The 144,179-nt window shown below is 38.2% G+C and overlaps 3 protein-coding genes across 3 annotated transcripts in view; all 3 read right to left on the bottom strand.

Moving 5' to 3' along the window:
• Positions 1 to 14,250: 14,250 nt before the first annotated feature.
• On the bottom strand, positions 14,251 to 15,650 carry LOC119782930 (homeobox protein vent1-like). Its single transcript, XM_038284143.1, has 3 exons — positions 15,270 to 15,650; positions 14,922 to 15,154; positions 14,251 to 14,658 (listed from the first exon to the last, which is right to left on the bottom strand). The coding sequence occupies exons 1-3, from the start codon at positions 15,529 to 15,531 to the stop codon at positions 14,398 to 14,400; spliced, it is 756 nt and encodes a 251-aa protein (XP_038140071.1). The 5' UTR covers positions 15,532 to 15,650; the 3' UTR covers positions 14,251 to 14,397.
• A 17,220-nt stretch (positions 15,651 to 32,870) lies between these two features.
• Positions 32,871 to 89,857, bottom strand: LOC119782875 (kinase non-catalytic C-lobe domain-containing protein 1). Its single transcript, XM_038284058.1, is given in 31 exon segments — positions 32,871 to 33,499; positions 36,184 to 36,341; positions 36,525 to 36,584; positions 37,521 to 37,643; positions 39,509 to 39,662; positions 40,581 to 40,663; positions 40,794 to 40,991; positions 42,071 to 42,229; positions 42,403 to 42,550; positions 42,630 to 42,740; positions 45,463 to 45,647; positions 48,908 to 49,005; positions 49,088 to 49,184; positions 52,440 to 52,795; positions 55,284 to 55,543; positions 59,395 to 59,533; positions 60,873 to 61,555; positions 61,724 to 61,925; positions 63,185 to 63,269; positions 63,450 to 63,527; positions 65,671 to 65,829; positions 65,936 to 65,997; positions 66,113 to 66,184; positions 66,571 to 66,685; positions 67,278 to 67,889; positions 69,646 to 69,779; positions 71,688 to 71,805; positions 72,532 to 72,678; positions 74,054 to 74,112; positions 80,701 to 80,899; positions 89,372 to 89,857. Coding segments are annotated over 31 exon segments (5,385 nt in total). The 5' UTR covers positions 89,474 to 89,857; the 3' UTR covers positions 32,871 to 33,270.
• Positions 89,858 to 114,314: 24,457 nt separating this feature from the next.
• LOC119782907 (adhesion G protein-coupled receptor A3) overlaps positions 114,315 to 144,179 on the bottom strand; it is a 282,681-nt gene continuing 252,816 nt past the window's right edge. The window contains exons 17-19 of the mRNA XM_038284112.1: positions 127,529 to 127,674; positions 116,400 to 116,495; positions 114,315 to 116,311 (exon numbers count right to left, since the gene is read on the bottom strand). Coding sequence (XP_038140040.1) covers positions 114,904 to 116,311; positions 116,400 to 116,495; positions 127,529 to 127,674 — 1,650 coding nt within the window. The 3' untranslated portion in view covers positions 114,315 to 114,903. The remainder of the gene's footprint in view (positions 116,312 to 116,399; positions 116,496 to 127,528; positions 127,675 to 144,179) is intronic.

The following is a 144,179-nucleotide window of genomic DNA, read 5'->3' as shown; positions in this document are numbered from 1 at the left end:
TATGTGGAATCTCATTTACAGATTTGGCCCATAGTAGGCTTGACCTGCCTGGAGGAAAAATAAAGAGCCCTGTCTCCCTTCCAGCACAGAGTTTAGGTTAGCATAGAGGGACAGGCAGGCTCACAGGGAGGCCAGGCCCTCATCTGCATTGCTAAGCAGGCAGAGTGAGAGACAGAGGGAGGAGAGGGGGAGAAAGCATACAAGGCCTACCCCACCGGGAGCGACCTGGACCCTTTGAAGTGATAATTTGCTCGGACTCCAGGGAGGGCTGCCAAATTGAAATGTCTTCTGACAACAACAGACAGCCGCAGTTGTTGTCTGATTGAGACACCTTTAGGAATAGAGAATGGTAGAGAGAAAGGAAGAAAGACTGACTAACAAGGACAAAGAAATGGAGCCACTTTGCTGATTGATTTTGGGTCATTTTAAAGAAATCATTGTTTCCTATTGCTTTGATTCACGTGGTGACATGATTAAGGTGGAACATTAACGCCATTAATGATAAGCTGAATATAATACTTGGAATGTGATAATTCCTGCACATTGCATTGGAAAAACTGCAACCATACATTTTAAATGTGGCAGAAACCCTGAGATGATCTACTGTCATGCTGTTTCACCCATCTCATAACTTTTCCTATTTCTCCTTTGTTTCTCTTACAATCCAAATGCTGGATGAAAAACCTAAACCTTTAGCACTAAACAGTTAAACCAACCCCAGTTCATTTTTGCAGCAGGTGGCATCATGGTGTCCAGTTGTACAAGCAGCCCACATGTCTCCCCCCTCATGGCCTTATTCTGTCAGGCCCTCTGCCTGACACAGATTGGCACCCTACTACAGTGGGCTCAGGGACCTGTTCTGCTACCACCATTGAACACCCCCCACCCCCCATCCCCATCTGTTTGACGGCTGCTCTAGCATCACAACAAGGAAAATCGAGAAACTAGAAAGTAGAAATTTACCACAAGTTTTGAGATCAACAAATGAATGGTGAGAAATCCTGCAAATTAAGGTCTAAAGAAATTAGGGAAAATATTCACCACTTAGAGGAATGTTATGAAAGTAGCAGCTTGAACGACTGAAGGCATTGTGGTTCTGCATGCCCTTGGACCTGCGTAGTTTACAAAGTTTCAGGAGGCTAAATTGTTTCACACTTATCTATGAAGTTTTCTTTTTCTTTCTTTCTTTCTTTTTATTTTCAAAATCTTAAAGCATGTTAGAATTTAGATATCTATTTTGGTGATTACTTCTAAAAACTGAAAGAGCAAATATCTTTTCGAGCTTTTTTGGTAAAAGGAAAAAAATCCCTAATGTTAAAGAGGTCAAACTTTATCTTGTAAACACTGAATGTGTTGTTTTGTAGTAGTAAAAATAATATTAAAAAGCAGAATAAAGAATGTTCCACCAACTCTTCTTTTTATAATATATTTTTAGAAGAATTGTGAGGTCACTATTTGACATTATTTTCCAAATCCTATTAAATAATGTAGTAAATGAATACAAGAATAGTAGATTTTTTCCCCCAAGCCATATTAAGAAGAATACCATCAAATAAAATCATAAAGTTTTTTCACCAGTGAAACATATGATGCCAAATGTTTTCTGAGTGCCCTTACATTTGTTAAAGGAATAGTACACCCAAAACATGATTAGCCTTCATTTTCTACTCACCCCCATGCTGAACAACACCCTGGAGTACTTTTTTGATATCTCAAATGCATCTGGAGATCTGGGAGGCTTCTTGCTGTCTGCTGACATTCAAATAATGGAGGTCTATGGTGCCCGAGGCAGAAAGGTCCATAAAAGTCCACAAAAACGTGTCAATATTCCTCCATACTGCTCGTCCCATGTATTCCAAGTGTCCTGAGTGGGTAGCATCCAGAATTTACTCGAAACGAAGTCATTTAAAATGTTTTTAGAGCATAAACAGTAGTGTATAGTATTTCCTGAAAGCGCGCGCTTGCGCATTCACGACGCTACGGAAGCAGACCAAACCAGATGAAAGTGCGCATTCAGCGTCTGCTCTGCCGATAATGCAAGCGTAGAAGAAGAAATGTGCTGTTTACCTGTGCAAAGAAAGAAACAACGAAAGAAAAATGTCTGAGGACTTCAGTGTTGAGGAAGAGCATGAGTTCTTTGCCGAGCTGAATGCGCACTTTCGTCTGGTTTGGTCTGCTGCGGTTTCCGTAGCGTCGTGAACGCGCTTTCAGGAAATCCTATACAGTACTGTTTATGCTCTAAAAACATTCTAAATGACTTCGTTTCGAGTAAATTCTGGATGCTACCCACTCAGGACACTTGGAATACATTGGACGAGCAGTATGGCGGAATATTGACACGTTTTTGTGGACTTTTATGGACCTTTCTGCCTCGGGCACCATAGACCTCCATTATTTGTATGTCAGCAGACAGCAAGAAGCCTCTCAGATCTCCAGATGCATTTGAGATATCAAAAAAGTACTCCAGAGTGTTGTTCAGCATGGGGGTGAGTAGAAAATGAAGGCTAATCATGTTTTGGGTGTACTATTCCTTTAAGTTTATTTTTTCTGCAGCATGCGTATATTATTTAAAGATTATTTGAATACAATGTGTTTTCATACAAAAAAGCAAATATTTTACTCTGGTTTTCTTTATGGATCTCAGCAGCTCGACCATCTACAGTGACCACTTGTTTCACTGAATAATGCTGTCCTTGCCTGCTTTGTTAATTTAGAGGAACACCTTCCATTTACTAATGACATACTCTACAATCAGCTGTCCAAATGATATGTTTTATATGTCTCCATATATTTATCTCTGACCTGTTGACAATATTCTTTGTTTTCTAGATTGTTTTGTTCACTAATATTATCTAAAATAATCTTGAGCATCTTCCCACTGCTGTCTATTGATACAATTAGATAAAATACAGGTGAACCCAATATGCTTCTGACATCTGAAATTTGCTTGTTGGACTGTATTTTATTTTGGGGTATCAGCGTAAAGATGCTACACCTTTTAGCTTTCTATTTGAGAAAACCTTTTGAAACTGTATTTTCTTCCTTCCAGATTATAAGAATGACTCATTATTTATGTCTATCACATAAAACCCTAATTAAATTGTGGTTTTAATTAACAAAGTTGTGGACATGATCAAGAAGTCTCACAACATTTGCAAACACATTTAATAAATCTGTGGAGAAAGATTAAACAAGGTTCAGCTAACAAAAATACAACTCTTTTAAAGTTGGATTTAAAAAAGTGTCTCAGGAAGTATATGGGCTTGTCCTGTTATCGATGGGATGCCAGTTCAGTCTTCCTGTGTCCTTGAGCAAAGCACTTCATCCGCCTTATATGCATTTGGTGGTCAGAGGATCCAGTGGTCCTGTCATCTGTGTCTCTAGGGCCACTGTGGCTACAATGTAGCTCAGGGTGCGAATGATCTGACATTGAACAAAACTGTCAGGAAATGGGGTTATGACTGGATGGCTTTGTGTTTTTGTTCTCAGTTTCTCCACCAGAGGGTGTCCCTGAGGACGCTGTTTGACCTTCTGTCATTCCCGTCGCCTGTATCCAGGGGAAGATATCTACATTGAATTTTCAGGACCTCAGCATTGTGCCTGAGGAATATCTGAACCAGAAACAAGTCTTAAATTAAGAAAAGGCCTGCCCGCCACCACCACGCCACCCCACAATTGTACCATTGACCTATTACCTGGTGCTTTACCAGCATCCAGACGACTGTATGTCATCTTCAGTCCATCAATGAGTCCTGTGGAGCTGGCTTAAAAAAAAAAAAGTTATCTTTTTTTCATCCACAACATAGAAGCTGACACATCTTTTAGGCTGCTATGTGACGGCCGTTTAGGGGATGGGGGTACGTCACTAAATGGTGATGTAACTGGATAGCTGGGTGTTTTTGTTGTCAAATTTTCAACCAGAAGGTGTCTTTGAGGCTGCTGCTGGACCTACTGCTGCGTCCACATCAGCTCATCACTCTGGCAGCTTAAGAGGAGCGGATCACCATTCATTTAGTGCCTTGGTGTTATCCTTACATGTTTTTTTTTTACGAAATTTGATTTGTACATTGACTGCCTCCTGCCAGAATTCAAGAAAACTGTTTGTTTTTAGCACTTCCTGGAAATTTTACCCACAACTGGTAGCCACTCCTCCTCCATCAAACCAACCTGGTATTTCTGCACAGCCTGTCCATTCCTATACACCTGCATCCACGTAAGTCACATCAACCATCCACCCTATAGTCAGAGAACTATTTCAGTACCACCGCCATTGGCCAAGTTAAATCTCAGATCTCACATAAACCTCCACCATGAACCAATCACCCAGAACCTAGAGTCCACTCACCCCTCCCTGGCAGAACCCCCACTCCTCTCCAGTAAGATCACCTTCTTCTCCTCCTTTAAAGAACCACAGTCAGTGAACTTACCAAATCCTTTCCAGAGCTCCCGGTTTCCCAGCTGCTGTTTTGAGCCCGGATTACTCATCATTGCATATTTCTCTTCCTGTTCATTAAACATTGTTTTACTGATTCTGTTTCTCCCTCCAGGGGATTCCTGCATGTGGGTCAAGAAATGAAACAAAGCCATGATAAAAACCATGTGTTTGGTACCAATGACAACTGTTTTTGAAACAAATCTAAATCAAGCACTGTTTTAATTTATGCTTGATTTTGTAAAACAAACTGCACAGTGTGTTAAATTATAAAGAGTTCAATCTACCTTCATAATCAATGACTGACAGTTTATCTGGTTAAAACTGGGGCCTATTTATCTGTACTATTCTCCAAAACTGGAAAGAAAGATAAGCATGCAAAAAACAGGTATTTTCGAGGAAGAAAAAAGAACCTTATCTGTCTTACTATATCTAATAGATTTAGTTTTTTGGGGGGTTTTGTTATTTTTTCATTGCAGTTTCCAGCATTAAAAGTTTGTTTTAATTTAAATAGATAATGATTGTGTGGAAAAGCACCTAATGCTCACTGTAAAGCACAGATGCTGATCTGTGGTTCTGTGGGCCTGATTCTGCTCCAGAGACACTGTAAACATTGTATTTTGTTCTGCAAGATGCTAAAAAAAAACTGTCAACACTGAGTCCTTCCAGAGCAAAGGATTTAAAACACTTTGATAAATTAACAGAAATTCTTTGCAATCACATTACTCAGGCATAAATCCTTTAGAAAATACATGCTATTCTGAAAAAGAAAAATTGGAACCTAGTTTTGCATCAGAGAGACACAAATAGCTCTTTAAACAGTTCACAATGTCTCTTGTAACTTAGGTTTAATATTGTAGAGCACAAAATAATGTTTTAACCAAGATACTGCAACAAATGCTTCTTGTAGCAGGGTTTGTAATGAATACATCATACAATTTTAATGTGAAGTATAATGACATCAAAAGGACCAGTGGGTTTTTTTTTTAGATAAATTTTTCTTGTGTGCAGCTTGGAAACTGCTTTTTAAAACTGTTTTCCACAGCTATCAAGCATTCAATAGAATAAAATCCATACTATTTCTCCCAAATGTTTAATGCTTGCCTTTATTTCAAAAACTGTAAGGAGGGATAGAATCATACTTAAAAAATAAATAAATAAAACAAATTTCCTATGGCAGATATTTGCTGAAAATTCTAATTACTCTTTTTTCAAAAGGTCATGCATCACTTGTGGCTTTAAGGGAGTTTTATCCTGCTTGATTTGGGTCAAAATGTCTCTTTGGATTATAAGAGATGTGGACCCCGGATCCAGAGAAATTTTCCCAGAAGAATACTCAAAGATCTCTCTTTGCAACAAAATAGCTGTGTAAAATTTTACAGAAATTGAGTGCCATCCCCATGCAATTGCTTATAATGTTCCTTTGCCCTTCAAAATAAATGTACCCACATGAAAGGCTGTATTTTTCTGTGTGAGACTATGCTGCTCAATTTAATGAGGAATACAATTTAAAGCTCTAACAAGGCTACCACTAAGTGTATCTGGTATTGTGACTAGCTGGAAAAACAAGTACTTCACTGATTATGTCTGGTTTTGTTTTTATTTCATCTTTCCTGCCAACAAGGTTGTCATTGTCCAGCGTAAATAAAACCATTTCCTCACTATTTTCTTAAAGAGCCCATTACTGTGAATCTTGCTAGTCTCTGCAAAGTTTAAAGGCATTTTTAAGCACTTTACTACAACAATGCCAATAAACAGATACAAGTCCTCATTGGTAATGAAAGATATTAAATTAAAGCATGATTATGTGATTTTTTTATGATTGTTTTTTTATTTATCCTGTTTCCTTTAATAAAAATAACTGCCATGCTTGAGTCAAACATCGTGTTTTCATATAGCACATAAGCTCTGCTTCCAGCAAATGAACATGACAGATCTTCCAATTTCCATTTGAATACTAAAGAGAATCCCCAGTTTGTTTTCTGTATTGTGATCCAGTGTGCTGTGCTCTCTCATCCTCTCTGACTGCACCCCCCTGAATGAAAAGTAATAAGCGAATTCTCTCTGGCTCTGTAGCAGGTGTGTAGATGAACAAGCAGCTCTTGTTGGCTCATTTTTACTATTTCCATGTACAGTGAGACATTTCTGCTTAACTCTGCAAATTTGCTGCAGCTCAAATAAAACATTTCAGCATAACAAGACTGGATTTTAAAACCTGCTTGTTGAAGAGGCTCCAATTAAAACCCGCTCCCCCCTGAGACAAGCTGAAAATGACTCTATTGTTGGTTGCTGCGGAGTGCATTGCTGCACCGCCAGAGACAACACTTGTTACGTTTGAGGTGTTATGCTTTACCTTCTAATTGAAACACGTATCTTCCCAAGGAGTGGAGGATGCATACTATTATGCCACTACTCATCTGATTCTGTTCAAAAAGTTTTTTTGTTTCTTTTAACTTGCCACGTTAAAGACCACTGCCCTATGGATGGCCTGTGAAACATGTCTGAACGTTTGATATTGTAAACATGAGCAATGTGATTCAGAAATACAAATACAGGATATTCAGAGAAAAAAAACAAAAAAGAAACTAAGTAATTTAAAAAGGTTTTTGACTTCAGAGGGATAGGGGTATCTATTAACCTTTAAGCAGAAAAACAACTGAACACAGAGCCAGATTTACAACTGAATGATTAACATCAAAGCACAAAATGGACCAGTAAGCAACCAGATCTAAATCTGTTTGATGATCTGTGGTTCAAAAATGGATGTTCACACTTGCTGTCCATTAAATCTGACTGATCTAAGGCTATTTTGCAGACGAAGAAATGACTAAAACTGTTTTTAGATGTGTAAAGCAGGTAGAAAGAGAAGTTTTGCACTTCTCTTTCTACAAATGATTTAGTTTACCTTAAGTTAACTTGGATTCTAAAATGTTAAAACACTTTTCTCTATTATTGTGCCACCTAAAAATGTTTAATTATTGACGTAACATTGAATCATTAAAGCGAGCTTGAATTAAATTTAGATGTTTACGCTTGAAATTACATTTAGGTCAGTGCAAAATTATTATTTTAATCAGCTCTGTAGATTGTGATATGTCATGACCTGAGCTGAAGATAGATTATCATATATGATGCTCTGCTTTGAATGCAGTTACAGAGAAAAGGAGCAGAATTTCATCTTTAGACAGCTGCACTGGCCTTGACTTGCCAAAACACTCCTGCTGCACCCCACGCAGTATGATAGACTGTGCATGCCTGTGTCAGTGTCTCACTTCTGCATGCTCTAAGAGTCCTTGTGTTGAGGCCTTGGAAGCTATAAGGCATGTGTGTGTGTGTGTGTGGATGAACGAAAGGGAGAGAGGAAAAAAACCTGAACAGATAAGAAACTTTTCCACCGCAGGAACAAGTTGTCCCGAATGTTTCTCTTTTGGTTGCGACTGACGTCTGCAGCTTGTGTCAGATAGGAGATAATAACTGTAACTGCTTCAATATAAAAGAATAATGTGAATTTTTCTGGGGAATCTAAGCTGAAGGTAAAACTGTAACAAGGCGAGTGTTTGTTGCTCTCCAGGTGTGCTCCCATGACTGGAAACAGAAGAGAAAGGACTGCTGAGTGAGCAGAGACAACAGCTATTCTGTCTCTGCTAAACATCTTCAAGGTCTTTGAGGAGGGATAAATTGCCAGCAGGGGGTGAAGAGACAGAAGAGACTCATCTGGATGTCCAAAGGGTAAGTTCTCGCAGACACCTTTTCATAATCATTTTAATAGAAATGACATGCTAAAACTTAGAAAACTTTTTCCTACTTTTTACTTTTTTTACTATGTGCTAGTGTGTGAGGGTGTATATAGTCAATCGTGTCAAACAAAAAACTGATTATTAAGCTTTTGCAGTATTTAACTTGCATATTTTTTCTTTATGTCTGCTCTGCAGGTTTCAGCATTTCGCTTCATGAAAGCAGACGTTGTACTCGCTGTTCCTTTTTCCTATGCATATACTTCTTTGAGATGTACCTTTAAAGAGGCATAAGGCATGGGAAAATGGGGCTGCAGAGGTATTCCACCAAGCTGAGCTCAACTTTCTCTGCATAAGACCGCATGACTGCATTCTGAAGTACCTTTCTTATTAGCTTCTGTTCTCGCTTAGGGGGGAAACTGCAAATCAAGAACAAAATTTGTGTTTTAAGTTTGTGTCTCTTATTTATTGACCATATAAACTGCTTATTTTATTCTTGTGCTTTTGGCTTTTCCTATCTGAGGTGAATTTATTGTTTTGAATTATCGGTCATCCTGTGGTATTTTTTTCTGTAAATGTTGCTTTACTATAATTTGAAATAAAGAGGCAATTTTTTTATTCTCTTACTCACATGTTTGGTATTTCATGTTCTGTTGTTTTTTGATATCATTGACCTGGGGTGGTGATGCACTAGGCAATATTTTGGGTAACTCTGAAGGGCAATGGTGCCCAGAAAATTGCCTCAGTATTGCTACTTTCAACCTTTAAAAAAACAGCAGTTTTACAATGGTTTCATAATTTTCTTATGGTTTTATATTTTTAAATAAACAACTAAGCTGTCAGATCCTAGTAAAGGCTTGCTTAAAAGTCATATTATACAGAAAAAGATGTGCTGACATTAAAACAAACATAACTACTGAATGAAAGCAATAGATTGATAAAATAGTAATAAGAAATCAATCTAGTTATTTCCGATCAAATGTATTTAAAGACCAGATTTATTACAGAAAAGTGGACTTGGTGTTAACAAAGTTGAAAAATTTGAATACACATAAGAAACATTTAACTAAGTAAACCCTAATCCTTACAATAATTTTAACTTCTCAATAATAAATTAAATAATTTAAAGAAAACAAACAGTTCTGTAAATTTGGTTAATTGTGTAAACTTTATTAAAAAACACACAAAGAAATTAAATATTGGTAATAACTAAAACTGAAACAGAAAAACAAAAACAAAAAAGTTAGATCAATTAAATACATCTTTATGTGATAAAAAAAAAAAAAACAGCCAGACTCTCAGTTGCCTGAAAGTATTCAGGACGGCTGCTCCACATGTGAGAATTGTTAATAACAAAACTGCTAAACATGATTGTTCACACCTTAGGAAATCTAAAATAACTCTGGGGGTCCTGAGGGCCTGTAAAGTGAACTAAATGAATTAAAAGTAACTAGTAGCACCTCAAAATCTATAACTCTAAACTTGCCTTTGGTGTGACTTCAGCTTGACTTCAGAGGAAAGAAATCAAATAAGCCACACATCTTAACGCTGTGCTTCAAGGTCAACAGAATAATTTTACCATGAGATACTGTTTTGAACAATTGACTGCAATATCAGAGAGAGAATACATATACATATATATAAAGAAGTAAATTATGCTTTTTAATTAGACTTAATTCCTGTTTAATTAAATACTCAAACATGCTTTATCTCAACATTCTTTATTCTGTGGTAACTGTCTTTGCTATTGCAAAGAAAGGATATTATCATTAAAAGCTGACTGCTAAACCTCATTGGTGTAAAATCCTCCACAATAGCTTTCCTGTGTAATATTAAAAGTCCTGTTTAACTTGTTAGAGATATCAGAGTTTATTAAAAAAAATGTATTTAAAAATGGTTCCAGAGAACCACATTAAACCATATAAATTGGATACTGAGTGGGGCAGGAAGAGGCAGAAAATATGTTAGGGGCTGTGAAGCAAGGCTCAGGACATAGGCTACAAATGTCATTACTGATAAGCTACAAATCAGTTGATCAATCTGTCATGGGAATGCATATGGGCGTGAAGTGGCTTTCAATAACTGGCACTAATCGAATATATTTGATCAGAACTGGAGTCTAATTAATTGTCTGATCAGCAGCGCACTGCAAAAAAATTGAATCTCAAAAAGTTATTTTTTCTTTCAATAAGTGCATTTGTTCTTGAATTGAGGAGGTAAGCAAGACACTTTGTCATTGGACTAAGAAAAATGTACATTTAAAGAAGAAAAAAACAATTGCATTATCTCATTTCAAGTGCATATTACATACTAATTCCATTGGGAAATCATCTTATTTACCTAATTAAATTCTGACTTTTTTCTAGATCGTTTTTTCCTTTTTCTGAACCTAAAAAAATGACATGCATAAAAACAGGCGAAGTGACTCCATCAGCCACCTATTTAGCTGAAGCCACCTAATGACTTTAAAGTGAGGCGATATACACCTCTGGCAGACTTCAGGGCGCCGTCCCTCAGGGTCTTTCAAGGATGTGCGAGGTCTTCAGTGGTCCCACAATAGAAGCTCAATGGATTCCATTGATCTCACTGATACATGGGCTTTGATGTCGCTTTGGGGATGCAAATTTACAGCTTTACAAGCAGAGGAGGAAGAGCAGAGGGACGGAAGGCCGGGTGGAAACATTCCCCAAGCAGCATGCGGATGCAGAATCTTTCAGGTCCGTCTGGGTCGGTAGCTCGGCTGGATGGGTGTGGTGGTGATGGTGGTGTGGATTAAAGGAGGTGGAGCTGCGTTAGTGCAGGGTTGCTGGGAGCTGTTCAGCACAGAGGTGCTGAAACAGAAAACCGGGACATGTGATCAGTAGAGCTGTCCGCAAGCTGCACCAAAGCCAAGACCCTTAGAAAATGTTTGGGAAAAGCCTTCTTGCAGCCTGCGCATCCTGAAGATGTTCTCTAATCCCTCTTGTTACCTGATTCCATTGGCTACTTGTTGCTGCGCGGCTGCCCCGCCATTTGCACCGCTTCCACGTTCTGTTTCTGCTGTCTGAAACAAAGAAAACAGCTAATTAATTTACTGTAAATCAATACGCACACAACAGGCCTGTTTGGTCCCGCCCCTACAGACAAGGTTTATCAGGAATCATCCGAAGTGGAGGAGTGTTGGCTTCTCTAACGCATCAGATATATTTGAAAGTTTACCATCATGCATTTCATCAGTACGTGAGCGCTCTGATGGCCACACTTCATTATTTGCATATGGATAGGAATCAGCTGCTGCTTGTAACTTCGCCTAATAGAGGCTGGGCTGGAGTTTTTCTCACCTTCTCGGCGACAGTGAGTCTGGGTATCAGCTGCCTGGTATATCAGATTGAATACTGTCTGCATGAAAGAAATAAAGGTTATATATCCGGTAAATGTTTTGGTTATTTAACTTTAGGGTCCAGAAATCTGCAAGACTTAATTTTACCAAATGAACCAAGAACATGTTTTTATATTAATCATCTTAATGGACTGGGCTACTTGTTTCAGTTTCTTCCTGGGCCATGCTGAAGCCCTGTCTACCAATTGGCAACCTAGAGAGTCGTTTATTATGGTGGGATTGGGGGGGTCAAAAAACAATGATGGAAAGTGAGAAGCTTTCCTTAGATCTTTGTTTACCTTTTTTGAAAGGAGACATTTACCTCAGGAAACCTTAACCCCCATCGCCCCCAGCCTCCTGCACATTCAAATACGTCTTTATTTTGGTCACTTTACTAAAGTATGCAGATCATTTTATATTGGTTTTATATTAAGACCAACATAAAGTACAAAAGCACAGATGGAAAGTGGATTTAAATCGATTTGGGTGTCTCCTTTCTCTTATTCATATTGGTTTAATGCTGATGATATTTAGTTAATATAGTAATATCACTCAAAGCTTAACCAGCTTTGCTCATTTAAAGAATGATATCTAATTAGATTCAATTCAGTTCATATATTTAGCACTAATTTGGAAAAAAAATGCCTAAATCTAATTTCACAGAGAGTCTAAATTCATTATTATCCTCATACAATAGTAAAATTCTGATTATTATTCAAATTGATTAAAACATTTCCAAGTTAACCAAATCATCTTCGCAAAATCAATCACTGTAGCATCTGTGAATTTTCACATCTTGTCCCTGATTCTCAGTCAAATTTAGCTCCTTTGTTTTACTAAGCCGTTCCAACAAATAATTGTGGTTTCTTCTAAACTAATTCTTCATAGATATGGTTATGTATAGGATCACTGTCCTTCTCCAAGACAAAGTCATTGTTGCAGAACAATCTGATGGTAATGGGTTTGCATTGTTTTAAGAGATAGAAAACATTCCAGACTTTCTAAAGAACAGATGACCTCATGTATTCACTTCCCTCTCTGAATATGAGATCTGAGTTCAACCTAAATCTTTGTGTGGCTCTGATGATGGCCTGCACTCTCTCCCTGTGAGCTTTTCCAAACTCAAATTAAAAAACAATTACCTGAGATTGTCCATGGTAGAAGAATGATGGAGTGGGCTGGCAAGGATTCGTATTAACAATAAAGTTGGCTGTAAGATTCCTTACAGTGATATCCTCAGTGACTTTGCAAACAGAAAAAAAAAATGTTTTAGGGAGTGAGTGGAGTCCTTAGGGAGAATGGTGTAACATAGAAGGTTATGTCTGGGTAAAGGTAGTTTATGGTTATAAACTGAGATTTTGTATATAGTTATGTAAATGTAGTTTTAGACTTAGATTCAACTTTGTGCATCCCTTGGGATTAATCCTTCTAGGAAATTCTGATTCCAGTATAGCATATCTAGGGTACAAAGAGTTAAAGCAAGGTGCCATTTAAGATAAAAATATGACAGAAATATAAAAAGAGTGTATATACAAAAAAGCATAAAAAAAAAGAAGTTGTAATGCTCTGGGAAAAAAAAATCTGCACAGTAAAAAGCACAGTAGAAAGACTTGCACTGCAGAACTTTACTGACCATATAAATAAGTGAAAATTATACCGACTACACAGTAGTTGACTTGGACTTTTAAGAGTTTCTCTTTTCGAGAAATTTATCGTCATTCATTTATTTTTAAAAGCTATTTTATCTGTTTCTGCGTTGTTCTTCTTGTACTAAAAGTTATTTTTGCACATTGCTGCTGCAGTTTGACCCAAAAAATATAAACCACATTGTACTTTTATTGTAAATAACTGGCTAATCATTCATTTGATTACTTTTAGAAACACTAAATGAATCATAAAAATAGGAGACTAAAAACAGTCGTGCTAAATCTGCAGTGGGTTGATAATAGGTGTACGAATAATGGGATTATTGGATGGGGGATAACAGTAACCGATATTATTGGATGAAATAGAGAGCCCCAGATCAACTTAGGGCCCCATTGAGGCTTGGACTGGCCCTGCTAATTTTTAATAAAATCTGTGACAATCTCAGTGAAATTATCTAACAAAAACACATTGACTTATAGTTTAAAACACCATTTGTGATATCAGATTAGTTTTAGCTCCAGTTTTCAATCAGAAAATTTCATTAAATAATATATTTATTTTTTTCTGAATGCTGCACTCTTCAAATAGATCTCAATGGATTAGATCCTCTGAGGAAACAAACTCCTAGACTCTCTGGAGCCAGGTCTGGAGACTCATGTGGTGAAATGTAAACTCATCGATGAGTGGGTTAATTAGGCCTAATTGTCGACTGATCTCCTAGTTAGCAGGTCTTTGAAGTGCAGGAATGGGGACAAACAGGCCCTATGGAAGGGGGTTCAGAGGATTGTCACTTTCTATTGACAAAGGCTCTGAGACTTCATTGTAACATTGATGTTGGATCCCATTTACATCCAGTATCCACTCTGATTTAACTCACTGAGAACATTTTGAGCTGGGGCTAAATCAGCAGACCCACAGTAATTTTTTATCAACCCCACCGCCCCCACATTTAAAGATGAAAGAAAGGATGATCCATTCATGGGAAGCTAATCCTGCAATAGATTATGTGATCAACTTTATCTCTGAGATGCAGCTGCAGTGATAGCACAATGTGCAAAGCAATAGACAAGACTGTTTCCTTCAATGACGATGAATAACTTTATTCAATTATAAATAGATATCTTTGTAATTATACAGCTTATGTACAAAACAAAACTTCACAAATCGGATTGCACAATTCTGGATTATAAGTGTCTAAGTGGGCATAAAGAGTTTGTTGGGCGGTTTTATTTTAAGTAAAAATGGGGGTGCTGGATCGCCAGCTGAGGCGCCGGGTGGAGATTCATCTGTTGCGGCAGAACCAGATGCGGGACTGGAAGCGGGTAAACACTCCGGCCGGGTGCGGTATAGTGAGCTCGCTGCGCTGCCATGGGATGGTACTGAACAGGATGCAGAGGCGCAAAGGTCACCGCTGGGATTTGAGGAGCGAGGTAGTCCTGGACCTCCCGTTTCAGCTTCATCCGCCGGTTCTGGAACCACGTCCTAACCTGCAGAGGGAACAAAGGTGGAGATTTCATTTAGCGCGCTGCGTTGCGAACAGGACCCGACTTCCTCCTGTCATAGAACACTGACAAAAATAATGCATCCGTTTTAATCATATTTAGGTACTTTAACACAATTGTTTAATGTTAGCAGTGTAGGACATAAAACAAGTGTGTTAAAGTTACTAAATATAATTGCGTAAATGCCAAAAGCGGTTCCATTCTTTTTTTTTTTCTTTCAGTGAATCAAAGTTGTGTTCATATATAACCTGAGTTTCTGTGAGGTTCAGCTTCTTTGCCGTCTTCACCCTTTCCCCTGCATCCAGGTATTTGTGTTTGCTGAATATTTTCTCCAGTTTGCTGATCTGTTCCGGTGTGAACTTTGTGCGCACTCGGCGCTGCGGCGCGTCTTTCTCCGCCTCGTTCCCTTCATCCACGGAGGGCCACTCGGAGGATGCAGCTTCGCTCTCATATCCAGATGAATACCCGCTCACTTCTGAATCTAAAAATAGGGAAAATATACGGTTACTGATCAAGAACACGTATGAATAAAAAATAAATAAATAAAAAACACAATAACAAAACAAAGAAAAACATCTATTAATCCAGAAACCTACTTGGAGAAAGGCAGCCTGCTGGATGTAATGGTGATCCCACGCTTGAGTTCTGATGTTCCCTGACCTCCTCTGGCTCACCAGGCTTTGCGGCCTTTGACGACTTGGGTTTTGGCTGCAGATAACCTTTGCCAAAAACCGGTGCGCTCGGCTGAACCATGCAGGGAATATGAGGTCTGTGCGTCAGGGCAGCTCTTTGCTCCTCCTTCGCTGCCCTGTTGTGGTGGCTCTGTGCCAGCCAGTCCACGGAAAAGTATTTCACCATGTTCACAGTGCTGCTCGGTGACCTGTAAACGCACCAAATGTCACAGGGAAGAGTGCTGTGGCAGCTCTCCGGCCTGCAGCCAAGCTTTTATAGCCGCCCTGGACACTTGCAGTCATTTGCATATGTAGAGCCCCTTGTTAACGCGCGATCGATCCCGATGATTGGGGGATAATGGCTCGTTATTGAAGTCTTCACATATCCTGTGAGCGTGTGAAGACCTGGCGCCACCGAGTCTGCAAGGGCCTTCCTGAGCCTTTACATTTGTCCCAGACTGAAACTGGGAGGGGAGGGGGACTCCCTCAAACAGCTGGGGGGCCGCACAGCTGCATAGCTACAGTAAAGTGCATCGGTAGGAAAACAGGACTGGGAAGTAAGAAGACTGTATTCTAAAGACTTAAAATTACCTTCCTATAGCCTACCTGACAGTAGCAGCCATTAGTTTAATTATGACACATTTTCACGCACTTCCCACGAGGTTCCACTTTGATCCATTTTTAGACAATGAACACTACAAAAATATATTCTTATATATATTCTCTTCTTTTATTGAATTGTTACTTTAAAAGTTTAGATAGTGACTCTCAGTGGCCTGATACACTGTAAAAAACAAATGGTTGAATCAGTACAACTTTTGAAAAAAAATTGCAATCAGTATTTTAGAGAGATTGTATTTAACATGTTTGAGAAGACAAATGTATGTTTAAAAGCTAAAGTTAAATTAAATACATGATGCTCTTCTTAATGTTAAAGGTTCTGAGATCATTTTAATATTTAAATAAGTAAATGAACACACTTACATGTGTTTATTTACACTAAAGACATAACAGTTAAGGTTTATATTTCATTTTTAAATTTGTGTATTTCCTGTTTGGTACCTTACCAACTTGTTTTGTTTTTATGACAGCCATTGTGGAAAACAACTTATGAAGTTGGACCAGCTAGCAGAGCGAGGTGCACGAGAACACTGGGACCCTTTTTGCCTCAGTTGTCGGACAAACTTGCCCCCATGTCCTACCTAAATATGATTAAGTAGATGCCAAAAATGGTTGCATAATTTTTCTGCAGAAACCACCTGTGGATTAAATGATATTTCAGTGCTCAAATGTAACAGGGAATCCACTGAAAAAAGCAATGTCCTTATGAAAAAAGACAGACACCAATTCTTAACAATAAATTTGCTACTTTTAATCTTTGTGTATATATTTTTATTAACCTTTTTTCTGTCTTTAACCATTTGGTCAGAATTCAAACAGCTGTGTTTATGTGGTATTTCTATAAAGCCCAGAGTGAGGATTTTAGGACCAAATTAATTTAAAGTTTACATTGCTATTCATATTTTTAATGAACATTAATTTATTCTTTAAACACCCCCCAACAAGATACTGCTGCTGAGGGGATTTTCAAACCACATGTCATTACTGCATCATTCCCTGAACCTGCAAAGCCAGCTGGCTCTACCTCGCATGGCGAGTTAGGGGTGTAAGAAAGGAAGGCTGAGTTTCTACCTTCTTTGCTGTGTCAGTTCTTTCACAAAACACATAGTGGTAGCAAAAATGCCTCTAAGTGCTGCTTTGAAATCTTTGTGATAGGAGCTAATTATAGCATCAGTGCCAATACTACAGTCAAACTGGCGAGTAAGCCAATACATGCCCCATCTTTGTCAGGTAAAAGGTTTTCATTCTACCTTGTTTAGAAGTTTATGACAACAGTACTTTTGTTACTCTTCAACACTGGAAAAAAGTCAGATGATCTTATGAAATAAACAATAAAAGTGCTTGTTAGTCATGATTATCTTGCCAAGGAGCACCCTGCTGAGGCATTTCATCTTTCATGAGCCACTCTACATTTATAAAATATGACAGTTGGCACAACTGAATGCAAATGTAAAACTATTCATCTATATGAGCTGGTTCAATTAAAAACACAGACAAGGAAATATACTCTGTACTGTTTATGAATGTCCCTTTACTTTGCAGATTAATTACATTGAATAAATGTGGGTACCAGCTTTCTGCTGCTAACCCTGCATCGTTTGTATTAGGAAACAAAAATTTAAATACTACCAAAATAATGTTTTGCAAATGTCATATAGCTAAATTTCTTTGATAAAATCTAGAAGTTTTTTTTAACAGTATAAGATCAGTGCTTTGCATCATTACCAAGTAAAATTGGGAACTTTTTGTAGAAGTACATTTAAGGAGCATCTAAACAGTCCACAATAATAAGCAGTTCCCATATATATATATATATATATATATATATATATATATATATATATATATATATATATATATATATATATATATATATATATATATATATATATATATATATATATATATATATATATATATATATATATATATATATAAAACTTCCGTTTTCTTTAAGGAAACAGAAACATCCGAGAAAAACCCAAGAGACCATATGGATACATTTCATGCATTCTTGAATTGTTTTATATGCAAATTAAGAAATAGTGATACTTTAGTTGAGAAACAGATAATGTACATAAAAGAACCCAATAATTCACGTTGCTCATCTTTGGCTTGTCTGAAGTATTTGTCACAGTTAATTCTCTGTGGAAACCCGCTTTCGTTTGTACAATCAGATGGGAATCTAGCCTCCAGTGCGTTTCTGTATCGACATGCATTCATTTTCCCCTGTGTGCGTCGGTGCCAACAACCCAACCAAACGCGTTTGGCACAGGCGCTCCAAACTTTCAAAAGATCAAAGGCATTACAGTAGCGACACAATTACGCTTGATTGTCGCCACTTTCTTATGTAAATCTGTTAAAACAAGCCGTTAAAAGCCCCTCAGCGCAAATAGGTCATAATACAAAGAGCACAGACTGCTTAAACGCATATAATTTCAATTAAGGTGTAGAATATATATATTTACAAATAATTTAAATAAATATTTTTAATAAACCGATCTGTAAAATGCATGTAGATCATGGCGAGGATATGCCAAATAATTTACAGGAAAGTTATCTATCTCAGCTGTGAGGGATTCCCTGCATGACACTGAGCTGAACATTTAGCTTTATTCCAAAGGAGATAAGAGGTCTGGAGTTGTCTTCTTTTATCGGTGATCGGCTGCTGTCCAGGGAGAGGTCCATTCAGCCTTTTGGCGCACTTTATCTCCTCTACTTTGAAGATGCGCTCTGATCCCGTTGGATAACAATAAAACCACCCGGGACACCGCATGCACACTGGGCGCATTTCCTCAGCTGCCTCCTGGGCGCAAATGCTTCTCCCACTATATTCTAATGTCTCAGACGAATCATAGTGTTTTTTTTTTTGTTGTTGTTGTCTAGGGCAGAAGTGTTCAAAAAGGAAGCATTGAAAATCTGTATTAGAAGTCTATTAACGGCTTGTAGTGAGACACAAATTATGCATTCTGTTTCCAGGAATCCAAATATTATTGATATAAAATTAATGAGCAAAAGTGTCAGTTTAAGCTCTCTCAGTGTGAATTATAGTTTTTTTGTATTCTGTAAAGCCTTCCAATTATTTTTCATATAAAAAAAGGAAAGCCTCAGGAGCTTGGATGTATTTACACATTTTTAATTACACATGTATTAATGTCATGTCTTTAATTTTAACATGACATTGTGATTAAAACTGCCCTGCCTTAAAATAAACCATTCATTCATTTAAAACATTTCACAGCAGATCAGCAAACTTTAAAGTATTTTATGACATGGTGTGTGGGAGTACATAGTTTTCAAAACTAAATATCAAGGAAATGTGACATGCATTCATATTAAACCACATCATTTGTATACAGAACCTACTTTAATATCTAATACATTTAGACCATTAATAAGAGAATATTGGGAGAACATGAAAATTCCAAGCTGAACATCCATCCAAGCTTCTTTTGCCAGTATGGTAATGATGCTTGAAACTGTGGCACCATGCAGCCAAATCATTGATCAGATGATATTGGGCAATACTGGAAGAAGCACATTAGAGGCAGCAACAGATTGGGAAAGATATGCCTTCCAGAAGAACATTGGCATTTACTGCCAGACCTATAACATCCAGACCTCAAAATACAAAAAATGTATTTGAAAACTATGTTATGATGCCATGTATCCAATTTCCAGTCACTAAATGGGAAAAACTGTTGAAGGCATACCCCTAAATGACTTAAAGTTTAACTTTTTAAAGATTTATTTTCTGTTATCTAATATCTGTGGAAAACTTTGACAATAACTCCACACTGCCTTTGTTAACATTAATACATTGAAATTAAATAAAACTACTCCATAATTTGCTGTTCTATTGTTACAAAACATGTACAAGTTGAATGGCTCTTATTTTTTTTTTCCATGACACTTTCAATTCTGAATGAAATGGAACCAGAGAAGTCTGTTTTAAAGCTAATATAAATGTCAACCAAAAGAGACTTAAATGGAGAAAAAGAAGTGATTAAAAAGTGTATTGATATGTAAGTAATTGGTGCTTAGACCCCTTGAATATGTTGGTGCTGAATGTATCTTTCTTCCCAGAGTCTGTTTGGAATGGAGGCTGGAGAATGAGGGGAACCATAGAGAAGCTAGTGCAATGACGCTGAGGAAGGGAAGGCAGCAGTTCGGGTGGAAAGGGAGAACATACTTTGCTTTGGAAGTTTTAATGCATTAGATGACCTTAGTCATTAGTCTTTAATGATCATTGGATGAGAAGAGACCATATAGCTGCACCGATAGGCTAGAGCGAGGGTGCCCAAGGACTGTTAGTCAGGTAAGAAACTACTCTGAAGCTTAAATTGAAAACATGTCTTAACCAGACATATTAAAAATATATATAACAGTTACCTTTTTCTAAAAGACCAGCATGAGCTTATGTCCATGACAAAGCTGTCAATAGCTGCTATAGTAGCATTCAAATGATAGATTTAAAATTCTCAGATAATTATCGTTGGATACACTTTGAAAGCTACACAATATTAAAATATATTTTTAACTCATGCTGGTGGAGAGAAGCCCAGACAGAAACCCATGTTTCCTGTCTGATACAAGCGGACCGACTTGTCAATTATCCATTCCATCACAGTTACTGTCTGACAATAATACACCTTGGCAAGAGAGGGCCTATAAAATCAAATTTATTTGGCTAATTTAAGCAAATCTTCATTGCATGTCACTTTCCATTTCCATGGCGAGTATCACAGCACAAGAGGAGAGCTGGCAGGGAAACAGAAAAAGATGGACATCGGCTGAACATCAATACTCAAATAATATTTTGCACATTGGCTTTCAGCAAAACAAATTCCTCATACACATAAAACACAGCTTGGCAGTCAATCCTTTTCCAATTCTCGTCATAATATTTGACATTTAGATTCCTAAAAAGAAATTGAGTTACACCGTAAATTATGTGACCAGTGAAGGAATACTCTCTGCAAACTGTTCTTTGTATCCCTCCTACGAATGTAACTATAGCAACATCAGCTTTAGGTGCTTTTACAAAGATTTGTGAAAAAGATAAATAATGACCTCATAGACGTAAGGAGCACCAATTTGGATCCATGATTGGATGCTCAGTTGCAATAAAGCTAATTATGAAATTTTCCTCACATGTAAATATTCCACAGTTATTTGATAGTGACATCCTGCAAAAAAATTAAAGTGACTGGCAAATGATCTGACAGAAAATGAAAGGCCACTTAAAATCAGAGCAGGGTAAATGTATGCTGAGGTGTGTAGCACTTAGATGTCACCAACGTTCTGCAGAGTCAATAGCTACAGAGTTCAGACCTTTCCCAATTTATATTAATACAAATCTATCAAGCACTGGGTCTGACTGTGCTATAAAATATAATGATTAAGTCCAAAAAAGTAAAACACTGGAGTAGCCCAATCAAAAGCCATGTTATGTCGAAAAACAGGTCCACCCCTTAGTAATGGGGAGTAGTTGAGGTCTTTGTAGGCCTGCAACACCAGATACTGGCCCATGCCTCTATAAAGGGGAGTCGTTAGGGTCATTAGGGTTTGGACTGGCCAAACAGGAGAGATGTTTCCCTGCATGGCGATGAGGATTGTAATAAATATAATAATAATAATAATAATTGAACTTTATTGATTTCACATTGGAGAAATTTACCTCTACATTTAACCCATCCCCTTGGGGAGCAGTGGGCTGCCATCATAGAGCATCCATGAAGCAATCAGGGGTAAAGGTCCTTGCTCAGAGACCCAGAGTAGCCATCTGTGGGAGTGGGTTTCCAAGTTACAACCTCAGGATTCCAAGCCCTATGCCTCTCCGTTAAAGAAAATTTGGAGACGTTTACCAAACGAACGTCCAATCAGCATTGGCTTTGAGGCGGGTTGAGGTGTGACGCAACGAGAAGCGCGACAGTTCAGTCTAAAGAAAACGGCGGCTTCAGCCGATGAAACTAGCATTAGCGTGGCTATCGAGCAAGTTTTATCGGAATTACAGAGTATTTCTTCACTGAAAGAAGAGCAAATCCCTGCTCTGGAGGCTTGTTTTTGCTCTTCTCCCGACTGGTTTCGGCATGAACAGCAAGAGTAGCCCGGCTTGGGGTTGTGTTTTCATTGTCGCTCTGTTAGTACGTCATATGCTTCGTTGATCTGATTGGTTTATATGGCCCGTCTATCACCAACATAGGCCAATCAGCTAACCAGTATTTTCGCCCCTTCCCAAAGTTACTTCAATGGAAGGTTTCCAGATGGATATGCGGAGCAAATCCATCTGGCGGAGTCAGGTTACTTGGCCGCCAGTCCCCCAAAAGAACTTTGAGGTACAGGCAGGGTGCCCTAATTGAGATGATAGTGGGAAGGAATCAACTCTTCGCAGCGTTATAGGTTTTTGAGAGCTGAAACTTGAGTCCTCCCCCTCTGTTTAAGGTTGTAATGATTAATGCAGAGGGATTTCTTTAGGAGCTTTAGCTTGAGCAGTAGGAATTCTAGATGCATAAGCATGTAAAAACATTTTGGACAATTTATTAATTATAAATTGATTAATATATCCCCCTTCCTGTTTAAGTCTTCTGTTCATAACTTCTGAAAATAGCTTAACTCTCCTGTTAAAAAGTCTGTGAAGAAGAATGGAGTTAACGTCAAAGTTAACATCAAATTCAGTTTATACAAATGCAGACAAGATTACTTTTGGCCTCATAGAGTAGCCACATGCTATCAGATTCACTAAGAAGTTATCAGAATGTTAAGCCCAGGACCATGTGTGTTGCAAGCGCAATATCAGCTGAAACAATGATAGAAAGTCCAATAACCAGTGAATCACTTCACTGAGTGATTGACTTCGTCTGAAGAGGTGAGATAGGGTCTGCTTTTATTGAATAACTGTTTCTGTCAGTTCTTGTGTATACAGTATAGAATAAGAGAGTCGAAGCTACTCAGAAACAGGCTGATTAGGTTTACTGTGTCACACTTCACTCAAAACGCCTAGTTTGAGTCTTCTGACCTAAATTTCAAGAGACAGGCTCCAAAATTCATGCCAAACCAGTGTAACAAACTCAAACACCTGGAGCAAAACATTTAGGATCAATGTCCGCAGGGCTAACTGTTGATAGGTAGGTTACTACTATGAGCAATTTATGCAAAAATGAGTTTCCAGTTATTAGAACATGATTATGAGAGCTAAGCTTGTAGTCATATCAAGTTATATAAATCAATGTCTGAAAATACATTGATGTATATGAGACAATCCCAAGAACAGTCTAATCAAGGAATGATATACGGATTAGCCCTTTGCTAAAAAACCTTTGTACATAACAAGAACTGCATTAAATTGTTATATCTACTGTTGTTGACCAAACAGCATGTTAACCCTATGCAATGCTAACATCCAACTGTATGCTAAAAGGAAAAATTAAAAATACTTTTCTTATAACAAATGAGTTTAAACTCTTTTATTAATTTACCAAATAATCTTAATAATAAATCGATACGTTTTTGATAATGTGGTTGAGAAAACATTTACAAGCTACATACTAAGGAGTTCAATTCAAACAATAAAATGTTCTGATAGCTTTATGCAGAAAATTTGACATGAATCCTCTGTGTGACTCCCCCAATTTCTACTTCCTGTCTAAAAAAACATTTAACCAGTGATATGACAAGATGCACTCCATCTTTACGAGTAACATCTTTCATCCTGGTAGATTTGTGCCTTTTTTCTGATAATGATTACCAAAACACACATTTTAAACTCTGAATGGTACGAAGAGTAAGTTAACTTTTAGTGAAACTTTTGAATGAAGATTTGGTCACATTTTCAGTTAGACGTTGGAATGCAGGGTCATCTGTTTTTAGTCTGGCATCTATTATTAGTGGCTCCTTAAGAGCAAGTTTGACCATAAAGAAGCAACAGCACCCTCTAAAGCCACAATATCCAGATTATCTCACATTTAAATGACATAGGTAAGTCCTGGGTCTAAAAAAATACAATCTTTTTCGTTTTTGTTAACGACTGCCAGCAGCTAACAGCAACATTCTTTAGTGGGGACTGTGCTCTCGAGCTACGCAGTCTTAAATTTCCCTTTTCTCTGCATCAGTAAGGCATTTTAATAAAAAACAAAAAGGAAAAACAAAATTACACACAGTTATTTAAACCAAAGTTGAATTCCTAAAGAAACATGTTGGCTGATCTTCATTCTCTGAGAAACTTTAACAAACTGTAGAAAAGCTGAATAAATTCTAGGAAATGCGCTCTGTTCGACCTTATTTAGCTTCTATTCTGTTTCTTATGGAACAGGGACTGCACATAAGAATAACATTTTACAGTTAAGCATGTTTCCATAAGACAGTTTAAAATATTTGTACAATTATTATCTTGTTTTTGTTATAAATTTATCATGTTTTACAAATCACATCACAGCATAAAACTGGTTTAATGGCACTAAATTAATGCTGGTAAATGCTGATGTTGTGATTTAGCAAAGTCAATCCCAAGCAAAAATTATACTAATACATTATCGAAAGGGTGAGTTATGATTTTCTTTGGCACCAGTATCCCATCTTTAGAAATTAACTTATAATCCTGCCATGTTTAGAGCAAACAATAATACCCAAACACACACTCAAACCTGTCCCACTATCTTTGCGGGGCCTTTCTGTTGAGTTTGATCCATTTCTACAGCATAACTGTGACCGTCACCATTACCATTACATGTTCTAACATAACCCCTGACCCAAGAAGAGCATTGAGGGATCCAGGCATCGGGCCCCAATGTCTTAATAACAAGACTCCCACACACTCACTAACAACAGTGCTACCAACAGCACCACCATGCAGCCTGGGAACAGAGAAGACAAATTAAAATGAATTGGAAAACATGAGACCAGTGTAATTTTTTATTTAATTTTGACTTTAACTTAAACTCCTTCATATGATTTAAACATTCTTCTATTTATTACATTACTTACATTTTTTCTGTTCATCTAAGAAAATAATATTAGACAAAGATAATTACAGTAATTGGAAAAGGCACCTTTTAAATAGTAATATAAATTAAGGGAAACAAATCCGAACCCAACTCAACAGTCAGTTCAAATATTTGGGGGCTACACAATATAGAACCATTACACTTTAGCAAGAAATCAGATATAACTGATGCACAAATTAATAATGTCATTACATAACATCACAAATTAATATAAAAGCAGTTAAAAAACAAACTTTACCTAAACGGTGCCAGTTTCTAATGATTAGAGAAAGCTGCAGGAAACCATGAGACCAAATAAAAAAATCCCACGCTCCTCCAACTTGTAAATACTTTTTTGAAGAATAAAACTGGTTAATGAGAAATCAGTTATCTTCATAAATTTGCATTCATCTGCACTTGTTCATCTGCTCTTCATCAATAACCAACTAACACCTGCAGAATTGAAGGAACCTCACTCTCAGAATAGATTGATTGGAAAAACAACAAATGATCTTGGATCAACAATTTAAATTCATTAACCAAACAACCAATAAAACATTAACAGATGGTTTACTAATTTGACTGTCTGCCTGTGGTCAAGTGCAGTGATAAATAGCTATGGACCTGGCAAACAATGACAGTGATGTGTAAATATACAGCATGCTAATCTTGGCATTAACATTGATTATAACATAAGCATTAAGGCCCCGTCCACACGAAGTCAAAACGAACACGAAACGCTAATATTTTCCAGAACGATTGTCGTAAAGACGGAGACGTAAAATAAATGTGATCGTCCACACGAATCCATGAAAACGCTGCAAAATGTATGCCAGGCCTATAAGTGGTGCTGTGGTGCCAAAGCAAAAATAGGCGACGAAATGCTGGGCATGCGCACTAATATTTATACATGGTTGCCCTGCGGGTGCATTTTCCTGGTTCAGTCAAATTCAGGTGCTGAACTATGTCATCGATATTGCTCCGTTCTTCCTGGAGATATTCCAGAAGAAGAAGATTCTGTTGTAAGCCCGACAGCAGGGTGAGTAGCATGAGCAGCAACCATTCAACACAGTACGGTGCCATTGTTGTTGTGATACTTTGTCCGCATGCGTGTTGAGAGGCGACGCTATGACGCATGCGTGTAAAAAAAAAATGCGGTTAGAGCTTAAAGATGGAAACGCGAAAACGGTGTTTCAAAATCTTCCCACTCTGAAGGCTTAATAAAAAAAAGATCGTTTACAGACCCCCGAAACGCCGGCTTCGTATGGATGAGAGGCTGGTTTGGTGAAAAATGTGTGCGTTTAGGCCAGGGTTTGGCTTTGTGTGGACGGGGCCTAAGTTGAATTACATTCCAAGAGATGTTAGCCTTGACAATGGCATTGGACATAGGAGTTTGTCCTTCACTGAAGGATTATCAGTTTAAGCCTGCTTGGCTGTCAAAGTTGCAATACTGTTTAACTTCCGTAAAAGTTTAAAAACCGACCATTCACAATCATAGACAGGTTTCAAGTATTACAGGAGACAATCCCCCCTTTAACGATAATCCCCCCTTCAATGACCAACCTTCAGAATCATAGACAGGTTTCAGATATTACAGGCTAACAATGGAACCAAACGACCCACTCGTCTGTTTCAATTTGCATGGTTCCAAGCAATACAAGGCCAAGTCCAGTGGATTGTTTTTAAACTTTTACGGAATGACTATGACCTGGATGACTGAGAATCTTCATCAGCATAATACTGTTTAACCCTTTAAAGCCCGATCCAAGAATAAAACAAACAGAAAATTCTTTTTTTTTGGTTTGAAGTCCTTATTTGGCCTTTTAATAAAATATGTAAAAAGAAAAAACAGAAATACATTTTTGATATTAATAATTTATTACTATGCAATAAGTCAAGATTATTTTTTGTGTAGTCTTCTGCCCTATGTTATCAGGTATATCTGATTGTGTACAATAGGATTTTGAGCAAAGTTTTTACCATTAAATTATGCAAAAGGTGTCAAATGCAAAACATTTCAGAAACCGTATGTCATGATGGGTTCACTGAAGGCGACCCAGTTATGCAGAACACCACTGACGGACACAAGGATGAAGAGTTCAACAATTTATTAAAGCACAAACACACAGAATGTACTGATTCTGGTTCGGGGCCTGGATACTGGTTCACCGGAGTCTGCGTGAGAGACAGCACAGTTAGCGGTTTGCTGGCAGGGTTTTACTTCCAGAAGTTCACTGATTGTACCTTGAGGGTTCTTGAGGTTAACTTTGGGAGAGTCACCGTTGGTTCTGGAGAAGGGTTCATCAGCAGAGTCCGTTAGCTGCTTCAGCGTCTCACGTCTTGTTAGAACAGACCTTGGCTTGGAAGTCCCAGCTCAGTCCTGAGCTGCTTGAGGTTTCTCAGAGGGATCTTCAGGGTTTGGCTCAGAGGGTCGGCTCGGCAGGTTAGCTCTTCCAGAGCTTTCTCAGAGGAGGCACAGGTTTCCTGGAAGACAGAGATAATAGTTAGAATCCAGACTGGATTCAAAGTCATGGAGATACTCAGAGGATCTAGGCTTTAGCGCTGACCAACTGGAACAACACTGCGGCGTTGAGGCGAGGTCTGAAGACAGCTTAAGTAGTGGATCCTCTGATGATCTTGACGAGCTGCAGCTGTGCAGGGAGCTCCCTCAGAGGATCCACGGCGGACTCTGCTGGAGAAAGATGGGATTTCTCCATCTCCCAACACCGTATGTATCAAATATGATACATTTGGCATTACAGGGTTAACCAACATCCACTACCAAATTAGATTGGTTGTTTAAACCAAATAATTACTTGGACTAATAAATACCAACCATACTAGTAAAATGCACCCAATTCTTTGGTTGTATTGACCAATCTCTTTCTGGAGTGCAATAAAGCCTAAAGAGCAGACCTCTATATCCTTGTTTCATGCCTAATAACTTCGAGCACCAAAAAACAAAATAAGAGAGACGTCTGTTTAAATAGATAGCCTCTCTGACTATGTTGTATGTAAATAGTTGTGGAGGATTTAAAAGCTGTCATGTCCAAGATCTCCCCAGCGTCCTAATCAGAGTTTTATTTTACAGCTAATGTACAAAACTAGCATGCAATGCCATAACCTTACAGCCAAACAGTTGTTGCTCCATAAAAAAATATCACCAGATAAGCTAAACAAACAGAAAACAACCAGATTATCCCGAGTTGTTTAGACACTGATGGATCCAAGCAGAGCTCATGTGTTTTGTTAGATGATTTAATTATTAGTGTGAACTCAAAATTCACTTGTCAGAGATAATGTTCAACTAATATGGGATATATCAGGATCTCTATTGTCTTATCTGATTTAATACGCTGTCATACCAATCCTCCACTGCACAGCTGTGACTCTTTATGTTTTAATTTGTGGACAGCATACTGCGTATAACAATATCAATAGAACATTTCACAACGTATTGATCTGACTGGGAGCTAATAGTCATTACAGCCCTGCAGGGGCTGCTGAATGCAAATCATCACTATATGGAGAAGTTAATGCCTCTAAACCTCATAACCAGTTGTATCACCCTTAATTGGAACAACTGCCATCAAGCAGTGTGGACACATTACAGTAAGTCCTTTAGACTGCTGTTGAGGAACTTTGCCCACTCTTCGTTGCAGGATTTAATTCACCAATAATCTTTAAACATACCGGTACATGTTCAGTTCTTATCTTGTATGTATTTATTGCAGAAGTGGATAATGACTGAAAATATAACATTATTCAGACGGCTCCTAATTAAGCAATATTCATAACATTTTTATGAAAAATCAATATTTAACAGTCAATAAACACACACACACACACACATATATATATATATATATATATATATATATATATATATATATATATATATATATATATATATATATATATATATATATATATATATATATATATATATATATATATATAATATCTTCATGATTTAGGGGGGAAACTGGAATGTTGTGGTTTTTTCAGGATGCAGCTTCTCTGTTAATGAAGATCCAGATGAAGTTACATGTAAAATGTCTTAAGTCAAGTAAACAAGCAACTCTTTTACACTCCATGCTCTCCTAAATCATGCAGCTATTTTGGACAAAAATAAAGACAGCTACATTTTACACAACATGGTTTGTATAATTTATTCAATTTATTCAGATGAGTTCAGCCTCTCTCTGTCCCACTTTACTTACTGCATTTTAGTGGAAATGTTGATTTTTAGAAGTGGAACAGAAAAACCAAAGCCTGATTTAAAACATGCTGGCATAGCAACATTGACATATTCAGTTCTTTGTTTTTTTTTGGATGTCTCATTTTCTCTGGCTTTGAGTTGACATTGTTGGAGCTTTGTAGTAATAATCTTCAATTGTAAAAAAAACAGCGTTCAGCTTTACCCACACTGCTGTTTATTTTACAATCCTTTCACTAAATAGTAGTGCCCTTCACCCTCTTTGCTTCCACAGTATTAACGGTAGTGCAGATAAAGGAGGAAGAGCACAATGTAGCTCAAAACACAATACGTGCTGAATTCAGTTGCTAATCACTTATTTGGTGGAGGGATTCATGCAGATAAATTCAATTTCATTTTTCAATTAGTTTCTTTCTGTAAATCATTCAGTTAAATTTACATATTAGTGTTTCAGCGCTGGTTGTCTCCTGATGTGTCGGTTTTTTGGACCAGACCTCCTGCTGTTGATGATCTGCCTCTCCTGAAAAGGTTTACAAATGTTCCTTATTGTCCCCATTTGTGGATATTAGCTCTCATTGTAACTAAGAGTCTAAAACCCTTTGAAAAGGCTTTTGGGAAGACTTTGCTGACGGATCAGATTTTGACGGATTTTTGAGATCTCTTCACCGACTTCATGTTGTTTTATTTAAGTGACATGATGGAAGATTACATTTTCCCATAGGGCCAGGTAGCTTAACTTTTTTTTTTCCAATAAAATAAATGAAGATATAAAAAAGTTATTTACTATGACATAACTATTAGGTTTTGTCTGCTTTATTTTAAAATCTGATCTTTAAATTAAATTAGTGTTCTGGGGGTAAAAGATTTATATACAGTGAGAAGCATAAATAACTCTAGCATTTGTTGGATCTATTTAAGCATCTTTAGTTAATTTACATAATACCAGTCTTGTATAAAGATGTGACAATATTATGTTCATAAAATGTCTGAAGAACAACAAAAAAAAAAATCCCTACATCTGTTGGATCCATCAAAGCATATGTTGTATATTCAACAGTAGTATTTCATGTACCTAAAAAATGTTATATGTAATAATGTTGTGTAGATACTACAAAATATTACACATTTGCGTATTGACATGTTCAGTTTAACCTGATAAAATCTGAATTAGTATCCTAAAATTACAAATAATGAATTAGGTCATAGTCAAATGAACAAAAATGGCCATCATTATGTAATGTTGTGTACTGAGTGTTGGGATCCAGGGGTTTGCCCTCCAGAGGGCGATGTGGATCCCTTCTTGTGGGCTTCTGTTTCTGTTGGGATCCAGGGGTTTGTCCTCCAGAGGGCGATGTGGATCCTTCTCTGGGAGCTGCTGCTCAGCGCTCACACCTGATCCCCATCAGCTCTGCTGATTAAGAGCTCTCCCTTTATAAGCTGAGTGAGAGCTCCCCTCTGAGCCGGATTGTTGTCCTTGCCATGGAAGCAAACCTGAGCCACCCTGCCTGTTAAACCCTGCCTGTCTGAACCTGCAAACCTGTTAACCTGTAAGTCTGTTAACCTGTACCAGATCCTAACCTGCTCTGTCCTCTCTGCCTTCCAGGGCAGAACCCTGTGTGTTCATCCAATAAAATATTGGACTTTCCCCTGCCTGTCTGTTCTGTGAGTTCTGCATTTGGGCAAGAAAACCTGCTACATCATGACTATGAGAGGCAGATGAAACTTTATGCTCAAGAACTAATCAAAATGAATAACGAGAGAAATTCATATACGCTGGGAAAAAAACAATGCAATGGCTTTTGGCATTTACTAAATCATATTTAGTTATTTTAACACAATCATTTTATGTCCTACCCTGCTAGCATGAACCAATTGTGTTAAAGTAACTAAATACGATTAAGTAAATGCCAAAAACTGTTAAAAAAAATTTTTTTAAGTGTACCTTGAATAACCTGTCTCTCTCGTTTTTCTCCAAACTCATCTGCTGTCCACTAAACTTTGCATCACAATACAGTAAACTTAGAGAAGTCAGAGGGGCAGAATAATTCAGGAGAAATACATTTTACCTAACATGGCGGTTCGTAACTCTACAGGTGCTGGTCATAAAATTAGAATATCATGAAAAAGTAGATTGATTTCAGTAATTCCATTTAAAAAGTGAAACTTGTATATTATATTCATACATTACATACAAACTCATATATTTCAGATGTTTATTTTGTTTAATTTTGATGATTACAAATGACAACAAATGAAAATCTCAAATTCATCATATCAGTAAATTAGAATATTACTGAAGACCAATAAAAACAAAGGATTTATAGAAATGTTGGCCAACTGAAAAGTATGAACATGAAAAGTATGAGCATGTACAGCACTCAGTATTTAGTTGGGCCTCCTTTGGCCTGTATTACTGCAGCAATGCGGCGTGGCATGGAGTCGATCAGTCTGTGGCACTGCTCAGGTGTTATGATAGCCCAGGTTGCTCTAATAGTGGCTTTTAGCTCTTCTGAATTGTTGGGTCTGGTGTATTGCATCTTCTTCTTCACAATACCCCATAGATTTTCTATGGGGTTAAGGTCAGGAGAGTTTGCTGGCCAATTAAGAACAGGGATACCATGGTCCTTCAACCAGGTACTGGTAGCTTTGGCACTGTGTGCAGGTGCCAAGTCCTGTTGGAAAATGAAATCTGCATCTCCAAAAAGTTGGTCAGCTGCAGGAAGCATGAAGTGCTCTAAAACTTCCTGGTATGTGGCTGCGTTGACCCTGGACCTCAGAAAACACAATGGACCAACACCAGCAGATGACATGGCACCCCAAACCATCACTGACTGTGGAAACTTTACACTGGACTTCAAGCAACGTGGATGAAGTGCCTCTCTTCTTTTCCTCCAGACTCTGGGACCTTGATTTCCAAAGGAAATGCAAAATTTACTTTCATCAGAGAACATGACTTTGGACCACTCACCAGCAGTCCAGTCCTGTTTCTCTTTAGCCCAGGCAAGACGCTTCTGACGCTGTCTGTGGTTCAAGAGTGGCTTGACACAAGGAATGCGACAGCAGAAACCCATGTCTTTCATACGTCTGTGTGTGGTGGTTCTTGAAGCACTCACTCCAGCTGCAGTCCACTCTTTGTGAATCTCCCCCACATTTTTGAATGGGTTTTGTTTCACAATCCTCTCCAGGGTGCGGTTATCTCTCTTGCTTGTACACTTTTTTCGACCACATCTTTTCCTTCCCTTCGCCTCTCTATTAATGTGCTTGGACACTCAGCTCTGTGAACAGCCAGCCTCTTTAGCGATGACCTTTTGTGTCTTGCCCTCCTTGTGCAAGGTGTCGATGGTCGTCTTTTGGACAACTGTCAAGTCAGCAGTCTTCCCCATGATTGTGTAGCCTATAGAACTAGACTGAAAGACCATTTAAAGGCTTTTGCAGGTGGTTTGAGTTAATTAGCTGATTAGAGTGTGGCACCAGGGGCCATCAATTTTGAACCTTTTCACAATATTCTAATTTTCTGATATGATGAATTTGAGATTTTCATTTGTTGTCATTTGTAATCATCAAAATTAAACAAAATAAACATCTGAAATATATGAGTTTGTATGTAATGTATGAATATAATATACAAGTTTCACTTTTTAAATGGAATTACTGAAATCAATCTACTTTTTCATGATATTCTAATTTTATGACCAGCACCTGTAGATCCAGATTCAAAGTCCAACAATGGCATTTCCAATGGACTGAAAGGATAGCAGCTCACAAAGTAAGGAGACCTTAAAAAATCCACACATTCAGGGATTGAACCAAACCCTGTGAGGTTACTTAGTACCTAAAACCTCTCCCCTGAGTGTAATTTAATAATAATTTAGAAGGGATGTGATTGCGTAGTGTTTAAATGCCATAACTAGGTCCTTCTGCACATAAACACACTGTAGATTACTGCCAAAGCAAAAGTTTGATTTGAAAACGATTTCCACTATTGAATTAAGTTGATTTAAGACATTTATCTTAGTGTAAGGGAAGAAGTATTTTCCCATAGTACTATGAAATGAGACGTCTTGTCCCAGGGGATGTCCTGGCATTGTAGTTTATGAGGCAGACCTCACTGGAAGGTAGCTTTGACCCTCCTCAGTGTGTCATGGATCCTTCTGGTCTGACGCTCGCTGGACCGTTGAAAGTTGGCCTCATAGTCAGTAGCCAGGAGGTGGATGTCTGTGTTGGCAAACCGGGTGATCCGATGACGAAGGTAGTCCTGAAGGTCCTGATCCGAACTGTAGGGGTACAGAACCTCCTGGAAGGCATGGACCTGACTCACAACCTTTGCAATGTTCCTGACACCAGAGAAAGAACCAAAAAAAAGGTTTAAAGAAAGAGAAAGCAAGTAAGTAGTCAATTGCTTTTGATAAGATACATATAGATATCTGATTTTCTTCTTCACAGCATCATTAGCTTTCTGTCTGACCTGATTTTGAGAGAGCTGGGAAAACCCAGAGTCCATGGTAACCAGCTGTTTTTTCTCCCGACCTCATCATCTGGCTACACACAGTCACCTCCCAGCATCTGGTCATAAACCTTTTTTCCAATCAGCCCCCCCTCCCACGCAAACCATCTGCAGCAGCACTGGCACCCCAACCAACAACCCAAATTCAACAGCTGTGCCACCGCCATCCGAGCCCCGCTTGTTCTGACCTCAGCATCTGGTCAGCCATATTGGAGCAGAAAAGAAGGACACAGAAAAGTGTGTCCTTTTTGCGAGTTGGCCGACTTTGTCTTAATCTGATTTGCAGAATGAGAGGGAAGGGACTCCAATTGTCGTGTAATTATAGGAACTGGTTAGATTTTACACCACCACACTGATAACACAACAAATTATTTAACTTTCTGGATACTTTTTTCACAATAACAGACTCTTACTGTTGCAATATATGACAGAATCTCAAGGTAAGATAATTTTCAAATTTTTTTTTGTGCCATCATTTACATTTATTACATTATATAGCATTGGAAAACATCAGCTGTTTATAAATATCAATATATTCAGTTCCTAAATATCTAGCAATTCACAGACATTAAGCCAAAAGAAAGCACTTTACTGTTTTAAAACAATCACATGAATCTGCTGCTGAATCTCAATAAATAAATATCACCGATCAGTTAGTTTATTACAGAAATTCAGTTCTATTGTAAATCTATACATCATAGTTATTGCACAGTTTTATATTTAAACCATTTTCTTCTAATTCTTTATCATTCTGGTTTATCGGTAATGAAAACCCAATCAAAACATTAGAAAATTTCACAAGAAAACAAATCCAGGTTTTTAATGGAGAATGGTGTCATCTAGTGATTAGAAGAAGTAATTGAAATAACAAATGATTTTATCTGTTGCTTTAATGAATAAAGATTTGTTAAACATTTGAATATCTACATTACCTTTTAAGACAAATTAAATGAATCCCTTTAGGTTCAGAGGTTGTTGTGGACTCAATGACTGTAAGGAGCCCAGGCCTCAGTCATTCCCACGTTTCTTGGCAGAAGGTATGAGGCGTTTGTGCAGGAATGCTTTATGTGCTTCACAGCAAACATGCTTATGGTAATACATCTCTACACTGCTGCTCAAGCTCAAAGGACGTTGTTTCAGAATCTTGTATTTCAATTTAAAAGTAGCCCTGCTAATGTAAACAATGCCATATTTTTTTAAAGAGAAAAACCTCCTGGACGGCCATCCACACAAGTGACACTTGTTCAGTATTGTCTTCATTGTTCCATCATGAAAGCCAACATTTTTCCAACAGCTTATCTCTTCCAGACTAAGAGATGGAGCTATAGGAGATTTTGTGCATTTTCTATGCAATCCATAGACTGTATTTGCTGTAAGTCTGAGACAAGTAAACAAAAAAGGTATATTTAAAGGTGCATAGCCTGGATATATGTATTTATACAACAGTAAATCATTCTGATCATATATAAAAGGGTTTTTGTGACCTGCTGCTGGTATATTGCTTGTTATTTTTATGTTTTGTTGGTGAACTGGGTAGCATTGCTGCCTTGCAGCAAAAAGGTTCTGGGTTCAATTCTCGGCCCAGGGTCTTTCTGCATGGAGTTTGCATGTTCTCCCTGAGCATGCGTGGGTTCTCTCCGGGTACTCCGGCTTCTTCCCACAGTCCAAAAACATGACTGTTAGGTTAATTGGCTTCTCTAAAGTCCCCTTAGTTGTGTGTGCATGGTTGTTTGTCTCTGTGTTGCCCTGTGATGGACTAGCAACCTGTCCAGGGTGTACCCCGCCTCTCGCACATTGACAGCTGGAGATAGGCACCGGCAACCCTTGTGACCCCACTTGGGATAAAACTAACCACTTCTGTGTATGTTTTTTGTAATGACACCACATCACTGGTTGTAGGATATTGCTCATGTGCGCAAGGAAGTACGGTAATAGAGCTAAGCTAGTTAGCATCTCCCAGCAAAGTTCTGAAAATAAGAAGAAAAGTTCAAGATTTAATGTGAAAATCAGGTACATTAGCTCAGTCACAATAGTGATGCTCCCGGTAAAATCACAACAATGTTTTCTACTTAAATCTTCTATTAGTGCACGGAACGTTATACTACAACCGCAAGGCATTGCAGCTTGGTTGGGTCCAAGTTTGGCACATACTTCAGTTAATGTCCTCTCATGGAGCCTGGTGCTATTTCGGCTGAAAAAAAGACCTTAAACACTGTTAGGAAGGAAGTTTGTTGTATTTTACCTTATCTCATTGTGATCAAACGTTTTTGGTCTATATATAGTTGTATACTATACAGTCACTGTGCCACTTTAAGTTTACAAAAAAAATAATAATAATCTGGCAGCAGCTGTTGAATTTAAATTAAGTTAGTCTAAAGTTTCTTATCCGCTCTTCACTTTTTTATTTTCTTGCTAAAAAAGGTACAAGCCCCATCCTGCTTGAGCACAACTGAAAGGAAGAAAAAAACATTTGGCATTTGGTTTAAATAACCTTTTTCTGCAGTCAAAGCCTACCTGAGTTTGGTCCACTTGTAAGCCCCAGTAGCGAGTGTGAATGCACCAATCTCAAGCTGCTGCACATGCATTGCAAGGATGTGAATAGATGGTAGTGTGGGCCTCATCCTCTTGTGTTCTGCCCCCATCAGACACAGGTCATCACTCTTCAAGAAGACCTGATGTTTTAGGGAGAGAAGATTGGATGGCAGGATTGACAAATATTAAAGTGTTGGACGTTTTATAAATTGGTATATTTCATAGGTAACTGCCAGAAGAAGAGGGAGCTATAAGCTCCCAAACTCTCCTCTGTATTATTGGCACTGCAGCAATTCCTTTAGCTTTCTCACCCTCAAACATACCTGTACAGCTCGTAGCTCTTCTAGAATCTCATACACTTTGGAAGGGAGGTGTTTCCAAGCCTGTCAGCAAGACAAGAAAATTACAGTTCTTATCGTCACTCATTAAAAAAGTATATTATGGGGAACATTTCACACAAATGATGTGCTTGTTTTTCTTATTAAGGCATACCATATTTTTTATTGTAGTTTTAAAACCACTGAATGTCCCATCGTTCCATTCCTATAGCTTTGGGCCTTTTAATGAGATGCCAGAAAATGTGCTTTAATTTGCACGTTTCAAAGTGTGCTTGAAACATGCAAATATATGTGCAAAAACGTGCAAAAATATGCTTGAAGTATCAAAGTGCTCAAACTGTAGATGCACATAGATAAAAATACTTCCCCCTCACTTGCAAAACCAACAAACCTGCGTGTTTAGAAATATTTCATACCGAGAAAAATTAAATGAGCGAAACTAAAGACTCCTATTCCAATACTGCAGTTTTACACATCCAACAATCTTTGAGCACCTTTTCTGTTAAGCAACGGACTGGGGGCTCAACTTTATAAAGCTAATATTGTTTTAAGCATAACAACTTTATGGTTCAAATATGTATTATTTAAAACATTTCATTTCTTTAGCAGCATTCAGAAAATGTTCAGTTTTAAATAAAATAAGTTAAACACTTTTATTTGAAACCAGTGTTTTGATACCAGTGCAATAGCATCTGAATCCGGGTGCCAGGATATCTTTTAGAGAAAATATGGAAATTTGCTTTATTATTTCAACATTGCTGTGTTTTAATGGTGAGATTTTTTTAATTACTTTTCATACCTACATTTTCTCTTCGCTGAGTTCACTCTGTCGACATCCTATTTGAATTCATTAATGCTAATTTCTCATTTGTGAAACTAATTAAATTCCATCCAAGCTCAATCACAGCAGAAAGAAATGTTTAGCTCACGGGCAACAGACTTATTAGACGAAGCTGAAAGTTTGTAATGTTGAAGCCTTACTGGTAATTGCCTGACAATCACGTTCTCCAGACCTCCCAGAACCTGCATGGCTGTCGCAAAGTTCCTCATTTCATAGCAGTACTTTCCAATCCACAGATACCTGGTCAGCAAAGCAACTTGGGTCTGCAAGACAGCAGGGCGTGATGTTAGAGAGAAAATAGGAAAATAAATCTGAATCTTCCACATGTTTTAACATAAACTTACAAAAGTAAAAAAAAAAGCAAACACTGAACAGGCTTAAATCAAACACAACCAGACTTTCGCTCAGTTTTTTTTTCTGAAAACATCTAAAAAAGCAGATAACTACGAAGTGTGTCATGAAAGTAGTTGTGTAGTTGATATATAAATAACTAATAAACAACTTCAAATATTTGCAGTTATTTCTGCAATGAACTTAATGCTTTCTTTCTGTTTTTGTCCCTTATAGAGTCTATGCTTGGGCTTATGTATAGATGATACCCTGACCCTCTCTTTCTGTGTTTAACTCTGTCTTCTCTCCTAGACAAAGCAACGGAATGAGCTTTCGGTGCAAATACTCTGTTATAAATGAGGTGATGGTTGCTCAATAGGTAGGGTTTGTCCTGTAACCGGTGGGTTGCCGGTTCTAGTCCCTGCCTCATTTGTCTCTGTCATGTTCTTGAGCGTAACAGCGGGCCCAGTGGTGGTGACTGTTTAGCAGCATCGCTTTTGCCAGCCTGCCTCAGGGCATCTGTGGCTACAATACAGTTTACTGTGTAAATATGTGTGAATGACTGAATGAAATATAAAGTAGTACAGACCATTTACCATATTTACAGTTTTTTCTGGACAGACTTTTTACTGTGTTTCTCTATTAGATGAAGCTCAAAATGGGCTACTGCCTCAATTGACTCTTCCGGATTTCTTTAACATACAGTCACAGAAAATATATTCAACCTCTTTTGCTTTTTTTGTGAATTGTTGGTTCTGTCCAGTATGCTTTTTTTTAAACATTACTTGTCTGCTCTGTTTATTCAAAGTCCCAGTCGGATGCCCACACTGACCCAGACTCTGCTGGAGGGATCCTCCCGCTCAAGGTGAGCCATCCTCTCCACTTTTGTTTAATGTTTGCTCATTATGACGGATTACTGTAAAATTAAAGCTGGAACTGACTGTTGCTACATGATCATCCAACAGGAGGAAAGGCTGTAAATACAGTAATCTGATGCAGCACGTGTTCCTCTTGATATAAATTTACCAACAAACTAACTAACCTTAATTGCATCATTTTATAACTACAGGTCACATCTTGGTAGGTTTGCAAGTAGTTTTATACTCTTTCCATTTGTCTATAAAGGATTGAACTTTTTTAGAGGATGAGAAATTGTTTTGAAATGTAGAATAGCACTAAATTTTTATCCCTGACCCATCTCTTGATCATCATGTTTGGAAATATTAAATTTTCTTCTATTTCACATTTAAGCACTACTTTGTGTATCTCAATAATAACATCCCTGTGAAAAACAGCAAAGCTTGAATAGGTAATGTGTCAAAACTTGAAAAATATCAAGAATTTTGAATTATTTTGCAAAGGAAAATTTAAAAGATAAACTGCTTTTAAATGCTGATAAAATTCTGGTGATTAGATGTAAAATTTGGTCTTTGTTTCTTGTTGAGCAGAAACTTGGTCAGTTTATAGAGTGATTTCATTTAGAGCTGTCCAAATCTGCAACCTTTATCTTTATAAAGTGTTGACAGTGGCGTCCAAACTGAGGGTTTTGGGTTCAAGTTTTCAGTGTCGCTTCTGACAGTGAGTGCGGGCAGCTGGGGCAACAATGCAGCTCATAAGCATCAGTGTGTGAAGGTATGCGTTGACTGAATGTAACATAAAGTGCTGTGGTCAAGTCTCCTAGCTTTAAAAAGTGCTATATAAGGCCAGGCAGTTTACCATTTATGTTGCTACATTGAACCTCCCACTCATTTCTGCCATGCTTGTTCCTGTTACTATCATCAGTTAGAGCTGGTCTCACCTTTGCAGAGTCACAAATAACTATCTCTGCAGAGATCCAGTTAGTGACACTCTTAGCATATGTGAGCAGCTGCTGGAGGAAGCTGTCAGACTGGGTCACTTCAGGTACAAGCCCACTGCTGCCCTCTGCTGGTGGAATAAGCTGTGACACATTCCTGTATGAGAAATACATATATATGTGCACAGATGTATCAGAAACTACCTTAAAGTTTTTAATAAAACCTAACTAATAACCTCAAAGTATAAACAGATATTTTTATGAATACATTACAAAGTCATTAGCTTGTAATAATAATCCAAAACAAACTCCTTATCAATTGATTCTAACCTGCATTAAATGAAGTAGCTCAGATGTTAAAACATAGTGCTCCGTGGGTATTAGGACATAAATGGAGTAACATTCTGTCATTTCATATTATTCTGCCCACACTCCATATAACAGCAGATCAGTAGTTTTCTAAAATACTCATCTTCACATCAAAAGGTATACGGTATGCCTGAAATGCAACAACAGGACATGTTGGAAAAAAAGCAAATAAAAAAACTTATGTTTCTGCCATGTAAGTGGCTGAGTTGTGTTTTGTGTTTACAAGCAATAGAACAGCTGACCTAAGATGTAAACAATAATGTGCAATTTAATATGACCCTTTAACTACTCTTAATGATTTGTTTCAATTGGTTAAAATTGGTGTAAATGTATTGCTAAATATGAAATCTTCCATCTGACCTTTTAAATAAATAATACTGCAGCCTGTTTCCAGGGTTTTTAGCTCTAGAAATGAACAAACACTGACTGGAAAGTTTATTCTAACAAGTTAGATAAACATATATCGCTACTTTACAGACACCAAAAGGGTCATTAATTAAAATATTTTTGGATTTGTGAAAATGAAGTGAATCATGACAATTTTGACTGGAGCTGCTGTGATTTAAATTTGAAGGCGCAGTCATTTTTTATTAGCCCCTGAGAATGTTTGAGTAAAACCTACAGATAAAGGTTTCTATGTGTGACTAATTAAAAACAAAAACAAAATAAAAGGATAACAATACAGCCTTTCATTTTCTTCCCTCACCTATTTGGGCTGGGGAGTTTGTCTCCGACTCCTTGTTTCCTGGATCTGAGGAAATGAACTGGATGGCATCCTTGGAACACTTCCTGAATACAAAGAGAAAGTTAGAACCAGTTGAATCAAACCAGTGCCTTGCAGGTTTGTTGTAGAAATACCTCCCTCTAGTGGCTGAAATACAACATCTCCGGTGTTATTATGCACAGGGGATGAGCTAACCTGCTGCAGGAGTGTCAACTGCTGTGCAATGTGCAGCGTGCTGTGTTCCTTCTGGCTGAATGGGAGTCGATCCTCCCTTTGCAGACTAGTATTAGAGAAGTCGTGCATCAAGGAAGGAGCAGGTAGGGCTGCAGCAATTGAGAAGGCCTTCTCTTTAGAAATGGAAGGAGAGGGCTCCACCACACGAGAGATCCTCCACTGAAAAGTAGACATTAGAATTGGAAATGTGCGAAAATGTTCCTGCTTATGTCAACACCAGATTCTCAGAGATAAGATGGAAGTGGAATATGCTGATCATTTGAATTGAGAAAGCTTCCTGGAGAGGTGGCGAAACGTCTTCAAATCTTGAAAACCAAGTCCAGTGGATATTTTTTGAATTTTTACGGAATGGAAGTGGAATGTTATTAAGAAGAAAAAAGAGAAACATATGTACAAAAGCTACAGAAATCTATAACAAATGTATCCAGACAAAAACATCACATATTCTATTTCGGTTAACGATTTAGGCAGGAAATCTGATTTATGGTTAGAAAGAAATAGATTTTAGGCATAGTACAGCTGCGCTTGAAATTATATTGTGTTTGCTATTATTTGCATACATGCAAACATAATGGGTACACTGCAAATTCTAAACAGGAAGAAAACAATAATTAGACTTCAAGTTCAGAAAGTGATAGAAAAGGAAAATTTGAATGTAAAAAAATTGTGCTGCCTGGACTTTTCTTTATAAACTCATAGATTTACTATATAAACAAAAAATATACTTAACCATTAAACTTTTCCGTGTACCGCTAAGCTAATATTTAATCGGTATTCTTCCTGAGAACTCTTTCACATTCTGTTTTCATGAGTGGAACCGCTTTATGGCACCAGAAATCTAATTTATGGAGTCCTTTATAGATTGTGAAGCATTGTATCATAATGTGCATATGATACTGTGCATAGAAAATACACTGACAGTCAAAACTAATAAAACAATAAAGAGTAAATCGTAGATAGTAGTATCATAAGTGCCTTAAGGTAGGTTTTGCATCAGAAACATTTCACTATCACCCTTCAGGTATTTACTAGTACATGATGCAAGAGGACCAGTCTTGCTCAGGCTACAGAATGTTGCATGTTTCTCTTTAGACTAGAAAATGTTTTATTTAGGGAGGTTTTCAGGACATAGTTATTTCAACATGGAGACTTTGCATGGATTCTTTGTTGTGGGGGGCCCTGATTATTTTAATGCTCAAAAGGCTAATGCTCAGATAACCGAGAAGCTAAATACAGACCTTCTTGCTAAGGTCCTCCGTAGATGAGCGCAAACAAACAGAGTCATCTTCTTCATCCAGGCTGATTAGACTTCCTGTCACTTGATTTAATGTAGTGGTGTTTGGACGGCTGTAGAGAATAGCAAGAAGAGCTTCACCTTGGCTGTCAACTGGAATCACCTGAGAGAAGTTAAGAGTGAGAAAACTAAGGGACTTTGAAGTTTTCCAAAGTTAATGAGAAATCAGATAACTGAATGTCAACCAGTTGTAGATCGTTAATTAATGGAGGCAACTGATCATTACGAACATGCGCAGCTCTTTGATTGTAAAGGCCAATATATGCATGTATTTACCTCAGTATTTAGAAAGGTTTCTAACGTATCCACAAGACTTGACTTTGGTGTAAAGTCCACTGATTTGCAGTCTGTCATCCAGATCTGCAGAAGGTCCAGACTGCGATGGAAGATCCGTTCACTGTCCCCCGACATCTCTGGGCTCTCCCTGATGTAAAACAAAACAGCTAAATTATATAAATGTTGCTCTCTGTGACAACATGAGTTACTCAGTGAATACATGATACCTTGCCGCGCTGATGAATTTATTCATGACAAACTGCAATAATTCTTCAGGTGTGCAGAAGAACCGATAAGTGTACAGGAACTGTTGGATGTAGCCTTCTGCAGCAGCATTTCTGTAGAAAAGTTCAGAAAGAAAAAGTTTGACTGGAAGTAACTGGAGTAAACCTGTTTTCTAATGTGTTTCTAGCACTGATGGTTGCAACGGTGTGACATTCTGAGACTTAAAAGTTCTTTGTGAAATACAGTTCTCTCTGTGTGTCTTTTTTTCAGCCTCCAATTAGTGTAAAAGAGAGAAAAAGCAACACATTTCTCTGCTTAATAGCACACATTTGGGTGTCTAAAGTGAAGCTCAAAGTGTTTCTTTCCTTTTAGAACAGATGGGACTTCAGATAGGCCTCATAATCCTTGTATAGAAATAAAAAAAATGGAGCACTTCTATTTTGTTTGCTTTGCTTTTAGTGGAAATTCAGCCATGTATCAACTTAAAGAAAATAACTAGATTGTATTACTCATACAGTGCACAATGTCTCATTTAACCAAGTATGTCGTTATTCTGGACTGTCCGGCGATCCATACATCCATCTAGCTAAGACTGGGCAGGTCCATAGGTCCGGGTGGAAAACCAAAATATCTCTTTTCCCAGTGAACCTTTCAAACTCATTCTGATGCATTCCAAGTTTTTCTTTTTTTTAAGCCAAAAGAAAAATGTATTTCTTTTTTTTAATGGCTAAAAAAAGACTTTGAAAGAGAGGTTCTCAGATTTTCTCACCTTAGTACTAAGGGTTAGCCACGACACTGAAAAGAAGAAAACCAATTTTAGGCAATAGTATCTTATAAAACATGGGGCAGGGTTTCTGCTTTAACAGCATTTACAGCTTTGATTTCATCTCAAGCAGCATCCACATTACTGCAAATGAAGCCACAAGACATAAAGATACTCAAACTCTCCTTCTAAGTTTAATCTATCCAAATGTATCCAAAAAAACAACCCCAAAACATAAAATGAAGCATAAATGAGCATAATTGCCCACCAAGAAATTTTTAAAATATAGATAAAAAAAAAATATTGAGGATGAACAGTGGAAATCATAGACATCATGCAGCCTTTAAAAGCCTTAACAGACTGGGTCATGGTTCAGAAAGGTCTCTATGCAAAGATGCTAGTCAGGTTCCCTCTTTACAAAATAACTTTGCTCATTTAAAAGGATGCGGACGCTATGAGGAGATTTAATTTTAACTAAAAATTAGTTGAACATGTTTCTTTAAATAGTTCTCCACAGCACAACTGCTATCACATCAGAATGTACCTTAAGAATGCAGCAACGCTAAAGATCCCGTATGAGCTGCTATTCAAATAAGAATCAAATGAGATCCTATTGGTTTACTTGAATCAACAGTTTATCCTAAATGTCAATGTTTCCAGCTTGCTTTTAGTGTCATAAACCTACAAGCAGCATTTATAAATTCCCAGTCACATAAAGAGAAAAGATGGAGCTGATTTCATGATGTGGCTCCATTTCTCTTTAATGTTGATGTTGTTTTCCTGATGGGTACAAACCAGAGGCCGAGGTAAATTAAGTGTATTTTTCCTTAATTTGAGAAGGTAAATGAGATAATTTGCCAATGGAATGAGTATTTTTACTCTTAAAATAAGATCATTAGATAAAAAACACTTGAAATAAGACAATGCAATAGTGTTTTCTTAATTTAAATGTAAATTGTCTTGTTCCATTGGGAAAATTTATCTTTTACCTCCTCAATCCAAGAACAAATGCACTTATTTTAAGAAAAAATTACTTATCTAGATTTAGATATTTTCCAGTGTGACTGGTAGGAGTTCAGAAAAGGATCATTGGTATGAACTCAGAATCCTTTTGATGTTTAAATAAGCGTTGAAAACTATAGATAATAACATAATTACTTTGAAGAGTGCAGATCAGGAAAAATTGGCTGCATTAGATATGGTCTGTATAGTAGCAAGGACTTTAACTGAGGACTTTACTGTGTGCCCGAACTATCCATCCTTTGCCTTTTACTTCTCTGAACAGGGTGGGATTCCTCAACAGACGCCTTCCCTCCCACATGTTCTGGGGAATACTAAGGTGTTCCCAAGCCAGCAGATACACATTTCCTCCAGAAAGATTTGGGTGTGCATTGGGGTCTCTTCCATATGTACAGTGCCAAGAACAAGAGAAAATAGGTAAGGTAGAAGCATCCTAGTCAGATGCTTTAACCAAATCCCCGGACTTCTTTGATGCAAGTGAGCAGCAATTATTCTCCAAAATTACCCAAGATGATGGAGCTCATCACACTCTATCTAAGGAGCAACTCTGCCATCCAACAGATAACCTCACTTAAGCCCCTTTTATCATATTATTATATTTGTAATGATTCATACACCACAAAATGGGACGGTAACTTACATGGAATAGCATAACCTGGATAAGAGGTAAATTAAAAGGTTTGCAGTTTGACTCGGCTCTTTCTTTTACCACAACCGTTGCAAACAATTCTAGAAAATTGCTGTCAGTGCCTCTAATCTATCGATTCAATTCATGCTTCATCCCATATAAAAGACAATAAGATACCAAAACTCCTCTGTTTGAGGGCTATACGTGGCTGGGTTCTTCAAACATAAAAAATCTGACAGACATTTCGAGAATTTGATCCTCTAATAAAGTTGCAAGTTGCATATTAGTGCAAAAACAGCAACAAAATGTCTCCTATAAATTAACCCCCCTTGGATTCATGTTAAACTGGATGCATAATTGGTTGTGTTCCTAATTAAATACATTCTGTTTATAATTCCTATTTTTACCCTCATATCAATTGTACCTGGCATAAAGGTAAGCCATGAGTCCCAGAGGAGACCCGGACTGCAGAGTCCTTTTCCCTTTACTGGTACCAAAGCTCAGAACAGAGGTGTCTTCAGTGGACTGAAGGTCCAAAGCATGACATCCACAGACAGCCAGAGAGGGCAGTAAAGAAACTTCCAGACCCCACTGATCAACACAGAGAACCTGTAATGATGAAAAGAAATTATTTGAGAATAGGATAACACTCTGATTTTAAATGGTTTCTTACCACTAAAACGATTTGCATTTATTTAAATCTATTTTTCCTCACATTGTAACTGAAAACTACAGATTATTTTAGTGTTTAATGTTATTTCATGTTATAGATCAACAAAAGCATAACTGAGAAGTGGAGGAAAAATAAGCATGAGTTTCTATATTTACAAAAAAAAAGACTATTTTACTCTTACACTCATGTACGGCTGAAACTTACGATCATTTGACTAATCGATTACTCTGTCAATTGTTTTGTTATATTAATCAATTAACAATCAGATAGCAAAAGGTTCATTAAGGAAGATTTTTTTTTACCAAATTGAAACCAACTGAAACTAAACCTTTTCCTTTTGAGGAGATCTGGATAGAGCCTATTGACAGACAAAACGTTTTTTAGATTTTTATACAATTTTGCTATAGTCACTGATCTAAGTGGGTTGCTCTGTCAGATAAATGGCATGTTATAAGGTCCCTATACTACAGTTACTATTATTTGATCACAAAATTTGTTATTATTTCAAAAATTGATTAATCATGTTTCATTAGATTAATTGTTTTAGCTCTACACTCATATACTCCGTTGCAACTTATAAGCTCAGGTCACCTACATAGAAAAAACGGAAAAGTTGGGGAAAAAATCAGAAAAGTGTGATTTACTCACTATAAAACAAGTTGTTCTCTGAAGGCTTTAGAGTTTACTTAGAGAACATCACTGGAAAAAAACAGCAAGGTTCTAAAACATAATTAGCTTTGAAATTTGAATTTTCAATTTCAAAGCTTATTATGTTTTAAGTGTGCTGTGTACTATTAAGTCTGGCGTTGGGGAAAAACTGTTTAAAAAAGGCCTTTTTGAAAGGACATTTTTTTTTCATTTGTCCTCGTTTGCCACAAGGACACATAAAACACGTTAAAAGGGGCAATAGCTGAAATGCGGATATCTATAACAAAAATCCTTGCATCACACCAACTAGGGTTGTCACGATACTAAACCTTTCAACTCGATACCGATACTAAGTAAAATATTCGATACTCAATACCATTTTCGATACCACAAGAATAAAAACAAAGACTTTAAAATTCAACAGAAATATTTTCATTACTAAAAAGATGCAATACAATAAATTAAAAAACAATAAGAATAATATTTTGAGGTTGTATGCTGTGCACAATTTTAAGCAAGCTTGATAAAAAACTTAAAATTAAAATTAAGTGTTCCTTCCTTGGCTTTGTTTTGCAGACATAACAATGACACTAGCCAAACCGGTTAAACAAAAATTATTCTCAGCAGCTGCACTTGTTACAAAAAAAGTCTGAAACTAAAAAAATGCACAGAATTATTCAATCACACAGTTTTCAGAAAGTGCATTTTCCACTATTCTGCACTTTAGATGGCTGTATCGATACTTTTTAAAATGAGTATTGTATCCGGATACAACGTTTCAGTATCGATACTTTTTTGAGTATCGATACTTTTGACAACTCTACACTAAACACATGATACTCACCATGAAACACAGTGGTGGGAGAATCATGCTGTGGAAATGTTTCTTCAGAATGGATAGTAAAATTGATCATGTTCAAGAGAAAAACATGTTAAATGCTGTAAATATTCCATACTTGGTCAAAATTTTACTTTTCCAGCAACACACCCAGCCCCAAAGATACAGCAGAGCTATAAATGTATGGTTAAGATGAGAGCATGACAGAGTGGGCTAGTTAAAGTCTGGAAATAAATCTTATTTAGAGCCAGATACCCATCATCCAGTTTAAGATATTTTGTAAAGAGACCAATTTTTCTTCCAATACAGAAAAAGTGAAATGTTTTTTAAAAACATTCATGATTTTCCTTCAATTTTATTTTTGCTTCCACTTCCAAGTTATGGACCACAGTGCAGACAATGAAGTCAAACTCCTTTCATTGTCTCTAACCAACCGCTCCTGGATTCGTTATAAAGTACAATGATTCTAGCATGCTGGGTGTCAGGAGATTCATATAATTTGGTCTCCTGATGTACATTAGGATCCATTATGTATAATTCCTGGAATCACTGTTTTAATTATTAATCAGGCACAAAAAGAGAAGCTATGAAATATTCAACTATTGTGCTGGGAGATGTAACCTTTTAAAGTGGACACAAGACAAAGCTCCTTCTATGTCACAATGTCTGAAGGTTAGCATGAAAAGTATATTTTTAGATCAAAGAACAAGGTACAGAAAACAGCCTTTAGATTTCTGTTATGTTGAATTAGACATGTCATCTATAATTATCGTAGAGGGTTGACATCGATGTCATGGAAGCACCACAAAACGGTTTTCACTATTACACAATTTTTGAGCTGATTATGGTCTGTTTCAGTTAAGATTTCTTTTGCATTTACAACCTAATTTTTTACATTTAGGAGCATTGTTGATGACTTTTAACCCTGTAATGCCAAATGTATCATATTTGATACATACCAAATTTCTGAAATGTTTTGCGTCTGACACCTTTTGCATAATTTAATGGTGAAAACTTTGCTCAAAATCCTATTGTACACAATCAGATATACCTGATAACAGAGGGCAGAGGATTACACAAAAAATAATCTTGACTTATAGTAATAAATTATTAATATCAAAAATGTATTTCTGTTTTTTCTTTTTACATGTTTTGTTAAAATGCCAAATAAGGAATTCAAACCAAAAAAAAGTAATTTTCTGTTTTGTTTTATTCTTGGATCGGGCTTTAAAGGGTTAAAAAAGCAAATTTTCCATACTTATGGTAGATATATCATTTATAATATAACCAATTTAATATTTAAACTAACTGGTCATAATGTACACAGTATCAGAAGATAGGAAGTAAATTCTGACTTTTTCATTGTTGTAATAGTAGCCCTGCTCTGTGCGCTGTCCATTTGCAACCCCAAATAGTCGAAAGAATTTTAGCTTAATTAATCAGCAAACAGATTTGCTGCACTGCTGTGGAAACCACTCCAAGCATTCAGCATGCCGGGGTGATTAAATATGTTGATAAAGCTGTATTTTTGATATGTCCAGAAAGAATAATAATCCATATCATTTATACTAGAAGGTCAAATGCATCGATATAATGTTTTTGATACTGAATCAGCAAATTATGTGAATCGAATTCTGAGCAGATGATAAATAGTGTCCTAGGTGGAGTGTTGAGGAAATATGTTTAAAACATGGTTGAAAGCAGGAGTACCTCAAGGTATTTCTTCACACAATCCAAGAAGGCCACTCTGGATCTGAGTTCTTCAAGCTGCGACTTCAGCTTTGAAAGCATCAGTTTACCCTCAGGACCTTCAGAATTAAATATACACATATAAATATTCCAATTGGAAACACCCAAAACTTCTTCTTTTCAACAAAAGAGCACACAAACCTTTGTTCTTTCTCTCTTGTTGATTCTTCAGCTTTTGATAGAAATTTCTGGTTTTCCTCAGATTTCTTGTCTCAATTATCAGCTGCTGCTGAACTTCCTATTCAGAATAAAATCAGAGAATCACAGGAATGACACCACATGCTTTCCACTGGAAGAGGCCTTTGGGTATTTTCCACTGTGTATAAGGCAGCATTTTCTTTCTCTCTCTCCTAACCATGGCAACCACTCTTTTGAAGTGTTATGAGCGAGCAGTAGCAGTAGTGGACATATAAGGTACCGGTATACTATTGTAGCTTCTACACAAACTGTCTAAAAGAGCAGTAGTTCCATCAAAGTGGGAAAAAAAATAAAGACTATTCATTAATATTCTTTTGCAAATGATATTAACTTCCTCTGCCAAGGGCTAAGCTCAACACATTAATATTCAGATCCAGTTAGAGGGGGATAATATGCCAATTATCTTCAAGCCCCTCACATTACCATTCTATTTACCCTAAAGCCTGACCGTGACCCATTTTTCTTTGGAAATAGAAAAAATAATATGCATACTTGATAAACTAACCTGAACGGGTGAACGGATTGAATGAAACTTAGATATGTAAAACTAGAGTGAAAGTGCATTGCAAAAAGTACAGCATACTAGTATTAGAGAGTATTTTACTTGATTTGGTCATGAGCTCAGGCAGTGATATGGTATTAGAATACTAAAAAGAATATAGTCTGAATCCTGCCCTTACAACATGCTGGAGATCAGACCTTTAAATGTATTATATTTGTTTTGTTTGAAGAGCATACATTTAACCCGGGTTCTACTGTCATCCTTGTTGTTTTGTATTAATAAACACATAAAACTAATTAAATATTACAAAGAGCATTAAATAAAAAACTAATATAAAAAGCTATATCTAATAAAACAAATAGTAATAAAGTAAATCAAGACCCAAGAGAAATAACCATGAAAAAAACCCCTGAAGAACTGTTAAGCCCAAAATATTCATATATTATACATTCATACATTATGGATTTTTATTATTTTCCTTAGGTGAACAGGTTTGTCTCTTTATAAATTCCATTACGATGTTAAATAAGTATTCATCTAAAATGAGGTGAAAACTTAATATGGTATAGAACAATATTTTGTATATGAAGAAAAATGAACTTAAAGGAATAGTACACCCAAAACATGATTAGCCTTCATTTTCTACTCACCCCCATGCTGAACAACACTCTGGAGTACTTTTTTGATATCTCAAATGCATCTGGAGATCTGGGAGGCTTCTTGCTGTCTGCTGACATTCAAATAATGGAGGTCTACGGCGCCCGAGGCAGAAAGGGCCATAAAAGTCCACAAAAAACGTGTCAATATTCCTCCATACTGCTCGTCCAATGTATACCAAGTGTCCTGAGTGGGTAGCATCCATAATTTACTCGAAACGAGGTCGTTTAGAATGTTTTTAGAGCATAAACAGTAGTGTATAGGATTTCCTAAAAGCGAGTTCACGAGTCTACGGAAACCGCGGCAGACCAAACCAGACGAAAGTGCGCATTCAGCTCGGCAAAGAACTCATGCTCTTCCTCAACACTGAAGTCCTCAGACATTTTTCTTTCGTTGTTTCTTTCTTTGCACAGGTAAACAGCACATTTCTTCTTCTACGCTTGCATTATCGGCAGAGCAGACGCTGAATGCGCACTTTCATCTGGTTTGGTCTGCCGCGGTTTCCGTAGGCTCGTGAACTCGCAGGCGCACGCTTTTAGGAAATCCTATACACTACTGTTTATGCTCTAAAAACATTCTAAATGACTTTGTTTCGAGTCAATTATGGACGCTACCAACTCAGGACACTTGGAATACATTGGACGAGCAGTATGGAGGAATATTGACACGTTTTTTGTGGACTTTTATGGACCTTTCTGCCTCGGGCGCCATAGACCTCCATTATTTGAATGTCAGCAGACAGCAAGAAGCCTCCCAGATCTCCAGATGCATTTGAGATATCAAAAAAGTACTCCAGAGTGTTGTTCAGCATGGGGGTGAGTAGAAAATGAAGGCTAATCATGTTTTGGGTGTACTATTCCTTTAAGATCCTAAAACAGGAAAGACTGAGTAATTAAATGGTAAAGGGGTGAGATAATTAAATACCTAAATAACTAAAATACCTCAACTGTTGAAGGGATGCTACTCTAACTCAACACATATGTGCCTCATTACATGTAAAGAATCAATAAAGTTCCTTTTATGCACAAGAATTTATCCTCTGTGTGAGCATGCATATGTGGTTGTAGCCTTAGAAACATTAGCAATTTGCCATGTTTTTTTTTTTTTTAAACATTGTTTCCTGCACAATCACACGCACACACAAAAAAACGCAAGCAGCAACAATTATTGACTGCCTACAGTTAAGTCCCTGATTATTGCAATCGCCCCTTTTGGTGTAACAGAGACTGGAAAGGCGGACTAATGTTAGCACCCTGCCATCATTGATGTAAACCAATAAGGACCAAAATCACATGTGGTGATTGCAATCTTCTGGGCTTTGTGGTTTGAACAAAGATCCCACATGAAAAAGATCAAAGACCTTCCACACCCTGAATTTTCTAGCAGGTTAACTGAAGCACAATGCACACTATACCATGAAAAAAAAATCTGATTTCATGGTGATGACTCCATGTTTACCTATGAGTAGATAATAAAGAAAATTACTCATGGGGTCTCAGTGGATAATAGTTTAATATCATTTATTTCTTCCATGATTTATTTAGTAGCTCTTTTGGGTGAAAAATGTAATGTAAGAGAACCCTGCTTTCTTATTGCAAAAAGGACTTTTTTTAAAGCATTTTTAGCCTGCTCCATAACCTACTCATACTGGGTGAGGCTTAAATACCACTAGATTGATTTATGACATAATGAAACATTATGAAATATGAAATATTTATTTGTAATGCAACAGTTTATTAATGTTACTTTAATAGAACTTATTAAGATAACTTTATCATTTGATTTTAAACACTTCAGTTTAGAGAAATATTTTTGTTGCATCTTTAAAAAGTATTTTTAAACAAAAAACAATTGTCTTGAAAGAACTTTAGTAATAGTAGTAAAAGAACAGTTTAACAGTATTTTAAAATGGACAGCATCCACTGTTATTTATCGCTAAAAATCTAGTCTGATATTATTAATCATCGACAGGTTTTATGTCTTTACATATGTATCCCTATCCAGTGTATTAAAAGCTGTTTTATAATAAATTTCATCAGCTTAGTAAACTTAATAAATAAATCATCCAGTCTGCTGTTTATTCAGACTGACTGAGAGAAGGTCAAAGATGACTCACAGTCAATAGCATTTACCCACCTGTAGTTTCACTTCCAGCCCTGATGATCCTGTTTGCTTTCCCAGATTCAATGCATACTCAATCACCTCCTGACTAAAGCAATCTTCTCCAAAGAAAGACAATGTCCAGGCTGGGCTGAAGCTGAGGCCTATGCCGCTTGATGTATATGCAGGTGAAAAGAGTCGCTCAGATACCAGAGAGTCGCTGTCCTCCATGTCCTCTGAGCAGTCAGGACTCATCTGCTCATCATGGGTTCCCATCAGATCTTCCTCTCTCGCTGACAGAAACTCGGCTTCAGAAGGGCTTTCATCACTGCCTCCCGCTGAATGACCTCCTGCCTCCATAACCCCAGACTCTAAACTGTTTGCCTTTACAGCTCCAAAGTTAAACAGACAAAAAAGGCAACAGAAGAAAAAGAGAGAGAGGAAAAGGGAAGAAAGGAGAGGGGGTCAGATCACATGGAAAACGACAGGGCTGACTGGATCTGTGCGACAAACACACAGAGAGATACCCAAAAGTGGTGCTGGAGGTAGTTTTTGCAAACCCTGTCATGTCTGCACAATGCACTTTCTGTTTGCAAAAAATTGTCTCCAGGAAATTCGACCTCTAGTGCTATCACTAACGTTTTTGTTCTACCTTTTTAAGAACTTGTTTGTAGTCCAGTTTATCTAACAATTTAAAACAAAATAAGCTATGAAAGTGTTGCTAAATATGACGGCAAAGAATTAATTCCTAAAAGAAAACCTATTAAGAGCTTTCTAGGCATGGCTCAGGCCCAAATGAATGTGCTGAAAGATGAAGAACAGCTTGATGTTGTCAATCAGCAGAGTTGTAAAGAGAAATTTTCACAGAAGAGTTTCAAATCCAAAAGTAATGCCGATTCATTCGGGCACAAAACTCTAAAAACTTTAAGAATCTAACGTGAGCAAAACAATCATGAACACACATGTAATGGATTCAATTGAAAAAAAAAAAACAATCCTAAAGCTAGATTGTGATATGAAAATGAAAAGCTTCTCTCATTACATGGAAGACAGAGTGTACTAGAGGAACCCTCCTAGTTTGCTTTAAGGTCATTCGAGAAACCAAAGCTTTTCTAAAATTGCCAATCCTATATCTGGTGTTTTACAACATTTTAACCCTGTAATACCAAATGTATCGTATTTGATACATACGGTTTCTGAAATGTTTTGTGTCTGACACCTTTTGCATAATTTAATGGTAAAAACTTTGCTCAAAATCCTATTATACACAATCAGATATACCTGATAACAGAGGGCAGAAGACTACACAAAAAATAATCTTGACTTATCACATAATAATAAATTATTAATATCAAAAATGTATTTCTGTTTTTTCTTTTTACATATTTTGTTAAAAGGCCAAATAAGGACTTCAAACCAAAAAAAGTAATTTTCTGTTTTGTTTTATTCTTGGATCGGGCTTTAAAGGGTTAAGTTAACAGTTGTAGTTTTTTTTTCTGTTCTACAACTTTTTTATCTAAATTTTATTTTTATTTAAATGGAAAATGTATGATTTTTGTCAACCGGAATGATGGAAAGCATTGTCTATTAATAAAGTTGGTGTCTGAGGACTTTGTTACTCGAGTTCTCCCTGCACACCTCAGGAGATTCAGCAGATTAGTTATGCTATCCGTGCTCCTCTGATATTTCTGCAGATGCTCTAAAAGCTTTAGAAGTTTTGTCAAAAGCAATCCGTCATCATTCCAGGTATTTGCAGCTTTAAGTGGTTTCACTCTAGACGAGATGTTAGAAATGTTAGAAATTCAAGGCTTTATACTCCAGCTCGGGCCTTCGGCGTTAAGTTGCCATTACTTCCCAGTGTTTGGGTGGGTATTCTCTGGGTACCGTAATTTCACCCCGGAGTTAAAAAAAAAAAAAGAGAGAGAGAAAAAACATGCTTATAACAGCTTCACTGGGGATTTAAAAACTTCCCTAAATTGGAATTCTTTGGAAAACTGGTCTCATCTTGCTTTGTTTATTGTTGGCCTCTGTATGGTGCACAAAACATCTCACCTAATTTAAAACAAGCAGGTTAAAGCAACGGATCATTGGAAACCTTCTTATCATCTTTTTTTCCCTTCCAGGAACATTTCTTTAAATGAAACTTTAGTTCTTTCAGTTCAAGTTAGGTCAGGCTGCCAAGATTTGTTTGTCCATGAAGAGAAATTCTGTGCTTAAACATCACACCTCTGACACACCATAAATATAACACATATACATTTTGGTGTTATGGAATTAATTCAAATGTTTAATCAAATATTGCATCATTAAATTGATAATAACAATAATGTTAATAGCAATGCAAAACATATTTCTAGATATACAAATGTACATGAGAAGACAAAATAACGAGGGGCTGCAGCAGACGACTGAACATGGAAAATATATTTTAATGATTAGAAAATGATTAAAAATGATCTTTTTTTATTTCAAACTCAGAAATATGAAGATTAAACAATAACAGAAATTCCATAAAGTATTTCAGCTTCACAATAATAAAATACAGGTAAACACTTAAAATGTGTACATTAATAAACAGTTTAGTAATAGGAACAAGAGGGCATGAGTGATAAAGTACAAGAATGACACAAGTTATTTATTTCGTTATAAATTCTTCATCTTATATTTCTTAAGACTTGAAATTAAGCTGATTAATTACTATTTTCTACTACAGATTTTATTTTGAAAATATTCAGTGGAATATTTCAGGTATAAACCTGCTAGGTTTATCCCCCTTAAAAATATATTCATAAGAATACTTTAAACAGAAACCCTATGTATCTATGCAGTTTAATTTTAATCCAACTAATTGAAAAGTGTGTGATCAGGTGAGCTTCTTACCTCGACTTATCCAACATCTGCTTTTCTCCAGTCCTATTTCAGCATCTTCAAGCTCCGTCTCTTCTTCCCCACAGCAGGATGGAGTCTCTGTTCCTCCCCATACTCTGACAGCGACAGGACGAGATGAGTGAATGTTCCCATTCAGATCGAGACAAACTTCTGTCTCCCCTCTATTGGGATCAATGGTGAAGGGTTGAGTGACGGCCGCCCTTTTCAGAGCCTTTGATGGAGAGTGCTCATTACGATCTCTGCATGGGGCGCTTCAGAAGAGAGAAAATAATACAGTGCATTGAAAGCTGGCGGAAATTAGTGAATTCATTATCATTCATTGTTAAAACATTACTATTAATATTCAATTTAGTAATAATTAAATACAAGCAAAAAAAGATTTTAGGATGTGGAAAGATCAAACACTGAGCATAGAAGTTTTAAAAAGGAATAAAATTCTGTTAGTCAGTAAAATACTGATTTGAAATTAAGATTAAAGACAAAAAGAGCCATTCTGCAGCTTATCAAAATGCCATCCACATGTATTTTTACAAAGGTTTTGAATGGGCAGAGTGATAAATAAACACAGATCTCCTCTGATTCATTCCAAGAGTGTGAATATCACAGAAAACTTCCCTCCACAGTCCAGTCTTGTGAACCAGCCTACAGCAAGAAGTAATGCATGTCCATCCCCCTGCAAAGCTGCTACGTCTCCCTAACACAGCAGATTAAAGAGTCTCTTAGTGTGCTGCCCTGAGCACAAGATCTCTTCTCCCTGGATAAAAAGGGGGGTAAAAGAACTTAGAGGCTGAACTCCCAGCTTGGCTTTCACATATCATGTTTGTAAGAGCAAGCTCCGCCAATTGCTACGGGCTTATTCTAAGCATATCATTGACAAACAAAGAAGTGATTTATGTGCATCTACAGTGTGCACAAAAATGTTGCCCTGTGTTACAAACGTTTACCATAGAGAGAATTGTTGCTTTTAGTTCTTGCTTTGATTGTACTATATTAAAACCTCTTTTAAATGCTGGGTGTATCAGAGAAGAAGGGAAGACGTCATCACGATCAAAGATGACTCTACTATTCTGCTTCTTTTTGTTTACCGTTTAGATGCTAGTTGGATTTAATCGCACTAAAACTTTAACTAATTAAAACTCAGTTTAGATGTAGTTCATCAATTACAGAACAATATGTCCTGGTGAGTCTTTCTAATTGTTTTGCAGATCGTACAGCTTCCATAATCAAACATCTTCAAATTGTCATAAGAACCATGTCTGCATCTTCATCCCAACCTATATCCTACCCAATATTTCAATTAACACAAAGGGAAGAGATGGTAGATAAAAAAACAAAAAAAACAAAAAAAATTTGGCAATCAGAAGAGGTACATAATTGTAGATAAACTTGATAATTTTAAAACTTTCCATCTTTAATGCTACTAAGTGGTTAAGAATCTACTCAAATACAACAAAGAATTGCTTCTCCTTCACAATGTTAACTTAAAACAGCTGACCGGCTATATTCTACTTACTCTGGTGATTCAATGAACACAAATACACACAATGAGGAATTTGTAACACATTTAAGTTTTTATTAAAAGTTTAAATTTAATTAGACTTCTTCAGTAAAACCCTTTAAAATAAATTGTAACTTTTTAGGAAAATTGCTTAATGTACAAAAATAATACCTTGGATTGATCCCCAGCAAGAGCTAGGAGGTTATAGTAAGCAACAGGAGGTATAGGAGGACTGAGCATGCTCCCTTCAGCATACAGGGGGAGGGAATGGAGCAGGTGGGCAGCATAAAGCTCCTGAGCATTCTTCTTACTTTGCTTGGACAGAGAACATCCCCTACTTAATGAAGAAAGGCCAACAGCTTCTCTTCTTTCTCAAAAAGTTGAAATGGACTGGTCTTGACCCCAACCTTTATAAAGCAACAATAGAAAACCTCCTGTCTATCAGTGGGATGGTGTAGTAAACGAGCTGTTCGGCACAGGGGAGGAAGGACTTGGGATGGGTAGTGAAGACAGCACAGGGGGATTGTGGGACGCTGTTTACTGGATCCAGACTCCATTTATACTGCAAGAGTCCAGAAGAGGGCCAGACACATACATATCCCACCCTATGTGCAGTGTGTCCCACTTCCATCAGGAAAATCATTTAGGATTATGTCATCAAAAGTAACTAGAAACAGAAAGTTTATTTTAAAGCTGTTAGCAGGAAGACATTAAACAGCTGAAGCTGTAAAATGAAGCAAACATCCAAAATGTTCATACATTGCTTCAGCACAAGCTAGACTTTATGTGAATATATACAGACCACATTCCAGATGGATACAGTTTTCTTACCTCTGCATTTTTACATCTCTTCTAAGGATCCTTATTCTTCAGTTTTCTATATGTTTTATCTCACATCTTTGTGTTTTGACTCAGTGTCACATTGTTATTTTACTACAGGAACATAATGATAATGAACTGATGCTGTTAGGCAACAAAGCAGAAATAACCTTACCTGATTAAACATATTTTTTTAACTCTCCGATAAAGGATTTCATCTAGAGGGGTGAATGTTTCCTTGTCTTTACAAGTAACTCTATGACTTCTCAACACATGGAGGGGGGCTGTTTAATTTGTGATAGTGCAGGTCTCCCAGTTGCTTTCAGGGGCGCTAAAAATGGGAATGTCTAGCACTCCAATGGCTAAAAGTTACACAGTATGGCTTTAATGTTGCACAGAGAGAAATATGTAGATTGAGTAACATTAACAATGTAAGATAAGAAAGATAGGAAGCTAGCAAGGAGGACTCTTAAACTGAGGTGACAGAAAGAATGTGGAAATGAGAAAAAAAACTGTCTATTGTGGATAATACTGATTAAGTTCCTATAAAAAAGAGGACAGTTTCATTACTATTAATAATAGAATGTTGGAAGTGAACCGAGATTTTATTTGAGACAAACAGGATGTGAGGGAAGAGGGTGGGAGCACAGAAGTGGGTCTATTGGCCGTCATCAACATGGTAATGGAAATGAACAATAAACTAATGGAAAATATTGCAGAGGGGGGAAAAAAGGATAATATTAGGTTTACTGGGACCCTGAAGCATACCAGCAGTTACAGGAGAGGTGCATGAACTAAAGGAGTTAAGTTGGACTGAGTGTGTCCACTGAGGTAGGAATAAAAGCAACCAACGGAGATGTGAATGATGCAAAGGGAGGAAACTCTGTCGAGCAGAATGTTGTGAGAGATGGCTAGAAATGTGTGTCTGCGGTTAGAGAGATATGGAGGGAAATGTTAAATGAGAGGAGGAAATTGTCTGTTATCTGAGGTTCAATCGCTCAGCAGTTGGATGGAGTTGGACCAGAACAGTAGAATACATCAAGGAGAAAGTCATTTTACAATTTTCCAAATGTAGTTTATTAATGTCACCAATAATATTACATTTGGAGAGAGGGGGAGGGGGGCTGAGTAATACAGCAAAATCATTTTTAAAAGGTCTTTGTGGGGTTTTGGGGGGGTGGTACGCGGCAACAATGCCCTTTTTTCTGGCCACTCCTCCATAAAGGTCATATTTGAGCAGTGAAACACAAACAGTTGTCGTCTGAAGGTGCTGAATCTTACTTGGAGGTATCAGAGTAAAAGTCACTGAATACAAATGTATGACACCTTTTACAGATTTATATTCCCAAAAACAAACTTAAAACAATGCATTTTTTTTTTTTTTTGTCTTCAACTCTGAAAATGTTCCAATTTGTTTCGGTTTATCACATTACATCCCAGCAAAAAAAAATTGCAATTAGTATAGAAAATATATTTTTTTAAGGAGTTTGAATAATTTCGAATGATTACTGAATTGAACACATTTGTAGTATAGGACATACGTAGCAGGAGGTCAAGATACTTTTGATTAATGACTCGTATCAGAGTTAGTGACTCAAATCTAAGCTCATCAGCCTGTTAAATGCTTTTGGAGATCGAGACATTGTGACCTGCTCTGTTTACTTAGAAAACAAAGCAGAAAAGAGCAGCAAGACTTAAACAAACAGGCTCAGCCCCTTCTCACATGAGCAGTCATTTACAAAGTCAATAATTGTATAAAGAGAATCAAAGACAAGACGTGCTCACAGTGCTGAGCAGCTTTAGTTCACCAGGCAATGCAACACACCCAGCAAATCATCTTCCCAGTGCAGATCACAGAATCTCTCCTTCACAACACGGGCAAACTGCTGGAACTGGAGTCCCTTCAAAGAGAAAAGGTATTCGCCTGGAAAAAAATATATATAAAAAAAAATATTTTCAAAGGGTTTAATAGCAAGTTACTATGTGAACTGAGCTTAAAAAAAGTGATGTAATCTCCTATGTTCTGGTCTGGAGTGTTATTTCTTAGTAGAACTACAAAGAAATGACAAAAGGTTTAGTTTTAGTTAGATTATTAATTAGATTATTTTTTCTGAAAACTGATATTTTTGGCCTGTTTATACTACTAATAAAATCTTATCGCTATCACACTTTAGTCTAAACCTATTTGGTCTTCGAAGTGACCTGCATGCGCAGAAGGGAAATGTAGGCATTACAAAGCAGCTTACTGTTAAATGAAGTAAGGGCTAGATGTAACTAGCTGTGTTTCCATTACAAATGAATGTAAAACTATGGAGGTATTCTGCTAAATTCTAAAATGCAAGGTTCTTCAATGGCTGTATTTCCATAAAATAAGAAATGTTATTAAAAGTGCACATGCATAAGTTTGTTTACGAAATAACTCCAAAAACAAAATGGCAGCAGCAGATCTTAACACATGAGATATATCCATATTTCAGACACAGCTCTAGAGGGCGCCATCATCATCCAATTACTTCCAGCCTTCTTCTTCATCTTTTTACAGGCAGTAAGGTCCAGCTGGTAAAAACTATTTTCCCTTGCAGTTTTGTAAATTGTAAGAATTTAAATACAAAAGGAAAAAAAACCCAAAACACTTGAATGAACCTTAAAAACTTTTTTGATAAAAAAGTTTTTATTTTTCAGTTGTTTCGAGTTTATATGGGCAAGTTTAGTCAAGTAGCTATCCACTTATAGCCAGCTCCTCTGCCAGTAAAAGAGGGTTTGCATTATTTGAATGGCATGTTTTCCTTGTTTTCACTTAGAACAAGTGAATAGGCTTATATCAAAGGGATACAGAATGCGTTACATCACCAATTAAATGGTCCTGGGACCATTTAAACATGATTAGAAGAGTTGTTATGGATGCCAATAAGCGATTAAAGAAAAATGTATATTGAGATTTTTTCAGGGCATTTAACATATGACTACATAAGACTCCGCCCCTTACATCAATGTCCACATTTTATATTTTATATATTTCACAGGTTTTGATTTTCTACTCTGTCATTGCACTGATATTGGTGGCTTTTAATCTCATTGTACTGTGTATATATTCACAATTAAAGGCATTCTAATTCTGATGTACAAAGAAGGCAAGCAAGTCTTGAGAGCTCTGTAGACCTACACTATGATTCTGGCCTGTACAAACATGAATGCACAGATTTATTTATTGGATTTCCTCACCATAAAATTGGACTGGTTAGTACCTTCCAGAGTATACATACCCATGATGATGTCTTGACAGCCATTGTCTAAAAATCCATTGGTAGAAAAGTGTCCTTTAAGAAGGTCAAACACATCCTGCAGGGCGTGATGAATTCTGGAAGCACACTCTTTTTCACCTTGTGTTTTAGATTCTGTTTGTCCATCATATACTTGATGAGAAGAGTGATCCAGAAAGTTGTCAGAAATCACTGAGCCATCTCTGCAATAAAATAGATCCTGATTCCCTGGCCTTACTCTCACACTCACAGAGTCAATAAACAGATCTTCGTTCCTCCTGTGACCTGTTATCAGGCCTCGCAAAGACTGTGGAACCAAAGCAGAGTTTATATCCAACCCATGTAGTGACTGTGGGGCCCTGACTTTGACGGGAACCAAAGAAAGATGTCCTGTCATGGGATCCTGCCAAAATAAGTAATTGTTGTAAATACCACAACTATTGAGGTTAGTGGTTAAAGGGGAAGCGAGATTGGGAAGAGAGACTTCTACGAGGGAAACATCAGGAAGAGCTGAAGGAGAGTCATCAGGTGAGGGGCTGGATGCCATAGAGGAAGAGCTTGTGACTGTGCGAACATCAGTCACTTCTTGTGAATATAGATTGGCTTCAGAGGGGAGTCGATATGGAAGGATATGAGGGCAGGTTCCCATAGCAGGAGCATTTTGCTTTCCGAGTAGGTCTGCTGTCCTGTAAAGAAACAATCCAGTTACATTTGAAATGCTGTGATATCTTGAGTTTGTCTCGTCTTATATTTTTTTTTATTCTGGATGTTCAAATGTCACTATAAAGTTTATACATGCAACATATTTGAATAGATTATAATGATTACTCTCATATACTGTTTTTATGTCCTACCCTACAATGGCAGTTCTCCGATGGTGGCTCTCCTCCTCCTCCTCCTTTGATTCCCTTTCATTGGTCAGGATGATGGGGGTGAAGTGTGTCGCAGTAGAGGTAAAGGCCTCTGGAAGCTGGACTTCCATATTGACTGGATAGCTGTGGGGAACAGGGCCAGGTACAGGAGCTAATCGGCTCTCAGTGGCCATGGGCACAAAGCCTATACGTGGTTACAACAATCCCAGATACAATATCAGTGATATTGTCTCATGCAATACACTCTGTAACAAATGAAATGCAGAATATTTTGGAAGATCTACTCATATGGCAATGATCATCATCCTCTTTCAAATGATAACACATTAATACTACTAATTACTACACATTACTACTACTCTTATATTGATTATATGTGAAAGACCATCGTAAAGCAGCATTTGTATTCAAATCCCTGAAAGAGAGCTTTGTAGAATCACTTTTTGCTGCAATTACAAGGATCAATCTTTTTGGGTATGTCTCTAACAGAATTTTAAGCATAGAAACTGAAATTTGTGGTCCTCTTTGCAAAAAGACCAAACATAGTTAAGGCTTGATGGAGAACATCAGCAAGCAGCAATATTTAAGCAAAACCAAAGAATCCTGATTGCATTGAGGTCTGGATTTTGACTGGGTCATCCACACAAATACATATGCTTTAATCTAAACCATGGTTCTGTAACTTGGCTGAACATTATTCTGAAATAAATAAGTAATCAGAAAGAAGGGCCAATTGAAATAAAAAAAAAATTGGCATGTAAATCAGTCGTAATATTTTGATCTAATTAAGTGTGATTGGAATACAGCTTTATTGCAGTTTGGGACTAAAAAATTAGTCAACGTAGAATCATTGTATGTATGTATGGTCTGTCTGTCTGTCTGTCTAGTCTGCCTGTTTATCTACCTATCTATCTGGAACTAATCTGAAAAAATAAATTATGCCTGTTAAATTTTAAATAAATATTCTACACAATTTTATTTAAAAAGGTGAAAAATAAAGGATATTGGCAACAAAAGCCATATTTTCAACCTGTTTTTTTTTTCTTCTTTTGTTGTTTCATGTCCTAATTTGTTAATATAGCTATAGGAATTAATGTGTTGAACCTAGAGCTAAACCATTATTTAATTTGTCTTCATGATGCTGTTTATTCACTAATCAAAGAATATGGTCTCAGTTTACTGTACTTACTACCTGTCATCTGAAGGCATCAGTTACACTGGATTTTTAACTTTTGGTATCACAATAAAGACAAATAGAAATGCAAGCCACACTTTTTTAGCTATTCATTAGCCAACTGTTAAGTTTTCCATAAAAAGTAAAAGGTCTGAAAAATTAAATTGATATGAATAGTTTAAAATAAAAAGTTTCAACTGCTGAACATTTCAAAGCAAAATCCTTTAAATTGCATGAGGGTCATTCATAAATAAATAGGGCTGTCATACCACTGTTTTGTTGGGATTCATCATTTGGGCGCTGTTGACGATCACTTTCACTCAAATCTTCTGTATCATGGCCTTTGGAAGCTGGCTAAAAAAAGAGACATGACCATGACAAAGAATTATGCAGTCTCTCAAATCATGCAACGCAGATAAAGTATGACAGGCATGAAACAGGGGTTAATCGGCTCTGACTCTGGGGTTTAATAATCCAAGGAAACAAACAGATAAAACTAAAACAGTTCAGATGTATACATGGAAAAAGGTTTACCCGGTGAACTCTACTGATGAGGTTGCCCCAGACGGTCTCAGCGCTAATCCACTGACGAGACAGATTACAGAGGCAGTTCTGGGGGAAAAATGGAACAAATAATAATAATAATAATAAAAAAAACAGCATAGGATTTAAAATATTCAGCAGGACAGTCAAAATAATTTGAAACCAGCTCAAATTAAGATGTTTTGTTTACAACAGTTGTACAATATTCTAACTGAGGGTATGAGCAGAATAAAGAGAGCAGAGTGTGTCTTCTTTATGCAAGAAGAAAGAAAATCTGACTTAATTATTAGTATTAAAAAAGAGATTAGCCACTAGGGAAATTGGTTGACCCTGCAGTTATCTGGCAGGATCGTTGATTTCAGGAGAAACAGTAATTGCTACCATTATTGTTCATGATGTTAGAAGAAGAGAGGGTGTTGGTCTTCTAGAAGTCTCTAGGAAAAGTGGAAAGTAAAATCTCTTCTGCTATCACCTCCTGAGGTATCAGCATCAGAGCAAGTGACCTTAAAAGCTCAACAAGCTGATAAATTAGGCAGGCTCTGCTCTGGGAATTGTTCTGGAACCTCTACAGCTATTTGTGCCAAGAAGGATGCTTCATAAAAAAAAATAGAAATAAAAATAAACATAATTGTTAACCCTGAGCATGATATAGTTTCTTTACTCATGAGATTCTTTGCTGTGGCTAAAAGAAATAATATTAAGAGATATCCTTACTGGAAACAACTATATCCATTTACTGGTAAAAGCTGGTTAACTGAAAGCTGTGCTTTCTACCTTTTGGAAATAATTAGGCAATAAGCATCATTGAACTGAATTTAACTGAGTTGTCTGTATAAACCACCTGTACTTCACTTGGATGATGATCAGATCAGATCACATGAGCTAAAATGGCCAAATAATCCCAAATGTGAAGCATGATTATGGTAAATCACCAGGCTTCTGCAGTACGACCAGCCTAGTGACGTGACACTGAGTGGGCAGTTGCCTGAAGTACACAGGAGCCCTTTAGGATCAGTCTGTTAAAGTTATCTAGTAGCAAAGACAGGGCCCAGACTTAAATCCACCTCAGTGCAAAGTAAGATAAAACCTCGCCAGCATTTTCTAAGAAGGCTGAGCTTAGTAATTTAAAATACCCCCTAAACTAGAGTTATAAGCCTGTAGAAACCTGCAATAAAATATATATCTATTCTATTCTATCCTATCCTGTTCTATTCTACGGGTGCACATAAACACTTCAATCTTTTGTTGCTGCTGAGGCTGTGTAGTATTCTGCAAAAGCTATATATGAACATGTTAGGACTCCAGTCTGTGTGGTCTGTGTTTCTGTGTGTTTGTCTTCCTTCCTCCACCAGGCGGCGCCTGGTTCTGATTCTCCTCCTCGCACACCTGCAAGGGGTTACCTTGTTAACGGAGTGTTCTTAAGCTGCTGACTGCCACTACCTCGACCCCAGAGTGTTTACCAGTTTTGAGAAATCATCCTGCAAACTGGATTTTTTGGACATTCTCCCCCTGGAAGGATCTACTGAGCTTCAAACTGAGCTGAGGAAATAAACCGGTGGTTTGGATCCACTTTCCCCGGGGAAACGTTTGAGCTTCACACTGAGCAAGGGATTCATCTGCACAACATTCCGTTCAAATACTGCAGGAAATCTGAGTGGCAGTCAGTCGTTCTCCGTTCAACAACTAGCAACCGCATTCTGGGTAACCCTGTTCCGCCCTCCACCGTATGAGACAAACACCGGAACACATTCCTCACCTACTGGAGTCTAAGAGTCAACCTAATCTCTGGAAATGTGAGTCTGCCAACCTATTCTCCTCTTCAAGTTGGAGAATCAATTCTCCCACTGAACCTGAACTATCCGCAGTGTCTTCCCCTCACCTTTCAGTTCTGGTTGACCAGTGTTCAGAGCAACACTGGAATCTCCACCAAATTCAATAAACCTGTTAAAATTTTTCCCTGGTCTCTATGTAATGGTTTCTCTGCATTTGGTTCTGATCTTTAGTTAAATCATGACAGAACAATAATTAGTAGTATTTCCATTACTGAGTTTGGTGTATTGAGTTTTGAAAGAAAATTTTATTGACCCATTCAATGTTTTTAAAACTCTTATGATGTGCTGTATCAAATAAAGCATTATTTTTCTCTTCAACCTGCAGAAAACTTTAAAGAACATCGGCCTGGCTCCCAATCCAATATTATTCCAACCAATACCTTTTTAGCCATGACTATGCTTGGCCTCTCCATGGGAGTCCTCTTTGCCATTTCCAAGAGCAGTCTCTTCATTTTACGAGGCATCGCCAACTTTTGATTCGGTGATAGGTTGAACTTGGCTGATGCCCAGAGGATTGCAGCAACCCCATACACACAAACCTGAATACATAAAGGGGATATAAAAAAAAAAGATTGGAAAAGTAACTACAACTGAAGTAACAAATTCATCTGACAACAAGGCAAGTGCATTTTTTTCCACACAGACCTTCTCAGTTACAATTCCATGTTCCTGGTACTCAGGTGCAAGAAAAAAACCATCATGGGAATCTGTGAAGAAGAGACATCAGATCACCAGTTCAAGCAAATGGACTTTCAAGATTTACTTTCTAATTTTGAGAAACAACTGTCAATGCATAGATAGCTAACAAAAATTTACACCTACCGATGGTTTTGGGTTTTAGAAAAATTACTTCTGCTTTGCAGTTCACGTACACCGTGTCCAGGCATAGATAGGCTAATAAAGAAGAAAGAAATTAGACATTGAGATGAAAGCAAGCAAAAATTGTTGAAAAATTAACTTTGCTTTTGTAAAGGAGTCTTTTACTACCATCCCAATTTGAGAACAAACAAAGATATACACCAGCCAGCTTTCTATGTCATCTATGACAAAACCAATTTGCAATTAGCCCCCTGGTCATGTGATCTCAGGTTCCTATCACTGACAAAGGAAAGCTTAGCTTATATAATATCATGACACCAATATGGTTAAATGTTGAAGCAGAAGTGATCTGACAATGAAAATATCCGTATTGGGAGATTTAGAAATCAGGATGGGATCAAAAGTGGATCAAAAACTGGACTGGTAACACAAACACGGAAAAAGGTCAGGAATAAAATCACCTGGAAAGTCAGTATAAGTTTGCAATGAAGACAGGCAGGTGTAACACAGAGCCCACAGCTCATTAACCGTAAGTCTCCGTCCACTATGAGTCAGTAGCTCCCTAAGAGAGATCCACTGCAGAGAGAAGAACAAACAACAGGTAAAGACTCAGGAGCTCCAACGTTGGCAGAAAGATTAGTCATACGAGGGGTTTTATGTAAGGTTATTTCAATCTGCTTTCAAAAAGAATTTGAGTATTGGTGATATAAAATAAAGGTCCAAAATGGGGTAAAGCCTACTTCGACAACAACATTAAAAAGATCGCACATTTTACCAATACTGATATGAAGTTTGCGATATTTATCTAAAGAAACCAAAAGTATTGTACACTTTTATTTTATAGTATCATTGGTTAAGAAGCTTTGATTAAAAGGTATGAAAAGCTTCCTTGTGTGAAATAATATTGAAAAATACTTCTTATTCAGAATCCACAGCTAAGTTTTAGTATAATCTTATAAGGGGATTTGACAAAAAACTATCTCTTCTGTCATTGGCCTTAGTTTAAGATCTCCTTTCAAATAGGGGTTCCCAAACCCGAAATCCCATTATAGACATTATACATCCATTATTAAAAGAAACTATACATAAATATACTGTTTATGTTAAGGAGATTCAGTGGTGCAAAACCATCTTGAGAAAAATAAAGCGTATTCTGAGTGTGGCTAACCTCATCTTGAGATTCTTCATTTAGGCACAGCATGCTTTTGGTCATATAGTTATAACAATTGGAAATGTTGCTTTTGGTGTTGGTCACCTCCTCGAAAGATGTCTGTGCCATCTCCAGCCCTTGGCAAGACGTATAGGATGAAACCAAGTCCTGGATACTGCTATGTGACCTGCTTTTAACACAGGCTTGATCATTTAATTCTTCTATATAAGCATCTATATGATCTTTTCCTTGGGAAACTTCCTCTTGGTCCTGAGCTCTACAGTGAGGGTAGGACTCACAGGATTGCCCCCGGTTTAGTCTCTGAAGTCTGTTACTCCACACAGAGTTTGAGCCTGTAATTTCATCAGCTCCTATCTCTGTCAGGTCAGAAACAGGAATACTTATATCTCCATGAGGTGAAGTGGAGACACAAGGAGGGTTGTTGGAGTCTGGCACCGAGCAAGAGCGATTCAGGGCTCCCCTTGCTCCCCTGAACTTCTGCTGATATTTCCTCTTCACTGGGGAGCTGTTGTAAGACCGACAATCCATCTCATCGGTCAGAATCACGCCCTCTGCCTCACCACTTTCTGTATCCTCTGCCGATAGAGAGGAATCCCAGGCCCCACACACCTGCAGAAGGAGGGAATTGTCATTTTTTATCTGCTCTGAAGAAATCAATAGAACAAGTAAAAAGGCTTATACTGTACACTGGAGTATTGTGACAGAAAATATAGCCCTCTAGGCCAGACAGATTTTTAAAACATTAGCGGCATTGTCACTCTGTAATAGTGATAGAATAGCTTTGAAGGAACACAACTGAGGTGTGATTTCATCTCGATTCAATAGAAAAGCTAAAGTTTTATGAATAAATAAGATAGAAAAAGCAACATTTCGCTCATAAAAGAGCTTAATAATCTATTATGACTTGTTGGCATAACTAAAAATGTATGACAGTTTTTTTTATCCTAAGATTGATACACAATATCTGCTTTAACATACATTATATCATTATAAGGGCCATTTGATTACTAATCAAATTGCTAAAAGGATCCTAAAAAATTTATTTTCCAAAGAGATTCCAAAGTTTAAAAGAACAGCTTACATGTCTGCCAAGGAGCCAGCATTAGGCTTGCTATGCTCCCATTTTTACTATATAAAGAGCAAATAGGGCAAAAATGTGCACTAAGAGCTTGAAGATGTCCATCACATTTAGTTTTTATTTAGCCTAGATTTATACTTAAAGGTATAGTCAACGATTTTCACAAATTTTTTATAAGACCCGCCCTATCCAAAAAAAAAATGCACATGCCAATTTCTCCTCGTGCATGCTCTGTTTACAAGTTGCTGTTTGCATCACTCACACAAGCTCCCTTTCCAAAAGATTTGCAATTTTTCCACAATGTCAGACTCACCACCGGTAAGTGAAAATGGGGACGAGTTTGTCCACCCTTTTTAATAGATACTTTTACTAGTTGCAAAAAAGAATATATATATATATATATATATATATATATATATATATATATATATATATATATAGTCGAGATTTGGTTGGAGGTTTTTGTGAGGACCCAAATGCAGAGGCTGAGAGGCAGGGGTGAGTTCTTTGAAGATTTAATGAATAAAAACATGAACAGAGGCAGGAATCCAAAATCCAACTTAAAAATGCAAGAAAAAACAGGATCATGGAGACATCAGGGAAGACATGCACTAGAAGCCAGGCAAACATGGGGGAAAGACTCGGAACCAGCGCTGAGGAACTGCACAGAGAGAGTATTTATGGCTGACTGAACAAAGGCAGGACTAACTAGCTGATAAGGGGCAGGTGTAAGTAGAGCTGACGAGGAAGCCAAGGGAAAACAAAACACAAGGGGGCAACAGAGGACAAGCAAAGAAAAACCTAAGAAACTTAAATAAATCCAGAACACACCAATAAAGCTAGAAAACAAAAAAAAACATGGACAAACATAAAATTGAAAACCAACAGAACCAAGATTGTTACATATGTACATACATACATACACACATATATAAATATACACACACACACACACACACATATATATATATATATATATTATATTGTATATATATATATATATATTTTTTTATTATATGTCTTTCATTTGGCCCTTTTTGAAAGTACACATGGCCAATTGCATGTCCAATGATGTGACCCTACAATGTATCAGCTGGTTACTTTAAAAGACTGTATAACCACAAAAATCTGAGCTTCATCAACTGATATACAGACCACTATGCAAAATCCCTCCAACTCATAGTACTCTTTTAGAGAGACTTCTATAATTCCAGCAACTATGACATCTAATTTCCCTTCTGGATTCATAAAGTTTTTTTAACTGAATGTAATTAAAGATGTTACAACCTGCTGTCTGGATACACTATTTCCCACAAAGTTGTCTGTTAGGTCTTTGTTCTTATCCTCCGAGTTCAGTCTCTTCAAAATGCATCTGGCCTTGCAATGCTGCCATCTTGCTTCCCAGGATTCTTCCTGTTCCTCTGCGAATGCACAAAGACACAAATTGACACAAGAAAAGAAAATCCATCTGGACACCAAAAAGGCAATAAGTTATCAGAATCAGAAATACTTTAATATTCCTAGAGGGAAATTACTTTTGTTACACACTCCAGTTACATATATATATATATATATATATATATATATATATATATATATATATATATATATATATATATATATATATATATATATATATATATATATATATCTATACTCTACCGTTCAAAAGTTTGGGGTCACATTGAAATGTCCTTATTTTTGAAGGAAAAGCACTGTACTTTTCAATGAAGATAACTTTAAAGTAGTCTTAACTTTAAAGAAATACACTCTATACATTACTAATGTGGTAAATTACTATTCTAGCTGCAAATGTTTTTTGTGCAATATCTACATCGGTGTATAGAGGCCCATTTCCAGAGACTATCACTCCAGTGTTCTAATGGTACAATGTGTTTGTTCATTGGCTCAGAAGGCTAATTGATGATTAGAAAACCCTTGTGCAATCATGTTCACACATCTGAAAACACTTTAGCTCGTAACAGAAGCTACAAAACTGACCTTCCTTTGAGCAGATTGAGTTTATGGAGCATCACATTTGTGGGGTCAATTAAACCCTCAAAATGGCCAGAAAAAGAGAACTTTCATCTGAAACTCGACAGTCTATTCTTGTTCTTAGAAATGAAGGCTATTCCATGCAAAAAATTGCAAAGAAATTTAAGATTTCTTACAACGGTGTGTACCACTCCCTTCAGAGGACAGCACAAACAGTCTCTAGCCAGAGTAGAAAAAGAAGTGGGAGGCCGCGTTGCACAACTGAGCAAGAATATAAGTACATTAGAGTCTCTAGTTTGAGAAACAGACGCCTCACAGGTCCCCAACAGGCATCTTCATTAAATAGTACCCGCAAAACACCAGTGTCAACATCTACAGTGAAGAGGAGGCTGCGGGATTCTGGGCTTCAGGGCAGAGTGGCAATGAAAAAGCCATATCTTAGACTGGCCAATAAAAGAAAAAGATTAAGATGAACACAGACATTGGACAAAGGAAGACTGGAAAAAAGTGTTGTGGATGGATAAATCCAAGTTTGAGGTGTTTGGATCGATCACAAAGAAGAACGTTTGTGAGACGCAGAAAAAAATGAAAAGATGCTGGAAGAATGCCTGATGCCATCTGTTAAGCATGGTGGAGGTAATGTGATGGTCTGGGGTTGCTTTGGTGCTGGTAAGGTGGGAGATTTGTACAGGGTAAAAGGGATTCTGAATAAGGAAGGCTATCACTCCATTTTGCAATGCCATGCCATACCCAGTGGACAGCGCTTGATTGGAGCCAATTTCATCCTACAACAGGACAATGACCCTAAACACACCTCCAAATTGTGCAAGAACTATTTAGAGCAGAAGCAGGCAGCTGGTATTCTATCGGTAATGGAGTGGCCAGCGCAGTCACCAGATCTGAACCTGATTGAGCTGTTGTGGAAGCAGCTTGACCGTATGGTACGCAAGAAGTGCCCATCCAACCAATCCAATTTGTGGGAGCTGCTTCTGGAAGTGTGGTGTGCAATTTTTCCAGATTACCTCAACAAATTAGCAGATAGAATGCCAAAGGTCTGCAACGCTGTAATAGCTGCAAATGGAGGATTCATTGACGAAAGCAAAGTTTGATGTAAAAAAAAAAAATCTTATTTCAAATACAAATCATTATTTCTAACCTTGTCAATGTCTTGACTCTTCTATTCTTTTCTATTCATTTCACAATGTATGGTGGTGAATAAGTGTGACTTTTCAGGAAAACACAATTTGTTTGGGTGACCCCAAACTTTTTAACGGTAGTGTATGTATAACTAAATCCAAGTGATAAAGTTACCCTGGTATTATAAATATAGTAACCTTGAATGTTTGAAACCGATTCAATGGAGAGTACTCTTCGCCCGATTGAAGACAATTTCCGGCATACGGCTGCAGAAGAGGTATGAGATAGCTGCTCTTTCGCCAGCAACAGAATATCCTATGGAAAAATTAGATTTTTAAAGTTTGCAAAAATAAATCAATCCTTTGTCTTAATGTTTTTTTTTTTTTTTTGTAATCCTAATTTTGTAAAATTGGACATAAATTTACAACTATTTTATTTACTACTAACCTAGTAAATAAGCATTTAACTCACCATACGGTAAAAAGAAAACAAAATAAAAATAATTCCCGTTTTATTCTAATATGTAATCTGAGCTTCACTTTGTAACTCAAATGTTTTAAATTTTACTTTTTATTTTGCTGAAAAATAAAATCTCATAGGCTGATTTGGGCTTATATCACATTTGCACTTGGTTTGCTAAGCATCAGAGACTTAATACATTTAAATGTGCAGGGAAAAAAAAAACACACACACACAAACACACACATATAAATATATATATATATATATATATATATATATATATATATATATATATATATATATATATATATATATATATATATATATATATATATATATATATATATATATATATCTATATTTCGCCACAGTAATTTAAAAAAAACCTCTGTATAAGCCACTGCCTTCCATTAAGTTTTCCCTCTTGCATCACCAAAATCTTGATTATTCAGTTATTGTTCATTGATATTAACAGTGACACAACTTCTAAACTTCTTCTAAACTTGTGACTTTACCATTTTGCAGTAGCTGGAGTGAGGCATCTAATTATTCAATGCATTTCTGCTGATGTGTTTGTACCTCCAGCTCTGGTCTGTCCTCAGGCTTCTCTTCCTGCATCTGCTGCAACAGATTCTGAACTTCTTCTCCCAGTTCAGCCTCAAGCTCCGGCTCAATAACAAAGTTCAGTGCAGCAGAAAGCGTGGAGCCCAGGGAGTAAATATGGCCCTGCAGCCAATTAGAGAAAAAAACATATTTAAGTATTTGTGCCACGTGTCTTATTTATTTATTTTTTCTTTTATTTTCTCTTTTTTTCATGAAAGGATATGCAGAGGAAATACAGCCAACAGTAGATCTAAAGAATATTACATTTATTATCCTGTATAATAACTGTAATGTTTAGTTCTCATTAGTGTGTTATAAGCCTAGTGAATGGTTTGTCTGGAAATCTTGGTAAGAAATGTCATAATTACTTTTTGAAGAACTGCACATGCACAAGGCAATCTACAAGACCATCCTATCTGCTTTTCTAAAATAATCTCCCAAATACACCCTGATCTTATTTCTTTCTTCGGAGGCCTTATTCTTAGGCCCCGTCCACACGAAGACGAACCCTGGCCTAAACGCACAAATTTTTCACCAAACCAGCCTCTCATCCACACGAAGCCGGCGTTTCGGGGGTCTGTAAACGATCTTTATTTTATTCAGCCTTCAGAGTGGGAAGATTCTGAAACGCCGTTTTCGCGTTTCCATCTCTACGCTCTAACCGCATTTTTTTTTTTACACGCATGCGTCATAGCGTCGCCTCTCAACACGCACGCGCGACACATCACAACAACAATGGCGCCGTACTGTGTTGAATGGTTGCTGCTAATGCTACTCACCCTGCTGTCGGGCTTACAACAGAATCTTCTTCTTCTGGAATATCTCCAGGAAGAACAGAGCAATATCGACCACATAGTTCAGCACCTGAATTTGACTTAACCACGAAAATAGACCCGCAGGGCAACCATGTACAAATATTAGTGCGCATGCCCAACATTTCGTCGCTTATTTTTGCTTTGGCACCACAGCGCCATTTACAGGCCTGGCATACATTTTGCAGCGTTTTCATGCATTCGTGTGGACGCTCACATTTATTTTACGTCTCCGTCTTTACGGCAAATGTTTTGGAAAATATCAGCGTTTCGTGTTCGTTTTGACTTCGTGTGGCCTTAAACTTGTTAAAAGAAGACTGACCAGTATTCTTTTAATTTAGGATAATGTTATTCTTTGAAAATTTGCATAGAAATTCCACAGTGTTTAATATGCTGTGTCAAAGTGCATTGACTCTATTAGTTTTACAACAACTGGAGTAAGATATACGCTATATAGACAGATATTTTTAACACTAATTCAGATAAGGACCAAATGCACTCCGATTGGTGTTACATTTAAACTCTTAAAGTGTTACTTTAACACTGCAAAATTTACTGTGTATAGATATCAATCAATTCAGCATTGCGATCAATGCATTTAAAAATGACTACCTCTCTGAATTTGTTATTTTATTTATCAAGAAATGTATCTCATGTGTTCTGCTTTGATAGCACATTTCTCTTACCTCAAATGTGCTGCCAGTGTTGTCAAACTCCGGAGGGACGAAGGAGCAATCTGGATCATCTACAGGTTAAAAACAGCCAAAATCTGCTTATTTAAGCGTGTCTAAAATCTGTTCCACAACACTGTTACATACAACTTTTAATAGCAACAATATACAGTATAAATTAGAGATTTTTGCATGAAGCTATTTCAACCACTGAAGTCCAAATAGCAAGGGGAGCTGCTTTTAGTCATTTGCATAATTCATGTGTTACGGATAATCTCTGTATCAGGAGGATGTGAAACAGGGGACAGGATTGGGATGCATCCGTCCCGTTTTTCTTCTGAAATGGGTTAGTTTCATACTTGTTATAAAACGAACATTTAGGTAAATAGCAGCATTAAAATAAACACGTTGGGCTCACTTGAATTAGAAAAGGACTTGATGGGTCGGAGAAAAGGAGGAAGGAGTTGATGGAATGACAGAAGTAAAGTGGGTCATGATCGTTCTCCGTTTGTTCCAGCTCTAGGGTAAAAGGAGCTGAAATTTGTCTTTCGATTCATTTGCTTCAGTATATTGTTTTATTCATCAGATATCTTCTTTAGTTTTTTCACTTTGCTGTAATTTACCCCCTTCACGTTTACACAACTCTCATGTCTTTAACATCATTACCTCTCTCCTTTATTTATTCTGTTTGTCATTTTTCCTTACTTGCTTTAAAGTAGTTTACACTTCAAAGAACATGACTGAGTAAGATGTAGTCAAAGAAGCATTTGGAACCACTGCTGGCAGGAAAAAAATGTAACCATCTGGAATAGGCATCAAAGAGGAGACATAATCATATCCATTATTTGTGATATAGTTTTATCAGGGTAATGGTGAGTCATGTGTGCCTATGGCATTTTATAACAACATGTAGGTAGTGTTGAGCAATCCCACAGATTCAACACACTCTCTCCATCAGATCTCTCCCAAAGAGCACAGCAAGTAGGAGTTTCATCCAAAATGAAACAGCTTGCAATGTCAAGTCTCATGGGGAAAGTTAACAGCTAGCTGTTATCATCGCTGCATGATGAGTATCAGAGGACATTTTGTTGCTCTGACTCAATTTGTCCGATTTGAACACTGATGCAGCACCAACATACTCATACGGCCACGTCCCTGGTGTTACTGCAGTAATTAATCAGCTGAAATGAATGTCTTTGTGGTCGTCTGGTGTGCTGGTGAAACTCTGCACCGGTAAGGTCATTCTATGAGACAGTTTCAGAAGTTTAGCTCCTTTGTCTAAACTGAAAATGCACTTCCATATGTAAGCATATCTAACAGCAACCCCGGACAACGCCATTAGCCTGGAGGGGCTAGCTACTTTCCGCGCCGACAGAAACAAAGAACTCAGCGGTAAGAGCCGAGGAGGCGGACTCTGTGTTTACATCAATAACAACTGGTGTAAAAATGCTAGAATAGTCTCAAGTTTTTGCTCTCCGGACATAGAGCTTCTGACTGTTAGCTGCAGACCCTTTTACCTGCCCAGAGAGTTCACTGTTGTTACCATCACAGCGGTGTATGTCCCCCCCAGCGCTGATACAAAGGAGGCCATGAGTGTTCTCTATCGGACTGTCTCTGAGCTGCAATCTACACACACAGAGGGCGTTTTCATCATTGCTGGAGATTTTAATCAGGCGAATATGAAAACTGTTCTCCCTCATTTTTATCAACACGTGGATTTTGCTACTCGTGGAGAGAACACTCTGGACTTAGTTTATACAAACATAAAAGACGCATTCAGAGCAGCCCCCCGCCCCCACATCGGCTCCTCAGACCACCTTTCTGTGATGCTAATTCCTGCATACAGACCCCTGCTGATCAGAGCAAAACCTACAGTGAAGCAGGTGAGGGTCTGGACGGAGGGGGCCATGGATGCACTCCAGGACTGCTTTGAATGCTCTGAATGGGACATGTTCAAATCAGCAGCAACATATGACAACAAGATCAATGTTGATGAGTACGCCATGACTGTTTCAGCCTACATCAACCACTGCATCGAGGACGTCAGCACAACAAAGACCATCACCACCCGAGCCAACCAACGGCCCTGGATGACTGAGGAGGTCCGCCACGCGCTAAAAGCACGGAACTCAGCCTTCAAGTCTGGTGACAAGGAGGCACTGAGGACAGCTAGAGCCACCCTGAACCGTGCCATCAGGTTAGCAAAGCGGAACCATAACCAGAAAATCCAGCATCTGTTCCACGACGCCAACAACACCAGGAGCATGTGGCAAGGCATACGGGCGATCACAGACTACAACACGCCCCCTGCCCCGGTGGATGAAGTTGATGCTGACTTCCTAAACGGACTAAATAACTTCTTTGGGAGGTTTGAGGCACTAAATCGCACTCCAGCAGTGAAGGCTGTCCCACATCAGGAAGAGGAGGTTCTCTGCCTTGACACAGCCGACGTGTGGAAGACTCTGAGGAGGGTCAACCCGCGGAAGGCCCCAGGTCCCGACAACATACCTGGGCGGGTGCTCAAGGAGTGTGCAGGTCAGCTAGCTGGTGTCCTCACGGACATTTTTAACACCTCGCTGGAGCAAGCCACAGTGCCAGCATGCTTCAAGTCTGCCTCCATCATCCCAGTGCCAAAGAAACCTCAAGTCACCTGCTACAACGACTACCGGCCCGTCGCACTGACTCCCATCATGATGAAGTGCTTTGAAAGGCTGGTAAAGGAACACATCGTCTCCAGTCTCCCCCCAACACTCGACCCGTTCCAGTTTGCCTACCGGCGAAACCGCTCCACTGAGGACGCCATCTCCTCTGCTCTTCACCTGAGCCTGGCCCACCTGGAGGAGAAGAACACCCACGTGCGGATGCTGTTCCTGGACTTCAGTTCAGCGTTTAACACCATCATCCCACAGCACCTGGTGGGAAAGCTGGAACATCTGGGCTTCAACACACCCCTTCGAAACTGGCTGCTGGACTTCCTCACCAACAGACCTCAGTCAGTCCGGGTCGGTCAGAACACCTCTGATGTCATCACCCTCAGCACGGGCTCCCCTCAGGGCTGCGTCCTGAGCCCCCTGCTGTTCACCCTGATGACATATGACTGCGTCCCCAGGTTCACCACCAATCACATCGTGAAGTTTGCGGACGACACCACGGTGGTGGGCCTCATCAGGGACGACAACGACCGGGACTACAGAGAGGAGGTGGAGCAGCTGGTGGACTGGTGCAGTGAAAACAGTCTGATCCTGAACGTGGAGAAGACGAAGGAGATCATCGTCGACTTCAGGAAAAACCGCCCCCACCATGCTCCACTGCTCATCAACAGCTCAGCTGTGGAGGTGGTCAGCAGCACAAAGTTCCTGGGGGTGCACATCACGGACAACCTCACCTGGACTGTAAACACTTCATCTCTAGTGAAGAGGGCACAGAAGCGCTTGTACTTTCTGCGGAGGATGAGGAGAGCCCGCCTGCCCCCGCCCATCCTCACAACCTTCTACAGAAGCACCATAGAGAGCGTTCTGACCAGCTGTCTCTCTCTGTGGTGTGGAGGCTGCAGAGCTTCTGACTGGAAGAATGTGAGGAGGGTGGTGAGGACAGCGGAAGGAATCATTGGGGCTCCTCTTCCCTCCATTAAGGACATTTCATCACAGCGCTGTGTGTCCCGAGCCCGTAATATCATCAAAGACCCCTCACACCCCCACCATGGACTGTTCTCCCTGCTGCCCTCTGGAAAGAGGTTCCGCAGCATCCGCTGCAGATCCACCAGGTTGTGCAACAGCTTCTTCCCCACTGCCATCAGACTGTTGAACCTTTGATCCACAATCCGAACTCTGCACCTATTGCACATTATCGGGCATCAAATGCTGCTGAACTTTTAACTTTTAGCCCTTTAAATTGTTCATCTCATTGTATTTTTCAATAACGCATTTTTTGCACAAATGCCATTTTGCACTGAACCACTGCAACTTGCACACTGTCTCTTATCCTCTGCACTGTTCACACTTTGACCACTGCTGCACTTTTTGTATTTTTCTATAACTCGTGCCATTGTGAAATATCAATGCAACGTTCATAAGCTGTATGTAACGCAATTTCGTTCTGTATGCACCCTGTGCATACAAAATGACAAATAAAGAAGTCTAAGTCTAAGTCTAAGTCTAAGCAGCACTGAGTATTAAATTGGCGATCTCCCATTTTCAACATCCTCCAGCAGAGCCAATGCATTAATCGAGTACTATTATGCTGTCAAAACCGTTACCTTGAAAACAAGATAAATTGTTCCTCTTGCAGGAGGTGGGCAGATGCATCGGCATAGATACAGAACTGTTTTGGACCAGTGAAGTGCAGTGACATGTATGACATCAACCCAAAAACCAGAGGCCACAAGGCTGAAGTAAAACCAACAGGGGTGCACTGGTTATAGCTGTTCCTACATGTTCCTCCGGACTGGATTTGGTAAAAGTTTGATTCATCAGTTAACTCTGCTAGTTGTGAAACAAATCAAAAATGTGATGTGTTGCTGCTGCTACTGCTGACGCATCGGCTAAAAGCTTGACATGGGATGCAGGAGCCAGTTGTTTGAACCAATCAGTAGGAAGAATTGTACTGAATGTCCCTCCCTTTTGCAAACCCTTTCAACAGGAGGCTTTCCAGAGGGATAGTGTGTAGAATTCAAAGTGAACTAGAGGCATCCATCTGGCTTATGCCAGGTTATCACAACGGTATTTAAATATTTAAAATAATTTAAACTGCCTGATAAACCTTTTTTATTTATTGAAAAAACATATAGCTCATACTGGTTTAGGATCAGATAAATTCAACCTACCAATTAAATGGAATTATGATGCATTCTGGCTTCACTTCCTCATCTGATATGTTTCAGCAGTTTTCTGTTCCTTCAAAATGTGGGTACTCCATATGCATGGTTCACAGTAGGTGTTAGGGATCACACAGTTTGACGGCAGGTTTGATTTTCATAGCTCATTACATTTATGTTTAAGGTGGCATACACAGCTTTCAGACCCAGTTTTGTGTGCATTCAGGATTGATAAATGTAAACTCAGTGCTGAAAGACTCAAGGCCAGGATCTAAATCCAACAATGCTGCTAACAAAACTGTCTGAATATTCTGTCCCTTCCATCCACATCTCATGCAGCACATTTTAAAAGTGACTTCCTAGGGTCAAAAATTTTGAGAGGAACCTAACATTGTAGATGGAGTGCGGCGTGACAGATTGTGCCCTCAGAACTACATGATTGTGGTGCAGGGGTTTAAAATTGATGATGAGTTTAGAAAAGTGGGACTTGCACGGCTACTGCTTGGATGGTATGCAGGCTATTTTTGAGAGGACTAACTCTCATGTGAAAGTAAAAATGCTGGTCAGGCCTGAAGCAGATACTAAGAGAATTTTAGTGTTCTGATTGAATTACAGTTTTCTTTACAAGGGCTCAGTCACGCCTGACGGGAATTACAGGAAAACTTTCTAAATCAATACATGGAGTCTGACATTTTAAGCATTCACACACTTTTATAAAACAACGTGTCTTTTGACTTCCTCCTCCTTACTGGTAATATCAGCACATACATCTTAATAAATAAAAACGTAACCAGCAAAACCTGGTCACAATAGTTTGCATAAAGCATAATTTTGTTATGCATTTACCCCAAGTTTGGTGTTTCAAACATAATTTAATTAAACTTCAGTGAATTCTCTGCCACCATATGCTTGTAATTTGGATTCAATTAGCCTATATCCAATGTAAATGAATATATTTACCATAAGCTACAAGCTAGAATAAAGGTTTTACATAACATAATTCGTAGAGAAACAAAACAGCCAACATGCAGTATTATAACTATTGATAAAGGGAGTTTAACCCTAAAGACACCTTTCCTTCCATATCTAACAAATAAAAAATCCAGAACAATAAAATCGGAAAACACAAAAGAATTTCAGCCCATAAAAAAACACTCAAGATCCTCTATTTGTGCTATTTCTGCTTTTTTTAATCCAAAAGCTGTGCTGTAGTACTCTAACAGGTAATATCTTTGCTATACAGTCTGCTAGTATAAATAGATGACTAAGCAATGCAGTATGACAGCCAAAAGGCTTTATCCAAGCTGTTGCCACAACAACTATTCCCATGGCAACCACCTTTCATCGAATCAATACTTATCAATTTCTGACATCTCAAAGCTGGGCATGGAATGGGTTGATGCAGCAGAACAGAGTACAACAGGTCATTTCCAGATGTTTCTGATGTAAAAGGAATTTAGAATGAACTAAAGAATGTAAAATCAGAATGCAAAGATTGTTTTTTTTTACACAATGTGTTTATGGATATGTTTAGCCCCCATGTAAATCTAAAAGAAATATGGGTTAGTGGTTTATTCAATGGAAAACTGGATTTTAAATGAGACAAAACCACATTTAGACTCCTTGTTCTGCAGTTATGTAATTTTGGAATGAAGCTTATTTCTTGTGTAAGTGTTATGCATTAACAAGCATGTAGGATTTAACAGCCCACATGTTGGCTCCTCTACAGTTGGAAGCTATATCCAGTATGTGAGTAGGATTTATCTAGAAAACTTAACATTTTTCAAAGAAGGTATGTGTAAAGAGCATCACTATGTGCAAAGAATATTTCTGTGTTTCGTTGACTCACCGCTAAGCTGCTCCATGAAACAAACATTCCCATGAGCGTTGAAGGCCAGAGTGTCTGGTGTTATGCAGAGGGTGTAGAAGAGGTGGGAGGGTCTGATGCTCTGTAGGGCCAAAACACACTCTGCACAAACGGCCCACACCTCCTCCTCACTAATGCAGCTGTCCCGCAAAGAGAGAATGTCGGCCAGAGAAACATTTTCCTGTTGGGGTAAACAGATATACAGGCATGTTCCGGTAAACATAAAGAGTAGGACAGAATGAGCTTAAACTGAGACAACCACGCTTTTACTCAATTATTCTGAAACCATTTCAGCAAATCTCCAAAAGACCTAATCTGTTCTTTCAGAAATTGCCCACAGCAGCTGGCCCTGTGACATGCATTTGAGTAATTCTTGTTTGGTTTCTTTGTTGTAGTCCGAGCAGTCATCGCTGCACTAGACCACATTTACAACTCCCCTCAGATTTGGTTTGGTTGTTCTGTTTTTGGGACGAACCAGTGTTTGTCTGAGTGTGTTGATGGCTTTGAAATTCCCTGGTATGTTGTTTTTAGAGAAAATCCTCCTGAGTTTCTCAGGAAATCGACACTTGTGAACTTATAATGTTTTTTTTTTTTGCAGCTCTGTTTTCTCCTCTGTGTTGGATGCAATGTTTGTTCTTCTTGGTACTTTTTTTTAAATTGTTTGCCGACTTTAAAAATACCCAGTTTTTAAGTCTGAGTCAACAGAATTAACAAATAATCCTTGGTAGGTCTCAAAAGATCAAAAGTTAATTAAAAAAACAATTTAGGCCTATTTTGTAGTTGCCATGACCCTGATGACTGAGAATTTGCACAGTCATACAAAAAATAGAATTCAACGCTAAGCTAACAGCCATGTTTCTAAACCTTTCTTTGATGCTACCTAAAGCATAACTGAAAACACAAATGAAAACTAAAAAGTTAGTGTCTATGCTGTTGGTTACTCTGCTTTCACATTGATCTTTGTAAACATATTTTTGTTAAACTAAGTATAAACAGCTTTGAAAGAAAAGCTAATATTGATGCTCAAGTAGCACAGTAAATATTAAAACTTAGATTTAGAGTTCCTCCACGGTGTACCGAATAAACTACAAACTCTTAAAAACTTCAAAGCTCAAAAATTGGTTCTGCTTAATACTTGACATATGCAAAATGTATTACTTTTGAAATCTTAGTTCCAATTTCATAATACCAATACCTAATATAATATGTAGGTTCTGATCCTGTTTTGAAATGTTGGACCAAGACTTTGTTTATTTAGCTGTTTGTTGTTTCATTAAGTTTTCGCATGCCACAAGACAAAATTCAATAAAGGAGCAGTGAATCTTCTGCTTTGTGCAGATTTCTTGGATTCCAATCTGAACCTGACCCGAATCGTTAACACATGCACCATATCCCTCCATTATTTTATCTTCTTTCTTAATTTTAATGTTTATGATAATAAGAATATAATCTTAAAGAACATCTGACTCTCCAACATCAGAACTGCACACCAGATATGATGTCATTGAGTCCCGTCTGCTGGCAGGATTAGCTGAGTGCTGAAGGCTGTGGCAGCAAACAGTAGACAGCAGTCAGAAAGCACCCTATGTTTTACTGAAAATTAGAGTATAATTTATAAAATAAAAGGCACTGAAAGCTCAGTTGTATTTAAAACAGCTTTTATAGATAAAGTCCTGCACACTGCACTGGACACTCTTTCAGATTTACATAAATACCAAATAAAAGCTTCTGCTTTGCAGGGGTGACCCTGAGCCACATATAAATAATTTTGTTCTTATTTTAGACATTAGCTAAGCTCCCTATTTGGACTTTTGAAAAAAACTTATTTTGGGTGTTTTTAAGCAGACCTTGCCAAATGAGGGGGAAAAAATGCCCCTGATCTTTTTCTGTTCTGATGTAAAACAACGAAATCTAAAATCAAACAAATATTGATTTTGATTTATCTTCCAACTTTATTACATTTCAGTGGTACAAACACGTAATAAAACTCCAGGTTGGTGTGTTCATATGTTTGAGTAGGTGGGCAAATCCCAGCGAAAATGCATAATGGCTAGTATTTTGCAACATCAACGCTCTTTGTTATGATGATGATGTGTGAACATGAGACAAAGCGGTTCTCCTTCATTGCCAGGATGTTCAGAAAAACAACTTTTTTATGATTTTTCATTCTCTGAAGCTGCAAAATTATGAACAAGATATTTTGTGAGAAATTATGTTCCCTGACAGCAATCAACTGATTATTTGAGGCTGAAGAAACAATGAATAAGCAGTGGTGGAAAGGAACCCTACTTTTTTTACTGAAAATTTAAATAATATTTAAATAAAAATGAGAAAAAACGGAGAGGCTGAAACGTCTGTGTTCGAAATATTGTTTTCGAATTCTCATCAGGCTCCAGTTCCCCCAAACTTCTTTCACAATACAATCCCTTTGTTAATGTTCCATTATTGTTTTCCATCCATCCATCCATTTTCTGACACGCTTAATCCCAAGTGGGGTCGCGAGGGGTGCTGGTGCCTATCTCCAACTGTCCACGGGCGAGAGGCGGGGTACACCCTGAACAGGTCGCCAGTCCATCGCAGAGCAACACAGAGACAAACAGGACAAACAAACATTCACGCCCACACTCACACCTAAGGAGAGGAATTCCTTGTAGAGGAATTCCACCAATTTAAGATCTAAATTTTAGCTCAGGCCTCAAGGAGTCTTTTACTTGACCAAGTCAAAAAAAAAATCTATCATTTTAATTGAATATAACTACATCATTAGTATCGCCGGATCTGTTACTAGAATGATTGATGAGCCGCCAGCGGATTGATCAGTTGATAACTGATCTGTAAAAAGAAAATAACTTAATGTACAGGAAAATGTAGAGGGGGAAGGCAAAAATATTTATATAATAATAACAAGGTTCCCCATTTATTAGGAGGCAAAAATTATTATTCATAAGTCCCTTTAGCGCAGCCCCTGCTCTGCTACAGCACTGGGTGGGACAAACACATGAAATGTGTCCCATAAGAGTCTGTCTTCTTTTGTTGGCAGCAACATTCAGAAGTAGCAACAATAAGAAGAAGGGGGCAGGAGAGTACAGCAAGGAGTGGGTGGGGTAACCAGTGCTGGTAGAGGGAATGAGAAACTGAAAATCCTGGTAACTCTATTGTTAAAACTATTAAATTACTTGAAAAAAAAAAAAAAAAAAAAAATATATATATATATATATATATATATATATATATATATATATATATATATATATATATATATATATATATATATATACACTCACCGGCCACTTTATTAGGTACACCTGTCCAACTGCTCGTTAACACTTAGTTTCTAAGCAGCCAATCACATGGCGGCAACTCAGTGCATTTAGGCATGTAGACATGGTCAAGACAATCTCCTGCAGTTCAAACCGAGCATCAATATGGGGAAGAAAGGTGATTTGAGTGACTTTGAACGTGGCATGATTGTTGGTGCCAGAAGGGCTGGTCTGAGTATTTCAGAAACTGCTGATCTACTGGGATTTTCACGCACAACCATCTCTAGGGTTTACAGAGAATGGTCCGAAAAAGAAAAAACATCCAGTGAGCGGCAGTTCTGTGGGCGGAAATGCCTTGTTGATGCCAGAGGTCAGAGGAGAATGGCCAGACTGGTTCGAGCTGATAGAAGGGCAACAGTGACTCAAATAACCACCCGTTACAACCAAGGTGGGCAGAAGAGCATCTCTGAACGCACAGTACCTCGAACTTTGAGGCAGATGGGCTACAGCAGCAGAAGACAACACCGGGTGCCACTCCTTTCAGCTAAGAACAGGAAACTGAGGCTACAATTTGCACAAGCTCATGGAAATTGGACAATAGAAGATTGGAAAAACGTTGCCTGGTCTGATGAGTCTCGATTTCTGCTGCGACATTCGGATGGTAGGGTCAGAATTTGGCGTCTACAACATGAAAGCATGGATCCATCCTGCCTTGTATCAACGGTTCAGGCTGGTGGTGGTGGTGTCATGGTGTGGGGAATATTTTCTTGGCACTCTTTGGGCCCCTTGGTACCAATTGAGCATCGTTGCAACGCCACAGCCTACCTGAGTATTGTTGCTGACCATGTCCATCCCTTTATGACCACAATGTACCCAACTTCTGATAGCTACTTTCAGCAGGATAATGCGCCATGTCATAAAGCTGTAATCATCTCAGACTGGTTTCTTGAACATGACAATGAGTTCACTGTACTCAAATGGCCTCAACAGTCACCAGATCTCAATCCAATAGAGCATCTTTGGGATGTGGTGGAACGGGAGATTCGCATCATGGATGTGCAGCCGACAAATCTGCGGCAACTGTGTGATGCCATCATGTCAATATGGACCAAACTCCCTGAGGAATGCTTCCAGCACCTTGTTGAATCTATGCCACCAAGAACTGAGGCAGTTCTGAAGGCAAAATGGGGTCCAACCCGTTACTAGCATGGGGTACCTAATAAAGTGGCCGGTGAGTGTATATATATATATATATATATATGCTATGTAATACATAGCAGAAGTGAAATAAAATATTAAAGATTGTTTTCACAAAGAAAAAAAAACTGTCAAGAGCTATCACTAAAAACATGGTTTCTGCAAATTCTGATTTCTAAATGTTTAGTTCAATAAGAAGTCATTATTGCTTTTCAGCATAGCTATTTAGAAAATATTAAAACTAACTCTAGAATATAAAGAGGAACAAAGAAAATCCTAAATTAGACATTGACAACAATGTTTTAGAAATATTTAGATTTCAACTGCTTTGATATACAAAGAACCTAGAAACAATGGCCCAATTTAATAACCAGGTGTGGGAAATCCAGTATTCTCTGCCTTGGCCAAAATCTGTTCTACTAAGAAAAATGGTGCACATACATTAAGTGCATATACACACCAGTAGACATCATTGAACCTACAAAAACAGACTGAACACACTACATCATCTGTGATCTATTACCCAATTGCCCCATTTCCTCTGGCGAGTTAGATAATGTAGAAGTCTGGTTACAACAGGATCTTCTGTAGGCTCAGAACACAAAAGCTGGCCATCACACAAACACAGGGGTGGATGGTTGGAGTGTGAAGTGTGTCACGAAGCAATCACTTGCAGTTCCTTCGTCAAGCACTTGAACATGTATTTCACACTTTGTACAACACTGGAAAAAAGAACATCTCAAAAGTCAGCTATATTTAAAATCCTACACCCCTGTTCTTCTCTGGAAACCATTTAATAACATTTTATTATAGATAAAGGATCATGTGGAACATTTTCATTGGGGGAAAGATGCAGCTGGTTGTTAGAAAATGTCAAATTTGTGTGATCAAATTGTGCAGAGAAAATTACAGGGCAGAGAAGAAGTACTTCATGCAGGAGCAGCATCCCCAGAAATAGACAGTTTCCCATGAGAATAGTGCAGGGGAACACTAGTCTCTCTCTCAGCTCGCTCATGTTAAATGTGCTAGCCTATTTAACATGGGTTCTAACATTGCACCCATTACGGACTCCTAATCTTTGAACTTTGGAAGTGAGAAGATAAGAGAACCCAGTGATTTTGGGGTATTTTTTTCAACACAAAACTCATCTGTAAGTTTGACATTCCTAAAGTTTGTCCTACTTTAGGTTAGGGCAAAGAGCTATTTTAAGTGGGATAGCTTAAGACCATATATCCCTATAGGATAAAGCTAAAATGGAAAATACTTGTGAGTGAGTTTACAAACTAAACTCATGGCAAAGCAATCTTGTTCTTAATTCTGTTTGTGTCAAGTACAGAAAATAAATAATCAGTCAGACCTCTGACATTTTATGTCTAATGGTCTCAAAGCACTTGCCAGATGTAATAACACAACAGTAAGATTTTTATTTGCACGGCTGATAGCGCTTCTCCTTAAAGCAACACCAGGTAAATTGACCCATGCTTAATTTCAGATATATTAAATGGTTTCCAGGTCAATACTCTATAAAGAACTTGGCGCATACTGATACTTCATACTGACTACCTCTTTCAAAACTGTCTTTGTAGCTTAGAGGTAACTTGAAATTCAAGTGTTTTGTCTGTGTGGGATGTTCTGGAGTGGATAAAGAACTATTTAAGAAGCAGGCAACAATTTATGAAAATGGATATCATCAGTTGTCATGATTAGACATTACTGTACTTGTGGTTTCCAAAAATATATCCAAGTATTATTGATTGTGTTGGCCTAACCTCAGTGTAATTTTGACAATTTTTAATGTACTGAGCCGTTGTGCTGAAAAGCATTGAATAGATGTCAGTTAAAGTGCTGGCACGCAGATAAAAATATCAAAGTAGCAGCACAAATTTAAGAGTAGCGGGCAGCTGCACTGAAATATCCTGGCTAGAACGCTGATATATATATATATATATATATATATATATATATATATATATATATATGACCCTCATTCAGAGGGTCAATTTTGAGTCATGTGACCCAGTAAACGTGACAAACTGGATCCCTGGCAGAAATTTCCTGTAGAATACAGTACCAAACCTGTGCAGAATATAATAGAAATGTTTTTTTACACCAATCCAAACTAAACATAAAAGCTAAGTTGATAGAAGAAAAAAAATCAACATTGAGTATATGTCTGTTAACGGTCCCACAGGTTTGAAAGTATAAAAACAGAATCATGAATGCCAACAGATTCTGAACTGTAGTTTACAAGTAATCTAAATGCTGTTCAAATAGCACTTTCTTAAAAGTCTTCAACAGATCCAAAATGCTGCAGCCAGAGTTCTGATAAAAATTAAAAACGGAGATCATATCTCTCCTATCTTAGCTTCTCTTCACTGGATTCCTGGTAAATTTAAAATCCTCCTTCTCACATATAAAGCCTTAAATGGCCAAGCTCCATCTTATATGACATATATGATTGTTCCTTATGTTCCTAATAGAGCACTTTGCTCTAAACCTGTAGGTTTACTAGTGGTTCCTAGAATTTCTAAAAGTAGAATGGGAAGCAGATCTTTTAGTTATCAGGCTCCTCTCCTGTGGAACCAACTACCAGTTTTAGTCCGTGAGGCAGACACCATGTCTACTTTTAAGGATAGGCTGAAAACTTTCCTTTTTGATAAAGCTTATAGTTAGAGTGGCTCAGGTTATCCTGAGCTATTTCTATAGTTATGCTGCTATAGGTTTAGACTGCTGGAGGACATAGGGACCCCTTTTCCTAATTCTGCTTGATTCTATCTCTAATCTCCCATGCTGCAGTCTACAGTATTTGTTAGTTCAACCTTTAACTTTAATCTCTCTCTTTTTTCCTCATCATAGTAGCTTCATCTGGTCTGCTCCTCTTTGGCTGTGACAGCATCCCGGAGAGAAATATCAGCTGTGCTGCTGCCATCAACACATTTCTTCATAGATGTTGGAGTTTGGCCAGTTTTTCAGTGTAGTCATTTTCCTCGATTTTGACTGGCTGGATGTGCTCTTTTCGTCTTCTGACATGGGAGCCGGCTCAGAACTCATCTGCCTGGCTGTGTGTTTCCTGGACGGGGCCGCCTGTGGAGCTTGTTGACAGTTATCTTTTGTATCTTTGCTTCTTTCTGTATCTCTGTTTCTGTCTCCTTGAACCCCAGTCGGCCTCGGCAGATGGTCACTCAAACTGAGTATGGTTCTGCTGAAGCCTTTTTCCTGTTAAAAAGGAGCTTTCCTCTCCACTGTCACTACAAGTATGCTTGGTGTGAGGGATTGCTTTCGAGTCAATGAGTCGATGCAATCAACTGGTTTTCCTTTAGATAAAAAAACTTTCAACCAATCTGAATGTATGATGTGGTTGAATTGTCTCTATAAAGTGCCTTCAGATGATGTGTTTTAATTATGTATCCCACAAACTTTTACTATGGCTTAAGTTTCCTTACCGGTCTGCGATATTTGGATATGTTAAATCATGTTTCTCTCTGGCTTTTGACAAAGTTCGTAATGTTTAGTTTCGTGTTTTTATTCTTGCTTTTTCTTATTTGTTTTACATGTATCATTTTTAATGAGCTGTTATTGTTTTCATTTTTTCCACTTTTTTGTATTTGTTACCTTTTTAGGTTGTGTTTGGCTTACTGATTTATACTTCAAATGCTATAAAAAAAAACATATTTGTTATCTAACAATTAAAATGAAGCCTATATCTGCTATACATCCATTGTTGTGGCTCTTAAGGCTCTTACTTCAACTCCAGTCCACATTTTCTGAATCTTTACCATTTAATGTTTTTTGGATAACTCAGCAATCCTCTTTGTGACTCTGTGCGCCATAAAGTTTCTTTTAAAACTGTTTTAGTTGTAAATTTAAATATATGAAATTAGTAGATATAAACACTTTAAATATATAAATCTGTTTTAAAATAAGCTAAAGTAAGTCTATATCAGTTTCACTTTATTGGCTGAATCAACTTTTTTTTTTTTTTGACAGCAAAGTCTAAATCTAAACTTATTCTGACTTTATTTTCTCACTGAAAATTTATCGAGACAATGACCATAGATAATATTAAGAAAATATAAGAAAACCAAACCTTTAAAAAAACTATATAACGTTTACTTTAGTAACAGCAGCCGAGAATATTTTTTATTATTATTCTTAAATACCATCCAAATCTATTTCTATCAAATCTAAAGCCTTACCTCATCTTCCAGCAGTGGGGGGAGATGCTCCAGATTATAATATCCATCTCTTTCCTCAGTTTTCTCCCAGTGCGTGACAGCATCACTCCCGGAAGTCTCCATTGCACCAACTTTATTCCCCCAAGAAGCGCAGGGATTTGCGCAGCGACGTCTGAGCTCTCATAACACCGTCTGTTCTTTTTCTGAGGAACTTAAAAGCTTGCTGCCGATCGACTACCTCTGCGGGTCACTGGCATCCAACTGAGCAATGACCGAAAGAGGGAAAGTGCAGCAATGCGCCCTCACTGTCTGCCTGCAGCGCGCTGCTGCGCCTGCCATCCGCTGGTGGGGGGCGCTGGGCGGCCGGGCTCTGAGGCTGCCACGGATACAACACCTCCTCACAATAAAGCCCAAACACTCAGTTTTATCTTGAGCTTGGATGGATCTTCCCTTGCATTTGCAGGTGCCAGAGGAGGCGGAGAGGAGGACGATGCAGCCTGGATGCCACAGTTGGCTCCTCGCCCCCGCTCACAGTAGCCTCCAGTTTGAATGACTCATATTTATCACTTAAACCATATTATCTCCTGCCTTCCAGAGGTGTTATTAGATATACATACTTATTTTAAAGCATACTTGTTTCCCCCCCATCAGAGGTTCCTAGATTACCCTAAAATTGTACTCAAGTAACAGCACTGCCTCAGCATTGACTTAAGCCAATTTTTAAACTAAGTAAAAGTAAAAATGGGCAAAACTCAGATACAGGGGAGGATCTAGGATTCTCGGAGATCAGGGGCTTAGCCCCGAGGGGGAAGATGAGAGAGTAGACTTTCTTCTAAATCCCGTTCTAATGTAAAATATGACAGATTACTGGATTAAAGAAATTTCTACTATACTACATGCTATCACAAATAACAATTCCCTCTCCATTACATGGGAAGAGATGAATTCACCTGCAAGTCTTTAACTGTGTTTATCCCTCTCTTCATCAACAGCAAACTCTGTGGATTTGGTCAAATTTGATCATTATTTGCCAAAGTTATCAGAGGGAAATCATATATTTTAGCCGCCTGATAGAATCCGTTTCCCCATAACATGGGAAAAAAATAGTTGTTGGTTTGATTATCTTTATTTAATGTATTTTAATTCTCAATTCCAAATGTCTGCAGTAGCATTGCTCCAGACATTTGGAATTGAGAAACATCTTCAAACTTGGAAAACAAAGTCCAGTGGTTTTGGTTTGAACTTTTTTTTGGAATATATGTGAATTGTTAGATAAACATTTAAATAGAAAATACATTTCATAAAGATCATCAGAGGGGGAACGGATTATATCAGGTGGCTAAAATATACAATTCCCCTCTCATAACTTTGGCAAATAATGATCAAATGTCACCAAATCCACAGGATTTGTTGTTGATGAAGAGAGGAATAAACACAGTTAAAAATGTGCAGGTAAATTAATTTCTTCCCATGTTATGGAGGAGGAACGGATTATTTCAGGCAGCTGAAACATCAAGTCTCTCCTCATCCCATATCTTTGGGAAGTAAAAAGCATCTGTTTCCAGATTCTCAAAAATTGTTTGTGTGATATCATGTAGTATACTAGAAATGTCTTTAATCCAGTAATCTGTCATATTTTAAATTAGAAGGGGATAAATCAGAAAGTCTACTCTCTCATCTTTTCAGGAGCTCTTAATATTTGTGTCCTGCTATCAGCCAGTTTCCATCCTCTGATATCAGCAATGAAAAATGATAAATACTCACTACTTGTTGGAAAACTGTGTTTGGTGACTGACTTTTATTTCTGTCAGGTTTAAGTGACAGAAGTTGGAAAAAGACGATTTTCTTGGCGTTTAAAATAACACAAAATAGCTTTAAAGCACCTCGTCTATTTATTTATTTTACAATTTAGTAAACAACAGCTGCTGATTAAACTGGATGTTGCAACCGTGACATGATTATAGCTGATTTTAGCGAGAACTCGATCAGAACCGTCATGAAAATGGTTCCATCCGCCATGTCCGCCTCTCTGGCTTAAATGCGCTCCCGACACAAGGGGAACAGAATTCCATAGAACACCGGGACAAACAAGAAGTCAGTGAGAGCTTCACATCCCTGGAACATCAGTCCGTTTAGCAACAGCCATTGGTGAGAACTTCTTCTTCTGCACAGGAATGCTACGGGCTGCTTTCTTGCCTTTGCTGCCACCATCTGGTGAATTCCAGTACTGCACATTTTACACAGATCAGCTCAGAAGTGAGATCCGGGGCTCTTGGGGAAACATCCGGGGCTGCAGCCCAAGTAGCCGCCCCCTAGATCCGCCACTGCTCAGATAATTGATTATAGCATTATCAGATGGAGAAAGGCTCTGTAGAAAGTTTTGGATTTCACAAGGTCAAATTCAAACAATATTTGAAAATGAAAAACACACGAAGAGAAAAGAAAATTAGAAGAAATGTATTGATACAATTCCTTTGTCTTTGGGGCTCAGACCTCGGCAGGAAACATAACGCTTAATTTTCATAGATATGCATGAACAGGAGTAAAGAGTAGGGCTGTTCCCCCCTCCAGGCCTGAAACTGGTGGTTGAGTGGAGATAGATGAAGTTGGTCAGTCTGTAGACTTCTGGTTTGTGAGACGGTCTGCTGAGTTTTATGGGGAGATCCAGTGGACTACGTGAGCTGATACTAGAGCTTCACTCAGGGACCTGGAAGATGGAAGTGCAGTTTGGATAACACAGGTTAAGAGAACCTATCCATGATGAGCAAGTATGAAGCGACAGTGGAGAGGAAAAAACTCCCCGTTGGGAAGAAACCTCTGGCAGAACCAGGCTCAACATGGCGGTCTTCTGCAGGACCGGTTGAAATCAATTGCGGAATGCAGTAAGAGTCTGGGAGGAATGACACTCTGATGAAGTATGAGCTACAATGGTGGAGGAGGGACAGGAGGTGGGTTGAAACGGGATCATCTGAAGGAAGTCATACAGCAACCATCCCCTGCGACTAGGTAGCAGACAAGTTGCAGATCGGAGGCCTTTTAAAATGAACTTTGAATGCTGATTGGCTTTCGTGGAGGTGTGGTTCAAAGGCAGTAAAAGCACAAAAGTTTTAGCTGTGCTTACATAGCAAAAACTATTGCAGTTTTATTACAGAGAATTTGTTCCCACGAAATTGAACAAGCCTTTCTTTAGTGTTGAAGTTTAAAAAAAAAAAAAAAGATCCAGACTGTAGGATTCTATTTAATGTATCATTCCATGCTAGAGTATGCTGTTCTGTGTCTGGAATAACTAGCTATAATGTAGCTGCTGGATTGCTGTAATCAGGAAATGCCTGTTTAAAAATATATTTTCTTGTAGTCCCTTCCCCATAGCCTACTTTTAGCCCAATGTTCATGCTGTGCATATTATTATCACAAATTCTGAACATTGCTTGTAGCTCAGTGTAATATGTGCCCTTCCATATTAATTGCTTCCCCAATATGCATTCTGTATCAGTGTTGGCTGTGTATCAAATTACAGAGCGCCTGTCTGGGGTACAGTTGTACTCAGGGTGGTGGTGGGCCGATAAGGTTGTAGTTACAACAGGGGGTCCAGCGTCTGCTGATAAGTGATAGAATTTCTGCCTCCGACCATGAACGGGGAACCCATGGTTGGATCTGATGACTGCTCAGTTATTTCCTTTTATCAGCAACACAATTATTATAATCATTTAAACACTTTAGATTATCCCCTCAATGTCTTATGACATAGAAGAAACCAGTGTGGTTTTATTTTTGTTGGCAGCATGCAGCAGCCAAGAGAAGGATAGGTTCAAAAGGCTTTTTATTCTTTATATGGATTAGCTGCTAATCTACTAATACCACAAAGCTTCTTGTTGCCATGAGCATTTTAATATTTGCTGTTGAACCACCAATCAAAGCAAATGAAAACGCTAGTTTTCATTAAAAGCTTTTTTATGTTGTTGTTTTTTTTCACAACTACAGTATGTAGCGTTGATTCTGTTGAGGAAAATGTTAGTTGATCCTGGGTGACAAGGGCTGGGTTGTTTTTACTGGACAAGTTACCTGAAATGTACATATTGGCTGAAAACATTATTTCATACTTGAGTAATCAGTGACAGTGATATAGTTAATTTTTGGTCATGTTACAGCAACAAGCTTTAATCTATTTAATTTTGCTTTTATATAAATGAAAAACACAAAAAAACAAAATGGGGTCTTAATCTGGATAGAAATTAAAGACGCTTTGAAAGTTAGAGATGCACGAGACACACCCCATGCATATTCACTCACACCAAAGGAGAATTAAAAGAAGCCACTTAACCTAAGAGTCATTGTTTTGGGCTATTGGAGGAAGCTGGAGTACATGTAGAAAACCCATGCATGCGCATGGAGAACATGCAAACTCCATGCAGAAAGACCCCGGGCCGGGAATCGAGCCAAGAACATTCTTGCTGCAAGACAATAGCGCTCCCCACTGCACCACCATGCAGCCCTAAATTCTTTCTTTTTTATTTTTTTCTTCTTTTTTTTTTTATAAATGTTTTATTTAAAATGTTTATCTAAATTATTTTTTTTAATATTGAGTTTTATAAATGTGATACTTTTGAAATGGTGTTTAACAGATTCTCTTCACTTTACTTCAAGCCCCATACAAACACTCAGTTTTGTCAGGTTGTGTTTGGGTTTTTAGAGGACCCAAAAGCAGAGATGGAAGCTGAGGTGGATTCTTGCAGATTTAAACTGAAGCAAAAGTCCAAAAATAATCATTTACATAAAACCAAAAAACAGTAAAAATCAGGGAAAGCACACATGATGAGCAAAGAAACAAAGAGGAATCAGCACTGAGAAACTGCACAAGAGGTGTATTATTGGGAGACTGAACAAAGACTGGGCTAATAAGCTGACAAGGAGCAGGTGTGGATGAAGAGTCTTGAAGAGAGCTAGTGGAAGGTTACTGACACAAGGGGGCAACAGGGGGTAAACAAGAAATACATATGAGCTCAGATACTGCCAATAACATCTAGAATAACACAAAATGGAAATTAAATCAACAAAAACTCGAAAAGAAAACAAACAGAACCAAACCCATGAGAAGTTTGACCAATAGAAATGTAGCCAATGTCCAGCAGACCAATAGAAATGTGTCTTTGCTCATCACTCCCAGAAAGCCAGCATAAGTAAAGGTAATGGGATCTGGAAAATATGAAAACTGCAATCTGAAAAAGAGGAATTTGAAGGAAAACTGTAAAACAAAAAAAAGGGGGGGGGGGGGGGGGACCTGAAAATCTGTTATATATGTTAAAATGTTTTTGAAAAAATGTAATTTGACAAAATATATTAGAAAAAAAACATAAAAAACTGAGAAACTGCAATTTCTTCAATGTGAAATATCTAGAGCTTACTGTAGTTGTGTTGAACAGAGAGCATCTAAACCCTAAAATCAAATCTTCGTTTGATCGTAAATGGAGAAGCATAAAAAATGTTAAGAAACAAATAGGCAACAAAAGCTGGCACTGAAACAGTACTATACCATGAGAAGGTATGCCTGATGCAAGCAACAATATATTATTTTTTTCTCATAACAGTATAAAAATATCACTTTAATTTGATGGTTAATTTTGGAACAGTAGTATCCAAAGAATTTTACATTTTTTTTGGAATAGAAATCTTCATTTACTCTCTGGAAGCTGTATAAAACAAAATTTCGACAATAAAAGTTGTCTAATTCCGAGAGAATGGAAAAATCCCAAAACATTCTTATTCATTAATATTATATTCTGATTTTAAATACATGCTTTAATCAGTTAAGTAGTCCTATTAATTCAATATTCAATTGAAAAATTTGAAGATCTCATACCAAAATCAAAATCTGATAAACCCATCTTCTATAAAGCATACTGATAAATACGTGCCCAATAATAAGTTCCTAATATTATGCCTAATACTTTCAATAACTAAAGATTAAACATATGCAAATCCCCTTAGAAGCAACAAAACACCTATTATTTAGTTTATATAGGTATATAGCAGAAATAAAAAAGGTCAAGTTTATGTGCAATAATGGGCAATCCAAATGGCATACCTAGAGTGTTATTGACAAGATTGACCTTATAATGTACCCTCTAATAATAATTGCATTGCATGCCCAGATTGTAAGCTTTTACTTTAAAGGGTCTGTGCATATGATGCTGAAGTTGTAGGGGTACAAACTGACAACCAGATTTGAGTCATTTCCCTTGTCAGGAGGATTTATCAGCAACCATATCTGCAGAATTTATGAGTGTGTTTTGCTAACCTCTGCAGTTCTGTGTGTTGTGAGCATGAAGAAACATGCAGGTGTGAAAGCCAAGGGGGAGGAGGGGATGCATATTCATCAGGCCTTGCAGACAAAATAGTGCAAATGCACAAACTCAGTGCAAGTGCCTATGCTCCATAGCAAGTTAAGTGTGGTAGCACAGGAAAAATCCTTTGTAAAGAGGAAGACAGAAAGCAAAGCGTTATCTATGCTTCAACATTAGTTTGTAACAGAGTTAGGTCATTCTTTGATATTTAAAGCTCAGACCTAATTCTATGAAAAGCTGACTAATACCTCCTATTAAGCAGATGTGGACTGTTTAGTGGCGTTTCCTGTGAACGTATCCACCCCCCCAAAACCCCTGACATGACTGTGATTTGGCAAGAATATGTGAACATTTATTTTACCCCAAGGTAAGCAAATATTTTTTTTTGCACCGTTTTTTTTTTCTTCTCCCACACTATTTGCATTTGATCACTGCTGCAATTTAAGAAATTGAAATGTTTTTTATTATTATTATTAATATTTTATTTTTATTATATTTTCTTTTATAAAATTTATATATATATATATATATATATATATATATATATATATATATATATATATATATATATATATATATATATATATATATATATATATATATATATATAAGAAAGAAGTGGAAATGTCCTGAGTGCCGTACAAAATGAAATTTCATTTCGTATACAAAATGACAAAACAATAAAAATCGAAGTCTAAACATATGGTGGACAAGACACTAATTATTAGCATTCAATCAATTTAGTTACAAAGTGGATTAAGGACACAGACAATAATTTTGAGACGGCATAACAACATACTGATCCCAACTCAACAAATACTTGGTGGGCAATGCTTAAAAAGAATGTGCAAGCAAGATTAGCAACAGACATGTCTCTGAGGGAATGGACCAAATTTTCATCAAATTATTTTAAAAGCTTGCAAAATGATACCTTGAACATTTCACCAAATGTATACAGTTTGGATGGAAATCCTCTCTATATTAGATTAATGTATGGAAACTACAAAATTTGAAGTTAAAAGATAAACAAAACACTTTTGTGTGGAATCAAGGTCAGAATATGAGGAGGAAAATTTAGTCATACCAAGAAGAAAGGAAATCATCTTTATTTTAGCCATTAAGTCTGTTCATATCTCTGGGAGTGGCGGCCTAGTGGTCAGGGCGTAGGGCTTTAATTCCTGAGGTTGTGAGTTCAATCCCCCACTGCCATTCTGGGTCCCTGTGCAAGACCCTTAACCCCACATTGCTGCACAATGGCAGCTCACCCCTCTCCAAGGGGATGGGTTAAATGCAGAGAAATAATTTCCCTCTGGGATTATTAGAGTATATCAAATTGGAAGTTCGGAGGAATTCTTTGTTCTGCAATTTTCCAGTCCTCCTGTGGTAATTAAATAGATCCAAAAATTCCACCATGCAGTGTTCTCAGGTTTAGAAGGCTATCTTACAATAAGTTGTGTCACTGTAGGCTGATAACATTATTCCCCATCTAATCTTTTCAGAAAACATTTCCCTAGAATGCATTTAATTCTATGATAAAACCAGCTGATGATGTGGCTGAAGACACACCTTCAGAAACAGCCAGTGAACCACCAATAATTGAGCTATTTTCAAAAATCAACCTTTTAGATCAAGATCAGCTTTGTTGTGCCCAAGGTAATTTGTTTCGTTAGCCAATAAGAACAAATGCAGGGAAAGTACAATGGGAAACAAACACAAACACACATAAAAGCAGCAACACAACATTCATGATTCAGCCAGAATTTAAACAAAGGATATTACAGTCTCTATGTGGGACTCTAAGGTCAAATTATTAATAAGGCTGACACTAACAGGGACAAATGAAAAGTTACACCCTTTTGTACTGCACTTTATCACCATGAACCTGCAATGCAATTGGCAGCAACCTGCAATTATAAAAAAAGAGGGTGGTTTGAATCAGCAGGAATAGCCTTCTTTGTTTATCTCTGGCTCTGCTGAGCTGCAGGAGACTTACTTTGTCCCTATGGTCTTTACAATGTTGCTTAGTCTATGTGTATTTTTCAGGATAAGGCACTAAAACAGACTGATAACAGAAAACACTAAAACATATTATAGGACAGTTTTGGATAGACGATAAAAATTTTAAGGACAAGTGGATGTCTCCAGAGAACAATATTCCCAGAACACTTTCAACTCCTCAATCGACTATAAACATTTGGAATTTCTGGTTCCGCCTTAAACTGGTTTAAATCAACCTCAGTCTATTGGTGTCCCCCAAGGTTCAGTTATGGGCCTCTATTATTCATCATTTACGTTCTTTTTGTGGGTCACAGTTTTCTAAATTTAGTATCCATTTGCCTTATTACGCTGATGACACCTGGCTCTATGTTTGCTAAACCCAACTCCATACTCCTACCCTCTAATCTCATCGGTTGTCTCAGTGAGCTCATTCACTGCTTTTCTAATGACTTCCCTCAAGTAAGCTGCGATAAAAAGATCTCACCCTTGCTGGAAAATAAAGCCCTTTTCCAATGGGTGTTTTCCTTCCCTTTAACGATATCTGTTTTAACTTTGCCCTAAGGTTAGGAATCTAAGTGTCTTCCTGAACTACTGTCGTTTTTAATTTAATATTTCATTTTTAATTGAACTTTATTAATCTCACACTGGAGAAATTCACTTCTGCATTTGACCCATTCCCTTGGGGAGCAGTGGGCTACCACTGTGCGGCACCCAGGGAGCAGTGTGGGTTCTTGCTCAGGGACCCAGAGCGCAGGCTGTGGGGATAGAACCAGATACAAGCAACCTTCTCAGAACACAAGTGCACTGCTATAACCACTAGGCCAACACTCAAAATTCTTCTACTCATATTTAAAGCCCATAATCTCACCCAGTAATATTATACCCGTCTATGGGTCTCAATTCTTACCCATTATCTTAAATTAGCCTCCTCCCACTTGCACCATGTTGTGCAGGGCATTCATTGCTCTGCTCCTCAAGTCTGGAATTTACTGCCATCCAATTGGAATCCTGAAGTTGTGAGTTCAAAAACCACTCCCACAGACTGCCATTCTGGGTCTCTGAGCAGGACCCTTAACCCCCAATTGCTTCCCGGGCGCCCCATGATGGAAGCCCACTGCTCCCCAAGGGCTTGGGTTAAATGCAGAGGTAAATTTCTCCAATGTTAAATCATTAGTGTTCAATTATTATTATTATTATAAATTATTATTAAATCCTACAAAACATCACCTCTGTCTAATTTAGCACATTCCTCTTAGCCTATCCTTGTGTATGCTGTTTTAGCTTGAACCCTTTAAAGGCTGGACCATGAAATAATTGACACAAAATTCTATTTTTTTTATTTTTTATTAGAGTTGTCTCTGAACTTGAGAACAAATTATATAAAAACATACAGTTTTTATAGGTTAAATTAGAGCATTTATTTGAATACATTTTGATGCATTAGGCATTACTGTATAATAATTGTACATTTCCTTTTCACTTAAATGTGTTTGAATTTGTAATTCAAGGTTTTCAAGAACAAAAACATCACTCTGATGATGCAGAGGTCTCAAAAACTCATATATCAAATATGATACACTTGACTTTAAATGGCTACTATGTTGGTACACCCTGAAATGTTTGATTCTATAGTATTTTGGCTTTTAACTGTATAGATAAAATGTATTATAATCATAATTACAAAACCGGTTTTAGAACGTTTTAGAGGTAGCTCCAGGTCATTCGGAAGAGCCTGAAAATTAAAAGGTAGTAATTGCAATTTTGAAAAAAGCCCTTTAGTCCGAGTTGCCTGCTGATCAGCATATCAACATTGAACCTTATGTATGAGGTCATGTAATTAAAGTGTAAATGTGTTTTAGGTAGTGTTTATGACTTAAAAGTTCAGTCCATTTAAAACAGGCTAACAATAAGCATATTAAAAGGCCAATGTTTCAGCCCTGCTAAAAAAATGTGCCTATGATAGAGTTTAATTATGTTTCCATCAGCATGAAAGCTAAACACAGAGGTCCCTTCATTCAGTTATCGGTTTACTTTATACCTTGCAGCCATTCCATAAATAAGTATGTAGTAAACCCTCTCATAGACAATCCAGCTGATGCATTAATCTGACTCTTAACCCTTATCTTTTTCCAGATGGAACTCATAAAAACTGGCTCCTTCTTTGCCGGAATAAGTTCCTATGTTTAAACACTAGATGGCATTCCTGGATAGCAACAAAAAAAAAAAAAAAAAAAGAGCATCTGACAGTGAAGCTAAAACTGACAATCATTTTTTTTTTGTCTAACTTGAGGCAATGAGCCTCCAATATTACATCACCTTTTAACGTCACTGTTTGTTCGCACCTTTGAGGTTAACAGCAGTAGCTTTTATCATGCCTCCCCTCTCCTCACACTGGAAAACTAGCAGGAATTCTGTAAATAGCCCAACATGTAAGAGCTCACTCCTGGCCATATTTCTAAATCCTTTCAAAGTCAAGTGTTCATTTGCAGTCTGAGACTCCCACAGCTCATCTTGTGGAAACAGAGAAAGGTGGTTTAAAGAGCAGACTTTAAATTCATTCTAAAGGGAATGCAGAGTTTAAAATTGGATTTTGTACTAAGACAGATGTTGAATTTTGGAAACTCCTATTTTCTGGTTATAAATTAAAACCATAAAGTTTTCTACAATATCTGTGTTTGACATCATTTGGATTGAATGATTTGGTATTACAAAATAGCCTAAATCAGCATTGTGTCATATCACTGAATGGCTTGTTGTCAATGGGAACTAAGGGCTAGATTAATTCAATTAAAACATACTTTATTGATCCAAAATGAAAATTTAATTTAACTCTTATAGGGGACTCCTTAACGAGCCATTGTTGATGTTTATGGTTGAAGGCAAAATATCTCCTGTAGTGTTCCCTTTTACAGGGGATGTGGAATAACTAGTAACTGAAGACACTTTATTTTTTTTTACAACAGCCTGATGACCAGTATGCTCAGGGCTGTTCATAACACTTTAAATTTGATAAAGAAGTTTCCTTTGTAAAATGGTCTCTGAAGGTTCAAGAGCAGTCCAAAGGACGAAACTGGCCTTTTATTATTAGATTTAAATCAAAATTCAACGTTTTAGCATTTTTTGCATAAGAACATTAAAATGAGAGTGCCATTAAAAACATGAAAGAACAGCTAAAACATAAAGAAGAGCAATGGGGAATTTAAAAACTAAAACAAGGGGGAAAAGTATTGCTTAAATTGATCTTTGTTCTTTTTTTAAGCAGACATATGTATAACTTATGTTTTCCCTAACATCACGTCTTTACATGGGTGTGCATTTTACATTCTACGAGAATTTTGATAGCAAAAGTTTTATTATCGTGCAAAAGAGGAGAGTGGGAATGATTTTCGCAGCCAGACTTTAGGTGGAGCAGTGCAGTTTTTATCTTGGACATAGAACAATGGAACATCTGTTATGGTTCTTCCCATTTGTTGTGACTCTGAGTTTTCAGTTTTCTGTTATCAGTTGTTTTGTTTTTATTTTTCATGATATTCAAGCATTCTTTAGTTACTCTCTGTTGCCCCTTGTGATTGTTTTCTTTCCCCTTGGATTCCCTCTTGCCAGTTCCACCCACACCTGCTCCTTATTCATCTCATTAGTCCATCCTTTGTTCTGTTCTCCTTAAAGGAATAGTACACCCAAAACATGATTAGCCTTCATTTTCTACTTACCCCCATGCTGAACAACACTCTGGAGTACTTTTTTGATATCTCAAATGCATCTGGAGATCTGGGAGGCTTCTTGCTGTCTGCTGACATTTAAATAATGGAGGTCTATGGTGCCCGAGACAGAAAGGTCCATAAAAGTCCACAAAAAACATGTCAATATTCCTCCATACTGCTCGTCCAATGTATTCCAAGTGTCCTGAGTGGGTAGCATCCAGAATTTACTCAAAACGAAGTAATTTAGAATGTTTTTAGAGCATAAACAGTAGTGTATAGGATTTCCTGAAAGCGCGCACATGCACGTTCACGACGCTACGGAAGCCGGCAGACCAAACCAAAAGAAAGTGCGCATTCAGCGTCTGCTCTGCCAATAATCCAAGCGTAGAAGAAGAAATGTGCTGTTTACCTGTGCAAAGAAAGAAACAACGAAAGAAAAATGAGGACTTCAGTGTTGAGGAAGAGCATGAGTTCTTTGCCGAGCTGAATGCGCTGGTTTGGTCTGCCGGCTTCCGTAGCGTCGTGAACGCGCATGTGCGTTCAGCATGGGGGTGAGTAGAAAATGAAGGCTAATCATGTTTTGGGTGTACTATTCCTTTAAATACTCCACCTCTGCAGTCACTCAGTGCTGGTTCCTTGTCATTGCTTTACTTGTCTACTCAGCTCGTCTCTCTGTGGCTCCTCAGGCTCGTTTTCCCCCTGATGTCTCCATGGTTTTTGGTTTGTTTTACATTTTAATTGGATTTCTGGATTTGTACCTCTGTTTCCTGAGTTCTTCTATTAAATCTGTCAGAACTCATCTCTGCTTCACTCATCTCTGCATCTGAGTCCTCAAGCAACCTCACCACCCATTGTTGACAAAATCTCTACACCCTATGCATGTTGCTTGTGGGTTCATAGGAGTTTGCCTAACCTGTGTTCACATGTGTTTTTATGGACCTGAAGGAGACATTTGACCATTTTTCCTCATGGTGTCCTGTGGGGTCTGCTCCAGTAGAACAGAGTTAGGTGCCCTTTACGAGTTTTCACAAAGTCTCAAGTGGAGAAGTGGAGGTGCACTGAATTGTCAGAATTAAGTCGGACCTTTTCCCAATGCGTGTTTGACTCCGACAGGGCTACCCTCTGTCAACAGTTTTGTTCATAACCTGTATGAACAGAACTGCTATGTGCATCCAAGAGTCAGAGAGTTCTGGTTTAGGGGCTAGCAAGTTTTGTCCCTGCTTTTTTCAGATGATGACATGATTCCGCTTGCCGAGCTTCCCAAGACCTACAGCATCACTAGGAAGGTTTACAGCTGACTGCAAAATGGCCAAGATGGGAATCAGCTAATCCAATTTCAAGGGCATGGTTCTTAGCTAGAAAAAAGTGTGGACTGCCCTCTTCAGGTCAGGGGAGAGCTCCTACTTCAAATAGAGTTCTAGTATCCTGGCGTCCTGTTCAGAAGTGAGGGGAGAATTAAGCAGATCAATAGACACATCAGTGCAGATGTCACTATAATGCAGATGCTGCTCCGGTCTGTTGAGGAGAAGAGAGTTAACCCAAAAGACAAAGCTCTCCATATACTGGTCGCTCTGACTTCCTACCCTCACCTATGGTCATGAAATCTGGGTCATGACAGAAAGAACGAGATCCTGGATGCTGGCAGCTGAAATAACATTTCTTCGAAGGGGGGTTGGGCTCTCCCTTAGATAAAGGGCGAGGAGCTTGGCCATCCAGAAGAGGCTCAGAGTAGAGCCCCTTCTCCTCCATATTAAAAAGAGTCAGCTGAGGAGGTGCAGGTATCTATTTTGAATGCCTTTATCGGGAGGTGTTCCAGGCACGTCCCAATGGGAGGAGGCACAGGGGATGGCCCAGGACACGCTGGTCAAGAACTTGATTCTCTGCTGTTCCTAGCAGAGCAGGAGGAGGTGTTGCGGGAGAGGGAAGTTTGGTAGTCTCTAACCAGACTAATGCCTTGTTAGAGACCACCAAATAAGACTATTATACTTTCTGATAAATGGTCATAGGGTTAACCTTTTTTAAACAGTAACATCTTCTAACATCAATAGTAATGTCTTGTAATAATACAGCCCCATATATAATACTGTAATTATTGTATTTATCAGTTGCCTTCCTCCAAATATAATTATGATCAGCTTTAATTTTGGTTTCATAAGACCACAGGACATGTCATCAAAATGTAAGGTCACATGCATCATTTCACAAACTCCAATCTGGCTACCTTGTCTCTGTGTTTTTTTAGCCAATGTGAAAAACTAACCAACCCACTAACTAAGCAACTAACTAACTTTTAGGCAAAATATAACAGACAGAAGGCGAGTATGAACATATGTAGTAAATTGTAATATTTTACCCATGTAGGAAAACGAAATGGAAGAAAACATTGATGAAAGTGTGTTCAGTTCAGAGAATAAACCTGCTTTTTTTAAAGTGCAGCAGAGGTGGATCATCATGAGGAGCCATGTGGGATTTAACAACCCTTAACAAAAGGCTTCCTCAGCATAATCTGGTGGCTTTACTCCTCCTCCACACACGAGACAGATCTACCTGCTATCTCCTGCCACCCCTTCCCCAGTTGCCCTGTTCTCTTTCGTCCCTATCGGTTGGGCGAATCAGTAGGGAGTTGAGGAAGGAAGGCTGCCTAATTCACCCCCGGTCGCCTGACTGTGTGTCTTCTGTCAGCCTTGATGTTACACTGTGGAGTGACAGCCTCCTAGGCCCTTATAAGCCACTGGATTAATGGGTTAGAATCACATTATTCTCTGCATCCTTGCTGTTGTACAATGTTGCATCACCATCACAGGAAGATACATTCGACAAAAACACCATTGTGGGGAAGGGAGCAAAGCAACGGTGGAACAAAGAAATGGAAGAATACAGATTGATTGGCTCATTTATCTAACCAAATCCAAAACACAAGTTTGAGTTAAAGAGCTCAGCAATAGTCACAGTTGCTGGAGTTATAATATTCCTCATCACATCAGTTTTTTTTTTTACCACTTCATGATTTGATGCATGAAGTAATTCAGCAGCACAACAGGGCCCCCTGGTTGTCAGGGGGGAAAGAAGTTAAAGGGAATATTCAGGCATGTCACTCACTGAGACGTCAAGTTGTTTTTTTTTTAGAAATAGAACCTGCCTTCGGATTGTCCTATAATAGATATCAGGTGCAGCTGTGTTGACAGTTAGAGAGTGGGAAGTAGAAGAATTGGGCTGAGTGGAGAAATAGGTTAGCGTATTTGCTCATTACTTTCTAGTGCTTAGAGAAAGGAGGCAACTCTTAGTAACTACTGAGAGTTTGTGAAACACAAAGTCTGCCGTTGGTGACATTTTGGGTGTTTAAATTCAGGGCTGTTCACAACACCAACTTTACTGACAAACAAAATTTGATACATCACCAAATAACTCAAAATTGTGGCCTTAATGTGTCATTGTGTTGAAGTGTGCACATTGCTTGTGTTATTTTAATGAAACTTGTCCTTTTTATCAGTTAACGTTGATACCTTCAGATTCTATAGCAGGCTTAGATATCCACTTCACACACAATTACACACAGTCGAAAAAATATCTGGAACACACACACACACACACTAGAAATGCTGCTTTCTAGAAATTAAGTGATGATATCTTATAAGCAGCTTTGCCCACCTCTTCTGTCCTCTCTTTCTCTTTGATCTCCCAACCTTCCTCCCTTCTATTCCTTCATCCACTGAGCCTCAAATTCCAATCCTGCCTTCGCCTCCTGCACACACACGGATAAAAACACACCAGCACGCCGCCACCCGCCCCGTTTTTTCTGCTCTGCACTCACTCTCCCTCCCTGCAAGTCTTGGGCATGTTATTTAAGTCAAGGACAGCATTAGCATGACGATCACAGCCCTCTGTCACAAGTCTTGTCTGCCAAGATCGGAGCCGGAGGAGCAGGCTGGGTTATTGATGGGAGACAGAACTACTTAACACTTGAAAAGGAAGAGGAGTGCAAGAGAGCCGAAGGCATATGGAGTCAGGATGACATAGGATGTGAGGGATCAGCGATGAACAACAATCCCACCCTTAATCAAATGAGGTTGTGTTAATACTTTTGGAAGATGCAATTCTGTTTGTCAATTTATCAGACAAATATTTTATTTGTTTAATAAAAATCCCTGCAGTTCTTCTCAAAAGTATTCACACCCCTTATACAGTACATTTAATTTTCACATTTCCTGAGCTCTATGTGATATTTCAGTATAAAAAGCAGAACATTAAAAGAGAAGTAAAACAAAATAAAATTCTTTCCCTAGCTTTTTAGTTATAAAAATACCAAAGGTTTGTGATGAAATTCAACATATTCTCATTATGAAATCGTACGAAAACTTATGCACACTATTTCGTACGTTTTTGGACGTTTTTCCTCAAAAAACCACATCAGTGCGCATGCGCTGGCAGACAGAAAAAAAAAAGCAGATCCGCGGACGGACGTAAAAATGGGAAAAACAGTGCAATAATCACTTATTCATGTCTCTAACTACGTTGCTTGCTGTTTTATATCTTAGGGTTAGGGCTAATTGTAATTTATATTCTATATTCGTGAATGTGCGTCAGATGCGCATGCGCATACGACAAAAAAAAAACGTCCAAAACGTACAAAATTTCACACGCACTCATAATGAGAATAGGTTGTGAAATTGCATTTAACCCAATGAGTCACATGTGGAACCAGATTTTACTTCAGTAACAACTGGAAGACTTTTGCGATACTTTTCTAAGCAAGGGTGCACATCCATTAAAATTAATTTGTCTTTGCAAGAAAAAGCTCAGTAAGATTGGATGGAGAGCTTCTCTAGGCACCTTTGTTTTGTATTATCACAGATTTGGAATTAAGTCTGGACTTTGACTGACCCATGCCATTGTAGTTCAGGATGCATGGTTGAATTTGTTGTCAGGCTGAAACATGAGCGTTTGCTCAAATCTGAATTAGCTGAAACAGCTTTATGTCAAGGATTTCCCATATTTTGCTCAATCCATCCTAAAATAAACTTGGACCGCTTTCTCTCTCCAAACTGAAGATAATCCTGCTCACTGCTAGATGCAACCATTGTATGTTCTAATTAGGGCATGAGTTGGCCAGGGTGCAGAGCAAGTCACACATGATGTTTTACATTTACAACAAAAAGTTTGGTTTGTATATTGGAAGACTTTGCACGTTTTATGTACCTTAAAAAGTTGTTATGTACTACAAAAATGAAAACACACTTTTAAGACACTTTCTATGAATATTCTTCTGTGAAATGTTGCCAACTGTGTTCTTTGAACAGATAAGGGAAACTTTAAAAAATCGGGGTAGCCCATATAGAATGAAGCACTTTTTGCCATTAAATTATGTTGCTTGTACCTTTTCGTAGACTCCTAGATTTAGACCCCTAGATTATATAGATGGGTATATAGTTTCCCCTATAATTTATATTTCTATACAATGGATTGAAAATTTTTGAGTTCTTTAAAGTGGTGAGCTTTATTTATTAACTTAACCTGTAAAGTTCTCTATGACTTTATCCCTGACCTAACTGCTCCATCCCTGATATTTCTGATGCTGTCTAGAAAATTCCTCAAGCCTTCGCAACATAGCAGAATTTATACTGAGGTGACTTACTTGGGTGAATTTTCTATTTAAGTGGCTTTAGAATCTTATTAATTTCAATAAAACAAAAACATATCAGAAAATTTCCCCAATTTCCTCAATGGGCCCTTTGGCTGGCCCCCTGCTATTCCTTTTTAAGCATCAATATTTGCACTAAAATAGTATTTCTGTCATGATTCCTGGGCATTAAGATCTAAATGGAAGCGTCACCTCCTGGTTAGACCCTGTTATTCAGCGAAAGGGTGGAATCAGAGTTAAAGAATTTGAAAGAGGGGGTCACTCCAGTGGCTGGAAGTTGGAGGTGATTTCGCAGGGAGTTGGAGGGAAATAAACTGCCATTCAGCTGGCACTTGACTGGAAAGACCCATTTTGAATGACTGCTACTGTAAAGCACATGAAATTCCCTTAAAGTATGCTGAGTTAGGCTTTATTTTGGCAAAATGGGCAAAGTACTAATTTACTATAACAAATGTAGTTGGTTGTTTATGAAACATGCCAGAATATCATAAATCTTTTTTTTTCATTTGTGTTTAGCTATAGTAACAAACTTTTAGATTTCCATCACAGACACACGGTGAGTTACTTTAGCATCTCTGCTTAACACATTTTTTTTAAGACAACAGTTTATTGAACCTCTTACTTACCTTTAAAAAGCAACCCTTAGGTGCTCAATTTTTAACATCTTCTTAGTAAACAATAAAGGGTTGATGTAATCTAATAATTCACATAGATTTCCACCGATATAACAGTGCTGAGACTGATCAGGGTATGGGAGGACCCCAGACAAAAAAAAGGGAAAATAAAGAGATAATTCAGCAGCATTTTAAACGTACTCAGACATTACATGGCCTGTCAAATCTGGGTGGGATTGGTGTCATTTCCTGTGTGCACCAGGAAAAGTCCATGCACATGTGTGGACAGGGGCTGTGGATGCACAACACCCAGGCAAATGTGCACTCACACAACAGCACCACTATTCAAGCCAGCAATCATCTGATTTCCTCCCCTATGGCAACTCTGTAAGACATTTCAATTTCCACTGGGCTGCCTAAAGATTTAAACACAGAGTGTTAGATAAGGAAAGAGCAGGTTTTTGCATTGGTATCATTGTTATAGCAGTTAACACACACACATGCGGAGCCAAAGACGCTTTCAACTGTTGCATGGTGAAAAAATACATTTATTGGGTATCTGTGTCAGTGTAGAAAAAAGTGAAAACTGGCTTCAGGTTTTTTTGTCACAGTACCACAGGTGAGTTTTCCAGCAGCTGTCTGGTGGGCTGAAAGTAAGCCAGCATGAAGCTCCGTCAGGGCAGTACATCTGCTAAGGATGACTTCATAGGAGGCGGCCTACTGCAGTCTGTGATAAACACATTGTCTGAACGACTCTGCAAAAAGCTTGGGCTGCTCCTAAAACACACAATCAGCAAATACACAAGTTGTACAGCGAAGCTGACCAACACCGATGCTCTCTCATTTTGCATGTGGGTTTTGCAGCAGAGGCTTGATTTTGATGATACTACAATTACAAATCTCTAGAAGCCACTCTTTTATTTATTTATTTTTTAAACAAACAACTCTGTTTTACAGTTGATTCCTAATGAATGATAATAGCATGAAAAGGTTTCCTCAGTCCACACAGAGCCTTATACCTGCTTATCTGTTAATTTTGATTAGAGGTTAGAGCTAATTAAAACTTAATTTTTCACAAAATAAAAAAATAAATAAAAGGGGATTTTTAATACAGAAATAGCAGCCTTCTGAAACGTATGCTGGTTTTCTGTGCAATATATGTCTAATATTGCCCAGGGCACCTTTTGCATATAACTGCATCAGTGCAGTGGAACATAAAAGCAGTGAACATGACTTTGCTATAGTGGCCTTTAGCTCATTTTGGCTCCAGTGTCTTTCTTTTGACAATAACTCATCTGATAATCTGTGGGGTTTAGATCAGCTAAGTTTGCAGGGCAATCACGTACAGTGATGCCATGGTCATGAAATAAGGTATTGATACTTTTGGAAATGTGGGTAGGTGCCAAGTTCTTCAGCATCTAAAAAAAAAAAAAAAAAAAAAAAACACACAAAAACAGCTTGTCAGGAGAAGGACAAACTATTTTACTCAATAAACACAGACCTCCAGAATCAGCCAGTGACATGGCGCACTATTTTTTTTCTGAGCAAGAAAACCTCAAACTATACCAGAGGCAACTTGGATTCTATAGCCTCGTGAGACTATCCTGATCTCGCGAGCTTTCAAGGTTTCAATCGCAAATCAGTCTGGAGACTCTCCGTTAAAGAAAATTTGGAGCAGTTCACCAAACGAACGTCCAATCAGCGTTGGCTTTGAGGCGGGTTGAGGTGTGACGCAACAAGAAGCGCAACAGTTCAGTCTAAAGAACATGGCGGCTTCAGCCGATGAAATTAACGTTAGCGTGGCTATCGAGCAAGTTTTATCGGAATTACAGAGTATTTCTTCACTGAAAGAAGAGCAAAACACTGCTCTGGAGGCTTTTCTCAGAGGAAAAGATGTTTTTGCTCTTCTCCCGACTGGTTTCGGCAAGAGTTTGATCTATCAATTGGCTCCTCTTCGTCGTCGCTCTGTTACGTCATATGCTTCGTTGATCTGATTGGTTTATTTGGCCCGTCTATCACCAACATAGGCCAATCAGCTAACCAGTATTTTCGCCCCTTCCCAAAATTACTTCAACGGAAGGTTTCCAGACGGATATGCGGAGCAAATCCATCTGGCAGAGTCAGGTTATGGATTCTATGCCTCTTCTATCTTTCTCCAGACTCACAGATTTGAATTTCGAAATTAAATGCAAAATTAATCAAAATTTATTAGTCAAATTCTTTATATCTGACGTGCAGGTATGACACCTCATGTCTTCAGACTTACTCGCCCATGCATTGTGAATTACAGACAAATTCTGGAATACCCTTTGCTTCCAAATCCTCTTACGGCAGTTGTTCTGTTTGTGCATATTTTTCTTCCATACTTTTTCCTTCCACTCAATCTCTCATTCCTTTGTTGGTTTAACACACCTTCTGGAAGTTGCCGTTTAACATCCGTTTGACCCATGCCCATAGAGCAGAAAAAATGTCCTTAATGTTTCTGAATTAAAAATCCCTTTTAATACGTTTTTCTGTGATTCGACTTTCTGAAAAACACTTAACTTTCAGTTTCCATTGACTGTAATAAATAACCATCAAAATAAAAAGGAATAAATTAAATCACTGAAAAGAAATGAACTTTTTATAGACTTTCTGATGTATCCTTGTAGTGTAAAGGATAATGAGCTGAATGTTATGATTCGTGCATGTCTGTTTCTGATATGAAAGTCTCACAACACGTAGCATGTCTGCATACTTTGTGAACAGATGAAGGCCATCTGAAAACAAACATGACATACTGAAACTCAGATACTGAGCATTTACATTAAGAGGTAATTATTTTTTCCCCAACTTTCTTTACATATAGAATTTATTCTTAAACATATTCAATTTCATATAAAATAGTTAATCAGAAACCAATTCTATATACAAGAACACGACGGCACGCAGAGGGAGTCAGAGATGGTGTGCATGCTAATCTGGTTTCCTGCTTGGAAACATTTTTATTTTTAGTCTGTGTCACTAGTTTTGTCTGAAGCATCATCATTCATATGACAAACAACTGCTGCTGAATCAATGCTGAGACACCTTTGCCTTCTCTTTGGAGTGGCAATTCTTCAAAGAGAATGTGACCTTCTTGGGAACAAAAGAATGATCCACGCTTCAGCCTTGGCCTGCCCTGACTATAGTTAATATGTCTACATTTGCTTTTGGTTTTTTAAGCTGGATTAGGAGATAAACAGTTCAGGTCAGAATTTTACATGTACTTATCATGGGCATTAATATCATATTAAGCTTAGCTATCCCTTTTTACAACATATGACAAACTGGGTACTGAGATATGAATTCATTGTTTGTTTGTTTTTTTCTCACTCCACATAGTGTTAGAATTCAACATCAAAGTGAAAATCCTTGAATAAATTCTTTCGTCTTTTGACAAGACACATTTTGGAGCCATCAGTAACTTTCTGGCTGGATATTCAACCACAATTGCAGCTTAAATTTGTGAGGTTTATTTAAATAGGCTGATGTTGTTGCACTGACATGGCTTTTAAAAATGCAGAAAAGGGTTGATGTTGATGCTTTTTACAGGCTATTCTAGAAAATGTAATCCTTTCTACAATACGTGTTCACAGACTCTTTAAACTGTAAGAATTATTATCTTAGCTGTTTCTCTACTTTAATAGATCCCAAACCAATTCAATATCCTTTACAGATGATCTTCCAAAATGAGGTCGTTATTAAGGAACCAAAAGAGACATAGAGTGATGTTCAGCAAGGTCAATAAAGAACATTATAGATATACCAGTGCAACTGTAGTAGCCAGTTTAAATCATAATCAAATTACATACTAAAGAAATTCCAATCAATATTGAAGCCCTCTTCCAAACTGGACACTTTAAATCTTAGCTGGTGTGTTTAACCACTCATATGAACAAACAATATGCCTAATGGAATAAAGATTTATGGTTAGTTTTGATACATATCAGACTTTTGGCAACGCTGAATAAGTATGTTTAGCTTTTAAACTTGGAAGACTATTAAGCATCAGCCGTGATTGTAGAAGCATCAAGGGTCTGTGAATTAAAAAGTAGCTAAAAAATTCCACTTTCAGTCAGATGAACAGCTCAAGAGTTGCAACTACTACATAGGATTTAAGACACATTATAACTGGTTTTAAAACACATCGAAAATGTCTAACATTACATCTCTAGAATAGTTCGGACCTCAACTCCATTAAAGCTGCAGTGCCTATAAACTAATGAGCTAGAAAATAGGGATTTTTAGACTGAATACTAATATGAGAAATAAATCCCATATCTGCCAAAAAATAAATTTTTGTATATATCTGTCTGCATCTAAAATAGCCAATATAGCAAAGATGAAAGAAGCACTACATGTATTCTTCTTTCTGCTTGTATTTCAAGTTTTTATTACCCATTGGTTAAAATAAATGGGTTAGTTGTTCTCATTTCTGTTTATCTCTGCTTCACTATCACTTGATTAAGCTATTTTTAATACTTCACTCAACAAAATATGTAATACAATTATATGTAATTCATTCTGATATCATATTGGTACAAAATCAGTATGAGTCAATACTCAAAGCTGCAATATTGGTATCATATCAAAACCAAAATGTTGTATCAGGACACCTTTACCAAAAATCACTTTAAATGAATTTTAATTCTTGTGATCTGAATTTCCAAAATAAAAAAAAATAAAAAAGCTACGAATATGCAACATGTTTGCCGATACTTGAAACTTGCTCAGACATTTGAATCTTAATATTAGTTGGGAAATGTTTGTATTTGAGCTGTGTAGTTCTTATCCAACATAAATTAGAAAACAAAATCACAAAAACATCAATCTGCTGTTCACAATTATGGTTCTAACCCATATTTGATCTGTTTGTTGAAAAGAAGAATGCTTCAATGTTGCCAGTTCTGCCAATGATGAGTGCACGTAAACGTCTGACCTGAACTTAAAGGAGAAGTTCGGTTTTTTACACTTTAAGCCCATTTTCTGTAGTGTCCAGGATGAAATCGAATGATCGACACCAAAAGTTTGACAATTGCTCCTGTCTCTGCTATTTGGCTCATTTAGAATCAACCCCTGGCTGCTTTAGAATGGCTAGCATAGAGCATGTCCGATAATGTCCTTAAAACAACCTTAAACGTTCTTTTTTTTAAATATGCTACTCACCGGGTCGTCAGCGCTGTTCAATGACGTTCCAAAAAAAGTTTCGTGAAGAAAAAACGTTCCTGTAGTGTTTTATTTAGCATTTTGTAAATCCCATTGAGTTCTGTTGGAATAGTCAATATTCCGCTGCCACCGGAAACGGAAATGGGGCCTGTTTACACAGTTGTAGTCTTTTCGCTTTACTCTGTGTACTCCGACGTCGAGAATCAAGAATCCACCTTTCGTATTCCATTTTCAGAGTTTTTTAAAGTGTTTAACAGAGACGTTAGCACCTCGACGTCGGAGTACACAGAGTGGAGCAGAAACACTTGGGTCTTGCGAAAAGACTACAACTGTGTAAACAGGCCCCATTTCCGTTTCCGGTGGCAGCGAAATATTGACTATTCCAACAGAACTCAATGGGATTTACAAAATGCTAAATAAAACACTACAGGAACGTTTTTTCTTCACGAAACTTTTTTTGGAACGTCATTGAACAGCGCTGACGACACGGTGAGTAGCATATTTTAAAAAAAGAAAGTTTAAGGTTGTTTTAAGGACATTATCGGACATGCTCTATGCTAGCCATTCTAAAGCAGCCAGGGGGTGATTCTAAATGAGCCAAATAGCAGAGACAGGACCAATTGTCAAACTTTTGGTGTCGATCATTCGATTTCATCCTGGACACTAAAGAAAATGGGCTTAAAGTGTAAAAAACCGAACTTCTCCTTTAAGGGCGATAGTCAAGGGCATAGTCATGGTTCAAAGGTTAACTCTGATGTATGCTGCATGTCCCCCCCCTCAGTTCAATTCTATTTTCTATCTGCTAAGTTTAAAAAAATAATGGCCGCTAGCACCTGAAAATAATCTTTAACAAACAAATTCGCTAAATGCACATTTTCATTGATAATGTAAAGTAAACATTTGTTTAGCAGCAACAGCTAATTGGAATATTAGTAATTAACTTATTTTGCACAATTTGGTGATCTTTAGATCATTAGAAAAATCTTAATATTAAGGGGTTATATTTTTTCTCCTGTTTTATTTATGTTTTAAACAAACTTGACTTAACTTGAATTGGTATGCAAGTAAATCAATACTCCTGTGCTAACTTCCATAAGCGCTCTCTTTAGCAGTTTCTTATTTTGAAATTGATCACATTCAGTTTGTTACTTTAAATGTCTGTTGTTTACAAGCAGTCTAGAAATTGTCAGAAGGGAACATGTGCAAACATCCCAAAAATCCAACTGATAACTCACCTCATGATCAGACTTTGAACGAATGGACTAAGTCCATACTTTGCTGACATTAGCTCACCACCCACAGTGACATTGCTGTTCCTGCTGTTATGCCGATGTATTCTTTTCAGGAAGAGGGAGACTCAGGTCAAGACATCATATAGACATCACAATCAATAGAAACCTGGATAGGCGGACGCATAGTTTTGACTTCGCTTTTTCAGCTGTGATTTCTCTACAACTAAACTGGCACCCACACGTCTCCGACAAGCAAAGTTATCTTTGTTTATTATTTAGAAAATCTCTAGTAGGTATTCACAGTTGTGATGGCAAAAATACCCATATGAAGTCTAAAATTGCTGGTTTAGTCGTCTAGAACATGAATGCCAAAGTACTGGAGATTCACTGTCAACGTAGACTATTGGTAGTTTCAGATTCAGAGTAAAAACATCTTGCAGCTTGTTGATTTTGAGCACTAACACACATAATCACACATACAACCATTCATTTTTTGAATATATATATATATAGAGAGATAGATCTGTAGTAATATGGAGCAGTGAGAATACCTTCAGTTAAATCTGATGGTATAAAGTGAGACACATTTCACAACCGTTAGTGTTGAGAGTGATTCTCTTCGGTCTATGGATGCACCTCAGAAGGCGTTTGCATGGTATAAGATTTCTGTACAAGAAAACAGCACATAAAAAACGTGGATACTGGAGAAAAAAAAATCCTATGCTGATTGTGATGTTTAAAATGTCATTTCATTTTTTTTTTTTCTTCTCTAGAAAGGGGAGGCAAAATTCATTTTGGCAGGATGAGGCAGAGTACTGCCTTTGATGTATTGAGATCCTGCACTAAACAGTAGTTTCATTCTTCCAGGGGCCAGTGCGTATATTCCCTGTGCTGTCTGAGGTGTACAGAAGTCCTTCATTCATGCCTCCCTTTAGAATCCCATTCTGACTGGTTGGGTTCTGGGGGCATGATTGTCTTCGCGGGGCATGTCTCTCCAAATGGTGATGTGTTGTCACAGGCTCCTCCTCAGCTACTTTGTTGCAGCCACACAGAAAGACACCTGCGTCCCCTGATTCTGCCGGACACAGAGAAGGGAAAAGGTCTGCCTTGGAACAGCAGATATGCTTGTGGCAGGGATTATGGCATGCCAAAGACTCATGGAGAGTGGCTGCAGTAGCATGGCATGTGTGATGCCCATCGTGGTGGCCTTCTTGGGCAAGATGCGGACAGATATGGGTGTGTCGCTCACGTGTGCTGTGGGGGCTGTCAGTGTGTGAGCTGTGCATACTGCCCCCATCTGCGCTGGAGGAGATATGATAAGCATATTCCCTGTCGCTCCCTGCTCCGCACGCAGCAGCTTTGCGGCCAAAATGGCGGCTTTTAGTCCTGGTGCTGCTTTTGAGGCAGGGGTGTAGTTGGATCCCTGGTTCAGAGTGTAGTAACACATGGGTGGCGGTGGGCTCCTCCTCCATCAACTGCTGGCTATGAAGGGCAGCACAGCATGGGGTTACCGGTGCCAGGCATGTCACATGATTTTGTGAGGATGGAAGAGTGGCATGCTTACAGTGTCCCATTCCGCTGTGGCTGCAGCTAAGCAGTGCTTTAACCTGACACGGTGAGTCATGGTGGCAGTGGCTGTGACCATGACCATGCCCTGGGGTGTTCCCATTTACATTCACCTTGGGGCGTGTTTGAGCAGACCCCACCTCACCAGAGCAGGCATTGGCATGTCTTCCAGGACAGCAGGAACACCAGCAGTGCCAGACGTCATCACGCTTAGCACAGTGATGGATGAGGATGAAGAGGCCAAGGGTGACGGAGAAGGCACCATAAAGGCAGCTGAAGATCATGTCTAGGAAGTGTCCCTGCGACACGGCCAATGCACCAAAAGTCCACGTGGCAAGAAACAGGAAAAGGGTGAAGGCTGCAGTTCGTAGCTGAGCTTTGAAGGAGTGCTCATTAGCCAACAGAGCAGGGTTAATGGGGATGCCAGGGCAGCCAGCGGGGCAGTTGCTCCCACCAGATGGGGTTGCCAGTGCCCCAGGCTCGGCTCCCTGATGAGAGTGGGTTGGCACATCCCCTGCAGCCAGCCTCTGATGCTCTTCTGTCAGCTGCTTGAGCTCGTACTTCTTCTCAGGGTGTCGCCGGAGCTGAATGAAGGTGCAGAGAAAGTAGATGCATGTCACCAACACAATGAAGGCCACAGGGCCAAAGAAGGCCCCCAGGCTGGGCTCCCATGCCATCCAACAGCTGCAACACAGATAAGTCAAGTTTAGTCGCTTATTTGGAATTCAAAATGCATAACTTTCAACATCTTTAGATAACAACCAAAACTTACTATGGTGCTTGTTCCCCACTTCCATAGTTGTCCATATTGACAGCTGCTGTGACGCCACAGATGATGAGAGGAACTCCACCACCGACTAAATAAAATCTATGATGTGGCAGAGGAAGAAACAGAACAAGAAAAGTATGATAAGGAACAGACAAACAAAAAAGACTATTGGACAGACTACTATTTTACATTTTTATGTCTAAAATGTTCCTTCAATGTCTATTAGCAAGTTGTCTTTAATTAACACAAAGGTAAGAGTTTAGTCACAACTTTCAACATACACCCCCAAATATTTGGTCAGTTGTCAATGTATTTTGAAGATGTTAACACACTTATGGGATTTAACTAGTTGGATATTTAAATACTTCACATTTTATAACACATCACTTGTGGGCAATAATAGTAATTTATCTAAATTAGCTGATTTCCCAGGATACAGATAAGACTTTAAAGAATGCATTCATTTTTAACAGGGTTGAAGTGGAGCTTAGTTGAGGCCATTCTATACATTTTTCTAACAGCATAAATCAGTTCAAATAAATCCAATGTATCTATATATCATAGATTCACAACAGCTTTAATCTAAGGAAGAATTTATGAAAATAAAAGAGATTTTTTTTGTCATTTTTAAATAATTATATAACCCTTTAAAGCCCATTAAAGCCAATCCCACAGACATATTCAAGAACTATATACTTTCAAATTTGATCCCATTTATATATATAAAAAAAATGAAGTAAAGTTCATTGTTCAAACTGTTGAAACATTTTCTTATTAATAAGTTATTGAACTGATTGGATCAAGTCACTCAATTTGGAGCAAATGCTCTTCCCAACTGAGCATCTACCCTTGCATCATCAACTTGGCAGAAATCCCTTATGCTGTACAGGCATGTAGTAACAATGGACAAGATAAGTTTTCTTTAACAGGAAGAAATCTCCAGACAAACCTAAACCAGGGTGAGCTGCCGTTTGCCTATACCTACTGGGGGCTTGACCAGACAGACCAAGCATGCAAAAAAGAGAAGAGCTAATTGTCTTAGTAGTTAATTTATATGGTTCATCTGGGTGGGAAACACAGCTCAGTCTATAACATGAAAAACTGAGTTTTAACAGAGTTTACATTAATAATAGCCCCTCTTTTGCAGAACCAAAGAAGTGAGGGTTAAATACAGACAACCAGTGCAAAGTGAATTATCTATAGAAAAAAATAAAGAAGGCAGGCCTACCTCATCCATTCCAAAATGTTATATTTTTCAGTTTATTGAAATGCTGCAAAACCCTATTTATGAGGATTGATATGTGTAACGTTTTCTTGTTGGCTTAATTTAGCAATTCCTAAACTGGTTTTGATGTGGTATTGGGGTGTCTGTTTTATTGGAACACTCCAATGTTTTAGCGCTAACAAAATATTTTTGCTGTTTAAGAAAAAGAAGACCAACCATAATCAATGAAGCCTGTTGTACATCAATGTAGACTGAAACAATGTGGACTAAGCTGGAAAACCCCCACTTGAAAATGAAAAATGCTTTTATTTTAACTGAAATCTACATCCCAGTGAAGGTTAGGCAAGACCTCTGGAGAGACTTTCAAACCAATAAAACATTTTTTTGATGTGTGAGTATTTCGTAGTAAGTTATATTGGTTTATAGTGAAAAAAATAATGATAACCACTTCCATATTATTTGGCTTTACAGTAAAACAACAGCTAGATCAGGGATGGGCACTTCCAGTCCTTAAAGGAGCGTTCACGATGCTACGGAAACGACGCAGACCAAACGCAGACCAAACCAGATGAAAGTGCGCATTCAGCTCGGCAAAGAACTCATGCTCTTCCTCAACACTGAAGTCCTCAGACATTTTTCTTTCGTTGTTTCTTTTTTGCACAGGTAAACAGCACATTTCTTCTTCTACGCTTGCATTATTGGCAGAGCAGACGCTGAATGCGCACTTTCATCTGGTTTGGTCTGCCGGCTTCCGTAGGGTCGTGAACGCGCAGGTGCGCGCTTTCAGGAAATCCTATACACTACTGTTCATGCTCTAAAAACATTCTAAATGACTTCGTTTCGAGTAAATTCTGGATGCTACCCACTCAGGACACTTGGAATACATTGGACGAGCAGTATGGAGGAATATTGACACGTTTTTTGTGGACTTTTATGGACCTTTCTGTCTCGGGCACCATAGACCTCCATTATATGAATGTCAGCAGACAGCAAGAAGCCTCCCAGATCTCCAGATGCATTTGAGATATCAAAAAAGTACTCCAGAGTGTTGTTCAGCATGGGGGTGAGTAGAAAATGAAGGCTAATCATGTTTTGGGTGTACTATTCCTTTAAGGGCCTGTGTCCTCCAACTTTAAAATGTATCCTTGGTCCAGCACACCTGAATAACATCCTCAGTGTGTTCTCTAGAGTCCTGTTAATGTAATCATTTAAATTAGGACACTGGCCCTCAAGGACTTTAGCTGCTCATCCCTGACCTTAATAAATAAAACAAGGAAAACAATTCTATACCACTAGAGGATAACGCTCCCAAACCCAAATCAAAACTTGTGTTGAAACGGATAAAGCAGATCAACATAAGCTTCCTATACAGACTTTCCAAAACCCTCTCTTCAACAGAGCAAACTCCACAAAGTCTGCCAAAAAGCATGGCCAACTATCCAGAGAGAAGTACACCAGAAGGTTGATGACCACGAGAAATAAAATCTGTTATAAATAAAACAGGTTCTCCCAATTCCTGTTTTTAACAATCTGTAAACTAGTTTGGTGTGTAATTATTCCAGACAACAACATTATAGATTAAATTATTAATGCCTAAAACTATTATGGCATTCATACAAATAATGAATGGATATAAGATTTGGACTGGAAGTGCTCAGAGAGAACTAAATTAATGTTTAAATAGGGACTTATGAGGTAATTGACATCCTTGGCCAACCTAGAAGTAACATTATATGAAATTAATTTTGTGTATTTTCTAATTTTGATTGACATCCAGTGACACATGGGGTCCTTAATGAAAACAAGCTGTTTTTTTTTCAAACCCGCCAAAAAGAAAAAGCAACAGATCATCTCTGTTTACCGTTTGAGCATGTCAGAGTGTTTATGATTACACCCTTGGGGTGCAATCACACCTACTATTTGTTTTCTTCACTCCAAACCAAAGTGCAAACTGTACCACATAAACAAATCTGCCTCCTGTCGATCTGAACATGATGGAACTGCAAGCTGTGTTTTTTTTTTTGTATTGCATATAGAATCTGTCCTCGATTCAAGCTAAGATATGAATACATAATCTTTTTCTAAAACGACAGTTTTCTTCATGAAAGATGAACGAAGAAGGAAAGTTAAACCTACAAGGATATTTGTAGTCAGAAGAGCAGTTCAAGCTATCAATTCAAAGTATACTACAGAAAAGATGAGCACTTGACGTACAAATGAAGCCATCTTCAGGGAGATCACAGACCCAAGTGGATAGCGCAGTCGTCAAAAATATTTTGACATGGGAATAATGAAAAACCAATTGTTTATGAATAAAGAATAAAGTCAAATCAGGCATAAAAGCTGCATTTACCAACTGTCATGAGAAATACTGGTACTTCATAAATTACCTTCAGCTATACACAGGTGCATTTCAGTACATTAAAATATGATTAGATTGTGAATCTCCTTCAGCATTCCATCCAAAGGTGAAAATATCTGTTAAAAAACCCAGTAATATTTCTGTTTTAATTGTCATTTTAAGCCTGGTTCTTTTTTATATAGACACTAAGAAAAAATAAACAAAAGAATGAATCATCTTTTTAAAATCGGTTTTTATGTAATTATGAAAGATGACTTTTAAACACAAATACTAGAAACAGAAATGTAAAAGTATAAATATAAAAAAGGCCTGTTTTAATGACATTAATGTGCTTTACAGGCGAGGAAATTGACCTGAACAAAACCCAGTAGAGAACCTACAGTGTGTGTTGAGAGAAACAATAAATAGATCAGACCAGTGCAAACAAGCTGAGGGCCGCTATCTACATTGCAAAAAATTTTTCTTCAGATAAATGTATTTTACTTTGATTTGAGCAAGTAAATAAGCTAACATCCTAATTGAATAAAATGAATCATGCATAAAATAAAATAATTAATACTTGATTAACTTATTTCGAGTGCATAACTAATTACCTTATTGTAAGGGTAAAAAATTCTAATTCAAGTGGAAGATCATTTTATTTACTTTCTCAGAATAAGAGCAAATGTTCTTATCTTACAATACAACTAAACACTGCAAAAACGGCAATTTATTAGTTTATTTGAGTAGCAAACAAAGACAACAAACAACAAATACCACCATAGGACAAAAAAGTCCACAGAACTTATGAAAAACCCACTCGTGACTTATCATATCATTTGATCGCTGTTACACTTGAAGAAATGGAGATGTCATGAGTCTATCTAAAACAAAATTTTGTTTTAGATAGACTCTGTGTATAAAAAATGACTATAAAAGCTGTCTAAGTCTAAGTCATAGATGAAGCTGCAATTAGATTTTCCCCTTACAAAACCTGTTTACAGTTTAACTCTTTATATATACCAGGCACCAATAGGTGCATAGCATCTGTTTGTACGCTTGAATAATCATTCAAATTATACATTTGAAAAGTTGAAAGAAAAACAAAAACATTTACTAAGCACTTTCTTAGTCCTTTGATAGGTCTATAATAACACTATTCTATTATTTATGATTGCACAAATAGAAAAAGGGTAAAGAAATACAAAAACATTTAGTGAAGCTGAACTTCCTCAGGATCTCTTAACTGCTGCAAACTGATCACTTCCATGCTAAATTGCATTGATCCCATAATTCATACAAAAGAGGCACTAACCACTGGACTAACTTCAGCATGCAAGCTTTTTTTTATATTACACATTCTTTTTTTTATTTCTGAGAAGCCCTCTATGTGTAATGAATCCAAGTTAATGATGTTCAATTTTTGTTATGGAGTTACTGAAGAATAAAAATTCTCTAAAAATATTGCTCTCAGAGTGCTCCTTCATCTCACTTATACTAGTTAGTGCTTCTAAATAATCAGTTATATCAGAAACAATAAAATAAAAGCCTGCACCACAGAAAAAAGATGGAAAAAGCACAACTTGTCAGAAGAATCTTTTTCAGTTCATCACAGGAAGTTCAGATTTTTTAGCAGGCCTTCCTTTCTCTAATATCCTTGTTTTGTTTGTGCCCTGTCATCCACTTTCCGACAGAGCGGTCTGCTATTTCCTCCTCTTGCTAAAGTCTCCTCTTGTGTCCTGTTTAATAACAGACTCTGCCACCATACCCTAACCTTTCAGCCAATCCATCCTGATCCCTTATTTCATCCCTTCTGCTCGCTCTCCCTCTTTCTCTTTCTCCAATAATTTTTTTCTCTACCTCACTGAAGCCCAAAAATTCAATTACAATCAAGATGTTTGTCTGAACCGGTCAGTGAGGGGTTGAGGGCGTGTGAAGAAAAGGGCTGAGGCGGTTGGTATTAGCGGGCTGTCACTGTTTCTGGTTCCCCCAGGGGAGACTCCTCCAACAGAAAGCCATTTACACAACCGTCAAGCAGATAAGCATAAATGTGGGGAACGTGTGGATGTTAAAATGCCATGAGCTTATGCACCCTCATTCCTCTACAACCCCCAAGGAACAGCTAGTTAGATGCATGAAGAAGACATGGAAAAAAAATTTCATCATGTGAGACCAACCCAGTGAATTTGCTGTTTTGGTCTTTCTAGATGCAGAACTATTTTACATGAACATGTATTTCCCTACACTGCACACATGCATACTTTCATTTTGGCAAGTGCAGTAAAAAAGAAGGCCTTAAAAAAGAGCTTTGCTTTTAACTGAGCACAGAGGCAGCAATCATCTGATATAAATAGACCCTGAAGTGGCTTTTAGACAGCTTCTACTCAGCGACTCCCCTCTCATCCTTGTTCCTCTGCCCATGTACCGTCCTCTGCTTTGTGACCGGGCCTTGTCCTCTCTCTGGACCTCATCCAGTACTTACATAGAACAGCTGGGGACAAGTGATGGTCAGACCCAGCTCCAGCACACTGCATTTACTTATACAGTAGCTATCTTGTATTCATGCTTTCTAAAACCTTAAATACTTAGCAACACAGAGCATGATCTGATATACACAGTGCAGACGGTAATTAGAAAATTCTGAGCCACATATCGTTAAAACTAAATATCTTTATGGACTATTTTAAAGGAAAAATATTCCTATTTGACCCTCAATTACCTCAAAGCTTTTAACATTTAAAATCCTGTCTAGTTTTCCTATATCTTGTTTAATTAACCAGGTGATTAGTCCTTAGTCTGTGCGATGGAGCTGGAAACACAAATGGTTGGAAGTTATCTGTGTACATGCTTGTTACTTGCTGGACCTTGATTTGTACACCACTGCAACAGGGAACATCTTCAACAAGACAATTCAACTCCAAGTCAGTCCGACTTCTGTGAAATTATCCTGTCCAGTTAAGAGGCATCACTGATTGTGAATCAATCACCCCTGCTGTTGTGCAAATGGGACAGACAACACGTTGCTCTTCACAGAAGAGAGCAGCTTTGTACTGAGCACACATGAGACACATGAGATGCATTGGTGAACGTTATACAGCTTGCAACACAGCATGACCGCTGTGGCGGTGGGTGAGTAATAGTATGGGATGCATTTCTTTAGAAGGTTTCGAGTAGGGCTAAAACAATTAATTGGTTTAATCATGATTAATCGATTATTGGAATCATCGTCAACTAATTTAGTAATCGATTAATTTTCAACTGGAGTGTAGAGACTCTAAAACGTGACTTTAGCTGACAGAGAAACCCGCTTTGAGCAGCAATTATACCAAAATATGTAAACATTTGGATTTAAGATATAAATCATTTATCATCTGTCAATATGCTCTATCCAGCATTCTTTAAGTGACTGCAAACACTTGTGAAAGAAAGGGCCGAACAAAAGACTTATCTAAATCACAAGGAATAGACACCAATCTAAATATAACTGAAAAACACAAAGAAAGTTACACTTAGATTAAAATCAATATACATCTAAATGAAAACAGAATAGCATGCAACTAAAAATAACTAAAAAGCTCAAAGTGAAAACCTAAACATAACAAACTTGTATTTCTAATGCACTGTCTACACAACATATATTTACTTACTAATGCAACAGCATATTAAAACCCCAAATTTGTCTGTTAATTTGAAATGTTAAGCATTAACAGGCTACGAGAAAAGCATGCTGGGACATTTAATTGATCATGGAACCTTTATGCAGAAGGAAATGAAACACGCCTTTTTAATGAGAATTATTTTGCACTTACACTGTATTGGATCCCAATCCATTAGGAAAAATATATTTCAAATGTTTGGTTTCACATTGAATGGCCAATTTCTGACAACGGTCATTATGATTGTGGGTTGAAAATGTGATCAAAGACTGTCAGACAGGAAGAACAGGAAGAGAGGTGGGTGAAGAATGATGAGACGGTTGTTAAAATAGGAGGGAGAAATAGATTTGTCTCCAGCTGCTATGTCTCACTGCATGAGCCGGTCTGACGGCAAGCATTACAGTCAATCACTGTGGATCAGCTTGACTGGTACAGCACACTATCCCTCTGCCTGCCCCAGACAAATTATCTCATTTGCAGGCAAAGCGGGATGGGGGAGCTTCTAGAATGTTCGCCATTAAAAAACCCATTCATGCTGGTGTCTGAGAATTTACCTTGCCAGGAAAGCAACACTAGTAGTTCAGTAGGAAACTTATCTCTTTGAGTATATCTTTAGATTCTTTCTAGGAGTAGATCCTTGACAACATTTGGGTTTGATATTGGTCCAGATATGTCTCCTAAAAATAATTTTATAGATGTGCTACAGGTGTTTGTTAGTAAACACTTTGCCAGGGGTGCACATACTACTGGGTGGAAGTTAAAGTGCGTATTGATGTCAATGTATAAAGTACAAGAATATGTTAAAAATGGATCAAATTTTCTCAGTTTTTTGTATTTTTTTCTTACTTGCAAGCAGATGTATGGGAATCTACAGTCAAAATATCAGAAAATCTGCATAAAAATTGACAAACTTTGTACTGGTCAAAAAGTAAGCTGCATGCAAACTTGCCTAATTACACTGAGATATGACTCCAATTTGTTTTTCTTTGGATTGTTTTTCAGACAAAAGACGCATCCGAACAAGATGATTTTCACAGCTCTGCGCTTTTAATTTCACATTTAGTCTTAGATTAGATCCTTGATGATAAATTTCTTTAAAAAGTAATTCAGATAAATGGTTCTACAGATCTCTGATTATTATTTAACATGTATATATGTATATATATATCAGTGTTGCACCGATACCGATACCAGTATGGGATGGGGCCCCGATCTAGCAGTAAAATGGTGGTATCGGTATCGGCGAGTACCAACAAATAGGGCACCGATACCATTTTGAGAACCAAAAGTTTATTTAACCATTGTGACTTATTCTACGAATGCAATAAAAAATTCTACTGGATTCACTTTGTATTAGTCTTTTTTCCTGTTTCACAAAGGTAGGCACCAGCAGCTTGACAAAGCCATGATGGCAATTATTTTACATCCAAATAGTATGCAGTTCTTCATATATATACATACACACATCAATTTCAAACAGATGGTATTGGAATGGTATTGGTATCTACTGCACAGCCAGGTATCGGGTATCAGGGCCAAAAAATGGCATTGGCACAACACTAAAATGTATATACACTCACCGGCCACTTTATTTAGTAACGGGTTGGACCCCCTTTTGCCTTCAGAACTGCCTCAATTCTTCGTAGCATAGATTCAACAAGGTGCTGGAAGCATTCCTCAGGGAGTTTGGTCCATATTGACATGATGGCATCACACAGTTGCCGCAGATTTGTCGGCTGCACATCCATGATGCGAATCTCCCGTTCCACCACATCCCAAAGATGCTCTATTGGATTGAGATCTGGTGACTGTGGAGGCCATTTGAGTACAGTGAACTCATTGTCATGTTCAAGAAACCAGTCTGAGATGATTCCAGCTTTATGACATGGCGCATTATCCTGCTGAAAGTAGCCATCCTAAGTTGGGTACATTGTGGTCATAAAGGGATGGACATGGTCAGCAACAATACTCAGGTAGGCTGTGGCGTTGCAACGATGCTCAATTGGTACTAAGGGGCCCAAAGAGTGCCAAGAAAATATTCCCCACACCATGACACTACCACCACCAGCCTGAACCGTTGATACAAGGCAGGATGGATCCATGATTTCATGTTGTAGACGCCAAATTCTGACCCTACCATCCGAATGTCGCAGCAGAAATCGAGACTCATCAGACCAGGCAACGTTTTTCCAATCTTCTATTGTCCAATTTCGATGAGCTTGTGCAAATTGTAGCCTCAGTTTCCTGTTCTTAGCTGAAAGGAGTGGCACCCGGTGTGGTCTTCTGCTGCTGTAGCCCATCTGCCTCAAAGTTCGACGTACTGTGCGTTCAGAGATGCTCTTCTGCCCACCTTGGTCGTAACGGGTGGTTATTTGAGTCACTGTTGCCCTTCTATCAGCTCGAACCAGTCTGGCCATTCTCCTCTGACCTCTGGCATCAACAAGGCATTTCCGCCCACAGAACTGCCGCTCACTCTGTAAACCTTAGAGAGGTTTTGTGTGTAAATCCCAGTAGATCAGCAGTTTCTGAAATACTCAGACCAGCCCTTCTGGCACCAACAATCATGCCACATTCAAAGTCACTCAAATCACCTTTCTTCCCCATACTGATGCTCGGTTTGAACTGCAGGAGATAGTCTTGACCATGTCTACATGCCTAAATGCACTGAGTTGCCGCCATGTGATTGGCTGCTTAGAAATTAAGTGTTAACGAGCAGTTGGACAGGTGTACCTAATAAAGTGGCCGGTGAGTATATAGTAATATTTAGTTCTATTAAGTTTCTTGCACATCAAATTTATTCTTTAACTACACTACTTTTCATTTAAAGGAATAAATAGATCAGTATGCCAACTTATGTCAGTATGAGTGTATTTTAAAGGAGATTTAAATTAAGTGAGCAAATCCAAAGTGCTGTCAGATGAAACAAAGCAAACCAAAAACTGTCTCTTGAAACACAAACTGCATCACATGACATGTCAAGGGCAATAGTACCCAGAACCTTCTTCCTGCAAGGCGGCCGTGCTTTTCTTTGTAAATTGTAACACCAGTTTTTTATGGAGTATTCATTTTGAAAACGTAACTTTCATGGATCTGACTTCGGGGGAAACTAGAGGGACAGGATTCAGAATATTATGTAAACTTCATACAGGAATGCCAGCTGATCGGGAGTGGAAAAATTATCTGGAATCTCAGTTCTGAAGATACGAGAGGAGACAGAGTCCCTGCTAATGTCCTTATTGTTCCAAAATAAGTATTTGTCGTTGACAGACATAGAGAGATGTTTAATGAACATAAGTAAAGATCAGTTATTTGAAGCTCATCAGCAGAACAGTTGAAGGGGCCGAGACCTCAACACAAGATTTTAGCCAGAGTATGTCCTTTTACGTATGTCTGTTGGGAAATCTGTAAATAGATCACAACCAAAGTTTTCCAGGCAGAACAACAAGTCTTTAGTGAGGGTAAAATTATTATTGTCCAGACGTATATAGATATCTTAAAAATGTTTATAGTTAAAAAAAATAAATAAATGTAACTTTCCTAGATCAGTATGTCTACATACAAGTATTTCTTTGCCTGGAATTTCTAAAATTTCAACAGTAGTGATCATGTTTATTTAGCTTTTTTTGTTGTACAACTTATAAAAGTGACTCATTCACTGATGCTTGTATCAGAAAATGAGAGTTGGAGTGAAAACATTGCCTTGGAATTGCTACCCATGTCGCACCATCAAGTCACAACTGTCAATGATAAAATAAGAAAGTTGTGCATTCAACCAGAGCTTAACCTTTATATACCCATGCACAAGCAGCAAATGTAGTGGAAGAAAGATGAAAAGAACAGAGACAAGCTCAACTGCTTAAGGACTTTTTACACGAAAGTTGTAAAAGCTGAGAAGGACATCTATACTTACCTCAACAGGGGCTGTTTAGGGGGAGGAGGTGGGTCCCCATCTTGACTCTGCTGGGACTTCTTAGTCACCTGCTTATAAATGTTCCTAGCTGTCACCCCGAGCCACAGCATTGTCGATAGAGATGAGTAGTGCAGCACAAACCCGACCTAAGGGGATGACAAAGGATGCATCAAATTATCTCTTTGACTTTTTTTTTAATTAAACACTGCCATACTAGAAGCTTGTTCTCCAAGAAAATGGTAGATGAGACATTTTTAATTTTGTTTGGGGAAAAAAAAAACATTTCAATACGACCTGACCCAACTTCCAATAAAACATTATCAATGTCACACCAAGGATACCTTTGGAGAAACTCTTCTGCAAGACTGGTATGCTTAATTAAAACTCAACAGTGCAACAATATGCAAATACGTTTAAAGGTTCAATTGAACCATCAAGGTTGTTTAGGAGAGGAGCACGTTAGCGAGGCCACACCAGGGGATACAGAGCGATTCTTATCAGTTCAGCTAAATGACAAGAGGTGTGCACATTGAATAAAAAGTCAGAATATAAATTTGATCACGTAGAACACTAGCAGTGAGTGACTGCTCTACTCTCACAATGTTCATATCTGTACTTTCCGGCTCATTTTTATATTCATTAAATATACTTGGATCTACTGTAGAACTGATTTTACTTTGTTTAAAGGCTCTGCAAGCTTCCAGAAACAAAATACAGATAGGGATGTGAAAAAACGAGATGAGAGTTTGGGGAATGGAACAAGAAAATTAAAATGCTTTCAGCCCTTTTTGGTCTGTTCATGATGAACTGCTAACCTGAGACAACCAATCAAGTGCCTTCTCTCCAACACGATAAGCCTGGGGACTGAAGCTAGCATGCAGTGGACCAGATGCTAATTGGAAGTGTCCGTGAGGTGTTTATAGAGAGCAAAGAGCGGGTGGGAAGTCAATCACTGCTTTGGAGTCTGCACACTTCTGTTCTTCATTAGAGCCAAGAACAGACAGGAGGAGATGCTTTTTTAATAAGATTACAAAAGAACAGGAGATTTCAAATGATCAGAATCAAGCTGATTAATCACCTACAGGCTTAGTTTAAAAATGTAAAATGTGAGATGAAAAAAAAACGACTAGCCTTCATTGTGGATCGACAGTTGATCTCAATCAAAAAAGAAAGGTTAAAGAGATTTTTATTTTGATCATTTATTTGAAGCATTCTTTTTAAAGAGTAGGGGAAAGAATGCTTTGAATGGTACGAGTAGGGGTGGAAACTTGTGTCCTCCACTGGCCAAGTGCAGGGGAAATTTCATCATTCTGCTTCATTCTATCTCTATTCTCCCACTCTGCAGAATTTGTTAGTTCAATCTCTAACGTTCTGCGCTCTCTGCTTTTTCTCATAGTAGCTTCATCTGGTCTGTTCCTGTTTGGCTCCATCCTGGAGAGAAATATCAGCTTTTCTGATGCCATCAACACCTTTGTTTATAGATGTAGAGATCGGCCTGTTTTTCAGTGCAGTCCTGTTTCTCTGATTGCGACTGGCTGGATGTGCTTTCTTCATCCTCTGATATGGGAGTTGGCTAAGTGCTTGTCTGCCTGGCTGTGTGTTTCCTGGATGGGGTCGCCTTTTACAGTTGCTTTTTGTATCTCTGCTTCTGTCTCATTGAACCTCAGTCGGCCTCGGCAGATGCTGCTTGTGAAGTGCCTCACGTGCCTCAGATGCTTAAAAGCTCATGAGGCTCTGGTCAGATGCGTCAAGATCTGCTGCTCCCGTTGCTTGAGATGCGCAGTAGGACCTTTTGAGGCGCATCAACCAGTGACTTTGCATATAAACCAGCTGCTTCTGCTGCCTCAATCAGGTGCGGTGTTAACATAGCATAAGACATCTGAACACTGGAAAATTTTGTGTATAAACAGGGTGTTCAAGAGATGCAAATGAAGAATGTACAGTAAAGATCTGAGACTTGTCTGTAAATCTACCAAGTTATTTCTTAAGCTGATTTCTATTCTGTGATGTTGATTGACTGGTGTGATTTTAGTCCATCAGCATCATTTTGGAGAGCTGCAATGTCCCCAAAGCTGAAAAGAAAAGCAATTTATGTTATCAGGCCACTAATGGAGCAGAAAGTAATCTGAAAGTTATAGCTTGACAGCCAGCTGCATGAAAAAAAATAAAACACACCTCCTGTTGTGATTCAGACACAATGAGCCCCTCTCAAATCAGACAGCTGAGCAACAAATTGGCAATATAACAGAAACAACAGACCACCATCTGACACAAATGACTCATGGGGCTTGTTGGACACTGTCATCTTCTAGAAAAGCATACTGGTTGTGTCTATCTGTTCTAAACAGTCTCCTTTTTCAAAATTTCTTGACACATACAATCCTGTGTTGATGTAGGTGTAGAAAAACAAAAACAAACATTGAAGTAGACACTGATTTGAGAAGGAGAACAGGGTTTACTGAAAAAATATATAGTATAAAAATATATAGTCCTTTTATAGTGCTATGAAAAGACACCCCCTTACTTATTAAGCAACTCTGAATTACTAGCTACGTTTACATGGACACAAATAATCGGATTGAAGGCCTGATCAGATCAAAAATGTTTCATGTAAACATGTCAGACTGAAGATTCTAATCCGATTCGGTCCGATCGGAAATAAATTTAATTCCGAAAGAGAGAGGTGGTTTTTGCCGATCGCCATTTTGATTGGCGTCCATGTAAACACACATTCGGATCTTAAGAGTAAAATAATCTTCACTGCGCATGTGTGCGACGTCAGCGTGACGTTTTTCCGCCTTGTCAACAACAGGAAACCACCGGTCGCTCTCGCTCTTGTTGTGAACAACATGGCGGGAGGAGTCTAGGAACGCCGACTTATACACTCAAGTTCATTTAAAGCTGAAGGAAGCAGGAATTTATCCTCCTCCTCTTCCTATTTTCTCTCTCCACAGCCCACTCGCTCTCCCACGCCGGTTCAATCGCTCATTCTCTACCTTTTCTCTCCGACATTTCGCTGCCAAGCGCTTTTTTCCTCCTCTCTCCGTTTTTCTTTCCGCTCGCTCCGAGCGCATCGTTTGTCAGGCCTCCCAAAAACCAGACGCAGACAGTACTGCCAAGTTTGGCAGGAAGTTCTGCGCATGCTTAAAAGATTTAATCTGATCCAACGCTTGGTACATGTATACACACGTCATGATCGGATCATTTCATTTAGTGTCCATGTAAACGGAGATTTTGAATTTCCGATCAACCAAGGTTTGGATCGGATCGGGGAAATTCTGCGCATGTAAATGTAGCTACTGTCTTCATGTAAATAGTTAAACAGCGCTGTTTTGATATAATGCAAAATGTAGGTATGATTAAGACAGATTCTCATCTTAAATCTACATTCCTGGTCAAGCTTGGTAAAATCGAGAAAAATTATTAGTGTGTTCCAGTATTTGTGTTTGTTTTTGTGTTTGTCTCCCTTCCACCAACAGGAGGCGCCTGGTTCCGGTCCGCCTCCTCACACACCTGCTGACGGTTACCTCATTAACGGAGTGCTCTTAAGCTGCTGATTGCCCTCGGCGCCAAAGTGTTTGCCAGTTTTTGGTACTCTAGCCAAGCTGAGTTTTCGCTGAGTAAGACTGAGTTTTTACCTACCTGAGTTTTAACTTTGTTTTTTGTCTTTGCCTCTCAGCAGGAAGTCATCCTGCAAACTGGGCCTTTTCGGACCTCCACTCCCAGGAGGGATCAACTGAGCCTTAAACTGAGCCAGGGATTCAAACAGGAGGTTTAGATCCAGTCTCCTTGAGGACATTGAAATTACTCTCTGAGCAAGGGAATCATCTTCACTACGACCCATTCAAGTACAGCAGGAAATCTAAGTGGCAATCCGTTCACCTACACCGTCCGAGTTCTGGGTTAACCCTGTTCCACCCTCCACCGAATCAGACAAACTCTGGAAAACAACACACAGATTGGAGTCAAAGATCCTTCACTTCTCTGGAAACGTGAGTCATCAACCAGATCCTCTTCTTCAAATCAATGAATGAAATTTCCAACTGAGCCTGAACTAATAGTCTGCCTTCCCCTCACTTTCCAGTTCACTTTCCACACTGCACCGAACTGAATCACTTCAATAAAACCTGTTAAACTTTTCATCTGTGTCCCTCTGTTTGGACTTCTGCATTTTGGGTCAGACCTTTAAATTAAATCATGACAATTCCAAGCTCTCATTGATAATACCTAGAAATAACTGCTTGTATGGAATTGAGAAACATCTTCCTGTAAATTAGATGGCTAATATATTATAGATATTATATAAAATATTGTCATGTCCTGCGTTTTTTATTTTATCCATTAAGCTACTGTGTAAGGTTTTCTTATCTTGCAATGTATATTGCTGTTGATGATGGAGGATGTGTGGAATTCAATCATAATATTTACATTTTCCCAATCTAGTAACTTTTCAGTTTAGTTGTAGTTATCTACACAAAGCTGTTGTATTTTTTAATCAACAAACTAAGCTATATGAAAACATTACAGAAGGATATTAAAAGCTTTAAAACGAAATCTCAATAAAAAAAAAAAACTGCAAGTTCAAGAAACTAAATAGTTTTTTGAAGTTGTCTTCTGTTATCCAACATGATTCATGATTCTGAGTCAAAGTATTCTGTAATTCATTGTAGTCAGTTTTAACAGAAAAATGACTGTCTACAGTAGAACGTCTGACTTAGATGAAAAGTTTAACTAAAAAAGGTGCACGTCATCTTGGAATGACCAAAGGAACCTATATCCCTCAATGTGTTCAACTCAATTAAAAAATACTTTATTGATCCCAAAGGCAAATTCGGCGATAACAAAAAAATATCGCTGTTATCTATTCTGAAACCTGGGTTGGGAGCTGGGTCTATACTAAGTAAGCTGTGATGATTTTCACCTTAATATTTTAGCACGGATGTACAGTATACCTGGGCGAGAGAACAAATCAGTCTTCCATCCTGTGTAGACCTACAGTGAACGTAACATGCTGACATGGATGCAGCTATAAAGTCGCTGGGTTTACTTTAGGGAAATTTTATCTTTAAGAAGCTTCTCAACGGAAACTTCGACAAAACTAAAGCTGTTTGCACCTTGTGCAATGGGAAATTAGTTTATTGCAGGATTTGCGCTGGTCTCAAGTATCACCTAAACGCAAAGCATTGCGGTAAGCCGGTCAGGACAGCTTTATCAGCCAATAACTAATCTCCTGGCTCAGTGGATAGCCACCAGCTGCCCGCCTATCAGTGTGGTTGAAGAGGATGGGCTCAAGCTCATTCTCCAAGTAGCCACAGGTGACCCATCTTACAAACTACCTGCAAGGTGAAGTATCATGAGGAGAATACTAGACCAGCACGCCGCAGAGAAAGATGCAAAAGATGAGAAGTGTGCTTTAGGTAGGCTATGTTTTGTAATTTTACACTTCATTTTACCATGACACCACAAATGATTACCACAATATTACGTTTGCTTCTTGATGATTGCTTGGCTTAATTAGGGTAAAGTTGGATGCTTTTGGAAAATGTAGCTTCTATGGTACTTAGGACCTTCTGTGTGATTTCTGTCTGTCTAAATCCAGATTTGGAGAAATCTTTAATTGAAGACATTGGGCAGTTTAAAGTATTTTGAAAAAGATGCTCGCTGTCATCTATATAATGTTCTTTTTTTTATGAAATTTTTTTTTTTTTGAGATTTCTACATCTCCATACATTTTAGAAGTGATTGGGAAGAGTCCCTAGAACAGAGATGGCCTTCTTTATCAGTTTTAGATTCTGTCCACTTGTTGAAAGTTGCTAATCGGTGCTCCAACACAGTCAAATCAATTTTGGGGAAAAAAAAAAAATCTTCCCATCTGCCCTACCCCTGAAAGTATGTGTGATGCCAAGAACAGGTGCATTATATAATTGTTTAAAAGTATCACCCATGATTACAGTTCTTTACATATTATTTGAGAGTGATTACAACTGAGCGGTTGATACAAAATCTTTATAGGATTTCAGTAAGTTTGTCTCTTAACATTTGCACAACTGTTTGCCACAGATCCAAGAGTCTGTTTCATTTATTTGCCTTAGTTTTAGCAGAAACTTTTTTTATGCCACTACTTATCCATTCATTGCTAATAGGATAACTTTAGGGCAGATTTTGGGCAAAAGCCTGCAACTTTAGCCAGGACAAAGTTTGGTATAATAACAGGACTGCTTGAGGACATGCATTATCAAATGGCACAGATACAGTTTTAACTACTTACACAGCTCCAAGCAGTGCCTGCAGTGCCACCCATATGTGCACTTGTTCAAGGTTGCAAATTGGTGCTTGCTCTCCCCTTCAAATGATATTTTCAGGAGATGCTACTATATTCAGGCATGCACTTCAGCGTTCTACCTGTTTTTTTTTATCTGCCTGTCTTTCCTGTGTTAAACTGTGCTATGCAGCATCTGAAGTCTTTGGGGCCTCAAAGTTATCTCTTATCTCAGTTTCTGTCTCTCCTTCAAACAACGCCTGCTTTAATATTGACTTGAACACCAACCCAGCTGTCACACTGCATCATCAGGGTGGCTGTTTTTAGCAGCAGAGCAACATATCCTTGTTTTCACTCCTTCTATACCTTTCCTTGCATCACATCCTCTACGTCTGACCAACATGTTTCAGGTGATTGCTCAGTGACTGAGACTGATGGTAAAACATCAAACATTGATAAAGAAAGTAACTTAGCTAGAGTGACCTAGATCTAAACTTACATTGAGCTGTCAACGTAAAGATGGCATAGAGGATTTCCTCATTAGTGTGCCACTGTGAAATTAGGTGGAATGGAAAAGAAGAGAAAAAGTACTGATTTTTTTGGTTCCAATTTGAGATCTCTAGAACCTTTTACAACCTTTTTAAGGCTTCTGCTGAACTGATTAATTAAATATAAATTCATAAGATTTATATCATTCACACGAGATTGATTGAATGAACTTGTTAATTCAACATTGTGTAGAATACTGTATTCTGAAAGCTTTTCTCATTTAGTTTTATCTTTACAGCATGTGCTGCAGTCCATGGAAGCTTAAGGCCCATTTTACTTCAGTAATTTAAAAATATTTTCGAAAATATTGCATACATTTCAAACACTACTTTCTTTTTAATGAGTTGATGAATAATTCATCTTTTATACAGTATGTCAGATGCATTATTAAGAAGGGGAGAAACTTTTTTTTTCCTATATCAACTTTAGTAAAGCACTAAAATGACAATAGACTACTTTGTTAAAGGGCATGTCCAAGGCTTTTTTCTTACTTCTCTGATGATGACAACTTGTAAAATAGCTAGCATGGTTGTTCAAAAAATGTCTCCTTTAAGACAGCCATAGTCTCTTGGTATGTCAAACATACTGTCTAAGTACTGGCAGTTGTGACAGAAAGAGAAAATTTAAGCCCTTTTTTCCTGTTAGTGTGCATCTTATTCTTGGTTTGTTTCAGAGCCCCGTCATTGCCCTGAATATTTGAAAAATAACCCATTAAAACATACTGCATTTTAAAAACTGATTTGATTACAGGCTGGGTTTTTTTTCAGTTGCTTTAAAAAAAATTGGGAAATGATATTTATGCATTCATGTAACGCTAGTTTAGTTGTTAAAGGCTAAAAAGGCAGTATATAATGTTTTATTATTAATATATGTTATATGAGGACCTAAGTGGCTAACGAGAGCTTCATTATGAGCTTTCCACCATTTTTGGCTTAAAGGTGACAATATTGGCCTACCAGATGCATTATTGGCTCCTGTTTAAAGATGAGTAAAATCCTAAAAAAAGATATTACAGGAGTTACATTTCGAAAAGTAAAATTTTATTTGATTACATTATATTTTGGGGGATAATAAATGCTACAAAATCAATCTAAAGAAAGTGGCTAAGCATGACCAAATATCGGTAAGAACAGTAACTTGAGATCAGAACTTGAGGATTTTGAGATCCCATTGCTACAACTTGAAAATAATAAAAATCTAGACCGCCATAATAAGTTAATGATACAAACTCACATTTTTATTTTATAGGATGTTATTTAAATTCAAATAATTTATAAAATTGAAACTGCTATCCAACTACTGCTGTACCTTATTATTTGCAAACCAACACAAGGCAGGCATACCATAATTTAGTATAAAATACTTGAGCGGTACAGACCTTAAATCTTGCAAACTTTCAGAATGCATGGGGGAGTTCTATTCTTTTGAACATGAGGCCTTTGGTCTTTCGTTTGAATAATAGCAACCAGCATGGAGATTAAATAGAAAAATGAGATTCTCACATTACCGTATTTTCGCGACTACAAGGTGCATATAAACGTCTTTTTTTTCCCTAAAAATGTGCGGTGCGCCCTATGTGTGTTGTTACTGCGGACGTTGTTGAGACCGCCATGAGAACGTTAAAGGGGGAAGTGTGGGCGTGGATTGTGTATAAAAGAACAGGTATTTCAATCTGTGACTCCATGCGTACCCATCTCACAGCCGATGTGAAAAACAAGGTGAAACAAATGAACGCTGTGATTGCTTTTATTCTGGGAGGTCTGACAAAGGAACTTCAACCGCTCGACATCGGTGTGAACCGGCCGTTCAGAGTAAGGCTGCGAGCGGCGTGGGAGCGATGGATGACCGACGGAGACCACAGTTTCACGAAAAGTGGAAGGCAGCGCCGGGCAAGTTAAGCCACAGTTTGCAAATGGATTTTAGATTCTTGGGCTAACGTGTCTGCTGGCACTGTTGTTCAAAAGCCGGCATCATTTCCAAGGAACCGCATGGCACAGAAAATGACTGACAGTGAAGAAGGGGAAATTGGCATGTCTGATTTAGCGCAGCTGTTTAATTCAGAAACAGAGGATGATGACTTCGATGGGTTTGATTAATACTTTGTAATAAATACATGATTAAAGCACAATCATATTCAGTTTTGCTCCCGCTCTATTTTTAAATTTTTGTATCTCTGCTTCTGTCTCCTTGAACCCCAGTCGGCCTCGGCAGATGGCCGCTCACACTGAGCCTGGTTCTGCTGGAGGTTTCTTCCTGTTAAAAGGGAGTTTTTCCTCTCCACTGTCGCTACAAGCATGCTTAGTGTGAGGGATTGTACTTGAGTCAATGAGTCAATGCAATCACCTGGTTTTCCTTAGATAGAAAACTTTGTATCAATTTGACTGTATGATCTGGTTGAACTGTAAAGTGCCTTGAGATGACATGTGTTGTGAATTTGGCGCTATATAAATAAACTGAATTGAATTGAATTAAATACGCAGTAGAGGTAATTAAACGTAGTAGAGGATATGTACTGGTATATAAAACCCGCGCCCTATAATCCGGTGCGCCTTATGTGTGTGTTAAATACAGTAATGGCACACATAATTGAGACTGTGACTTTTAGTACAGTGCGCCTTATGGTCGTGAAAATACGGTAATTAAAATCTGAAATAAATTGAGTATATTTCTTTTTTTTTTCAAAAACTATGATTAACATTTTTATTTCATCCTAGATATCCTAATCAACAGTCTAAATAACAAACACAGTATATAGACATAAGGACAAAAACAAAAAAACAAAAAAACAGTAGCCTTATATACAAGTGTGGATGTGCAGCCCACATTTTCTTTGAGTAAAATAAGGGAGGCGGGTTCCAACAGTTTGCTATGAACACATAATTATTTTACTCTCTATGTTTGGGAGTAAAGATTATGCTTATTTTTAAAATGCATCATCTACCCTACAGAAAGCTTAATGCCATGTATACTATGCTTTGTGCTCTATTGCAGCAGATAAATATAATTCATTATGTACTTCTCCTGGGAAAACTGCTATCATGCTTAAAGAGTAAAAAGTAATTAGATTTTACAGGCAGACAACCAAAAAAATTTTGAAATCTGAAAAAAAGGGTTTTCATCCTCCAACTAAAACAGAAAATCATAAATCGCAATATGTGCAGATAATGAATTAGGATTTGTTGGGCCAATGGCTGAAAATGTCTCACGTTAATCACAGTACGGATGTGTCCTCTGCCAGCACAAATCGTCCATAGATCCCCTCAAATAAATATTCTCTTTTTCAAGTTGGCCTTCTGCATTTATAACCTTGATAATTTTCTTCAACTGTGTCTTTATTTTTCTCAATTAGGCTGGCTTCACACTTACTACTTTCAGTGTTTGCATCAATCCTCACACAATGTGCTGTGTAGCATTCCACACTAAAAGCATTTAGGATCTATTTGTGCATTTGAACATCCTCTGTTATTTCAAAATCACATCTTCTCTTCTCATGTCCGACTTTCTGTTTGACTCGTTTTGTTTAGAAATTAGGTTGTTTAGCTCTGTTATCTATCAGGAATAGACCTAATCCTTATTTCTGTCAGAGAACAGAGGGGGGCTGTCCATCACGCCACAGTGCCATGGAGCTCGTGGAAATTACTGCATTGATTAAAAAAGGCTTCTAATTGAAATCAAGCAGAGAATGCACATGTGGAGTACAGCACATGAGGGTTCAGATACAGATTAATGTTTGAATGTCTAACAACTGCTGCTTTCTCATTTCATGTTATCGTTTTAACTTTCCGTCCATGCACCACATAAATAGCATGAGATTTAAGTTAATCTTTCAATGTTGTAGAGTTGTCACAATAATGTTTTTCAGGTGGATTACCTTTAGTAGTTCAGAAATATGAGTAAAACACGGAATTATTTTGTGGAATGTAAAATTACTAAATAAAGTGAAATTACAATTATATTCAATAAATTTGATAAGCATTCTAATGAGGCCTCTTTGCTACATTAAAAGTAGCTTTAGCGAATCGCAGCCTTAAGCAGCTACTACACAACCTGCATTAGAAATCGAACCAACATGTTTTAAATTTGAAGAATAACCACTCATCTCACTGATCAGAATCTTTTTTTTCTGAATAAATATCCAAGAAGAAAAAAGAATAAGCAATGTTATTTATAAAGGTCTTAAACCTTTAATTCTATTACTTGTAACCTTCTAAGACTATCAAAAAAATATCTCCTTTACCTGTTGGGAGCTGGAGAAATCCCATCTTTCTCCAGCAGAGTCCGCCGTGGATCCTCTGAGGGAGCCTCCTGCACAGCTGCAGCTCGTCAAAGATCATCAGAGGATCCACTACTTAAGCTGTCTTCAGACCTTGCCTCAACGCCGCAGTGTTGTTCCAGTTGGTCAGCGCTAAAGCCTAGATCCTCTGAGTATCTCCATGACTTTGAATCCAGTCTGGATTCTAACTATTATCTCTGTCTTCCAGGAAACCTGTGCCTCCTCTGAGAAAGCTGTGGAAGAGCTAACCTGCCGAGCCGACCCTCTGAGCCAAACCCTGAAGATCCCTCTGAGAAACCTCAAGCAGCTCTGGACTGAGCTGGGACTTCCAAGCCAAGGCCTGTTCTAACAAGACGTGAGACGCTGAAGCAGCTAACGGACTCTGCTGATGAACCCTTCTCCAGAACCAACAGTGACTCTCCCAAAGTTAACTTCAAGAACCCTCAAGGTACAATCAGTGAACTTCTGGAAGTAAATCCCTGCCAGCAAACCGCTAACTGTGCTGTCTCTCACGCAGACTCCGGTGAACCAGTATCCAGGCCCCGAACCAGAATCAGTACATTCTGTGTGTTTGTGCTTTAATAAACTGTTGAACTCTTCATCCTTGTGTCCGTCAGTGGTGTTCTGCATAACTGGGTCGCCTTCAGTGAACCCATCATGACATTACCAGTCTTGCCTTGAACTCAATTGGGTTAACAATATAATAAAATCTCTTTTACTCATTAAGTACAGATAAAAGCATCACTGAATACTCTCTGTAAATAGATTACATTCAGGATGGCCACAAAAGGGGTGTCACGCTAAATAGACATGCATCTATTTACACAATGATCATCCACTTCCTAATAAGGGTCTGCTGTCCTTTCCCTTACCACAGAACAGACAAATGATATAGTTTGGGCAAACAGAGTCACTGTTTTCCCTACGGACATTTTTGTTGCAATTCTAAACTAGGCAAGAGTATCAAAGCAGTACTGGCAGAAAATCAAGGATGTTTTACGCATGACCATCTGCCTAAAATAAAGACCATCCCTAATTCGATGACAATAGTGCACTAAGACTACATTGCATGAGCAAAGTGGTTTTTGAGGCTTTCTGTTTCCTAAGCACTGGGTTACCATTTACTATCCAAGTGTCCCCAGATGTGGTAATGTTGGCGTACTCTTAAAAGAAGTTGCAGGATATAATTTTGTATGCTTTTTTTTTAACAGTTTTAAGAACTATAGATGGACTCTGTCATGGTCTTGGTTCTGTTGTTCTTTACTTTGCTCCTTGTTTTCTAGTTTTGTTGTAATTTCTAGATTTATATTAGTTCTCATGTTTTTCTGTTGTCCTCTATTGCCCTCTTGTGCATGTGTGTTCCTTTCCCCTTGGCTCCCTCGTTGTCTCCCCTCACACCTGCTCCTTGTCTGCTCGTTAGCCCTCCCTTTGTCTATCTCTGCTATATATTCTCTCCCTAAGCTCTCACTCCTTGTTGGTTCCTTGTCTTTGCTGTCTTCCCATGCTGTGGTCTATGTTCCTTGTCTCTCCCTGGCTCCTCATGTTTGGTTTTCTCCAGATGTCTCCTCAGTTCTGGTTTGCTTTTCATTATTAGTTGGATTTTTGGATTCCTGCCTTTGTTTACTGTTTTTGCCCCATTAAAACTCCCAGAAATCTCCTCAGCCTCTCTACCTCTGGGTCCTCATACCTCAACTAACCCTGACAGACTCAAAGTCCCTGAAATAAATGTAGTTTTTTTGTTTCGGTGTAAAATTACCCCAAAACAGTGGTCTGATAATACAATGTGTAAATTTGAACCTCTAATGTGAAAACTTTTAATTTTCATAAAAATGGCACATAACAAAGGAGACAATTACATTCCCATTGACAATATGACATTACAGTATCTGTCTCGATTCTATTGACTGGATATTTCTCTATATGAACTGGATCTGTTTGTCCTCTAAAGTGCCTTGAAATATGTTTACTGTAATCTATATATATGCTGGTGAAGCTTCTTTGTCATCCAGGTCATAGTCATTCCAAAAAAGTAAAAAAAAAACAATCCACTGGACTTTGTTTCCAAGTTTGAAGACGTTTCACTTCCCATCCGGGAAGCTTTTTCAATTAAAAATGTCAGAAATAGCGTTGAGTTGTAGGTTTTATAGAGTGGTCCAAAAACAAAGCCTTGTTTTGGCTTAGAAAACATGCAAATTTGACTGGATGAGTGGGTCCGCCCCTTAAGAATGGGCTGTCGTTTGGGCTCTTTGTTAGCCTGCAATACCAGATAACTCTTCAAACTTGGACACAAAGTGCAGAGGATTGTTTTTTTTTTCATTTTTTTGGAATCTATATCTATAAACTGAACTGAAACAAATACAGAACAAAGCCATTAATTGATAAAAGCATGCTATTACCTTTTGTGTAAAATTTTTGTTGACGTAAAATCTTATAACATTTGGAAATATTTCTGCAATTGCTGTTAACAGAAAGCTTAAACAAGTTCTGTATAAGTGTTCATACCCCTAACACATTTTGCTATTTGTTGGGAGCTGGAGAAATTCCCATCTTTCTCCAGCAGAGTCCGCCGTGGATCCTCTGAGGGAGCCTCCTGCACAGCTGCAGCTCGTCAAGGATCATCAGAGGATCCACTATATAAGCTGTCTTCAGACCTTGCCTCAACGCCGCAGTGTTGTTCCAGTTGGTCAGCGCTAAAGCCTAGATCCTCAGTGTATCTCCATGACTTTGAATCCAGTCTGGATTCTAACGACTGTCTCTGTTTTCCAGGAAACCCGTGCCTCCTCTGTGAGATCTCTGGAAGAGCTAACCTGCCGAGCCGACCCTCTGAGCCAAACCCTGAAGATTCACAGAGAACCCCCAAGCAGCTCAGGACTAGAGCTGGGAAATCTAAGCCAAGGTCTGTTCAAGCTAGACGTGAGACGCTGAAGCAGCAAACGGACTCTGCTGACAAACCCTTCTCCAGAACCAACAGTGACTCTCCCAAGATTAACCAGAAGAACCCTCAAGGTACAATCAGTGAACCAGTGGAAGTCAAACCCTGTCAGCAGTCACTAACTGTGCTGTCTCTCACGCAGACTCCGGTGAACCAGTTCCCAGGCCCGAACCAGAATCAGTACATTCTGTGTGTTTTGTGCTTAAATAAACTGTTCAACTTTTCATCCTTGTGTCCGTCAGTGGTGTTCTGCATAACTGGGTCTCCTTCAGTGAACCCATCATGACAGAACACTGCGGCCAAACTCAAGGCCCAGCAGATCACCATCTCCGTCGACTAGAGGAACAGGCAGCCCAAATTCATGGACACGGCCTGGCTCTACGTGAGTTAAACACCCACATAGAAAGACAAAATCAAGCCATTCAAGGCTATGTTAACTACGTGAACAGCGCTAATGCTGCGTCTGTACAGCAACCATTTCCGGGTCCAGTCCCACCTCCGAGGTCACAGGCTGTGACGTCATCAGAGTTCCGTCCTAGTCTCCCAGAAAGATTTTCTGGCAACATGAAGGATTGCAAAATTTTTATTTCAATGTCGGTTGATCTTTCAGAACTCCCCTGGCTGTTTTTCCACGGATCACAAGAAGATAACTTTCATTCTCTCTCAGTTAACAGGAAGAGCCTTGGAATGGGCTCAGGCAAGATTTGCCGCTGACGACAGTTTAAGTTGCTATTACTCTGATTTCATTGCTGAATTTACCCAGGTCTTCAACCAAGAAACTGACCAAACAATTGATTCTAGAGCTCTTTTCAACCTTAAACAGGGAAATTCTTCGGTGGCTGAATTTTCAATTAACTTCCGGGTTAAGGCGGCAGCTTCCGGATGGAACCAAAGCGCCTTGAAAGGAGCCTTTTTCATGGCATTAAACGAGCAGATTAAAGATGAACTCGCAACCCTCGATGAACCTGCCACCCTCGAAGATCTAATTCGCCTCTCCATCAGATTAGATAATAGAATTCGAGCCAGAAACAGTTCTAAGAAGCAGAGTACATTTTCTTCTGCCTCACATAACGTGACTGTTTGTTCTCCCTCTACAGAGCAGTTGCCCACTCAGAGGTCTAAGCCCCAGTCTCTACCGTTGCCTGTTCAGGCCTCTCATTCGGGCGAAAGGGATGTCGAACCCATGCAGGTGGGACACACCAGGCTCACTCCAGAGGAGAGACAGAGGCGTTTTCTTAGCAAACTATGTATCTACTGTGGTGAGAGTGGACACTTCATCGCCTCCTGCCCGGCTAAATCCAAAGCCGGGGCCCGCCAGAGGATCTGAGGAGTCTGGCGGGCCAAATAAACACGAAGAAATCTCCTCGACTGTTACTGCCTGCCACGCTTTTTTGTGATAATCAAAGCCTCTCCTTCTCTGCTTTCGTCGACTCAGGCTGTGAACGTAACCTAATCGACTCTAACCTCGTCCAGCAACTCCAGATTAAAACCATTCCTCTCTCTCAGCCTCTCTGTGTATCCGCTATTGACGGGAAAAGACTCCATCGAGTTACCCACCAAACCCAGCCCCTCGAGCTACTTCTGTCAGGTAACCATCGAGAGACAATAACATTTTTTGTTTTTCCCTCTGCATGTTCCCCGCTGGTTCTCGGGTTTGAATGGTTGGAGGAGCATAACCCTCACATTAACTGGACTAAACGTCATCTGGAATCATGGTCCACTACGTGCCACGAAACATGCCTTCGTTCTGCTGCCCCCGTGTTGGGGTCTCCTAGAGGTGGGGGGGAGATGGACTCTCCTGACCTTTCTTCAGTCCCCTCTGAGTACCATGACTTAGCCCCTGTCTTCAGTAAGGTCAGTGCGACGTCCCTACCTCCACACAGACCATACGATTGTGCCATAGAACTTTTACCTGGTGCTCCTCTTCCTAGCAGCAGATTGTATAACATTTCCAAGCCCGAAAGAGAAACTATGGAAAAATACATAAACGAATCATTAGCTGCTGGAATAATTCGTCCTTCATCCTCTCCATTGGGCGCCGGGTTCTTCTTCGTGGGGAAGAAGGATGGTTCCCTGAGGCCTTGTATAGACTATCGAGGTTTGAACCAGATTACAATCAAAAACAAATACCCACTGCCTCTTCTCGCCTCTGCCTTTGAACCAGTACAGGGTTCAACAGTGTTTTCCAAACTGGATTTACGAAACGCTTATCATCTCCTCAGGATCCGTGAGGGCGATGAATGGAAAACTGCTTTCAAGACACCCTTGGGCCAATTCGAATACCTAGTGATGCCCTTTGGTTTAACTAATGCTCCAGCCTTCTTCCAGGCTCTAGTAAATGATGTTCTCAGAGACTTTCTCAACGTGTTTGTTTTCGTGTACATTAATGACATTCTCATTTACTCCAAGAACCTCGATGAACACAAGAAACATGTCCGTCTTGTCTTGCAGAGACTTCTGGAGAATAAGCTGTTCGTGAAAGCCGAGAAGTGCGAATTTCATCAACCTTCTGTCACCTTTTTGGGGTTTGTGCTAGAGGGCGGCCAGGTAAAACCTTCAGAGGACAAGATCAAGGCAGTCTTAGACTGGCCAGTTCCTGAGAACCGAAAACAACTTCAGAGGTTTTTAGGATTCGCAA

Source organism: Cyprinodon tularosa, unplaced genomic scaffold, assembly GCF_016077235.1.
Source record: "Cyprinodon tularosa strain WSP-4 unplaced genomic scaffold, ASM1607723v1 ctg199, whole genome shotgun sequence".
Lineage (NCBI taxonomy): Eukaryota > Metazoa > Chordata > Actinopteri > Cyprinodontiformes > Cyprinodontidae > Cyprinodon > Cyprinodon tularosa.
Note: the sequence above shows the minus strand (reverse complement) of the source record. Positions and strands in the feature narration are given on the sequence as shown.

What these genes read in the sequence shown, in the direction of transcription:
- LOC119782930 (XM_038284143.1), bottom strand. Translation starts at nt 15,531, where the DNA reads ATGGTGAAATACTTTTCCGTGGACTGGCTGGCACAGAGCCACCACAAC. An exon ending in AGCAGGCTGCCTTTCTCCAA is followed by an intron (nt 15,155 to 15,269) that starts GTAGGTTTCTGG and finishes CCCTATTTTTAG; the next exon opens with ATTCAGAAGTGAGCGGGTAT. An exon ending in TGAACCTCACAGAAACTCAG is followed by an intron (nt 14,659 to 14,921) that starts GTTATATATGAA and finishes TTCCCTCTGCAG; the next exon opens with GTTAGGACGTGGTTCCAGAA.